The sequence below is a fragment of the Peromyscus californicus genome, unplaced genomic scaffold (genome assembly GCF_007827085.1).
Source record: "Peromyscus californicus insignis strain IS unplaced genomic scaffold, ASM782708v3 Scaffold_23__1_contigs__length_62951481, whole genome shotgun sequence".
Classification (NCBI taxonomy): domain Eukaryota; kingdom Metazoa; phylum Chordata; class Mammalia; order Rodentia; family Cricetidae; genus Peromyscus; species Peromyscus californicus.
In genome coordinates, this window is record NW_026294534.1 from 37,617,541 (window position 1) to 37,761,719 (window position 144,179).

Below are 144,179 nucleotides of genomic sequence, written 5' to 3' on the forward strand. Positions count from 1 at the left end.
CATAATTGGAAAATTGTAAGGAGAGCGATTGTTAAGTTGAGGACCATCTGTAGTGATATCTGAGGCTTTGGGCGTGGATGAGAGAACCCGAAGAGAAAGAGCATAGAAAATGAGAAAATAAGAGGGTTGAAGATAGAATGCTTGGAAACACCATAATTTAGGGGGCTGGCAGAAAAAGAGAAGCCAGCCAAGAAATGGAACAGGATGGAAAGATATCACATAAGCCCAGAGGGGGATGGGAAGTGTAGTCTGCACATGAAACGATTAGCAGATGAGGACTGGAAACAGCACATTTGAAAAATTACTAGTTGGAAGCACATACAAATATCAGTAGATCTATTTCTGAGGGAACATTTTAGCTCTCCCTGCCCCACGCCCTGTGTGTGTGTGTGTGTGTGTGTGTATGTGTGTGTGTGTGTGTGTGTGTGTGAATTCACGCACATGGTGGGGAGCCGATATCATGCCCTTGCTCACATTAAGAAAACACTAACAGTTGAGCTATATCTTCAACCTTGTTTCTACAAGGTCTCCCTAAGTAGCCCAGGCTTGCCTAGAACTCAGGACCAACCTCCCTCAGCCTCCCAAGGGCTGGGATTACAGTTTTCTGCTACCATGCTCAGCAATGTTCTTTTCTTTCAACTATTCTATATTTTCTGACTTCCATATAGTGACAATCAGTTACATCTGTATTAAAATATTATTAAAAGGGTCTGGAGTGATGGCTCAACAGTTAAGAACACTCACAACTCTTGCAGAGCACCCAGTTCAGTTTCTGGTCCCCAGATGCAGACTCATACCCATCCATATTCCAGTTCCAGGAGATCTGATATCCTCTTTTGACTTCTGTGGGCTTTAGGTACACACACACACACAGTGCACACATATACATACAGGCAAAGCACTCATACACATAAAATAAAATAAATGAATCTTTTAAAATGTTATTGAAGTACACAACAAATGCTCTGAGAAAGTCTGGACTATTCTGTAAGAACTTAGAGAAAGGAGCAAGGGATTGTGAATTCAAAAATATTTGACCATGTATGTGCTGGGCTCCAAGCTCATGATAAACAAGGAATGTGAGAATGACCCTGATGTTCTACGAAGAAAGGAAGCCAGCTGGCTTAGCAAGGGAGGGACGCAGGTCTCGGAGGGCGCGCTGGCAGCTCATAAGGTTAGGTGGCAGCCTGCCACCACATTAAAATGATTTTCTGTGTCTTCTAACTAATACGGCCTTTACTCTGAAGGCTCCAGATGGGTTTCTAAGGGCCAGAGAGAGGGCTAGAACTGGGCTTCAAGCGAAGTCAGTTTCTGCTTAACTTTGATAATGATGTGTCTGTTGGCATAGAGGACCCCAAGGAAGGCTGCTCGTCAGGGTTCTCAGGAACGGCCATGAGGGAAGGCAGCGCTCTAGGGATGTGTGGTACCCAGAGACACTGGGGCAATGCATTGACGTGTAGCTAGGACACCATTGATTGTGACTGGATGTGTTGTACTGATACCATCGATTGGATGGATGGATGCTGTGGGAGGGAGGTTATCAAGGACAACTGCAAAAACCCGAACAGTCCAAGCAAACCTTCCGTTGCTTATCAAAGACCATACGCAATTAGGGCATTGCTCTTTCTCAAACAGTGAGATCGGGCTGCACTCAGAGCAGGCAGGTCTATCTCCCAGTGAAGACTCACGGATGGGAGGCCAATCATCAGAAGCACACAGTTGGGATGCTTTCTGTAGCCAGCAATGGGGTTTCCAGGACTAGCCTCCGTGTGTGGCCATCAGTCATTAGGATGCGGGGTAGAGATCTGTCCTGCCTGGCTCCCCTGAGTTTTCACCACTGAGGCAGCTACTGTCATGGATACCAGGAAGGTGACATAGGTTGGCCCACCAGACTTCATTGTCTCTTCTGCTCCTTGGGCCTGCACATAAAGGATGCTGACCTGAGACGGGAATGAGCCAGAAGTTCAGAAAGACACCCGTCTTCTCTCCCTCTCCCTGTTCTAGGGAAGAGAAGACAATCGTTTGGGTACAGATGAAAATAAACAGATGCAGAGAGCACAAGCCTGTAATTCAGGACTCCAGAGCTAAGGCCGGGGCACCTTTAATTCCAGGACAACCTGGGCTACAGTTCTGGCTAGCCTGGACTACATAGGAAGATCCTGTCTAAAATCAAAGACATGAACAAACAAGAAAACGAGCAAAAATAAAACGAGCAGACCATCAGCAGCAAAGAAAACAACTACAAAAAGAGAGGACCGTGGAAACAGCTCGGGGGCGAAGAGTGCTTGCTGCCAAAGTACGGAGAGTTGAGTTCAAATCCCAGGACTCCCTTGGAAAGCCAAGCCTGGCTATGTGCCCACCTAATTCCAGTGCTGTGGCTGGCAGGGACATGAAGATTGCTGGAGCAGCCGGCTGCCAGGCGAGTTCTAGGTTCAGTGAGAAACCCCTGCCTTAAAGCAATGCTGTAGAGAACGACAGAGCAGTGCACTCCGGCCTGTGTGAGTACACGATTTGTACAACACACACACACACACACACACACACACACACACACACACACACACGTACCCCATGTACTCAGGCACACAAAGCAGGCAAGCAAAGAATGACAAGTAGTTATTAGGTTTTTAACTTAGGTGCCAGGTAGAAACAGAGGGCCAACTCTCTTGCAGTTGGTACACTCTCATGGTTATTGATGTATGAGATATGAAAGCAAGCTTCTTACAGTGTCATTAGGGGAGGAATAAAGGACAATGTGTGCATGAGGGAAATCTATTTTTGAGACAAGACCGAGTCCCTAATCTCACCGATTTCCTTCCACAAGTACATGGAGTATCTCTCCTTTTTCCTGTCTGTGGAATCCGGTACTTCTGGGACAAACAGGAGGTAGAAATAGTCTTCAGATGTGTACACACAGGTAGTTACAATCTCCTAGGACAGGACCTTCTCTAGTGGCTAGAAGACTGGTAGAAGGCTAATGAAAATGTAAGCCAGGGAAGAAACAGGTGTAACTAAACGTAACTAGAAGACTGGTAGAAGGCTAATGAAAATGTAAGCCAGGGAAGAAACAGGTGTAACTAAACGTAACGAAATACTCTGAAAGTTAAATGACCAAAGAGGAGGAGGTTCCAAGTGAGCTGGCCTGGTAGAGCTAATAGGTAACAGCTGCTGCACCTGTCATAGGTACGGACCCCCTTCTTGAATTCTTTATTATCTCCATTGGACAGCGCAGAGGACAGCGGCCAGGGATGTCCGGCTAATAAGGGGGTCAAATTTGAACTTGACTAGAAGTTAATCTGCAGCATTCAGCCTTCCCTCCAGGACCAGTCACAATCAAGACATTTTAAGTAATGCCCATCTCATCTTGCAGGAACGGAATGTGAATAGCGCAGGCGTAAAGTAGCCTCGGAGAGTGACTTACTAGGGGAAGGCCTTTCTAATCATCCTAGCTCCCACACAGAATGCCAGCCTGGCGCTTCAAGCACCCCCCCCCCCCCCCCGGCCCCCAGTAGGAGATCCAATAAAGTAGGGACGCCAGTAATGCCCTCTTTTCAGCTGACTTCGTTCCTTACATTCCTTTACTGCGGGCGACTTTCCAAGATGAGTGTGTGTATGCAGCCTGAGCACAGAGGTTCTGAACACTGAACCCCACAGGTCAGGAAGGGTCCCCAGGCTTCCCAGGCGCCCTCTGGTCGGTCCCCACCTTGAGGTAGGATGCAGAGTCGGGCACCTCCTTCCTCTCCTAAGGCCACTAGCTGGTGGCCAAGATCTCAAGCCTGCGCCTGGCCCGCCACTTCGGGAAGCCCACACTCCAGCGTGGTGGCCGCCGGTGACAAGCGAGCGGCCCCTCGGCGCGAGCCACACACTCCCGCGCAGCCGCTTGTTGCTCCCCCGAAGCCGCGACGACGTGGGGAAGTGAAAATGAAATTGACTTTTCCGAGAAATGATGAAAGCCGCGCTGCCCGCCAATGAACAGCGGCGGCGAACTTCCGCACCTCCCGGCTGGCGGCTGGAGCCCTCCCTCTGCCTCCACCTCCGGGTTGCACAAGCTTGAAACAAACACTGGGGAGGAAGGGCGGGGAGGGAGGAGGGCGGAGGGGGAGCGAGGGAGGGAGCGGGGCCGGGAGAGGGCGGGGGTGGGGGGATTTCCAGCCTCGGCTCCGCGCAGTTTCCTCTCCTTGTTTTGCTTTCGATCTGGACTGTTCTCAGGCAAGCTGGGGAGTAACTTTTAGTTTTGCTCCTGCGATTATTCAACTGACGGGCTTTCATTTCCATTTTACACACCCTAACAACACTCACACCTTGCGGGATTGTATTGGTAGCGTGAAAAAAAGCACACTGAGAGGTAACATTTTTTTTTTTCAAATAATAGTTGTGACTGTGCGTGTGTTTTCTCTCCGGGGGCATGTTGATGGGGACAGGAGCTCTGTATGTATGTGCGTCCTGATGCCTTGACACGATATTTTGCAGACGGAAAAAATGCCGGGGTTCATAAATATTAATACCGATTTTTGGAGGAAGAGTCGGCGCAGTTATGGATCATCTGATTTTAGGGGAAGCAGGGTCTGCTGCTGTTGCTGCTGGTACTGGGGCTGCTGAGGCTGCAAGGAGGAGGAGGAGGAGGTAGAGAGGGAGGAGGAGGAGGAGGTTAGTGGAGGTTTAATTTCACTTTTGGATTTGCAGATGCGAAGAGGTGGCTCCATGGACACAGATCTGCTCTGTGTGATTCTGCGCCCCAGGTGTCGTGCGCGTTGTGGGTGCAGGTCCGCTGGAGTCGGGCCTCATTTAAAATAATATTGGTGTGTGTGTGTGTGTGTGTGTGTGTGTGTGTGTGTGTGTGTGTGTGTGTGTTTACAGACACTGTCGCCACCAGGACCGAAGAAGGGAACCGGGTTCTTCTCGGTGCCCGGCGGCCCTTCTCTCCCGGCAGTCTCCGGTGTAAATAGACTGGCACCCGCGGTCCCCAGATACCCATGCCCGGGCAGTGGCCACAGTAAACTTGATGGGTACCGGGAGGCGCTCCCGGGATGCGCTCGCCCGCGGGGCTCGGGCTCGGGTGACTGGTGTGGGGTGCCAGCGGCCACTCGGGCCGGGCGGGCTCCGCGCGCGGCTGGGCGCGGGCCTGGCCGGCGCGCCCGGCTTCCTGGGGGCTGGGCCGCCGCCACTCGCCGGGGACATCGCGTCCTCCTACCCGCCGGCCAGCGCCCGGCCTGGCCTCGGGGCTTTGTCACTGCACTTGTCCCAGCACGCCAGACACCCGAGAGGCGCGTCCCGGGAGGGCTCTGTGCGCAGGGGTCACCTACCCCGGCGCGGCCTAGCTGCGAGCGCCTCCGGGTCCCCGCGGGCGCCCCGGGGCCGGCCTGGCGCGCTGGGCCCGACCCGCCTTGGCTACGGAACGGGCGAGGTGTGGGGGTGGGGAGCCTCCGGGGACCGAGCAGCGCCCCCACCTTCCCCACGCGGGCAGGAGTCGGGGTTGGTGGTGGTGGCGGTGGGGGAGCTGGCGAGCCCTCGGGGGGTCTCCGGGAAGCGATGGTGATCCGAGTGCCCGCCCCGTGCCCTCCGACCCGCTCCGGGCGCCGGGTGACATTCGCCCGCCGGCCGAACATGGTTGGTGCAGAGCGGCCAGCCGCCACTTCCACTCCGCCCCGCCGGCCCGGCTCTCTGGGCGAGCGATGCGGGCCGCGGCCAATCGCGGTGCCCGGCCAGTCCCCGCCACACGGCCTTGGGGGCCGGCGCCCCTGAGCGGCCCGGGGAAGCCTTAGCGAGAGCGCAGGGCCCCCGGACGCCGCAGCCGGTGCCTCCGCTGGGCCCCGGGTCGTGGATCGTTGGCCACCCTCAACCCCTCCGCCCCTTAGGAGCAGGAAAGGGAAGGAGGCCGGCAGCCTCAGCCCTGAGCCAGGACTGTGCTCGGGCACCAGGTGAGACGCCCGGGTCTGCCGGTGGAGGCAAGAGCCTTGGTGGTCGGATGTAAATAAAACCCCGGGGATTGGCAGTGGAGGTTGTCACTCGTCTGCTGGCTGGTTTGAAGTCCTTCTTAACCCCCTATGTTTGAAACTTGGGGACATGTTCCTCCTTCCCTCCTCCCCCCCAACCCCCAGTGTGGGCACTCCTTGTCCTTGGTTGTGTCTGTGCCAGGGAGGCGAAGTGGTGCTGGGGTTAGCTTTCTGCCACTGGCCTCCCTGTGGCCAGGACTACCGGCTGCTCTTGATGAATGGCTGGGGAGGGTGGAGGATAGTTACATTTCCTGTTGTGCATTTTCAGGAATTACTGAGGTTGTCGTCAAGCCTGAAGTCATTTATTAGTTCTTTTACAGCGACTGACTGCAAGTAACATTTGAAGTTAGCAGTCTGTGCTTCTGGTGCTTAAGGGCAGGTGCAGGGACGGGTCTGTTAGCCCACTGTTTACAGAAGGTGGATGACTGGATGGTAGGGTAGACAGATGTACACTGCCTGGTCAGGGCAGGGCCCCAGAGGTCGCCCCGTTTAACTTAATCACTCGCACAAGTTCAGGGTTCTATGATTTTTCTCAACTCTCATTCTTTTTATGTTGGGGTGGGGGTGTCACAAAAATAGAAACCAATACAGTCTTGGAGTTTTTCTTTTCCAAGGCAGATTCAAGCAAATGGAATATGTAGAACTTGAGTTGGCATCTCTTCTAAGGGGTAACTTTGGAACATCTATTGATTGACGGGCAAAGTCCGGAATTTCACTGTAATTGGTGAATGATTATAATTTACAGCCTTGCTTGTGTAAGAAGTTAGATTTTGGCCTGCGCTTAGGTCTGAGAGGTCTTGTCTGTTATGATTTGTTACTGCTTCTTAAAATTAAACATATTTCATTCTCAATGAGTTGTCTTTTTTTTTCTGTTGACCTTCAGAAGTTAGGAAGAGTTCTACATGTTTCAAACTCACTTACCTGTAAAAATATCATCTTATATGTATATAAAGAAGGTTTGGAAGCAAATTAAGGCAAAAGAGGAATTGCCATAAAGTCCTGACAGCTCTGTGAACTATGGTTGCTTTTTTCTCCTACCCCACCTCCTGAAATACTTCATTAAACAAATATTTAATATACCAGAGCTAGTGAAAGCTGTTTAAATCTAGGAGTGGAATACTTAAAACTTTGGATATTCAGCATTTGATATACATTGATTTCCTCACATGCCCAAAGGCACTGCCCTTTTTTTCTCTGCGTTATTTAGGAAAAGCTGTATTTTATTTCCAACGTTTTCACTTCATTTTTTAAAGTAGCAAACAGACTACCGAACTGTGCATGGGGTATCACATCACAGGTCCCTTATCTGCCTTCCCCCAAACAGGCTTAAAGTAATCAAGAGAGAACTTATTTATACATTGGTGGGACAAATATTTGTGGGTCATGAGCTACCAGATCCAGTGGTAGGCTGTGTGGATTCATCTGGGAGCAAGAAGGGCAGCCTCCTCAGGTTCTACAGAGGTTGCATTCTAGCTGTGAGCGGACAACAACCAAAAATAAATACAGTAATTACCTTGGGGGGGTGGTCAGGCTAAGAAAGGTAATAATATAGTATACTTACAGGGCTGCTTCGGGGAACAATTGTGATACTGTGTATGAAAGAACATTGGGTAAACTTTAGCAACCCACAAATGTGTCACACATTAACTTTGTCAGTTCTATTAGATTACTGTTAAGGTTAAAAAATATATAGGGAGGTGAGTGTCCTGGCACATGCTTCTAATCCCAGCATTAGGGAGGCGGAAGCAGCGGGATTGTGAGTTCAAGTTCAGATGCATACCAAGACCCTGTCTTTAAAATAAAAGTGGGGAATCACAATTAGGAGGATACTTCTGAGGGTATATAAGATAATGGCAAAGGATTAAATATTGGGCAACTATTATTTGTAAACTGTCAAGAAAATATTTAACAGTGAAATATTATGTGAATTAATTTTGTGTGTGTGTGTGTGTGCTAGGAGAAAAGTTAAATGATAACCATGGAAACCAAATGATATGGGAACAACTGATTTTGGATGGGTGTTTTCTCTGTTTATTTATACATTAATTAAATCACTTTATTGTAATGGGCTCACACTTATAAAAACATGCAAATAGATTAAGATAGCCACTCAAACAAATACTTGCCCAGTCCCAAACTCTATGCATCTCTGTGAACTTTTCTATACAGTTAGAATGACCTTTCTGAAGTCATGGAGCTTCACTTGGGGGTTTATACTTCACTGTTAATTTCATTTGTATGCAATTATCTACCACTAAAATGAAAAACCTATAACAGGGTTGAAACTACGAAAACATTAGCTTTATTTCCTCTTTCATGACTTATGGTTCCCTTTGCCTACATTCTGTCCCTCCCCATCACCTAATATTACCCTTTCTTGATCTCTTTTCCAAATAGTATATGATACACACACTTATAGCTGGGTAGATATCTATTATAGGTTAGGATCTGAGTATGAAAGACGACATGTTTTCTCTTCTTATAATAGATACAACACACAGGTTGCACGGTGCTTTGGTCTGATTTTTTTTCACCACTGTTTCAGACTCATTAAGTTATTGCTCCTACAGATATGGCTTAGCACTAGTCTATATTTTATGCATTGTCTTTAAAGGGTCTTGGTTGACTCGGATTTACAGACTGCTGGAAGTGCTCAACATCACATATGTAAAAATAATATGCCATGACAGGTGAAAATAAGCATCAATAGTATATATTTATGATATATGTAAAATAAATAATCATATACACAGATACATTTCTATGAAATGACAAGAAGTATTAATAATGAAGCCAATTATGTGTAGCACTCCATGTTCCTTCCTAAATAGGGGACAGAGATGAGCAGGACTTTCTACGTCTCTCTGCTCCATTCATGCCCTGCTCTTTGGCTTGCATGGATTAATATTTAATTAAGAATATCAGCTTAATGTATAACTGGCTGACCTGAGGGGGTGTGTTAGCTGGTAGAGATTGTAGCTAGCTAAGGAGGTTTGATCAACCTTTGATTACCACCCCCCTCAGAAGATTATGTATAGGTATAAGATTTAAACCCGAAGTTATTATTTGAAAATAAAATATGGAAGAAAATACTACCCAGAAAAATACATGCCCCAGGCAGCTGACACCCAGCTGTGGCCTTGTCATGAAGGTTCCCTGGGCTTTCTCTGAATTAAGAGCAAGCAGCAAGCTTATGAGTGCCAGCCTTTGACTGTCAGGGGAGTTCTTTAAATTGGTCTCACCCCTTACAAGATTCACCTTAGGATAGATTCTCTGAAACAAGTTGTGTTCATTTAGGAAGCCTTCATCTGACTTCTTTTCATGTGAACTCCTGGTCAGCTTGAAAAGATATTCTCATCAAATCTGGTAAATGCCATTCTGTCCAAACATAGGGAAACCCAGTGTGTTGGCATTCTGGACAGATCTGTGTTAAGGTAACAGTCATGAGGTACTAGAACCAGCTGACCGTTCCCCTCAGAACTTTGAATTCTGCTCGGGATCCAGGAATCTCATATCATTACTTTAAAAGAATAGTTAGTTAAATGTAGTAACACACAAACTCATTCACTTATCAAATGTTTGTGGACAACTGGCCATGTACAAGCTTTTGTGTAGAGGAAGGTGAATGGGCTCAGAAGCCTAGAATTCACTACACACACACACACACACACACACACACACACACACACACACACACACTTTATATACATACAAATAAATAGTATATGTATATAAATTACTTAGTTTCAAGCTGTCTTCATATATAACATAAACATAAATTGATTTATTTCAAATAACACACACATACACACACACACACGTATGTGTATGTGCCCTGAATTGAACCCAGAGCCATGAGCATGTTAAGTAAGTGCTCTGTCATTAAGTTACACCCCAAGCCTTGGAGTTGACTTTTATCTCTTTTATTCATTCTTTAGTAACTTCCCCTTTGGGGACCTTAATTTCCATAAAATGTGGTTAGATAGTTCTGTAATCCTTGGGGGACCAGGAAGTACATTTGTTTATTATTAAATGACCAAGAGAAAGGAGCAGTTAGAGACTGTTCAGAATTCTTTAGATTTGAGACTGGCTGCAGTCTTCAAGTCTAAATCCTTTAGACTTGAGATTGGCTGTAATCCATAGGATTATAAAATATTACAGTATATAACATATCTCTTCTCCCCATCATTATGAACCTCTTGTTCCCTAGAGTGTGCCAAGTCCTCCACTCCAGCCTTCCTCAATTGTGTGGCCAGGGCAAAGGTACAGAACCACTCACTACTGAAGGATCTCTTCCCAGGGTGAGTCTTTGGTTTGGGCCTTGGCTCAGAGGCTATGCCCAGCAAACAGCAAGCAAAAACCACTTGCTTCCACATTTTACACATTGCTTTGAATAGGGCTCACCTGTATTGGTGCTCTCCATATTGACTTTAGTCATCATACCAGAAATGGAATTCACATCATGGTTGTCCCACTCTGACCTTTCCATTATAAAGAGTCAAGGAAGACCGTGTTGTGTGGGGTGGTCTCCTTGGGCAGGAAGGTCATAGTTATGGTGGGTTCTTTTTCCTGTCTTGTTTTGTTTCTGTTATGGTTTATACTTCCTTTTATTAGCTCAGATAAGCCAGAAAGAACTAGAGTTGAGCAAAGAGAGATGTGGAGACACATCGGAGAAACAAGAGGCTCTTGGGAGTGAGTGGGGGGTGCGGGACTTCCTAAGCATTTTTTTTTAAACCCTGAAAGCATAACCAATGTAGCTGAACAGAGATCTTAATTTAGAATTTTGTGTGATAAAAGCCTGTCCAGTTTTCATTAAACAAACTTATTTTGGAGCATGCCATTTTTCTAAATAATTTATTTCCAAATGTACTTATCAATCTACTGCTATCTGTGTAACAGCATCGGATGCCCACACTTTGGGCAACCAAAGGAAAGTAGTGAATATCCAAGTTAATTGGTCCTTAGTGACCTTCTGCCTGTCAGATTTAGAACCCAAAGAGTCCTTTTGTAGGTAGAAGATGCTATCTTGCCCTGTGAGCTTCAAATCTTTGACTCACTCCTCATTTCATTTGGTTGACGTTGTGAATGAGAAGGAGCTGCATGCAGATTACTTTATTTCAGGCAGTATCAGCTATTTTTAATTTTCTTCTCCTTATCCTAGATTTCTTGAAGACAAAGGAAAGAACAGTGGTGAGAAGAGAATGTCCTAACACCTAAACATGGTGTTGGGAGGGTGGCAGGGTGGATCTGGGGAACTGGAGAGAATAAGGAGAAAGCTCAATTGTGGGTTCTTGGTACTGGGAGAGAGGGAGGAGGCAGTTGGCAGGTAGACATTCTGTCTATGTACGGCCACATCTGGCTTGAATGGTTAGCGTTTACTTTTATTTCATATGTATGAGTGTTTTGTCTGCATGGATGTCTGCGTACCGTGTGCATGCCTGATGCCTGTAGAGACCAGACAAGGGTGACAGATCCCCTGGAACTGGAGTTACAGATGGTTGTGAGTCTCCGTGTAGATTCTGGGAACTGAACCTGGGTTCTCTGGAAGGCCATCAAGCACTTTTGAACACTGATCAATCTCTTAGGCTCCAGGTTTAGCATTTTAAATACGTCAAGCCTATCCCATGAAGTTAAATTCCAGGAAATTCCTTTCATTGCAAGGTGTCAACTACACTGTGGAGTTAAGGAAGGAGAGTCAGGTAGTTGGTGCTTACTCAAGGGCAAGTTGAAATGCTGAAGCGACCTCTACTGTTGTCTTTGGGGTTTGACCTTTAACCCCAGGGGGAGACAGAATGTGACAGGAAACTGCCAGGGAGCAGCTACTTTTATGCAACTGAACATGGACTTACAGGCGACTGTCACTTGGGCATGGTTGAAGTCACCTTTGAGGTGTTGATGTTGAAGTTTTGAGAACTGAAGAATTGAGACCGCGCACTGTGAGGCCCCTCAACTTTCTCTGTCCCCGCGTCCCAGAAGGTAGGAGGCAGCACAGCGAATCAGAAGCACTAGGGCAGCTCTCACAGGCCGTCCCTCCATCCCCATGTGGCTCTTCTTTGGTTGGGTTTTTCTCTTGTCAGCTCACGAGTGGTATGTGTGGAGACAGGAGAACAGAATGGCCAGTACTGTGCTTTCTTCCAGAACAGGTGGAGACTGAACTGTGAGGGAGGTAGGGACCACAGGTCATCATCCGCCTTTGGGAAACCTAGTGTGACGTCATGACAGGGGGAGGAGTTTTCTGGAATTGAACTTGGTGATAGATGCTCACAGTGTTAAGAATGCCAAGTGTTCCAGCCAGGCAGTCACAGTGGTGAATGCTTGCCGTCCTAACACCAGGGAGACTGAGGCAGGAGGATTGCTGCAAAGTTGAGGTGGTCTTACGTGGTGAGCGAGATTTTGCTTCAAAACAATCCGACCTCAGTCTAACAAGAGTTAAACGGTCTGTCACAGGATTGTTGCTTCTAGGAACCCACTTCCTTGAGGTGACTGGAGGTTAGAACAAAGGTTTATGTGTAAGGTTGTTTATTGAATTGGATTTCACTATATAGAAACTTGGAAGCCATTTGAATAGTCAACAAGAGAAACACACATGTAAATTATGGGCACATCTGGAAAGTAGATAGTTCTTAAAATTCATACTTCTGGATAGCATTTAATGAGGGGAAATATTTATCACATGCTGAGGGTGGGAGAAAAGGATATTAGATTGTGACCCCACTCTTAATTTTAACATCGTGTGTATTTTGTTTATGCAATGTTAAAAGATGCTGCAAGAAAACAGTTTGATTGTAGGCTATATTTGACCTTTTTTATACTCATTGAGACACTTTGTATGTTTAAGTTTGAATCAACTGTAGTTACTCTCATAACTAGAGAGATGTTCTCAAGACAATGCTCATGTGTCCCCATTGACCCAACTCTAGCAAGTGGGAGATTAGGAAAAGGAAGTTGGGCCAGGTGGTTTTGGTGCTTGCCTTGAATTCCAGCACTTGAGAGGCAGAGGCCAGTGGATCTCAGTGAGTTTGATTCAGTTGAATGTTGCTGGGGAGGATGCTACCCATTGACTTAGTGTCCATTCTCCATCTCAGTCTGCTTCCTTGTGCAGATCCAGGCTAAGAATTGGGGCTCTCCTAGCCAGTGCTGGGAGGCACCATTGCCTCACTCTGCCAAGAGCTAGTAACGGTCTAAGATGTTATCCCACTTGACAGTTCTGCCTTTTATGATTGTAAATACCGTAGAAACACACAACACTTGAGAAGGAGACAAGAATTATTGGTATTTACAAGCCAGTCAATCAGAAGGTCATTGCAGTATTGGTCCTCCACCCCTAGAACCTGATGGATCATGGTGGGGGCATTTCACTCTGTGGAGAAACTGTCCCTCTCCCTTTCCTAGAGGGAGGAAGAGGGAGGGAGGGAGGGAGAGAGGAAGAGAGAGAGGGAGGGAGAGAGAGAGAGAGACAGAGAGAGACAGAGAGAGAGAGAGACAGAGACACACAGAGACACACAGAGAGAGCTCCAAACTTTGGTTCCTTTGTGATGGAGAGGAAAGGATTCAGGCTTCTTCTAAGATATATGACTCTTAGGGGCTAGGGATGTCCTCCAGGCTCTGTCTCTTATCCTTTCTGTAGTATAAATGCTTAGGCAGACAGGGGTCTTCTTACCTTTAGCAATTGGGGACCCAAATTAAGTAAGAGGTCTGGACCAGGCTGTATTATTTGATCCTGTTGAGGAGATACAGGTTTTTTCCTATCAGATAAGAGCAGTTAATTTAGACAAATGGCTACAGATCTATGTCTCAGGGTGTATGCAAATGAAGAGGTCTAGTGAGCATGCCCTGTCTTTACATTCTATACCTTCCCTGTTGACTTCATATCAGATCTGTTCTCTTGTCCCAGGAGGCTAGGGCAGTTTCTGGGAGTCCTAAACAATCCAAGGGTGTTAGGTTTCCTCTATACCCACTTGGCAAATCTTTGGGACAATCACTTAGGAAGCCTGAGTCACACTGTGGTCTCTGATTTTTTACCATGGAAGAAGACTCCATGTGTCTATTTTTTATCTGATGAAATATTAGAACAGTTTCACTCGAGTTATGAATACAGTCCCCATTTTTATGATTGTGCTGAAACTTAGGTTGGGTGTATTAAATACTAGTCCAGAGACTGGAGGACAAAACCAAAGTGGGGGGCAGTTAATGAGGAGGACACTGTCCAGTACAAGTACAGCATGACCCATGTGCTTATGTCTTGTTTTTAGTGTCTATATTAGAAAAGTAAAAGAAACAGATGAATGAATAAAATTTGTTTAACCCATTACTTCCCAAATGTTATCATGTCAGCACCATAATTGCAAAGATATTATTTTACATTACTTTTTAATAGCAAATCTTTAAAGTCCGGTACGTTGCTTTTTTTTTTTAAACCTACACTTTGTCTTAATTCAACCTAGCTACATTCTGAGTGCTCAGCGGACGCACGAGGCTAGCGGCTACCGTAGTAGATGGGACAGGGAATGGAGGATGCAAAGAGAGGCTGGGGAGATGCTCAGTTGGTAAAGTGCCCACTGCACAATCATGGGGACCAGCGTCCGATCCCCAGCACTCAGGTAAACAGCCAGGCCTAATGGCCCACATTTGTAATCCCAGCACTGGGGGAGTGGAGACAGGAGGATCACTGCCAGTGACAGGCCCTGTATCAAAAAAGGTGGACCGTACCAGGGGAGTGATGCTGAATGTTACACACACACACACACACACACACACACACACACACACACACACACACACACACATACACAGAGGAGGGAGAGGTCTCGGGACAGTTTTAGTACAAGGAATGGAACCTAAAAGGACCAAAGGGAAGTAGGTAAAGTCTTTCACATTGGTCAGAAGCTCCTGACTCTCCTTTGACTTCTCATCATAAGCCTGACTTGATTTCTTCAGCCGAAGACACTAAATAATATTCCGAATGCCCACAGAAGCATCACACAGCACGTACTGTTTCTATGGCCGTAAGCTGTGTGTGTGTATACCTGAGTGTTTGTGGGCCTCTGGGTGTGTTGTGAAAAGCTTTGGTTATTTGGACTTTTTCATTTCTCTCACCTCTGTGACATGTTATTTGAGAGCCGGGATCATGTATTTCTCTGCATTCCTCCTGGGTACTTGATACGCATAAGAACTAGATAAATATTTGTTGCTTTGATTTCCAGTTTAAAGCAAAGGTTAGCTCAGAAAGCCGAACTTGAGCTCAGGAGGAACGGCACAGATCTGCTTTGTGTTAGAAACCTATTGGTATGTGTATTTAGCACACAGGTATGGAGTCTTGTCACTTAGCAAGGGGGCCTTGTCACTCTGTATAAGAGGTTCAACACCCATAAGATGAAAAATTGCTCTGCTTTTCTCTTTCATACTAAGACTTTTGAAAGAACCTGACGTTTCATTCCCAGTGGTGTTATTTACACCGTTTTATGAATATAAATCTATTTGGTGGTGAACTGGAGATGGGCTACCAAGAACTGCTGCTTTCTGTGTGGATTAAATAGCTCTACCTTGGTTATTGTTATTAACAAACGCTTCCGGCCAGCCCTTAACCTGAGCGGTGAAATTGTTTTGAAATCAAGTGCAGTGTTTTACAACTGCCTCCATTGGTTCCCTTTGGCTCTAATTGTTTGGGCTGTCTACAGGCACCAGGCCTGTCTCCAGAGCTCAGGCAATTTATTTTTACTGAGGCCAACCTAAGAAATGCTTAGGTAGCCTGTCGCTGCAAGATTAAATGTGACCTTCCTGGAATCCTGTTAGCAGGGCCCAGCAGCTAGAAAAATAAAGACTAAACCCAAACCTTCAGCAACAAAATTCCCAGCTGTTCAGTGGGGCTGAACATGCCCGATTATTCTCTTCAATAAAAACACAGCAGATTAGTTTTAAGTGAATGCCAGTTGGTTTAGGGATTTGCAACTGACAGAAGAACAGAAAAAATATAATCTCACTTTAAAATAATAATCCAGAAGGCAAGTCTATAATGAGTGTTTCTTAGGGGTATTGGGGTTTTCCTCATATGGGAGAGTTTAGCTTCCACACACAGTTGGTCTCACCTTTCAAGTTAAGGGCCTCTTAAGTAGGAAGGAAAAGCTTCAATAGGGAAGGTAGAATTGAGGTTGTGGTTCCAAAAGCATGTGCCTAGTGGTGGGGGGCATGCTGGTACCTGCAGCCATGTTGAGGCTCCCCCTTTCTTCTGCCCACTGTAGAATGAAGGTAGAAGCTTGGGGAGCCTGTAAAGGAGGCCCCAGTAGGGACAGTAGATGGACCACATCTTCCACTCCGGGGTATGCTGTGCTGATGACGTGTGCGTTTGGAGTGGCAAGCAAACATTAGAGGAGAGGAATTGCTGGGGTCAGGCAGCGTTCAGGTATCAAGAAATACTGTTTATTGGTTGATTTTGTCTTTCTTGAAAATCAGTACATTTACAGTTGGTAGATGGGATCGAGGAAGGTCCCTGACAGAGAGAGTCAACTGTTTTGGTCATGCACGGAGTCATGTACTTGGGTAAATGACACAGTGCTGAGGAGGGAGGTTGGGTTTGACTAACTAGGTACCTCCATTCCCACATTGAGGAGCCACAGTCGTCTGTAGCAGGATCCAGCAACTAGGCAACTGAAAAAAAAAAAAAAACAATGATTTTAGCAGCCACCAGAGATTATCTATGAGTCCAAGGGCCACATCACAGCTATCTCATCTTGTTAGGGAAGCCACAGTGAGCATGGGGCAGCCTTTTGATCAAGTGTATATATATCTCACTGTTTTAGAAACCAGATTGTTGGTAGATTGTAAGACCTACCAACCATAGACTGTTCTGATATCAAGAGTGCTTTCCCATCATACTTCCATGTGTAGCTGTGGCCCATAGAGGACCTGTCAGGGGCCTGCCTTCTCTGAGGAAACTTAAGAGAAGGAGGCTGGTAGCTGTCTACACTTGGTACTTCCCTTTCCCCGAGGGTAGATGCAGCTACTGACCCTGAGGAAGCGCTTCTTCCCTGAATCTCTCCCCGAAGGCTTGTGCCAAGAGAACCTACCTCTTGGAGGGATGAGTGGGGCTTTCTTCTCACCTGGACTGAGAGAACATTGCCGTGAAGGGAAAACTAGCCTTTAGTTAATTCACAGAATGCTTCTCTCTCTCTCTCTCTCTCTCTCTCTCTCTCTCTCTCTCTCTCTCTCTCTCTCCCCTCTCTCTCCCCCCCGCCTCTTTGTATGTGTGTGTCTGTAGTGAATACTTCAACTCACCTATGTTAAAAACGATTACTGTTCATCAGGGAAGAGTGAGGAAGGCGGTGTCAGCAAGAGGTGAATTCATAGACAAATGGCTTGTCACTCTCTCCTGTTGCGAAATTTAAGTCAGAAAACTTACCTTTCCAATGATCTTTAAGTGGACAGTTCGGTGGCATTAAGTTCATTTACGATGTTGTGCAACCATCACCCCTAACCATTTCCTGAATTAAAAACAAACAAACAGCCGGGCGGTGGTGGCGCACGCCTTTAATCCCAGCACTTGGGAGGCAGAGCCAGGCGGATCTCTGTGAGTTCGAGGCCAGCCTGGGCTACCAAGTGAGTTCCAGGAAAGGCGCAAAGCTACACAGAGAAACCCTGTCTCGAAAAACCAAAAAAAAACCAAACAAACAAACAAACAAACAAACAAGCCATCTCAACCAGAAACTCTCCTCATAGTTAACAGGCACTTCATTTTTCGCAGCCCCTGGACACCACCGTTCTGCTTTCTCAGCGAACTTGACTCTTCACGGTAGCGGACGCGTACCACACTTGCCTTTCTGTGTCTGACATACTGCACTCACCAGCGTGCTTTCTGTGTTCGTCCTTGCTGTGACCTGTGTCACGGTCCATCTCCTTTCAAGACTGGAAGATGTCCCCGGATGTTGTTAATCCATTCACCTGTCGGTGGACATTGGGTTGCTATTACCTGTTGGCTCTCATGAGCAATGCTGCTGTGAACGTTGCTGTAAAACGTTATCTGTTTGAGGTATTTTTACCTGGGCATCTCTCCATTTCTCTGGCCCACTGAGCTCTCGTGGGCATCTCTCTACGAAGACACGTACTCCTCTCCTCCATTGGAACCCTCCCTTTTCCCAAAAGCCTCTCCCAGTCCACCTCTTCAGGTGTTTTCTCCTCTACCTGCTCTAACCTCTCATCTCTCTTCCTCTACTGGGTGTCACCCCAGAACTGCCTGATTGGTTAGTGTGACTACAAAAGCCACACTGGTGTCAGAAAGCCCCTTCAGCTCACTTGGCCTCTACCACATGGAAAGGGGTTCCTCTCCTCTGTCATTTAGGACATTTCTTTCTGACAAGCCTCTCAGTCGGCTTGGGGACACCCTGAATTGAGATTCTTGTCACTACACTTACCGTCTCTGCCCCTTTGTTCTCAGCTCTTTCTGGGCACTTCCTTGCCTCCCTCTCGGAGCTACAGTCCCACAGCTTCCTTAAGCCCTTCTGGGTCTCTGAGATACTGGAATCTTCCCTCAGATGCCCCTCCTGTGACCCTGTCCCTTCTGTCTCTCAGCTCCCTCCTGGGAGTCCCACTGCTTCCTTAGGCACTCCTGGGCCTTATATGACCCTTTCTCTCTTCCTCCACAGACTCAGAGACTTTCTTAAAGCATCATTCACTATGTTACTGCAAATGGCTTGGCCTCAGGACAGCTCAGTCAATGGCCAGAAACTGGCATGGTTGATTTTCAGATTCTCTCATCAGGCAACAATTCCTGCTGCTGCACAAACAAATGATCCATAAATTTCTTATATTTGGACTTTCTCTGCTCCACACTTCTAAGTCTCTTACCTCTATGGTTTTTCAACTTTCCACTCTTAAAAAAAAAAATCTTTTATCTCTGCGATTTCTTTGCTCTCTGTTCTCAAAAAGCCTCTTAAGACTATGCTGTAAACCAGTTTAGGATTTGTAAATTTGTTGGGTTTGGTTCAAAAAATCTGTAACAAAATTTAGCTTAAAACCTATAGCAAAAGGCTTATAGTTAAAAAGCTATACATAGGTAATCTTAATTTGCTACAACTTAGTGTATATGTGACTCAACTCCTGTTTAGAATGTATTGTATATGTAACTCTTGTATAAAAAAATAGATCTACTAGGAAAATTGATGTTTTTAAATAGCAGCCATGTGGCTGGCCTCCATCTTGGCTGATAACCTCATCAGAGTGGAAGTAGCCATGTGGCTGGCAGCCATCTTTACTAAGGTTAAAAGAGTGTATGCAATGTAACTTCACCATGTGGCATAAATCAACTAAGGCAACCCTTTTAAAACTTCTTAGTCCTACTGAGCCCTCTGGAGAAAACAGCAGGTCTCCAAAATGTCCTGGATTAGGATGGATTTTCATGTCATGATAAATTCCTAAGGTTATAAAGATCTACTCAGCTTAATAGAAACTGACTTAGAGGTGCATGTCTAACTCCTTATGTCTTTACTAACTGCTCAACACCAGACTTCTAAAGAGTTTTAGATAAGGAACAACATGTGTTTGATAAATAAGATATTTGATAAATAAGGTTTTAGGAATTCCTAAGGTCTACTCAGGTTAACAGTAGTTGACTTAAAGGTCTATGTCTAGCCTCTTTGTCTTGGCTGACTGTGTTAAGTTTTAGCTGTATGGATAAAGTGAGCCATACGAGAAGCTGTGATATTCTGTAATGGTGCATTGTGAACGGATTAGAAATGTAAGGTTTCCAGTCTCTATGTGAACTATATATTTGGTCTAGTAAAGTTCCCAGTTTCTGTGGAACTGGATTTATGGTTTAAAGTTTTATTTTGATGCTTAAGGATCTTCAATTTAATTTTCAACTCAAATTTTAAGGTTCAAACTTACTAGGGATAAAACTATAAAATCCTAATTTTATAAAAGCTACTAACTTGATGTAAACTGTTAAAGACAATTAAGACATGGAAGTTAATGCTCCGTCACCTTATAAATGATCAAGTTCTTTAATGTGCCCAGAACTATGCTCATAGTCATGCTAAGTACAAATATAATTCATTACAGTGACAAGCTTTATTTAGCTTACTGTATATGTTTTCAAGGTTAAGCCTAAAGCAAGTAACTAGAAACAAGGTTTGTTTAAAATCAGGTACACTTAATAGATAGTGGTCCTTAAACTCTTCAGACATATGCTGAATATGACTTTTACAGTGTTTAATGAAAAAACATGATAGACAGAGAGAGATGCTAGTTCCTAGTGGCAACTCTAAGGTCTCTAAAGAAAAAGATGATGGGGCCATGGACAACTCCACCTGGATTGTGATAATGCTAACTACTGGGCAAGACCTGCCCCATGCCTTTCAGGGCCCTGCCTAAACTGTGGACACTGTTGGATTGACTGTTCTACTCTGCCTTGACATTGTAGGTCAGTTTTCCCAAGTTCCTCTTCCACAGGAAAATCTCTCAGATTTTCTGGGTCTGGCAGCCAAAGGCCCATGCTGTCCTCTATGACAGCAGAAGACCAGCCTCTGCCCTCCACAAAACCATCTAGGAGTCTGGAGTAGCTGGTAAATGTCTCTCACTTTAATTGATACATAGACTGTCTGGTTTATACTTCTTGCTACAATTTATCCTTCTCAGATCTCTGATGGTGTTGTCCACTAACTAGCTTCATCAGTTTAACAACAGCAAGAAAACCAGCTCCTCCTGGAAGGCTGCAGCTGCCTGGTCAGTTGATATCCTATGTAAAATCAGGCTTTTCTAGAGCTACTAGGACTCCTGTTGAAAAAGGCAAACACAGACACAATTTATCTTGCTAGAAGACTTCACACAGAAGAAGATAAACTCACAATACTAGTTTCAATGTAACTTTTTAGTATTTCTTTATTTAAAAGAATTGGTTTTGCAGTGCCTGCTCTCAGCACTCTACACCTGTGTCTCATGGTAAATACTTGAATGGAAAGAAGAGGTTTAAAGTTTATATAAGTTGTGAGGGTCTAAGAAAGTAATTTAAGGCATATAAATGCAAGTTCTAAAGGTCTGAGGATGTGTGAGGGTCTAAGAAACTGTTTTAAGGTGTGTAAATCCAAGGTGTAAAGGTCTAAGGAAGTGATTTAAGGTACAAGAAAAATGAGAAATGTATCAGATCTCTTTCCCTCTCTCTATGCTATTGTTTAACTAAGACTTCAAAAGTTCAGAGTTTTAACACTCATCAACAGAGTTCTGATACACTATTAATATAGCTCCGTTAAACCACTGACTACAATATCACAGTCACAAGCTCAAACTTGTAAATTTCTTTTGTCATCTGCTAAGTATAGACTTACACGTGCTTCCCATTGTACTGAAAACATCTCTGTCCGATCTATCTATCTAGCCCTCTGAACAGTGGAAAGAATGTTCATGCTTTTAACCCCAAACCATTGCTTTTGCTATGAATTGAAGCTGTGAGTCTACTGCTTTTTTACGGTGTGGATTTCACTACAGATCACAAACAGTAGTAATACTACTATGTCTAAAACTCTTATTTTTTTTGTGAACTTAAAAATTTTTTGCAAACTTCAGGAAATCACGACTTGTATCCACCTGTCATAGGTCAGACAGATTCCAGATAAGTACTGCAGACTCCAGAGAAGTAATCCTGTCAATAAACAGCCTAAGTGTCCCTACCTGCCTATTTCTGAGAATGGGATCTCTCTCCCCTGGTCTTGGGACTCCCACCCCCAACTACCAGGACCATGGGCCTAGAAGTTTCAAGTGTACACCCAAGATAAAAATTTCCTCCTAAACGTCTTCACTTGACCTTCTATCCCTAGACTCTCTGTCCCTGCAGGTTTCCAGCCAACTGCAGACAGCTGCTCTAAGGCTTGCCTGCAACGCTGCAGCTCTGGGTAGTTCAGTATCACTGACTGCTGCTCCCTCCAAAGCTGGCCTGCACTTCCCTAGCCCCAGGTGGTCCCACAGAAGCTGGGCAGTGTGAGGGAAACAGGCACAGATGTGATATCCTCCAGCCCGCACGCACTCCTCCTTCTGACATCCCAGCCTTCCCAAACCCTAGCAATGATTCTCTAACTTCAGCTGAGAAGCATTACAGAAGAGATGAAAAGGCTTGAATGTTAGGTCCTAGGACCCACCGAACTGTTTTTACACAGTTGCTGTACCATTTTTTTATGCTCCTGGCAGCAATGCACACCAGTTCCATGGACTTTACACCTCTCTCAACATTTGTTACTTTTTAGGGGGGCTATTTGTACTTTTTTAATTAATCCTAATGAATGTGAGGGATTCCTCATTATGATCTTTGATTTCCAGTTCCTTAGTAACTAGAATGACGTAGAATTTTTTTTTTCATGATGAGAAATATCGATTTAAATTCTGTGCCTGATTTTAAATTGTTTATTTCTTGGATGTTCAACTGTTAGATCAAGTCATTCTCTTGGTATGTTCCAGATGACATTAAAATATGGCCTGGAAATCGAACCTTCCAAATGAGCTGTTGTTAAATGTTGATAAGATGCGCTTTGGGCAATTAAGTTGCTGATGAATGAAGTGCATGGGTAAATGGAAAACCAGAAAAAGGTACTCAACCCTCTCATAGAATGCTAGAATTGGGAGTTTCTTTATACATTAAAAAAAGATGTACTTTATTTTATATGTAAGAGTTTTGCCTGCATATATGTATGTGCACCAGGTGCATGCCTGGTGCCCATGAGTGTCAGAAGAGGGCATTGGATCTCCTGGAACTGGAGTTATGGGTGATTGTGAACTACCACATGGGTGTTGGGAACTGAATCCAGATCCTCTGTGAGAGCAACAAGCACCTTTAACTTCTAAACCACCTCGCCAGCCCCTGAATTAGGAGTCTCTTGAGTGATTATAGCCTGCCTTGCTGTTCAGGCTTTTGTTTTGTTGGGCTGTGTTAAATGATTTTTTTTCTATTATATTTCAAACCCTAACATTTCTATTAAGGGGAGAAAACATCAGGGGGAGGATGTGGATGTGAATTAATTGCAGCCAGCCCTTGCTTTTTAGATAACTGCTTAGGACTGACTGATAAGGAAGTCCATTGGACCCTGGGGCTCTGTTGTATGACACTGTCCTCAGGGCATGTGAACAAATCTTTAGTCACCACAGATAGGGGATCCCACCATTGTTCAACGTGAACCGATAGTTTATTGGGGTCACTCACAGAGGGGTTTACTCTCAGCAGCATGGATTATTCGAAAGCAGGTACATCATTGAAAGCCCATGTTAGCATGGGTGATGGCTCCTGGCAGCAGGAATTCTCTGCACCACTTGTTTGCAGCTAGACTACCGTACTCTATCCTGTGCCACACTGGACTCAGCTGTCCATATTGCTTAAGGGGAGGAAGGGGTCTTGTGACTCTGTTACATTTCAGGGACTCCTGAGACTGGGGAGTTATTTAATGTCCCGAGTCTCTGGGAGCTTCTCTATAGGATGAAATGGTTCAATTAAATGAGATCTCTACGCAGTAGGCACAGCATTTGTATCGTATCCCAGGGGGAAGGTAAGTCAGTTCAGCCTTAGCATGACAATTAGGGGATTAATAATTTAAGCATAGCCCTCTCCGTAATGGCTCAGTACTACTATGTGGATGGGAAAAAAAAAATGTATTGCTGTAATAACAGATCTGTTAAGCAAATAAAGGCATTTGAATATTTGTTATGACTCATCAACAGAATGAGGAACCTCTTGTTTCTGAAACAGAATCTCAGTATGAAGTTCAGGGTGGCCTCAAACTTGTGATCCTCCTGCCTCAGGCTCCTTGTACAAATGTATGCTACCATGCGCAGCTCCAGGGCAAGGGACTTGTCACTTCTTACAAGAGCTAGCTATAGGATATGAAGACATTGGGGGACAGCTCGATCGTGTCACAGCAAATTCATTGTTAGTTGACATTTATGACCTGCTCAAATATTGATTTTATTCATTCTTTCTGGAAATTTGATTTTATTGAATAACAGCCTGGCAAGTTAATGTAGACAATAGCCCATAATGAATTGTAAAAATTGGGGAAAGATACATGCTATCATATCTGACACGAGGTGGGGTAGCAGAAGTCACAGAACTTTTTATTACCTTTTTTTAAGGATATTATTTATTTTTACTCATGAGTGTGTGCCTTCATGTATATCTCTGTGTACTATGTGAATGCAATGCCCATAGAGACCAGAAGAGGGCATCAGACCTCCTGGAACTGGAGTTACAGATGGTTGTGAGCCACTGTGTGAGTGCTGGGAACCAAGTTCAGGTCCTCTGCAGAAGCAGCCTGTGCTCTGAATCGCCATTCCTTCAGCCCAAGGGGAGAAACTCCCCTGCCCTGACCCCTGACGAATCCCTAAAATTAGCTGTAAGTGCTGTGAAAACAAATGTGGCAGTGATGAAATTAAGCTGAAACCATCTCTGCCACCCACTTAAAAGAGACGTCTCTGGGGGATGGATTCCTGCAGCAGGTACTTGTGAGCAGCTGGGTGTGAGGCACTGTGAGGCTGTGAGGATGTAAAGGTGAAACATTCCCAGCCGTGCTCCCCACGACCTTACAGCTTAGCGAAGGAGGAAGCGGGTAATAGAACAGCCGCGGTGACAAAAGATGAAGAAATGTGAGCATCGGAGAAGCATCACAAGAACAAAGCTAAGGGAGGGGAGAGGAAGGAGGCGAGAACCTGGGGTGTGCTTTAATCACAGCTTCTGGAACGAGAGAGAGAGAGAGAGAGAGAGAGAGAGAGAGAGAGAGAGAGAGAGAGAGAGAGAGAGAGAGAGATAACTAATTGCGTGAGCAAGGCAATGTGGTTGAAAGAACAGCAAGAAAAAAGAATGCCAGAGAAGGCTGTAAATTCCTTGTGCTGCTGGAGCCTGGGGAGCTGTCCAGAGTGACTGAGCACTGGGCAGATGAGTCGCTGGGGAACGGTGTGGTGAGTGCCTGATGGCATGCATTCCACTTTCCCGGTTAGGAAAGAGGTTTTTTTTTTGAGGGCAGATTACCAGGGCTTTGGAATATGTTTCAGAAAATGACTGTGACGGAGTGCATCAGAACTCTGAACCTGGGATATGTAAGAAACGGTAGAAGCGTGTGTGTGGTCGTAGGCCGTAGACTTGATGGGCAGGGCAAAAAGGACTGGATCCTGGCTGTGACCTGACTGTCTTTCAGATTGACTCACCTCCCTCCCTCCCTCCCCTTCCTCCCTCCATCCCTCCCTCCCTCCTTCCATAGTGATGGGGATAAAGAACAGAGGCCTTGTACATGCAAAGCAAACACTGTCATTGAAGAACACCCCAGCATAACTGCTTTGTATGTTTCTAAGGGGAAGTAATACAAAGCTAGAAAAATATTTTTGTACTCTCTTTTGTTTTGAATTGATTCATAAAAAAGTGGGGTGATTCAGAGTGGGTTTATAATACTCAAAGTCTCCAATTTGGATAAGAAACCTAGGTTAGGGAACCTGGAGAACAGCAGTGCTCCTAGGCAAGGCCTTAACAAGGCAGATGTGTGTAGGATGGGGTTTTCTTTGCTTGGGGGAGTCACTTGGCGCCTCCTTCTAGCACTTGCTCTATATGAGGCCTTCTTCCTAAGACCACACCATGCTAGGCCATAGAATGGCAGGCTGAACACCTCAGGCTCAGGCTTCAACACTGGAGGACCTGATGAAGCCCCTTGTGTTGACTGTCATGTGGCTGAGACTTCTTCCCATCCACTCCCCCAGTGTGACGGAGGTAAACATGGTGTTGCCCTTGGCTGTGGTGGTCAGAACACCTGGCCGGATAGACAGCAGTGACAGCATTTATTAGATGTTTGCTGAACTCTTCACTATAGGAATACGATTTGGAGGTCTTACTCAGAGGCCTTCGCTGTATCTGGGGCTTATTTGAATTTATTACATTCTACACTCCATTATAAACAGCCCCCTGTTGGAGCCAGTTATGAATTTTGGAGGGCCGTGAAGTGCTTTTCACAGGGCAGAGTGAAGTGGGTCCATAAATGTGGGTCGAGTTCAACTGTGATGCTTGAATTAGTCCCCCAGTTTCTATTACCTGTCCACCGCAGGTTAGGGATAAAGAGGTCATGGCCTGGGCTTCCTGGAAAGGGACACAGAGCAGACAGGGGGTGGAAAAGTACACCAGCCACGTCCGTACACGCTCTGGTGTGTGTTGGGTGTTTCCCTCAGCCAGTCAGCAAGGATTCCTATAAGTGCAAGGACAGCGTGCTCTCCCTTGATGAGCCAATGTAGCTGGAGTTTTCTCCAGTCCTGCCTGGTCCACAGTCAGGACAAATCTCTCTCACCCGCCAGTCCCACAGCCACTTTGACCCAGCCGAGTAAACACATAGAGACTTGTATTGTTTAAACTGTTTGGCCTAATGGCTCAGGCTTCTAGCTATCCAGTTCTTACATCTTAAATTAATCCATTTCTATAAACCTATACCTTGCCACGTGGCTCATGGCTTACCGGCATCTTCACATGCTGCTTGTCATGGCGGCGGCTGGCAGTGTCTCCCTCACTCAGCCTTCCACTTCCCAGAATTCTCCTCTCTCCTGGTCCCGCCTACACTTCCTGCCTGGCCACTGGCCAATCCGTGTTTTATTTATTGACCAAATCAGAGCAATTTGACATACAGACCATCCCACAGCAAGCCAATGCTCAGCTGAGGTTTGCAGCTGTTTCTCCATCATCTGTCTGTTGCCCTGGTGGCACATGTTAATAATGGCTCAACTGCATCCCTACGCTTCCCTCCTCTTGTCCTTGTCTTTCTTGCTTTGCTTTGCTTTTATGCAATTTTTTCCTTTCCTTTTCACCCAAGGATCATCTATGTTTCAGGCTTAGTTCAACTGCCTCCTCTTCTAGAGGAAACCTTCTAGAGACCTTCTTTTCTCCAGGACTTTTATGTAGGAAAGTAAAAACACAGTTTTACAACACAGTTCCCAAGTCATCCACCTGTAGAAAACACAGGGTTACAGTCTTGTGATGTGATGGAGGCGAGTGTGGGCTGAGGATAGGCTGGACCGCTGTGTTAAATGCCCACATTGGGAATGCACAGCAGCAGGGCAGGCATCACCAGCACAACTCCACCATCTCCAGGATGCTTCTCTAGTAACGCCTTGAGGACATTGTGACTTGTCTTTGCGTGGATGTGACTGATCTAACATTGCCCTGTATCTCCTTTGGGTACCGCGTGTGAGCCATCTTCGGGTCCTTCACAGAGCTCTTCCTAATACGGAGTGCACAGTATTCTTCGTAGCGCATGAGTCAATGATTTTTTTTTTTTTTAAATTGAAATGTTGAGTAAATCCAAAAGTTTGTGAAGATACCAGACTGATTTCCCTGGATAATACGTAAATAGTAAATTGGTTCACTTTTCAGCCTTTATGCTTTTTACAATCTTTTTATTTTCCTTATCACTCGTGTATGATACATTTATCACAACATAGAGTTAATATGTTAATACGCCTTTCCCTCCCTGTCCCATCTGTTCTCCAGAAGGGATTCATCTACTTCCTTATTGATGAATAATCACTATATATCATTATGTACAAGGTGCTATGCTTGATAAATTGAGGGGGTGTTCAACGACATGAAGGTAAGACTCTTGCTCAGAAGGACTTTGTGCAGTGATAAGCCTGTTTTCAAGTGCATGGCGTGGTCAGAGTCAGTGGAAGAAAGGGGTGGGTGGCAAGGTGGAATGAAGGTCAGTTGTAGCGGCCGGGAGTGAGGGTTTTAGTCCACACTGTGGAGGTATTCAAAGATTCTGAGCAAGGAGGTGCTGGGGACATTAATCTGGTCATCCCTGTGCAGGGCAGGACATACACTTCTGGTCTATAACATGGACCTTGGGTGTCTACTTGCTCTCTGTGGAGAATCCGTCCTTGGCCTCTCTCTATTAGGTAGAAGTTGCCTTGCCCCTTGATATCTTTAAAGAGAAATCGTAGAGGAGGCCAGTTCAGTCTCACAGTAGTTCTGGTATGATTCTCTTAAGATTTTGGTTGATGCTTAAGGACTGTAGACACCCTTCCAGGCTGTATGTGGATACCATTCAAATCTCGGTGTACTTGACACCAAACCTGAGCTATTTCTACCATATTATGTTTTAACTTTAAAATTACATTTACTTGTTTATTATGTTCATGTATATGTGTGTGTGTGTGTGTGTGTGTGTGCGTGTGTGTGTGTGTGTGTGTGTGTGTGTGTGGTATACATTGTGTGTGTGTGTGTGTGTGTGTGTGTGTGTGTGTGTGTGTGTGTGTGTGTGGTACGTAGTCCACACTTCGTGTGTGGAGGTCAAAGGACAGCTTGTAATAGTCAAAGCTCTCTCCTTCCACCGTGTGGGTTTCAGGGATTGGACTGGAGTCCTCAGGCTTGATATCAAATAAGTGCCTTTCCCCATTGAGCTGTCTTGCTAGCCTCACTAGGGTTTTGAAAGGGGTTGCTTCAGAGGAGAACATGGCAACCATACAATGCATACCAATTTCAGCTTTTGGCAACTGGATGGAGACTGAGAGGCAGTGAGTATCTTTTAAAAATATGTTCTCCTGCTTACAGGGCAGAGATGTGTCCCTGTGTCAGAGAGATTCCTGGACCTAGAGTAGGGTGCAATATTAGCTCTTTACACTTGGAATTCATTGGTAATAATGGTTTCTCCCATGGATGACTCAAACTCTGAAAACTCAGTGCCTAAGCTTTATAGTTTGGATTTGTGTTTTGGAACCAAATTTATTTAAATGTAAGGAGCTGTATTATATATGGTGATGATGATGATGATGATGATAAAATTAACAACAATAAGTAGGCATCCTTTATTGGTTGATCACTAGAAGAAGGGCAGCTTAAAGGAAACCCCTGAAGGAATTCTGGCAAGAAGGGGGTGGTCATGAACTTGGATGTGAAGAAGAGAATCTTTTCATCTCCTTGCAGGGCAGCACAGTGGCCTTTTCTAGAGCAGATATTTCTTTTCTCTGCATTTGGGAAGCCATTTGCTTTCAAGGTGCTCTGCAAGTAATGGACTTGAAATGAGACAGCAGAAAAACTTGCAGCTTTCTGCAGCGCTTCCTTGGGTGTCAGTAAGCTGGTCCTTCTGAGCATCCTGTCCACAGGCTTTTCTAACCGAAGTATTAGACATATTTGTGTCAGAAGTGGGCTACCCTCAAAATAGACCCTTTTCCTTCTTTATATCTTTCTAATGTGTGTGGGTGTTTTGCCTGCATGCATGTCTGTGCAGCACGTGCAAGCCTAGTTCCAGAGAAGGCTGGAAGAGTGTGGTGCATCCTCTGGAACTGAAATTATAGGTGCTTGTGAGCAGCCATGTGGTTTCTGGGAATTGAACCTGGGTCCTTTGCAAGAGCAGACAGTGCTCTTAACTGCTGAGCCATCTCTGCAGCCCCTTCTGCTGCTTTCTTTGTGGTGTCAGGAGCTGGCCTCTTGCATGCTGAGCAATTGCTCTACCACTGAGCTATAGCCAGAGCCCTGAACAGACCTTTTTATAGCTCTGTCAAGTACAAGAAGGATGTGGGTCTGTGATCATTTAGATTCTGCCTATATGCTGCCATGCTCTCCTTCTCAAGCTCTAACTCCATGTCTGCCCTTTCTCCTCATGTACCTTTTTTTTTTAAAAGCAAATCTCCATGAGGGTTAGCATTTCCTTCTTCCTCCTCGTTTTTATTGTATGTGTATAGGTGTTTTGCACGCATGTGTGTCTGTGTACCATATGCATACCTAGTGCCAGAGAAGGCTGGAAGAACATGTTGGATTCCCAGGAACTGGAGTTACAGATGGTTGTGAGCTGCCACATGGGTACTGGGACTAGAACCTGAGACCTCTGGAAGAGCAGTAAGTGCTTTTAAATTCTGAGCCACCTGTCCAGCCCCCTCATGTACCATCTTAATATACTTTCCGCATATATAGCCTGTCCCTGGCTTACGATGGTTTGGTTTATGATTCGTTGACCTAATGATGCTCTCCCCACCCCCACCCCCCCCCACCCCCCGGGTAGTGATATGTATCTGTATATTTTCTCACGATTGTAGGCAGTGCAGCTAGCCACAGCTCCTATCCAGCTAGCTAGCTACAGGACCACACGCTCTATGAGCACGCTGCAGTGTGCTGTGTGGCTGACCTGTGGTGCATAGGTGTGACCTGTGCATTTTCAGCCTGACTGTGGCCTGATGGGATGTCACCTCCCTGGGGGCTGCAGAGCATCTTGCTGCTGTTCTTCGGGTGTACATGAAGACATAGCAGTTCTTTCTGGGCTCGCCCGCTTAAACGGTTGCTGCCAGAGCACCTTACCTTCAGAAAGGAGAAGAGGAACGTTGTGAATCGACCTCCCTTCGACTCCTAGAACGAGACGCTGTCTTTGAGCTTGTTTATTTCTCCTGTTCTGTGAGACAATGACTGTTCAGAGGAGATGCTGGTGGGGGTGGGGTGGGTGGAAGAGGGTCCCTTTCCCTTCATTGTCCACATAGAAAATGAGATGAGATCGAATCCATGTGCTTGGAAATCTGACGGTGGCACTTGATTTGCCGACTTGCACAAAGTCTAGGTGCTGGGACGGGGGAGGGGGAGGGGAGTGGGGGTGGGTGGGGGAGGGTTGGGGAGGGGTTGGAGAGGGGTTAGGGGAGACACAAGTACACTCAGTTTCCTCAGCATGGTTTTAAAAACCTTTCTAATGTCTCAAAAGCCAGACTGTTTCAGATATGAAATTGTTCTGGAAAATAGTTACTTTAAAAACTGATGGAGTAAAATATACAATTTTGTAATTTAGTTGTATCTGGAAAATAATTTATTTGTGTAACCCTACACAGCTTTAAAAAGTCTTTTTATTTTTGCAAAATTATTACATTTAGTATTTGCAAAAAATTCGTTCATAATCATAGATTTTTTTTTTTAAAAAGAAACACCTTATACACATAACTAAATAACTTGAGAAACATTCATTGCTGTCATTTAAAAATTTTTGATGCTTGTTGCCAAGCTTTGAGCTGGAAATTTTGTACCTATTTATAGTCCATAGTACATGTGACATGTCAAGTATTCTCATTTTCCCCCCTTTTTGGTGTGTGTGTGTGTGTGTGTGTGTGTGTGTAGACTAGAGGATAACCTTGGGTGTCATTCTTCAGGTGCCCTATAACTTAATTTTAAAGATTTATTTTTATTGCATGTGTACGAGTGTTTAACTGCATGCACATATTTGAACCATGTGTGCACAGTGCCCATGGAGGCCAGAGACGGCACCAGATACCCTGGAATTGGGAGTTATAGACAGTTGTCAGTTGCCAAGTGGATCCTGGGAACCAAATCTGAGTTCTGAGGTGCCCTTCACCTCGGAGCCATTAGCCCCAGAGGAGAGACTTCCCCCATTGGGAAGAACTTGGTTTTTGACAGTCTCTCATTGGCTGGCTTGTTCATTAGGCTGGACTGGCTGGCCCAAGCTCCAGGACTCTTCCTGTCTGCCTTCCAGTGCTGGGCTTCTGAGTGTGTGCCACCGTGCTGGGCTTTTTGTTTAAAATGCAGGTTCTGGGGATCAAAATCAGGTTTTCATGCTTCCAAAGCAAGTGTTTTACAGACAGAACCATTGCCTACCCCCTTGGTGGTTTTTTTTTTTTGGTTTGTTTTTTGATACAGGGTGTAGCAATGTAGCCTGGGCAGCCTGAGATGCCTGCCTTAGCCTCCCGAGTGGTGGGATTGCAATGCGTGTTTTACATTTCTCTTCATTTTTTTTTTATTTTTTTTTATAAAACCTGCTAAGAGCAGAGAGAGGCTCTGTAACCTGCCAAAAGCCACCGAGTTAAGAAGTAATGGAGCTACAAGTTGAAGCCAGGCAGATTCAGCCAGGTCCCGTGCTGTTGCCTAAAATGCTATCATTGCTGTGGCAGGGGACATGAGAAAACTAGCCACATGATGCTGTAACAAGACTTTGTCTTTCTCGAGAGCCTCTGAGGATAGATATGGCTTTGCCTTTGAGCTCTCCTCCATGCCCCTGGTAGGTTAGGGCTAGAATGATTTTCCTGGAGCAAAGCCTTTAGTCCTTGGCTGGAGAGATGGCGTCAGAGTGCTCTTCCAGAGGACCTGAGTTTCATTCCTAGACTCCACATTGGACAGCTTATAACTGCCTCTGCTCCTCCAGCTCCAGGGGACCCAAGGACATCTGCATACACTTGCCATACACACACACACACCCCCCTCAAAAACAAAATAAAACACACACTGCCTGAACAAAACCAAAACCAAAACAAATCCCACAAACTTCTGGTCTTTACATTTATGGGGAAACTGTCACTTGGAAAGCATTCTTTGGGAAAGAATCGGAAGTCACTCCGGAGAGCAAGTCCCTGGTCAGTGTCCCCACACTTCCTCTTCTTCCTTTTCTGTTGGCTGCTAGGCCAAGAAAGGCAGGGGACAGTGCTGTGTCTTACTTCCGGGCCCTGTCTTCCTGCCTCTTTCTCCACTGAAGCAGTGAAGGGCAGGATGAGTGTTGGTGGCCCCTTCTGGGCTCAATGTGTTCTCTAGATGGATGCTGCACAGGCTGCTGTGGGATCTCAGGCTTTGGAGCCACGCTCATTTTCCTTCTGGGTTTGTTGTGATGGATTACACAAACCTGTTTGTTTTTATCTGCACAACCCTGGGGTTATGCAGGGTCACAAGACTTCCTTTTGGAGGAAAAGTCCCAGCCTGCGTGCTTATCTTCTTGTTCCATCTGTGTTTGTGGGTGATTGCATTTTTAATGGTCTTTCCTTTAATCTAAACAAAGACTGAACAAAGCTAAAATGTGTTGGGCACAATGAACAATGGAGGCTTGTGTGTTCTGTGTTATATATGGGCTTGGGAAGACCATACATGTCAGGTTCCAGACCTGAGGAGACAGTTGCCACAGCTAGAGACGTGTCCAAAAACTCTCCGAGCATCTGTGCTTGAGCACTCAAAGGGCACATGTAGAGAAAGACTGTCCCCTGGGGATTTCCTCTTAGCAATTTCATCTCTGAAGATGGAAGTTCAGTTGTGAGTACCCAGTGCTTAGGCTAATGGAACTCAGTGTAACATGGACTAAGGCGCAGACAGAATTGTCTTAAAATGACGGCGGCCATGGTACCAACATCACAGGGTGACTGAGCTTCAGGGAGAGCACATGCCAAGTCAAGTGGCAGATACTCAGTGCCTCGTCACTGCCACCAGGACCCCCCACCCCCTGCCCCACTGTCACCCGAGGAATGTGGAAAGCATGTTTTTTGAGGCAAGTTTTGATTTTTGCATGTATATATTTGTGAGCAGTTCAGTTCAGGCACAGCTAGTTTAAGTGTTTGGGCCCTTTTAGAAGGAGTCTTGAGGACGCCTTCACCTTGACCCTCTTTAGTGTGGTGTGTGCTCAGGGATGTCACAGACCCCAAGTACTTTCGGTGCATGTCATTCTTCCCACATTGCTGCGATGTCCTCTTCCTTCCAATCACAACTGAGTGATAAAAGAAACGCAGACAGTAAGTGGTCCAGGCTTTTTGTTTTTTTGTTTTTTTCCTCCAATGGTATCAACTTTCACCCATTCTACTTTAGTTTGGTTTCACACCACGGCCTTTGCGGAGGAGTAAGGCTTATCCCTGTAGGAGCATAGCTCCCAGTTTCCGTACGTGATGTAGACCTCATCCAAGGGCATACAGAAACAAATAAGAAACTCGATATAATTACCTATCAAATTATAACACATTTTACCTTCCTAATAACTTTTTGGAATAAAACCTTTGCATTCATTTATTTACCTGTTTTTGTTTGTTTTGTATGTGTGTGAGGGTGAGTGTGCCATGGTGTGAGTGTGGAGATCAGAAGATGACTTTCCAGAGTTCATTCTCTTTCCATAGTGTGGCTTGCGGGAGTCGAACTCAGGTTGTCGGCCTTGGCATCAAGTGCCTTTTCTAGCTGAGCCCTCTTGGTGGCCCCAAATCAAGTATTAAACGTCATAAGAGAACAAACAAGGGTACAACAAATGTATTTATAGAGAAGATTTAGGACATTTTGAATCTTTTTAATTCTTATTTTATAAAGGAACATTTTATGCATTAGGTCAGTAAAAGACGATACTCTTATTTACATGGATAGGTAAACCCTTTTCAAAGGATGTAATCATTTAAATGCTTACTTAAGATTCAAATTTTGTAAAAATATTCAGGAAATACATTTTCCCACTTTCTAATGGGGACAGAGTTTGCATTAAGCTCTTTCATAGTAGAACTAAAAAACACTGTTATTCACTAAATTAAACCTAGCGTGTGCCAGATAAATTTATAATGTGAGTACAGTTTAATGGCCAGGATGCCCATTTTCCTGCACAGAAGGGAAGCAACAGTATATTCCAATGTTGGAAATAACTTGAAATCCACTGCCCTTACTTATAACCCAAAGGGTACAGAAGTCTGGAAGTTACTATCACGACTCCTCTGGCACTATAGTCTACCCTGAGTTGACATGAAGCTATCCATATTCATTTTCAGTGGGGATGTGTATGTTTTGGTGCAAAATATTATTTTCCTAGATTAAGAGGGTCTTCCCTAAACACAGCCGGAGGTCTTGTGTTCCATATGGTATGCTACCTTATTATCTTTCTAAATCCGAACACTTCGAATTCTGAAACAGTCCTGGCCCAAAGGTCTTGAACAAAAGATGGTAGCTTGTTCTCGTGGCAGTGATTTAACAGTCCCAGGATCCTCCCATCTCGGTTTTTCCAAGAACAGCCCCACTTTTTTTCTTAGACAAGTCTCATCTATGTAGCTCAGGCTGGCCTTACTTTTGATTCTGTTGAGGTCTGTCCCTCTTTATATCTGCTTCCAGGATAGCCACTAATCATAAGGCCTGATCCGTACTCGAAACTGTCCCACCTTGGTCAATAAATTACATGATCACCATGGACTGTTGGTTATAGGCACCATGGTACTACTGGTGGGAATTAAGTTCCTAATGAATTCCTATATATGGAATTTAAAACAAGTGAGATTCTGATTATGTCTTGTAAGTCTAAAATAATATAACATTATTTATAAGAAGTAATCTTAAAAATATATTCCCTACTGCCTCCTTTGGTAGAATTCCCTCCAGCACGTATGGGTAGATAGATGATAGATAATGCTTTTCATAGTAGATAATCATTTTCCTATTGCCTAGGAATTTATTCCCTTTGGTCATCATGATGCTTGATGTTAATGTCATGCCCCTTACATACCCACTGGGGGTACTTTGCAAGATTCCCAGTGAGTACTTGCCGCTGTGGATAGTACTGTAGATACAGATAGATGCAGACTAATTTTTCCTGTGCATGCCTACCTCGGAAGGTTAATTATGAGTTAGGCAGAGTGGGATATCAAGGATGAGGGCCAGAGAGAGGACAGTGAGGAGTGCTTGCTGCTCTTCCAGACGGCTCTAGTTTGGTTCCAACATCTTACAGCCACCTGTAGCTCCAACTCCAGGGGATCTGACACACTCTTCTGGCCTTTGAAAGTTACCTGTAATCGTGTGCACATAGCCTTCCCAACACACACACACACACACACACACACACACACACACACACACACACACCAAAAAGAGATAAACAACATCAATAATGAAATAGAACTGTTCCAACAATCTAACACAATAAGTTACTTTAAATTTTTTGAATTGTTGATTTCTGGAACTTCCACTGAATATTTTCAGACAGTGGTTGACCTCCAGTAGTTGAAACCATAGAAACAATGGAAAAAAGGAGGGTACTGCAGTAAGTTACTGGTTATTTATTTTAAAATATTTATTAACCTTTGGCTTTGGCCATGCTCTATCCAAGGCCTGGGAACACAGTGATAAAAAAGAGTTGGTTTTGTTTGTGGAGATTTCTTAACTAATGGGGCACACGGATTGGGGGGGGGCTTTGTTTGGGGAGGTTGAGAAATCTTGCTTAGGAAATAATTTTAAAGCGAAATCAGAAAACTGAGTAAGTCAGTGTATTAGTTACCTCTTTGGAGGGTGGGATGGGGCAGGAGGCACTAGGTTGTCCTCCCTGACCAAGAACTCACTCTGTAGACCAGGTTGACCTTGAACTCACAGAGATTCCCCTGCCTCTGTCTCTAGTGCTGGGATTAGAGACGTGCACCACCCCGCACCATCTTGGTTACCTTTTTATTGCTGTGACCTGGTTGCTGGCAAGAAATAAGGGAGGGAAGGTTTATTTTGACTGACATTTGACTATACAGTCCATCGAGACTAAAGGATATGGTTGTGGAAATGGCTGTCTGCTGTAGCCCTAGGAGAAAGAGGCTGCTGACTCATATCTGAATGGATCAGCAAGCATTGAGGAGACAGGAGCTGGAGCTGGGCTACAAACCACAAGGTCTGTCCAATAGCAGCTTCCTCCAGCTAAGTGCTCCCTCCTAAGGATTTCGAAGAAGACCCCCCCCCCAAAAAAAAAAAACCTTCCAAAACATCACTGCAAGTCGGGAACTAAGTATTCAACCATGGCAGCCAGTGTGGGACCTGTCACTTTCTCAAACTGTAGTGGCAAGTGAAGGAGGACATGCTTGAGGCTGAGGGACAGCAGGTGAAGGAAGAGGTCTTGGGGGAGACACTCCCTGCCCCCCAACAGTTTGGGGAGCAAGGACAGTATAGAACAGGGGCTGGAAGGGAGTCAGTGACTGCGTGTGACATCAGCAGGCTTTCAGCAGAGCGACAAGATCTTATTTGTGTTTTTAGACAGTGTTCTGGCTGCAGGGCCAATGCTGGGGCAGGGCTGTGGGCGGTGCAGGGCAGTCGGGATGGCTGTTTGGTACAGTCTTTGTAGAAGGAAGCAATTGTTCTTGGAGCCACTGACTTGGCTTTCCATGCTCACAGAGTCTCAGCTGTTCCCCCGGACAATAGTTATATGTGCTCTGCTTGGTACTCCGAGGTCAGCCCAGTGACTGCAATTTCCAGCCTGGCTGGGACAAGCAGAACTGAGGATTCATTCAGGCTTCCTTCTGCAAATGAGGAAAAGTTGCAAATGAGAAACAGAGAGTGAAGCCCTTACTCATGGTGGGACTCTGTGGAGCCAAGTTACCCGAAAGGCTGCGGGAGTGGAAATTGTTGTCATGCTTGAAAATGAACCGATGCTGAGAAGGACAACTTTAGGGGCTGCTGGGAGATGGAGAGCTTTTAGGAAATTGCCTGCTGAGTCTTGGTGGTGTGGGAGCTTCTAAGCTATGCAATCTGTGGCTGCCTAGGAAGGGATACCCCTGATGTTTTTCTTTGTTACCAAAGTAACCTATGGGAGGTGAGACAGTACTCCTGGGAAATCAATGGCATTTTAAAAATGTCAAAAGCGCCGGGCGGTGGTGGCGCACGCCTTTAATCCCAGCACTCGGGAGGCAGAGCCAGGCGGATCTCTGTGAGTTCGAGGCCAGCCTGGACTACCAAGCGAGTTCCAGGAAAGGCGCAAAGCTACACAGAGAAACCCTGTCTCGAAAAACCAAAAAAAAAAAAAAAAATGTCAAAAGCTGCCCTTAAATGTTAGTATAGGAATTTCACTGGAGGTGTGACTTTGGTGTCTAAATTTGAGAGACTCTCTAAGCAAGCAGGCAACCTCCTTGGTCATCATTTAAATTTTCTATGCACCCTAACAGTTTAAGTGAATTATGAACCGGCACTGCCCATCTCTCCCAGGAAATGAAGCTCAGAGGTTCATTGATGAGATAGTTGTGGCTTCGTCGGGTTGCCCCTGCACGCAGGCAGGACGGATGGGCAATGGTGTTTGTGTTTAGTGTCTGAGTGCCTGGATTAGGAAGAACGGTCAGCAGCTTAGCTGAAGAAACTTAACAAAGAGACTTCTCTAGGGTTTGTTATAGTTGCAGAAATTTGTTTCCCCCCTGTCTTGTAAATTATTTACATATTTTGCTATTGTCTTCCCTGCCAAGTCCTTTCCTTTTGAACTAATTTCAAACTTAGACTGAAGTTACAAGAATAGCAGCGCAAAGAATCCTTTTTTTCCACCCCCCACTCCCAGAACCCCGAGAGAGTTACTTCCTAACTCTGATGTCCTTTCTCCCCGAATACATGAGTCTCTTTCCTACGTTAAAGACACTCTTCAACGTCACCACAGTGTGACCACCAGAACCAGGAAATGCATGGGTGCGTTGGTACCATTAATCCACAGACCCATTCAAGTTTGCCAGATGTCTCAATAATGGCCTTTGTGTCTGATCCGGGGGCCTGGCATTGCATTCAGGAATCCTTCCTTTTTTAATCTGTCCTCAGCTTGCATGGACTTGACACTTTTGACAATTACAGGCCATTAGCCTGTAGAATATCTTCCAGTCTGGCCTCATTGGGTGTTTCCTCCTGCTGTTACAGGCCATGTACTTTTAAATAACATCCTTACAGGTGTGATGCCCTCATCTAGCATTCTCGAGGGTTATATACGACTCTGATCTGTCCCTTTACTGATGATGTCCCTTCATCACTTGGTTAAGGAGTTATTAACCTTTTCTCTCATACAGTTAGTTACCTTCCCCTTTGTAGTAAAAATATTTTATAAGAGGTACTTTAGGACTATGTCGATGCCCCATTTATCAGCCATCTTTCTCCTCCTCCTCCTCCTCCTCCTCCTCCTCCTCCCCCTCCTCCATTTTTACATTTACTTATTTGTTTTGGCATGTGTGAGTTGGGGGTACACACTAGGATGGGTGTGTGGAACTTGCCGTAGTCAATTCTGTCTTGCTACTGTGTGTGTGTTCCGGAGATTGAACTCGGGCCGTCCAGCTTGGCAGCCCGTGCCTTTACCCACTGAGCTGTCCCACCAGCTCTGTTTTTTTTGCTTCTTGAGACAGGATCTCATGATATAGCCTAGGCTGGCCTCGGAATCACTATGTAGCTTTTGCAGGCCTCGAACTGCTGACAATGCTCCTGCCTCAGGCTCCCAGGTGCTGGGTGTACAGCTGTACCAACATGCCCTGCTTTTCACTGATGCCTCTAATTGAAGAATTACTACTTTGCTAGACACCAAATGTTAATCTCCAGTTCCCATTGTTCTCCTGTGTTCGTTGATTGACATTCTGCTTCATGGAAAAGCTTACTCCATGTTTACTTATTCAAGGATCCTTACATTTCTTCTTATTACTGACTGGATGCTCAAATTCTGATTTGGCCAGTGCAGGCCCTTGAAGCTGGAATTGGCTGCTATTTTTTTTTTTCTTTTTCGATATGTTCTGTTTTCCTTTGCAAACTTTCCTATTTTCTTGCCCCCAAATAAGTAAGTAAACATTGTGCTTAAGTCTTGTCTTTTGTGTTCCCTGGCCTGGCCTTGGAGTCGGCCATTGCTCTAAGCATCTCGGGCTCTGGTTAGTGGAGTAGCCAGAGACTAAGATCGGAACTGGCGGTGCACTTGCTTATTGTCCTTGACGTGTGTCTCAGGGTTTCTATGGCTGTGAAGAGACACCATGACTATGGCAACTCTTAAGGAAAGCATTTAATTGAGGGGGTTCGCTCCCAGTTTCAGAGGTTCAGTTCATTATCATCATGGTGGGGAGCATGGCGGTGTGCAGGCAGACATGGTGCTGGAGGAATAGCCGAGAGTCCTGCATCTTGCAGGCAGCAGGAAGTCAACTGAGACACTGGACAGGATTCCGAGCTTAGGAAACTTCAAAGTCCACCCCCACAGTGACACACTTCCTCCAACAAGGCCACATCTCTTAATAGTGCCACTCCCTATGAGATTGTGGGGGCCAATTACATTCAGACTACCACAATGTGTTCGTTGTTTATCCCAGACCCTCTGAGAGGACAGGGATAGAGAATACATATATGCATGCACATACATGTATGTTTATAATAATATATATGCACACATACTTACACATACACGTGCTTTTCACATCTATATTTATATCTGTAATTTAATATGTGAAAAAAAACCCATGAATCCAAACCAGTTCTCTCACTACCGCCCAGTGCCCTCTATGATTCTAGCCTTCTGACTGTGTAACTTCCTTCCACTTATTCTGACTGCGTTCAATACTTACCCAGTTGCCTGCACATATTGCTATCAGGCTCCATGGTTGCCTGGCTGCAGTCTGGATGTGTTCCTTGTCCCCTGCACAAGGCTGCCACCTCCTAAGGAGGAGCCTGTCATCTGTCTCCCAGCTGCTGTTCCCTCCCTGCGTCTGTCCTCACCGCCCCACATGGCCGTCCTTCTTCCACAGGCAAGGATGCCCCTGCTGCCTCTTCCCTGGTGAAGCTCACCCCATGCCAGTGCCCACACTCAGCACTTGGGCCTTCTCTCCTTTCGTGACGCTGAAAGCAACGGAAATGGATCCTCTCGTAGTTCTGAAAGCCAGAAGTCGGAAGTCAAGGTGTTGGCCAAGCGACTTCCTTCTGGAGACCCAAGGGAGAAGCTCCTGGGTACCTTCCTGGCGTCTGGTGGTTGCTGGCAGGTCTTGATTCTCTGGCTTGTAGATGGATTGCACGCCTCTCTCTCTCTCTCTCTCTCTCTCTCTCTCTGTGTGTGTGTGTGTGTGTGTGTCTGTCTCTCTTTCTCTGCGTTTTGAGTGTGTTCCTGTCAGTGCCCAGTCGTCATCTACATTGAAAGACATTGGTCATATGGAACTTGATGAATGAGCCTGTTGGGGCTCAGTCTACATGACTTCAAATGTAATTAAGGGAGCCTGAATATACCACCCCAGATACACTTCTTAGCTATTTTTCAAACCGATAAGCCTGAGAAACTCAGGCACAGCAGTAGATCTGGGAAGCTATGCTTTTGTAAAAACAATGTGAAGCATACATTTAAAAGAAAATGTGCGTTAGAGAGAGTGTGAGGGTCAGAGAGGGTTGCCATGACCACTCTTTTTACCCACCACTGTATCTGGACAACTGTCTTGTACTCAGCACACATTCCATACATATGTAACCACAACCCCTCAGAAAGGCCCAAATGCTTTTGTAGCTCAGGATGTTGCTTACACTTCAATCACTTGCTTCTTTTTGAGTCTCACATTCAGTGGGATGCCTGTGTACATGGTTTAGATAGGGCTTTAGATACAGTTTTTCTCTTGATAACCTGCCTTATGCCATCTTAATTTGCAGCCCAGCCAAAGGGTCTAGAAACCCACCCTTTCCCTTCCGTGGTAGGCTCACTTTAATCCGGGATGGCCTCCTGTTAAATGTGAGCGTATCTGCAGAGACCCCCTCTTCCCATAATGTCCCATTCCCAGTTTTGGGTGGATGAGAATGTTGTGGGGTTGGGGGGCTTGTGGGAGGGTGATTCAAGCTGTGTATCTGCTTGCCCTGCTCTGCTGAGTGGGCATTTGGACTAAGTCATTTGCATGAGATGGGGAGGGAGGGAGGAAGGCAGGGAGGTGGAATCCCCTTCAGGTGTGTTGGGTAATACTGCTCCATTATTCCGACTTCTCGAAAGCTCAGGCCTTCTGGTATCAGAAGAGTCTTAGGAAAACCAGGACTTAGAGTGAGCATAGGCTAGCACCCCTGTTGAGGGCATCGGGTTTCAGTCATCCGGAGATTGTAGCCTTCACTCTGTTCAGGAAATGCTTATACCTTCTATACTGGCCACTTTAGTGTTGGGGTATGAACCCATCCCCCAGCCGCCCAATTTGAAGCCAGACCAACTGGCCCTTGGTGCAGGTTTCAGGCCAAGTGTGTGTGTCCTGAATCCCACAAGTGCCATTTAGCTGGAGCACTTGGGATGGGTCAGCTATGACTGTCCCTAACACTGTAGAAGATGGCTTTGTGGTCGTGGTCCACACTGCCCGTGGGGAAGCCTGCTGTGGCACACAGTCCCCGGCAGTTTGTGCATGACTCTTAATTACCTTGATGGCTGAAAAAAAAAAAACAACTGCTGCTTCCTCCACTTTTTCTTTTCACTATAATGTTTTGAGCATCCTGATACAAATTATGCCTTTGTATTCCTGATATTTCATTATTGGACTCTACCACGTTTTTATTTAAACATTTTCCTACAATCTAGATATTTTAGTCCGCTTAAATGCTTCAAAATCATAAACGGTGCTCCTTAAACATTTTTTTTTAACTTTTTCAGAGCTGAGGACTGAACCCAGGGCCTTGTACTTTCTAGGCAAGTGCTCTACTACTGAGCTACATCCCCAGTCTCTCCTTAAACATCTTTAGCCATAAACTTTGTATCTGCAGAAACGAATGATTATTAACTAAATGCTATTGGTCAGAGGCTAGGATAGGAATTTGGTCATTGAAAACTGAGGAAGTTGCATTTTCAGGGGAGAAAATGAAAGCATGAGGACCTTGGGTTCTGCTACCCTCTGCATCTGGTTCTTGAAGCAGTGCCCAAGAAAGTGGTTGCAGTTGACAGAGAACCCCCCATCTCCTCCTACCACCCAACAGCTTCTAAGTTGTGGAGAGAGTAGAAGAGACTAGAGGGTTTCTGAGTTTTTTTTTGTTTTTTTTTTTTTTTGGTTTTTCAAGACAGGGTTTCTCTGTGTAGCTTTGCGCCTTTCCTGGAACTCACTTTGGAGACCAGGCTGGCCTCGAACTCACAGAGATCCACCTGGCTCTGCCTCCCGAGTGCTGGGATTAAAGGCGTGCGCCACCACCGCCCGGCGGTTTCTGAGTTTTATAGTGGAAGGCTGATTTCTCATTTAAGACAGAAGATTCCAATTCTTATTTCATATAAGGTATAGTGATAAAGAGATGCCTGAGTTGCAGACTCACTCTGCACACTGTGAGACATTCAGGAGCTAAGGAGGTCTTCCCTGGTGCCCGTTTTGACTTTGGGTACCTGGGATGTCTTGGAGGCCTGGTGGCTAAGACACCTCATCCTGCATCCTGCTTTGTGGCCTCTTTCTTACTCCATGGTAAGTAAAGACAGTCCTGGGACCTATGGAGGTCAGAGTGACTCATTAAGATGTTCCATGTTTGGGGCTAGAGAAATGGATCGGTGGTTAAGAGTGCCTGTAGAACAGTTCTGAGGACCAGGATTTGTATCTCAGCACCCACATAACCAAACTGTGCACACTTGTAACCCCAGCTCCAAGTGGGATGGAGACATGAGGACCTTGGGCTCTTCCTGACTTCCAGCCTAGCAAGAAGACATGAGCCCCAGGTCAAGGAGAGACTTTATTTTAAAGAACTAGGCAGAGATTGAGGACACCTGGCACCTTCTTCTGGCCTCTCTGTGTGCACACAAGCACATGCATCTGCATACTCATGCGCACACGGATACATAAAATAATAATAATCTTTTAAAAATCTGGTTGAACGTTGGGGCTGGGGATGTGGGTCAGCGACTGGTAGAGTGCTCAGCGCATGAAGCAGCCGGGCACGGTGGCACACTTTTGTAATGCTACTGTTCGAGGGGTAGAGATGGGCGGATCAGTTTAAAGCCATCTTCAACTACGTAGCAGGAAGCTCTTCTTTAACATCAACAACAGCAAAACCCAACAAAGTTCCATGCTGCTGAGTGTTGCATAACCCCCAGGAGACTGAGCCAGGAGGATCAGGAGTTTGAGACTAGTCTGAGCTACGTGGTAACGTAATGAGACCCTACCTCAAAACTAAAATCCATGTCGTCAGATTAATTAGCTATGAGCCGGACAAGATGGCTTGACATTAGCATCCAAGTATTTTGTAGTGTTATCAAATTAGTAAGTCCCATGGTAACAGTTGGGACTCTGCTGGCCCTAATACAACTTTCTTGGGAAGGGAGGTTCAAATCTTCCCCCTGAAAGCCAGGAGAAGTAATTTGGTATTGAGAAGTACAGGCCAGTCAAAGTGCGGAGATACTTAAGTGGTTGGAGTGGTTCTCAGGCTGGGGAACTGGCCGCTCTTAGGAAGTCTTCATCATTTTGGAGTGGGAGGCAACGTGGCCTCCAAGCTTCCTGTTGTTTCTGGTCCTACAGACCAGCAGGAGGTGGAGCTGGGCGGATAGGAAAGGGGCTGAGTCCTTTAGTGGCTTTCAACACCTTAGGTAAGTGTAAATGTGGAATTAACATCGGGGTGGTGGACACATCCGACTCCTGTGAGATGTGTGCTCCTGAAACAGCTCTCCAGGTTAATCAGAGACAGGCCAGGCAGGGCGCATGCTCCTGGTCCTCAGCTTTCAAGTCCTTTTGAGGACCTGGAAGCATGTGTACTGGCCAGGTGACCCTGCTTTAGGAGGCAAGCTCCAGTAAGGCACTTAGAGAATGTACCCAAGTGATGCAGTGGGAAAACCCCGCTCTGGTTCCTTCCTCTCCCTGTCTCTTAAAGAAAGGAGGGAGGAGAAAGGCCGGAGAGAATGAAGGTGCTTTTTGTCTTAGAACACAGGGAGTGGGGAAATACTGTTTTCCTTGGGCAAGCTACAGAAGTAAAGCTGTGGTTGGTCAGGATGTATAGTCACTTCCGCAATTCCTGTTTTCCAGGAAGGCACCAGAGGGGGCTGGGTAAAGGAAGTTGGAAGATGGCTTCCCCGTTCAGTAGACTCAGCCCCTGGAGCTGGCAGTGGGTTGGTTGTGCTGTCTTCCCCAGCCCGACCCGTGGCCCCTGCAGCACAGGTTCCCAAGTGTGGAGGTGGGTGAGATGGCAGCACCCAGCCCTGTGGACCCAAGTTTGGCCTGCGTGTGTGTGTGTGTGTGTGTGTGTGTGTGTGTGTGTGTGTGTGTGTGTGTGTTCTTTACCCAAAGGACGAATGTATAAGGATCTAAGATGGCTGCTGAAGCCCCAGCTTTCGTGATCAGCAGCCCTGTAACCTTGGACGCCTTAGTTAACCTTAAGTGCCTGGTTCTTCGTCTGTAAATTAGAAGTCACAGCAGCACCTTCATGCTTGAGGGTGAACTGAGCCAATGCTCTTAACGCCTGTAACTTGCACAGCACCGTTAAGCACTTGGGCCGGGTAGCTATTGTTAATATCCTTCTGCCCAGTGTGGGGAGATGCTGGACCTGACAGCTGGTGGTGTTTGCAGGAGCTTGTAGGTCTAGACCTTGATCATTTAGTTAGTTACACTCAAGGTCCTCCGCTTACTAATAGATTGTGTTCCGAGAGGTGACTAAGCTTGTAGAATATGAGTCAGGTTTTTTTGAAAGCTAAGTTTCACATTATAGTACAGTTTCGGTGTCACATGGTTAACCGGCCTCTTCTGGCAGCTCCACAGGGGTGACCAGGGTATATAGTACAGTTTCAATGTCACATGGCTAACCGGCCTCTTCTGGCAGCTCCACAGGGGTGACCAGGGCATTTAGTACAGTTTCAATGTCACATGGCTAACCGGCCTCTTCTGGCAGCTCCACAGGGGTGACCAGTGCAGTAACTTTGTTTACACTAGGCATCTAATGGGGGACCATGACCGGGGAAGGTTAGATGTGGCCTGGAAACTGTCTTTCCTTCTTTGGTGACAACTGGCTCTCTAGACCAAGGATTTTGTAGAGGTAAGAACTACTGACTGGCTTGTACTGTTTCTTTGGTCCTTCAGCTTTCATCCCAATATCTGACTCCAGGTTTGATATTAATAAGGCGGTTTAGCAATTCGTGTTACATTGTCTCACTCATGCCTGCCACATTTGAGGTGTTAGGTGGCCATAAGTGTCTAGCAACTACCCTGTTGGATCCTGTAAATAGAGTAAGTTGATTGTTGCAAGAGTCTGCTGGGTAGAATTGATGTGTACTTCCTCGGTGCAGTGTGTAAGACTGTAGTCATACGTATTTACACATATAGCAATGTCATCACAGGCTTCCAGCTCCAGAGGGACCTTTGTTTTGATGGTTGAAAGCACAGAAAAATGAAACAGACTGGAGGACAATGTTAGCATGTGTTAAGTAATGGCTAGAGGTTGAGTTATGAGTTCAAAGGAAGGGGGATGTTTGAGTCCTAAGTTGTGGGGTAGACATTGTAGAAGAGATGGCATTTGAAAATCTGCAGAGGGCTGGTTGAGTATTTCCTGACTGGACCTTTTCCAGAGCTCCAACCTCATGCATATAATTGACCATCCAACATTGTTTTGACTGTCCCAAGGAGATCTCAAACTCATAGGCCAGAAATCAATCTTGGCATGTCTTCAAGCCACATTGGATTGCAGAAGCTGAGTGGCAATGATTGCCACCTTGTCTGAGAACAGTTGGAAAAGTCGTGGAACGTTTTCTGAACGTGAGAGTGACCGCGGCAGACTTGTTTCTGAGACTGCCAAGTAGACCGTGGTGACAGGCTGAAGGCAGAATGGCCACTGCAGGATTGCTGGGTGGCACGGGCGAGGAAGGCAATATTGGTAACCAGGCTGCGCTGGTGAAGATGGAGAGGGTATGGCCATAGGGCAGGCCCATGGAAGCAGACTGCTAGGCGTGGCTAGGTGGGGGGGGGGGCAAGGGAAGTGGTAATGGGTGAGGTCAAGTACAGAGGGGCGAGTCAGACATAAAAAGAGGTCCTCCATGAGTGTGCTTGACCTGGGTTCCTTAACCTTGCCTGTCTTGGAGCTGCTCTTCAAGCCCAGTGGGACTTCTCAGCAAACACTTGAGCGTGAGAATTACAAGTTACATGCATCTTTAAGGCTGACTCCCTGGCTAAAGAATTGTTCTTGTGAGGATGCAGTGAGAACCCCTCTCTGGGATGACCACCATGTCAGCTGTCATACCCCAAACTGGCCATATGTAAGTGTCTTTGAGCACACATGTGGAGACCCTAAGGCACTTTTTGCTGTGTGTTTATGGTGGTGATGCAATAGTACCCATTATGGCCAGAAGCTAAGTCAAACCGCATTGGGTACCAGAATAGTCTGTGCCCAGAGATAATGTCTTTTTTTTTTTAATTGCTATGGTAGCTTAATATCTTCCAAAAGGACCCAGAACTCACCTCATCAGAAAATATCAAACTATCATCTGTACGATTCTCAGTGTGGGAAGCATGTTTTGTGATAAAGGCATTTTGGAATTTTAATTTCCTACGCATTTGTTTTCCATTAGTAATGAACTCCATCCACCATTAGCCTCCCCTTGTCCCATGACTCATTTGGAGATGTTTGTTAAACATCAGGGATGCGGAAGGCCATTGGATTAATGGGCACTAAGTGGCAGTCATTCCCCTGCTTAGTGGCATATCAAAATTACTCCAGGATAATGAAAGTGATTCCTGTTCCTAAGCCCCGGAGAGTCTTATTAGAGTGGAGCTAGGGAGTTTTCTTTCAAAGTTCACCAGGTAATAATATCGCACAGCAGTTTTAGAGACTGGGATAAATGCAAAACGGAGAAGGTGATTACGGCTCATGATGCTCTGAGGTGGCCACTTACCTAGTAATAGAATGGATGATTGAATTGCTTTTAACTTCATGGAGAAAACAATGGACTGGAAACTCATTCTTTGTGTGTGTGTGTGTGTGTGTGTGTGTGTGTGTGTGTGTGTGTGTGTGTGTATGTGTGTGCATGTGTGCATGTGCTTGCACACAGGGTGTGGGTAACTGTGTACCTCTGTATATGTATATGGAGTCCAGAGTTTGTCACTGGCTCTCTTCCTTACCTATTTTATTTTTGAAATAAGAAGATCCCTCATTGAACTTAGAGCTGGTTCACCTAGATTGACTGGCCGGCACACTCCAGGGATCCTCCTGTCTTTGCCTCCCAGTCCGGGAATTACAGGTGTATTCTGTTATGCCTGGCTTTTTACATGGATTCTGGGGACCAGGTCCTCATGCTTTTGTGGCAAGCATTGTACTGCTGAGCCATCTCCTCAGCTTGAAACTCATTCTTTTTACTTAGTTTATGTGCATCTATGTGTGCCCAAGTGTATGTATATGCACCACATGCATGCAGTGTCTGCAGAGGACAAAGGAAGGCATCAGATCCCTTGGACCTAGAGTTACAGATGGCCATGAGCTGCCCATTGTGGGGGCTGAGAACTGAACCCAGGTCTTCTGGAAGAGTAACAACTGACTTTAACTCCTGAGCCATTTCTCCACACCCTCCCGAAATGTATTCTTTGATGAATTGGACATATATCCTTTTAAAAGCTTCACAAAACAGTGAATTATGAAATAAAGATGAAGTTTAACCAAACCTTGAAAAATCAACTTTATATTGGTGTGGATGGCCTTAGGTTTCCCCCACTTTGTCTGGCACTCCACGGAAATGTCAAAACATCTTTCTGGTTCCATGACCCGCAGTTGTTGACTTACTTCTCCAGCGTCCCGCCAGAATATGTAGAGTGATATGTACAAATAGCACAGACTGAGAAGTAGGAAACATAGCCAAGTGTGAGGGCCCCAGAACCCTTAACATATCATGTCATACTATCTTGACTCTGAACATGATCTTTTTATGCAAGCAAATGCCAATAAGCGCTTGTTGATTCACTTCTAACTCCCAGTAGCCCATAGGTTACTAAGGATGGATTTATTTCTTCTTGTCTCCCTGGATCCCTCTTTGGCCTCCTGTTTCTTGCCAGTATTCTCTCTCCCTGTCTACACACCACACACACACACACACACACACACACACACACACACACACACACACACACTCTAAATGTTCAGTCTAAATGTAATTATTTTTCAGCTTTATCAACCATAGTATTAGTATCAAATGCTACCATCTATACTATAGCATAGTATTAGTATCAAATGCTACCATCTATACTATGGCATAGTATTAGTATCAAATGCTACCATCTATACTATAGCATAGTAGTAGTATCAAATGCTACCATCTATACTATAGCATAGTATTAGTATCAAATGCTACCATCAATACTATAGCATCGTATTAGTATCAAATGCTATCATCAATACTATAGCATAGTATTAGTATCATAGTACCATCTGTGATACAAGTACATAGTATCTATACAAGTACATTTAAGATACAAAGTAGAAGGAAATTTCTTACAATTATATTGGCTTTCATTTGTAGTCCCTGCTTATATTTTCTATTTTATACTTCAGTACATTAAAATTAGATTAAATTTGATGTTTATAAACCAAGAACACCAATCTTAATTAAAAACAAACGACAACAAAACCCCCAAACAGACCACATAGTGCCTCAGTGGCCTATTGCCAGAGGTTTGAGAACACACTGGGTTCTGGAGTGGCCGATGGAGGCAGAGAGACTTGGGTTTGAACCTGAACTCCTCCTCTTCTCTAAGGTCAGGTTAAGTAAGTGGCTTCACCCCCTGGGCTCCAGGCTGGCGGTGAGACATTGCACACAGGTGGCTTGCTGGAAGGCTGAATGATTGAAAATCGTGGTGATGTCCACTGTTCATCTTCAGCTCCCTCCCAGTTCGTGTACTTCTGCATGGAAGTTCTTACTGTTGCTGGGAAGCGCACAACAGTCAGTGTGAGGAGTAGAGAACATCACAGAAGAAATGAGCTCTTAAGAAATGGGGACAGCTTATTGTATGCTGAGGAAGAATTACTATTGGAAGTTACTGTCATAGTCTTTTAATTGTACTGTAGGTTTTTTCCCCTTTTCATTCCTGGAAGGAACATCTCCCCCTCTTTCCTGGTCTTCCTCTTCCCTCAGCCCTACTCTTCCTCCCTTTTAATTTTTCTTTTTAACTTATTACCACCTTTTAGGATAGGGTACCCCTTTTAGCTACTTTTACTCATCTCTAAAAGATAGATAATGATACCTAATGGTTAAGGCTGTTCTGTGTGTGACTGAAGGTCAACATTAAGTATCTAGGACTTGTTTCTCCTATGGGAGGTGACCCAGGAGCTTCACCTGTGATGGTGCACGGGGCAGTTTCTCTGTCCCCATCAGCCACACCCCGCCCCCCCTCAGCACTGCTTTGACCCACTTTTATCTAACTCATCTTGTCTGTTGAACTCTCTCCTCACCCGGGCATTTCCGCCCATCCCATATGCTCTCCCTCCGTCATAATACTTTCCTTGGAAATCCAATTAATAGTGATTTATGTTTTCCTCATGAACTAGTTAACTTAGTTGGCAATTAATCACAGGCGAATCTCTGGTCTCCGCTGCATCATTTTATTATGATAATTACAGAATTATTAGTTAGCTTTATATGATTTATGTCTCACATCCTCAGCTAATTTATGAGTTCCCAGAGGGTAGTGGTCACATCTTACATGTCTTGGAACCCTCCCACCTGCTGCTGCACTGAGCACAGTTTCCTGTCATGCCATGGTTTAAGATCTATTGAGGGTGACTGGAGACCCAGATAGCATGTGCCTGTAGACAGGAGTGCCCAGTAGCGAGCACCGTGAGAGAAGCGCTTCCACCAATGAAGTTAGATTTACAGCGCCTCTTGTTAGGAGAGCAGAAAATCCTGGAGGTTGGGAAGAGGGCTGGGGACATAGCTCTGTGAGGAGGGCTGGTAGGTTCCAAGAGCCCTCACAGGCACTTTTGAAAACTGATGTATCTGCGAGAGAATTAGGGCAGGCCATGGCTGTGGTCATCTTCTAGGACACAGACTCAAACTTCGCTCTGTCCTTAGTAATTTACTTCCCGTCAGTTTTTCATTACATCTGGCTTTTACCTGTCCTGCTGGACTCGTGCTATAGTGAACTGATAAACTGTCTAGAAAGTTCTGGAAGGTAACAGTTGTGTGTTTTCGAATTTTAATCTAATCTGTTCTCTCTCTCTCTCTCTCTCTCTCTCTCTCTCTCTCTCTCTCTCTCTCTCTCTCTCTCTCTCTCTCTCTCTCCTCTCTCTCTGTTTTGAGCCAGGGTCTCACTGTGAAATCCATGCTCATTTTGAACTTAACCCTCCTGCCTTGGCTTCCTGAGAGCTGGGGTTATAGGACGCTCCACTATATTTAGTCTGTGGTGGAAATCTGTATGTTTTTTGTCTGAGTAAAGATGCCTTGATCTCATCTTTATTCTTGGGGGAAATATTGTCTGGGCATAAAAATCCACAAAGCCGTTGTTTTCCTTTAATACTTTTTCTTCAAAATTAATTTTTGCACTCTGTGTGTGTGTGTTTGCGCGCGCGTGTGTGTGTACCCAATCACAGTGTGGAGGTCAGAATGCAGCCTGAAGGAGTTGGTTCCCTGCTTTCATCATGGTGTGGTGGGGATTGAACTCAAGTCGTCTGGCTTGGTGGCCCATGACTGTCTGCTAAACCAAGCTGGCCCAAGACTTTCCTCAAAGGCCTTCTGTCTTCCATGGTTTCTGTGGAGCAGGGACTTGTAGAGCATTTAGGTCTGGGATGTTTTATAACTTTTTTTTTTTTTAAGGTAATGAGTCTTTTGCCCTCTAGTGGGTTTTTCCATTTTTTTCTCTGTTTTTGGTTTAGGTATAGTTTTTATTTGTGTCTGCCCATTTAGGGCTTTCAGTGACATTTTAATCTGTGATTAGAAAATGTCTGGTCATGGTCTCCTCAAGAACTGTTTCTAACTCACTCTTTTTCCTGTTTTCACAGACTTTCAAATTGCTCGTATTTTAAACTCTACAGTGTTTTCTCTGTGGAGCTTATGACCTTCTTACATGTTTTCATATTTTTGTCTATCAGTTTCGTTCTGTATATTTCCTTTGACCTGTTTTTTAGGTTCACATACCACACACCCCCACCCCCAAGTATCAAAGCTATTTTTTGGCCCATCCATTGAGTTCTTCATTTTAGTGACATGCGTTAAGTCTCTAATTTAAAATTTTAAAATAGTTTCTCTGACAAAAAATCTTCACCTTTGCCTTTTATTTCTTAAACATATTAGGCATCACTGTTTTTAAAACTATCCAAGGGCTGGGAGTGGTGGTTCAGGCTTTCAGTCAGATTTTGGGAGGCAGAGACAGATGGATCTCTGTGAGTTTGAGGCCAGCCTGGTCTACGTAGTGAAACCCTGTCTAAAATAAATGCCTGAAGACATTTAGTCTGTGTCTTTGTGTAACACTGTATCTGTTTAAGACCTGTGTTTATATCCTATGGGTCTGTTTCTATTGTTCATTATTTCTCTTGATTTTCTGTTTGTTGCTGTTTATCCTTATATTTCTAGCTATAGTGACTGAATGCTGTTGACTGCATATGAAGATCTCCGGAGATAATGGCTAACTCTTGGATAATGTTACTTTCCTCAATATAAGATTTACATTTCCTTTTTGGAAGCTCCAGTCTAGTTTAATTTGATTAGAAATTGAGATGATTCAAAACTGGGTTCCCATCTTTACTTGGTGTATTTCCACTTAGGTCAGTTTATGTGCCTCTGTGTGTGTGTGTGTGTGTGTGTGTGTGTGTGTGTATTCAGACATGTGTGCACATGTGTCTGTGTGCATGTGGAAACCTCATGCCAACATCACATCTCTTTGCCGATTGCTCTCCCTTTTATTTTTTGAGATACTGTCCCTCGTTGGAGCTTATCAATTTTGCTCGACTAGCTGGCCAGCAAGCAAGACCCAAAGATCCTTCTGTCTCCATTTCCCCCAAAACTAGGTTTATAGATGTGTGTTGCCACAGCTAGCAATTTACGTATACTGTTTCTTTTTATGTCAGCTCTAGGGATCCAACTGAGGTCTTCATGTCCAGCAAGTGCTTTCCTGACTGAAGCATTTTCTGAGTCCATCCATTTATTCTTATTGATTTACTATCATTTGTTTTATTTTATTTTCAATTGTGTGTGTGTGTGTGTGTGTGTGTGTGTGTGTGTGTGTGTGTGTACATGTGAGTGCAGGTGCCCTCGGAGGCTAGAGGCATCGGAGCCTCCTGGAGCTGGAGTTACAGGTGGTTGTAAGCCACTAACTTGGGTGCTGGGAAACAAGCCGTGGTCTTAAAAAAAAAAAAAAAAGAGCAGCAAGTGCTAACTGGCGAGCTACCTCTCCAGCCCCGTGGGTTTATTCGTTAGAGAGCTTGGCGAGGCTCCAGGGCCTCCTTTTCCTGGTTGAGTGCTGATCTTCAGTGGTCGTCTTAGTCACTTGAATGTATCCCAAGTTCTGGTCAGCTTCTGAGCCTCCTAACCCCCTCCCAGGAGTCAGCACTGCCTCTAGGATGTTTAGACATCTCTAGAAGATAACAGAACATCAACATGATGGAAATTGTAGTTTAGGCAGATGCATGTACTCGTGGCATATAAGAAAGAGAAACCGGAGAAGGAAATATCAGAATAATAGAGAGGCCATCCTAATAAAGGGCTTTCTAGAATCACAGGTAGAACCTGGGCCTCCCCCATCACATAGACTTGATGAGATCTCAGCTCCCCTAGCAGGTTGCCTTCCAGCAGTTCTCCAACCTACTCCTCTATAGGGCTTGGTATGTCCTAGACAAGCCCCCATCTCCTAGGGCTGCAATAGTTACATAACAAAATTCAACAAAACCTTAGTGTTAATACCCAGTCCATCAGAAGATAATAGCAATAGTAGTCATGGGTAGTATTACTATACCAAGAACAAAATCTCAGTTATTTAGATGGAAATTAATAAACATGGTTGATGATAGCTCTAATCAGGACCACGACATTGTCAGCTCCATGGTATATTAATCACTGCACGGCTTTATGCAGTGGCCTCAACACCACGGACAACCATATGGTGGTTCTATCTTATCGTGGGCTTTTGCATCCTGTGGTTTCTATTGCCTTGGGTCAACTGTGTTCTGAAACCATTAAGTATAAAATTCCATAAACAAGCATGAAGTTTAACATCACACACGGTTCTGAGTGGTGTAATGCAACCTCGTGCCTTTGGCTGTATCCCACCTGAGCAGTGAGCCATCCTGCTACTTATCATTAGATCCATCAGCTGTCACAGTATTGTGTTCATTCAGGTAACTCTTATTTTACCTAAGCTGGCCTCATGGGGCGAGAGTAGCGAGGTTAGTTATCAGTGAGGTTGCCGCAAAGAAACCGTAAGTACTTTCTTCGTATTCGAAGGTCAGAGCCCGTGCCGTGGTCTTCATGTGGTGGTCACAGGACAACTCTGTGGAGTCGGTTCTCTCTGCTTGTGGAGTCAGTTCTGTCTGCTTTCGTGTGCTCCCCCCCGCCCCCACTGAGCCAACTCCGGTTGGTTGGAAAAATTTAGCTTTTCTTTTTTTCTTTCTTTTTTTTTTTCGGTAGATAATTATAAAAGCAAGGATAATGTCATCACTTTTTTAGAGGTAGCTATTATAGATACTGGGGCACTTCTGTCAGAATGTAGGGCTCAGTGAATCCTCAAGAGACAGGGCAGTGCAAACAAAGCCAAGACACTTTCTCCTTCAGTGTGTGATAATCTTAGCACAGACGCTGTGTGCAATGGGAGAAAAACAATGGAAACAAATACAGAAAATTCCTAAATGTTTTTACATGTTTATTCACACGTCTTAGCTTATTTTGTGTTCCTGAAACAAAACGCCCGAGGTTGGGTCTTTATGACAGAAGATTTGCGCTAAGCTCGATGTTCTGGAGGTTCGGGAGCATGGAGGTGGTGGGGACTTCTGGCAGCTGACATCACAGGGAGTGTTTGGAATTAAGGTTGAGGGGGAGGTGCAAGGCTTGCCTATGGAAGCCCTCCTTTATTCATGATTGATTTTTATTTTATGTGTGTGGGTGTTAGCCTGCATGTATGTCTAGGCGTCACACGTATGCAGTGCCTGTAGAGGCCAGAAGAAGGGATCGGGTTCCTTGGAACTGGAATTACAGACTGTTGTGAGCTACCATGTGGGTTCTACGAACCAAACTCTGGTTCTCTATAAGAGCAGCTGGTGCTGATAACCATTGAGCCCTTTCTCCAGCTCTTTCCCATCACTGATTCAGGAACAAATCCAGTCCCAGGGACCTGACCTGTTCCAGAGCTAGCATTGATCTGCTCATGATGCTGGAGGCACCATAGCCTCATGACCTAGCAGTAGCCTCTACCGCTTGAGGTTCCACCAACTCACCCTACCACACTAGGAACCAAATTTCTAGCGTATGAACCTTTGAGGGACAAACCAAACAACTAGTATTTTGGCTAGGGAAGAGGTAAACTTTGAATTTGGACTGAACTGAATCCCTGTTAGGGATGGGCTAATGGACAGATGAAGCAGTAAAGCCTGGCAATTAGATGAATGGAAAAGATCTGCCGCCAGAAAGACCAGACATTGTAGGATGCCACAGAATATCCAGGCAATTCATATGGAACAATTAAAGGGCATCTGGATCTTGGCTTCTCAGAGCATGGTCCAGGGACCTAAGAGCTTATTAGTTTTCTCTCTGGCATTAGGGGATGTTGCACAATGGCCTTCCAGGGCCAGCTGCTGTTGACTGCTGTCTGGTTTCTGGTCCTTCTCCTTCTTTGTCTTTATGTTTTCTTCTTTCTTAGGGTTGCCATAACACAGACCGTATGGCTTAAAACAATAGCAGTGTATTCGCCGCAGTTCCACCGTGAGTCAAAAACCAAGGTGTTAGCAGGATCGTGCTTCCTCTGAAGGCTGGAGGAGAGGCTCCATCCTTGTTACATCTAGATTCTAGGAGCCTTGGGCATTAGTTGGTTTGGGGTAAGATTCACCCGGTCTCTGTTGCTGCTTCATGTGACTGTCTTCACTCCATGTCTAGGCCCACAGTTTCTTCTTGGTGTGTGTGAGTCTTCTAGTGAGACTCTGGTCAGGACATTTTCACCAGTAGGTAAATATATAGCCTTGATGTTTTAAGATGCTTTGTTTAATACACACTGTTGATTAATACTGAATTTACACCGAGCGAGGTGGCACACGCCTTTAATCCCAGCACCCAGGAGGCAGAGGTAGGCGGATCTCTGTGAGTTTGAGGCCAGTCTGGTCTATATATCGAATTCCAGGATAGCTGGGACTACCTGGAAAGACCCTGTCTCAAAAATAAACAACAGCAACAACAACAAAATGAACTCACAGCCAAGCATATATAACTCTGATATGACTCATGCCTGACTCTGAGTAAGCTTGTCTGATTACATGTATTTTTCCCATAAGGTACAGCACAGCCGTGTGTGTGTGTGTGTGTGTGTGTGTGTGTGTGTGTGTGTGTGTGCTTAGAAACACAACACAGTACTTCAGTACTACTTTGGGGGCATTTTAAATGATAAAGTGAACAACAAAAAGCTCAGAGATATTAAAAATGAAGTAGACTGTGGAAAGGACTCTGGTTTGCTGTAGGAGACGGGCAGCAAAAAACATACAGTGTTGCTTTGTTGACCTCAGCTGGCTGCATTCATACGAGGCATCTTGTATTTTACCCTTTGGCCCAAATCTGTAATGACCATAGAAAGCACTGTAAGGGTGGATTTTGCAGTTACAAATACATTTTTTAGTAAGATAATTCCCAGGTACAGAACTTGGAAATAATGTGCGTCAGCTCTCTGAATAGGTTATTTATGAATAAACATGGAAGGAAACATACTGTGATGATTTGCAAAGGAAGCAGGGGCTACTCAGGTGTGTCTCTCAGACTGCCCTGTCACCGAGTTTAGGCATGCCGGCAGCACTTCTCATAGATTGTCACCTCAGAAGTGGGATCTGTTTCTGTCTGCTAACGACTTGTGCAACTGTCCCTAATCCTGCTGTTCTGTCCCGCTTCATGTCTTGAGGTCTTCTTCTGAGGGAAGATTTGAGTAGGTTGTGGTCACCACTCTGCAGGGCACAGCCTTGAGGCAGTAGTGTGTGTAACTTTTCCCAGTGTTTTCAGAACTCTGTGGTAACTCCGGACACCTATACACAAAGCCCGACAGGTTTCTAATTCCCTTCTTGACTGAGTCCTGAATCCTGTAAGAATCACGATGTCAGGGAATGTTTTATCATACCCAACTCCCAGACTCTCATTTTCAATCCAAGATCCTTGAATGGATAGATGATGAATGAGTCAGTGGGTGAATGAATGCATGAATGGGACACTTTGAGATTCATGAAAAGCAGCTGTATTGGTGACTGCTCATCATCATCACATGTCCTTTTGTAACGTCTCTAAGGTTCCTATTACTGTCTCAAAGAGTGGCCACCTGGAGCCTGCAGATGTTGCACAAGGCCGCTGTTCCATAGCAGCATTGCATGGCTTGCTTAGAACTTGCCTGGTCCTTGTGTTGAACATTTACTGTGGTAAGCCAAGGCAGAACTTGGCTTCACAGGATTATGCATTTCACTCGAAGGAGTGAAGTTCATCCTCTCAAAGAGCTCACAGTTTGCATGGTGAGCGAGGCTGTGCACAGCTGAAAAGTTTATAGGCATAATAAGAGATGAGATGAGAGCCGAGACTAAAACGGCTGCCCTAAAGCAATGTCTGCTCCTCAGATAATCAGAGGACGATCTGTGAGAAGTGGAGGAGTTGGAAGAGGAAGGGTTGGTTGCTTCAGGCTGGAGTGATCTGGAATGACTTTTCAGAGAAGAGGTGTAGAGCTTAGGTCTCGGAAGACAGATAAAGATTGACAGGGCCAAAGAGGAAGGGAGAGCTTGGTGTGAGCAAGAAGCACAGAGGGCTTGAGCTGTGGGAGGGGAACAGGGAAAAGGTGGGGGATCCCATGTACAAAGGTGAAACCCTTGCTGATTCACATAATGGTGCTTAGTCTCTTGGCCCTAGCTGAGGACAGAGCAATAGGGCAGAGCTTGGCAAGATGGAGGAGAGAATAATGAGACATGAATCATCGTGATCCACATTCGTCTGTGTAGACTTCTCAGTTCATTTTGGAGGAAAAGAGATAGAGGACTGTCATGTCACATTGCCCGGGACGTCTTGTAGAGGGGACGCCTGAGTCAGGGTCACCTTGCTTTCAGGCACCAGACTGAATGTAAATGTACAGACCTAAGTATCATGAGGATGTAGGGTGCAGAGTTGGAAGCGACTTTATCAGTGATTGCACAGTAGCTGTGTTTGGGTGGCGAAAGGAAAGACTGCCGTGGAAGGAGTCTGGTGGGAGTGGAGAGAGGCGTTGTGTGGTCTGCTAGAGGAACCATAGTCCAGCCATGCAAGTGACTTTCAAAGGGAGAGCGAGCAAAGGGAAAAGGCATGTGGCTGAGTCAGAGCCGGGAGGCGGGTCCTGAAGGAAAACGCTGGATGGAATGACTAAGAGGTGGCGCGAGAGTTGACGTAGGAGCCAAGATGAGGACAGGGCAAGGTGCTGGTGAGCTCTGAGCATAAAGTGAGTCTAGAGGGAATGGCTGGTCGGTAACAAACCTTCCGTGAAACCAAATCAATCAGTGCTTTAGTGCCAGTATTCAGAGGTCTGATTATGTATACAGCCTAGATCCTCCAAGGAATGCACTGGCTACCAGAGTTAGCCTCAGAACTGTTTGCCTGGCATTTGCTTGGCGTTTGGAAGGTAAAAGTTTGGTCCTTGAATGTCTGGTATGTTGACAGTTTATGCTATAAGCCCAGCTTAGAGAGGATGGGGGAGGGTAAAGATTGGCTGGAGACAAAGTCACTACCATGTCCATAAAAACTTTCTTCAGTTGAGAGTCAGTATAGAGAATGTGAGGCCTGGTCCATATTCCTACCCAATGAAAGAGCAGGCTAGGCAAAAGAGCAGGTGGCAGGAGAGCTGGATATACCCAACTCCTCCCTAGGAAGAGGAGCCTAGGAAAGGGTCATGCCAAGGATGTAGAACTTGGTGATGCAGATAAGACGGTCAGTCACAGAAATACCAAATGCTGTGCTTCTCTTCTGCCACAGAGTACCATGCCGGTGGAAAGGATGCGGATGCGCCCATGGCTGGAGGAACAGATAAATTCGAATACGATACCAGGGCTAAAGTGGCTGAACAAGGTCGGTATGTTGGGTGTGTGTGTATGTGAGTATGTGTGTTGTGGGGGGAATGTGAGACAGAGAGAAGGGGAGGAAAGAAGAGAAAAGGGAAGGGAAGGGGAGGGAAGGGAAGAGAAGGGGTGTTTCCTGTTGAAAGTGTGCCCACTGGACCACCAAATAAAGTTGTGTTCAAAATCTTATGCTCATTCATACAGGGGACACCCAGCTAACAATGATCACAAAACATTCATTTTTCATGTCAAAAAGGTTTTGGTCACATTTCTGAAGTAAAGTGGGGTACAAAGAAAGAGTAAATTTAGGTGACGAGGAACGATGGAATCCAGGTAATGAACACGTGAGTCATGAAGGAGGATACAAAGCTAATTGTTTTTTAACGGTCACTGATTTACCTTTTTTTTGTTGTGATGGATAAGTACATAAAAATACAATGGATAGGAGAAATATAAAATGTGGCGTGGAGCCCCACAGCTTCAGTATGACTGCTCTCACTGTTCAGAAGTTCATGAGACTTTGTAGACTTTGGAGCTGGCTCATGTCCCACCATGATGCTTTTCTCTTGTAAGTTCTCTATGGTAAAGTTTTCATTTTTTTTTTAAGGTTTTTTTTCCCCCTGTCTTCTTCTCAGACTGTCACCTCAACCCGAGTACTGGTTGTAGCTTTGGTTTTCAGGTGACTTTGTGAAGCTCCTCTTGTGGCTTCTCCACAGAACCCTGCCCTCCACCCTTTCCTCAGATCTTGTCTTCGCTGCTCCAGCTTCTCTAGCACTAAAGGATACAGGGCTCCGTGTGGTGTTTGGTTTTGTCTGAGTGGAGGATCTTAGCCTTTAAATGTTTCTTTATTTCAGGAACTTTTGCTTTTGCCTCTTAAAAGTACTTTTTTAAAAAGTGCTGTTGTGCTGGGTGTGGCATTGCTTACCTTTAATCCCAGCACTCGGGAGGCAGAGGCAGGCAGCTGAGGATCCCTGTGAGTTTGAGGCCAGTCTGGTTGATAGAGTAAGTTCTAGGTCAGTCTGGATACAGCAAGACCCAGTCTCAGAAAACAAAAAGAGAAGTACTGTTATTACATGAAACCCTGCTTGTATGCCCACTTACCCTAAAAAAGTCGTTGTTAATTGCTTACATTTCCCTATATTCACACACACACACACACACACACACACACACACACACACACACACACACACTTTGTTAACTGCAACACTCTCAATTTAACTGATCTAGCTATTAGGGGTGAATCGAAGAGAGATAATGTGGGCAACTTTGTTTTTAATCTAAAAATGCACAGTCTAGAGCAGTGGTTCTCAGCCTTCCTAATGCTGCGATCCTTTAATACAGTTCCTCATGTTGTGGTGACCCTCAATCATAAAATTATTTTTGTTGCTACTTCATAACTATAATTTTTCTACTGTTATGAATCATAATATAAATATCTAATATTTGGGATATCCGATGTGTAACTCCTATGAAAGGGTCATTCAACCCCAAAGGGGTCATGATCCCACAGCTTGAGAAATACTGGTTCAGAGTAACAGCTGAATATGTTATGACTTCTCTAAGGAGGCTCAAGGGAGGATTTTTTCTCCTTCCACAAGAACACCAAGAATTGTGAGCAAATGTCTCTTTCTTCTTTTCCACTCTGCTCCCCTCATCTTTCAATCTTAAGGATGTGGTGAATAATTTAATGGGTCAGGCTTTATTTTCACACCAGGTGTAAGAGCTTAAAGCCAGAGAGCAGATTGTGGCCTGCTTTTAATGAGTGAGAAAGCTATTGTAGAGAAATTAAAAAAAAAATACCCAAACCTCAAAACTTCTGGTTTCATGTTGTCTTTTCTGATACCTCTTAAACCTTATTCTTTCTCTTGCCCATTTATTTTGAATTTACTATAACTAATTGAATATCTGTTCGAGTCTTTTCTGAAATAAGGTGGACCACAGAGAAGATTGAAATAAATAAACTATGTACTTGCTTCACATGATTTGTCCTGTACTGGAACGTTTTGTGGCAAGCAATATATTTTTTCCTCAGCTTGCAGCATCTATAGTTAGTTGAGGTTTAGGTATATAGTTAGTCTCTTCTAAAAATACAAGCACGAACTCAGACCACCCTTGACTGCTCAGTGAGCAGCAGAACAAATATAGGTAAAAGGAAAGAGGGTGTTAGTTTAGAGACAGTATGGGGAAATGTAGGGTAACAGAAAATAGTAATGGCAGCTGATGTTTGCTAAGTATTTTGTGCTATTTCCTCTTCTAAGCAAAGCATTACATACATCAACTCACTTAATCCCTACTCTGGGAAAAGGCTGTTATTTTTCATGTTGCAGACTAGGAAACTGAGGTACAGAGAGGTAAGGGGGACTTGTTTGGACTCATGGTGTGAGACTGAAGTATGGGTTTCTCAATTCTCAAGAGAAGCAAGTGGTCTGTTTCTGCTCTTTCTTTTTCCAACACCTGGGTTGTCTGTTCTCACTGTTGTTTGTCCTGAAGCACATCTGTATGTGGAGACCATGGGTGCCATTGTACCTCTTTTGTCAACTAGGCACTGGCAACCTGTAGTTAGGTGGTCTCTGCAGGAGGTTGACCAGTAGTCTCTACCTCCAGAGACCCATCCCAACCTCTAGAACTTGGGAATGTGACATTATTTGGAAAGGGGCTTTTAGTGCAGTTAAGGACTTCAAGATGACAGCATCTGGGTTATCTGCCTGGGTCCCTGAGTTCAAGGGCAGGTGTCTTTACAAGAGACAGAAGAACACAGAGGAAAAGCTTTGTGAAGAGAGAGGTGGATGCAATGAAGCCACAGCCAAGGGATTCCGAGATCTTCAGAAGCTGCAAGAGGGAGAAAAGACTCTTCTAGAAGTTTTGAAGAAAAAAAAAAAGTCTGCCAAAACATTGACTTTGGATTTCTGACTTTGAGAACTGTGATAGAATGCATTTCTATTGTAAACCACCCAGGGTGTGGCCATTTTTTTATAATAGCCCTAGGAAAAAAGTGCACCCTCTAAGTACTTCCTCCTCTGTGGAGACAGCTTTTTTGCTGCCCATTATCTCCAGCACTGGGGATAAAAAGCCTTGTGCTGCTGGGCAGGTACTCTGCCAGTGAGGTATACACATAGCCCTGTTCATATTTTCTGTTCTAGGGCCAGAGACAATCATTTTTCTTTGTATAACCAAACCCTTGACGTGCTCAGGGACCCTTCCCTGCTGGGAATCCCTTCTCAGTCTCCTGGCACCACAATTCTCTTCCCAGAGAAGAGTAGGGAAGGGGACCTCCTTGCCATCTTACAGGCACTTCGGCTAGAGCTGGACTTGGGGCCATCTGATTGAAAGGAACATGTCACTGGCTCCTGCTACCTTGGTTTCTCAGGACAGTATTGACACAGGAATGCCTAGGCTTCTCAGTGTCTGAGGGTCCCTGTTAGACAGGTGACCCACTACAGCAGGTGTGTTTTCTGTGCACATGGACAGTGTAGGCCTGAGATGGGTCAGGGTGTTTTCTATCCATACCTAAACTCCCATGGGGACCTTTTAAAGGTTTTCTCTAACTTAGGCTTGTTGACATTCATCCATCACCAAGAGTCTGTTGTTTTTCCATCACAAGGATTCCCAGACCCCTCTTGGTATTTTGAGCGGATTGAGGTCTTTCCAATACCTCATTTGCTGTTGAAGACTGTTGGGACTCTAGGGAAAGGTATGCACCAGCCCCAAGACTTTGTGATTCTCTTACAACACAGTTGGTGTTCTGGTGCACTGCTGTAACAGAATGTGTTAAACTGCATGCCATGGAATTTGTCCGATTCTCTGTACAGGTTGCTGGAGCAGAACGTGTCCTGATGAGGGCTGCTTGACAGAGGGCCAACAACAGAGGAGGGAAATCTGAAAGCTAGGAGAGAAGACCTGGGCAGGGCAGCTTGCTGTTAAAAATGACAAACAAACAAACCATCCCAGTAGATTCTTTTAAGGAACTAGGATACTCCTACCAGACCTGACCCACTTCCCCAAACAGCACCAACCCATTCATGAGCGCAGAGCCTGTGATTCATTGTTCTCCACTGGACCCCCATCACTTAAAGCTTCCATCATCTCAACCCATCCATGCTGCAGACCTTAAGAAAGCCTTGCAAGAAACACTCTAGCCACATCCAGACCATAGCAGTTGACACTCAGAATGCATTTTTTACCTATGCCTGGGAGCTGTTGGTACAGGGCATGGCTGTCCTGATGGTTACTCTGTGCACAGCGCCAGACCTCTTGCCTGACCAAGTAGGAGGAGCTGTGGTTTTTCCTATTCCTTTGATCTCTCAGGCTTTAACCCCAAATTCTGGCTCCATATTTTTTATTTTATAAGACTGTTTAGCAATTTATCTATACCTATGAATGAAGGTCATGACCCAAATTCATGGCTTTTTTTTTACACTAAGATTAACAAACATGGTGGTGTATATCTGTAATCTTCATACTCAGTATTGCTGAGCATTTGAGTCTAAATGGGTCTATATGGAAACCCTGCCTCAAAACATGACAAAAACGAAAACAAGAACAACAACAGCAACAACAAAACAATCAAACAAAAAAAGAAAAAAGAAAGAAAAAGAGAGATCAAAGTTAGGACAAGTGGGTTGGCTGCTGTTGTGTCTATCTCCAAGGAAGAGTCCAGCCCGTGTAGGGCATTCTTAGTAAGACACAGTAGGTGATTAATTGTGCCTTCATTTGTTTCCATTCCCATTTCTAATAAAGTTGAAGGAAACCTGTCATGTAACAGGTCTCATTGCAAGAGTCCAAATGAACATCTGGAATGTTGCCAAAGCAGCATCTGAATTACTGATGAATGAGGCCCTGGAAGGACCATCTACTTTTTATGACAGTATTGGCAAAATGATGCAGTATGGTCAAGTCATATGTCTAGAATGAATAGGAGACCAAATTCTCATATGCCCACCTCTAGATTTCTCGCTACTCGCTTTATCTTCTCTGTTTGGGTTGGAGGGGGTTGTCTCTTGAAACTGTTGGATGATGATGTACATCTGTAAGATTGAGGATATTTTCTTACCTATCTACTATAGCATGGTAAATTGGACAAAGTCAATAGTAATTTTTCTAGTATCACCGTCCCACTTATATTCAGATGCCTCTGTATTCCCAAGATAACTTTAAATTAAATAGTTTATTTTTTGAGATATAAATATAATTACATCACTTCCTCCTTCTATAATCTCCCATGAACCCCACTTACTCTCTTTGCATGGCCTCATTTTCTTCTGTTTTTTTTATATGACTATTCCTAAATACATAAATACCACCACCTGCTCAGTCTGTACGATGTTACGTGTATGTATGTCTTTAGGATTGATCATTTGGTACTGGATAACCAGTTGGTGTGCTGTCCCCTGGGGAAGACTATTTCTCTCACTCTCAGCTTTGCTTGGGTGCCCGTGGCTCTTTGCCTAGGGTTGACACCTCCTGAGCTTTGCCCCTTCCACATTACCATGTCCCTTGATGCCATCCTTGTTCAGGCAGCCATGCTGGTGAGACTTCCTGGGTGTGCTTTCCGACATATCTAGGAGACACAGTCTCCTGATCCTCTGGCTCTTACAATCTTTCTTCCGCCTCTTCTGCAATGATCCCTGAGCCTCAGGTGCAAGAGTTGTATTGCAGATGCAGCAGTTAGGACTGGGTTCCACAACTCTGCCTTTTGAGTGATTGCTTTCTGCAATACTCTCTCTGTTACAAAGATAGAGTTTCCTTGATGAGGGCTGAGAGCTGCACTCATCTGTGGGTGTAAGAACAAATATTTAGAATGTAGTTAGGGACTGCGCTAGTTTAGCGAAATGGAGGTTGTGGCTTCTCCTTGAAGAGCCTGGATTTCACTAGTCCTGGGTAGTTGGCTGGGTTTTCAGTACCAGACATGATTTCCCTCTTGATGACTGGGTCTGAAGTTCAAAGTCCAATTCGAGAGCTGTTGGTTACCGCCAAGGTATGTGTACCACTACAGAACCCTTAGGGTTAGCGTGTGACGCCGGTCATCCTCGTGGTTCATAGGTGTCAAAACTGGGTGGATTGTTGGCTGCCTCCCTCCTTTGGGATGGCACCCTCTGATACCATGAGAGCTAGTCTTCAGGGAGGAAGCTTTCAGGTTAGATCCAGCCAGCTCAGGGCTTCTAGGTCCTTGGTCTGAAATGAATACTGTCTTAAACAATAGGGACTTAGTTAGCTTCCATCTAGAAGGTGGGATAAGGTGAGGTAGGCAACTAAAGGTAATAGCAAGAATCTATAATATTTTGGGAATCTTTGGGACACTCTGACCAACAACTCAAAAGTGGACTTCTTATACCTTTTGTTGGAGTTTTACTAGGTGGTCTGTGGCTCTTGGGGGAAGGATTGTCAGCCCAGATGGGAAATTTCATTTAAACTATATATGTTTATCTACACACCAACTTACATATATTACAGATACTTTTAGTGAATAGTTAATTGTATGGTTTCTTGTGACTTTTTCAGACATCCTTACTGTAATTTTACCGTCTGTTCTGCTGTGTTTCTCTCCCTCTCCTTTCTAATTAGAGCCCCCATGTTTTTCCCATTTCCCCTCTTCAGATCCCTTTACCCTGCTGTTCTCTATTGCTATCCCACCCCCGACCCCGCAATGGTCTCTTTTCACTTTCCTAGTTTCCGTAGTTAGTCTATGTTATATACTCACACCTGAAGATTTGGAGCTAGAAACCTTGGATGAGAGAGAACATTTGATGTTTGTCTATCTAGGTCTGGGTTACTTCACTCTACAATCTTTCCTAGTTCCATCCATTTACCTGCAAATTTCATGATTTCGTTTTTTCTTTACAGCTGATTTCCAGAGTGTGTATGTACCACATTTTCATTATCGATTCATCAGTTGGAAGACTTTGAAGTTGTTTTCATTTCCTAAGTATTGTGCATAGAGCAGCAATGGGCATGCTGAGCAAAATATCCATGGAGTAGACTGTGCCACCGAGTGGTAAAACTGGGTCACATGGCAGATCTACTTTTAGCTTCCCCACAATGATTTACAGAGCGGTTGGACTAGTTTGCAGTCCTACCAACAGTGAGTGAGGGTTCCTTTTTCCGCATCCCTTCTCCAGCATTTTCTGTCAGTAGTTTGTTGATCTTTGCTGCTCTGACTGGGGTGAGGTTAAATGTCAAAATCATTTGGATGTAGATTTCCCTAATGGCTTAGGGATGATGAACATTTTTCTGAAGTATTTCTTAGACATTTTTTTCTTCTCTTGAGAACTGTGTTCAGATTCAGGTCCATTTTTTTGAATAGGTCTTACGTTTTGTTTTGTTTGACTTTCATTTTGAGTCCTCTATATATTCTGGATATTAATCCTCTTCTCAGATGTATAGCTGACAACGATTCCCACCCATTCTCTGGGCTTCCTCTTCACCCTAACAATTGTTTCTTTAGCTGTGTGGAAGACTTTTAGTGTAGCTGGAGAGTTTTCTCTCCGGGTCCCGCCAAGCCCCAGCAGTCCAACAGCCCACTTATAAAATAAACACACAGATGCTTATATTATTTAAGTGGTTTGGACTAATGACTCAGGCTTCTAGCTATCTGGTTCTTACATCTTAAATTAATCCGTTTCTATAAATCTATACCTTGCCACATGACTCGTGGCTTACCGGCATCTTCACATGCTGCTTGTCATGGTGGTGGCTGGCAGTATCTCCCTCCACCTTCCTGTTCTCTCAATTCTCCTCTCTGTTAGTCCTGCCTATACTTCCTGCCTGGCTACTGGCCAATCAGTGTTTTATTTATTGACCAATCAGAGCAACACATTTGACATACAGACCATCCCACAGCACTTTTAGTTTCATGAAGTCCCACTTGTCACTTGTTGACCTGAATTCTTGGGCCAATGAAGTCCTATCCAGGGAGTCATTGTCTATACCTATATCCTGTAAGTACTGCCTGTGTTTTCCTCAAGGAGTTTCAGGTTTCCAGGTTTCACCTTTAGGTCTTTGGTCCATTTGGAGTTAGTTTTTGTGAAAGGTGATAGATACAGGTCTAGTTTCTTTCCTTGGCATGTGGACAGTAAGTTTCCTCAGCACCATTGTTAGAGATGCTTTCTTGACTCTGTATCCTGCCACATCGCTGAATTGATCATTTCTAGAAGATTTCGGGTAGAATTATTGGGATCTCTAATGTATAGTATCATGTCATCTGCAAATAGAGATGGTTTGACTCCTTACCTTAGTTATATCCCTATAATTAATTTCCTTCTCTTGCCTTGATGCTCTAGCTAGTGCTTTGAGCACAATATTGCAAAGGAGTGGGGCTAGTGGACATCCCTGTCTCATTCCTGATTTAAGCAGGATTGACTTAAGCTTTTCTTCATTTAGGATGATGTCGTCTTGAGTTTCTCACATACAACCTTTATTACATTCCTTCTAGCCTACCTTATCTAGGACTTTTACCATGAAGGCATGTTGGATCATGCATCTATTGAGATGATCATGTGATTTTTGTCTTTAAGTGCCTTTACATGGCCTATTACTTTTATTGACTTGCATATGTTGAACCATCCTGCACCTCGGGTATAAAGCCTACTTGGTTATGGTGCATAATCTTCTTGCTGTATGTCTGTGTTTGGTTTGCAGGTTGGGCTTTATGACTCTCGGGTCTCTGCTGACTGTGAGCAGGAAGTGCCCAGTTTTTGCTTTCTTTCTTGTCATTGACTTGGTGGAGAACCCAGGCTAGTTCCGGATTTGTCTGTATGATTGCTTGTAATTTTCCGAGGCCATTTATCTAGGAATGAAGGAAGCATCCACCGCTGGGTTCATCATTTCCCTGGTGGCTCTGTGTGATTTCCATTCTGGTTGTCGACATTCACAGTAGAGATCCATTTAGACCAAGACACTGTGGCCACTCCTCAGATCAAAGGACTCTCTCTTTTCTTCACTTTGAAGCAGGCTTGTGTTTTTAAGGCTATCTCTGCACAGGGTAAAAAGTCCCAACAGAAGGAACAAACCAGTTAGAACATCTTATCAGGGTTGGGGGAAAATGAAGCAGAGAGAGGCGACAGAACTAGTTTCCATGGGGACTAAGGTATGTGCTGTTTACCCTGCTCAAGAGAGCCTCAGGTGATTTTCTCAACTCAGCCAGCTCTTCCTCAGTTGGGCAGGTCTGTTCATACGCACATACAGGAGGACTCGGGAGCAATCTTCCTATTCGAAGTGTGTACAACCACTGCATGTGCAGGACTATGAGGGATTCTGGGCCACTGGACTCTGAAGATACCTCAGGGTCTACACAGACATGTAACAACATGGTTTCTGTCCATGGAAGCACAAAGATCTTTGACAAAAATGCTTGTTGCAAATCTCAGTTTTAAAATGAATCTTGGCTCTGGAGAGATGGCCCAGCAGTTAAGAGAGTATACTTCTCTTGGAGGGGGACTCTGCTTCAGTTCCCGGCACCCACATTGGGTGACTCCCAACCAGTTGTCACCCCAGCTCTGGGGGATCCTCTGGACCTGCACTCCCATATACTTATGCTTCCCTCCTAACACATACACAGACACACATACATATAAACACAAAATAAAATGCATTTTTAATACAAAACTCATATTTTTTTCCATTAGAATATTTTTAAACTCTGGGATGCTTTTTATACAGTATGAAAAAGTAGTTAAAAGTTATGTATAGTTTTTAAAAAGCTAACCACTTTAACTATTTTAGAGTGTACATTTCAGAGACATTAGGCACTTTCACAGTATTTCACAATTACTACCACCATCTCCTTCCAAACCTTTTTTCACCCCGCCCAGATCAAACGCCATATTCATTAACCAGTCACTGCCCATTGCTTCCTTCGCTGGTGCTGGGCAACAGCTGAGTTGCCCTCCGTCCTCATAGCTTTGCTCTTCCTGGTTATTCCCTACGAATGGGACCATTTGGTGTCTGTTCCTTTGTGTCGGGGAGTCTTTTTGTCGGTACAGTCTTGCACAGTTCACCCAGGTGGGTGCACGTGATCTGTACAAACTAAACGGAATGATGTCCAGTGGGATACAGGAAAGAGTGGCATGATACTCCACTGTATGCGCATGCCACACTTAGTTTATGGATTCATCAGTCGGCGGGCATTTGGGCTGTTGCCATCTTTGGGCTTTGTAAGTTTGTGCACATTCACATCTCGGTGTTTGCTGAATACTTGTTATAATTCTTTGAGTACATATCCAGACATTAAGTGAAATTACGGAGTTGTCAGCAGGCAACTTGTGTGTTTAATTTTCTGAGGAATGGCCAGAGTATTTCCCCCACGGTGGCTTTGCTGCATTCCACATTTGCTCAGCAGTGCATGGGAGTTCCAGTATCTCCGGATCCTCACAAACGCTTCTTATATTCTCGTTTTCTCTTACCCCCTCTATAGCCATTCTGGTGGGGTTGAGATGCTTGGTGTTTCAGTCTGTAATTCTTTAGTGACTCAAGCTCTATTTGGGTTCTTTACCCCTGTCAGCATGATCTGTACTGGCAGTTGCTAGATTCAGTCAGCATTTTTATGATTTCATGATTTTTGTTTGATTCCTATGAGACCACATTTGTGTGTGTGTGTGAACAAATGTATATGTGTGTGCACATGCATGCGTGTGTGTGTGTGTGTGTGTGTGCGTGCGTGTGTGTGTGTGTGTGTGTGTGTGTGTGTGTGTGTGTGCACTTACATGAAATGCTTGGAAAGATGTCACTCTGTGTCTTGTGGAACAGAATTCTCATTGGGTGACATCAGAACTCTTTTCATGTAGAAAAAAAGTACAACACATTCTTCAGAGTCTGTATTTTTAAATAGAAAGCTTTAAATTATAGGGGTAAATTCCAGGAAAAAAATAACTGGAATCTTTTTTACAGAATATTTTATATGGATTCTTTGACAGTTTCATACATATAAACAATATACTTTGACCAGATCCATCCTCAATTCCCCTTCCCACTCTTAAACCTCCCTCGAATATATCCCCCCTCCAACCTTCATGTTCATTGTCTTTTTGTTTTAATCATCCACTGATTTCCGTTAGCACCTCCCACACGTGCATGGGTGTGGGGCCAGCAGCCAGAGCATGAGCAATATATTAGCAGCCACACCCCCAAAGGAAAATGGCCGTCCCTCCCTGAGCAGCCATCAACTGGCATTGTATCTTCTCAGCTGGGGTGAGACTCGGTGAGCTGTCTCCCTTCCTTTCTAAATTTGGACTGGCTTGGTTTTGTGCAGATAACCATAGCTGCTGCCAGTTCATAAGTGCAGTGGTCATGTGATATCATAGCACTCCCCAACAGTCATGTGATGTCACAACATTCCTCCCCATTCTCCCACTATTGCAGTCTTTCTGCCCCTTCTTCTGTGATGTCCCCGGAGTCTTGAGGAGATTGATAGAGATGTCCTGTTGGGGGCTGACACTCAGTAGGCACTTATTCTCAGCACTTTGACTGGTTACAAGTCCACACTGAATGCTACCCACTGCAAAAAGAGACTTCTCTAGCTAAGGTTGAGAACACCACTATTCTATGGGCATAAACAAAAATATTGAGAAGGCAGTTTGACAACATGTCAGTTTAGCAAAAAAAAAAAAAAAAAAAAAAGTTGTGCTTGGTTCCCAGCTAGGGCTTATGACTTTCACAGTCATGGCTTTTGAACCGGTTTACAATGCCAGGCACAGATTCCCACCCATGGAACAGGCCTCAGAAAGTAGTTGGTTGCTAACATCCATGCCATTATTGCACTGGTGGACACATCTTGCCTGGCTTCATTACAGCAGGTATTATAATAGTATGCAGAGTCCAGTGCTGGACCATTGATGGTTTAATCCCATTGATGTGTTTTCTCCCCCAGCATCCTCCTTCTAGCATTTTGAAATCTGACCAGCAGGGAAAACATTTCCATGAAATCAGTTTCTTTTTATTTGTATTCATTTTTCACAAGAACATCAAAAACTGCAGTAAGCAATTTTGCTCTCTGATTTTTCACACGCATTAAAAAATTAAAATTCCACTCAACCTTCTGATCCCCCGGCTCATTGGCCCACCTGTGGGCAGCACACACCGAACAGTGAAGAGTTTATGAAAATGTTTGTCACTTTCGGTTCTTCTTTATTAACGGACTGTTATAAATACAGTAGATTTCCCCCCTAATAACAGTTCTGGAAACTCTACAGCATTTTAAAATGTTGTCAGTTCAATCCCTGTAAGTGGTTCTGTCTAGAGGTCTCTTTGAGAGTGCTGGGTCCTTTTCTAGATTTCACTATGTGAGATCCGTTGGTGGAAATTCCCTACTGACCTTCCCTTTTCTGCCCCATTGTGTGGTGCAGGGAGGGATCCTTGGTACTTAGCAATTATCAGAATGGCCCAAAAGCTTTAAACAAACAAACAAAAACAAACAAAACACACCTCCCTACCTTAGCTCCCAAACTCCCCACATTCCACAGAATCCAAGACAACAAGGCAGAAAATCTAAATGTAGAAGATGGGAGACAGTGTGTGGGTTAATAAGGGGTCACACGACTTTGACTCTGCATTTAGATATGTTGAACCACAAGTTCCTTGGCAAAATAATTGAATTCGCTTCTTCAGTTCCCTCACTTGTAAAATAGAAATGATAAGCATCTACTTAGCTCCTTCCGTGGTTGCAAGAAACAAAAGTGAGCCTCATGTGGACATGCATAGTCCGATGTGCAGTGCACAGGTGTGGTCGGAGGGTGAGCCTACCCACGTGGACATGCATAGTCAGGTGTGTGGTGCCCAGGTGTGGTGGTGGTGGGGGTGGGGGTGGGGGTGGACCTACCCACGTGGACATGCATAGTCAGGTGTGTAGCGCACAGGTGTGGTCGGGGGTGGGCCTACCCACCTTTCTTTCACACGTGAGGTGTCACTCTGAGTAGGACCTTTTGCTAGAGTGTTAGTTTCTGAGCATGTGCGTTTGCTGGGTTTGGCTTAAGCAGTTGTGAGCTGTGCTCAGAGGGTAAGAAAGATAGAGTCTAGTGTAGGATGTAGGGTATGTATCGAACTTTTTGCTGGAGAATGAGTATGACCTCACAGACTGGATATCTTTGCATTTCCTGCTCTTATGTCCAGGACAGTGGACCTGGAGGGATTTAGAATGATACACACACACACACACACACACACACACACACACACACACACCTCTGTGTTTGGTAAATACCCATGCAAAATGGAAGATACTTGTTTTCTGTGGCAGTGGTCACCAATACACTAGACATTTCCTTAGCAACGTGACAAGAAGAAATAATAAATACATACTAGACGTTTCAGCCAGTGGCTGGTTTTCTGTGACTGTACAAAAGGGAAGGGAAACAAAGCATGGAACACATCACTGTCGCATAAATCTTCACCTTTGACCTTACAATACACTCCTGTTCTTCCAGACCATGCAAGACTCTGAATTCCTTCCTGCATAGATTGTCAGAATTAGGGACCCAATGGGGCAGTGGGATTTTTTCTTTGATTTCAGTTTTCTTCAAATATGTGTGCGTGTTATGTGTGCATGCTCATATGTCTGTAATTGTGCATGTTTGATATTGGCTCTCCACCTTATTTTTTGAGACAGTATCTCTCCCTGAACCTGGAGTCTACTGATTGAGCAAGGTTAGTTGGCCAGCATGCTCCAGGGGTCTTCTGGTCTCTACTTCTCTAGCTTGAGGATTGTAGGCTGTGCTGGATAGATTAATGTCAACTTGACACAAGCTAAAAGTCATCTGAGAAGAGGGGACATCAATTAAGAAAGTGTATCCATAAGATCTGGCTGTAGGCAAGCCTGTAGGGCATTTTATTAATTAGTGATTGATGGGGGAGGACCCAGCCCATTGTGGGTGGTGCCACCAGTGGGCTGGTGGTCCTGGGTTCTAGAAGAAAGCAGGCTGAGCAAGCCATGTGGAGCAAGCCAATAAGCAGCACCCCTCCATGGCCTCTGTATCATCTCCTGCCTCCAGGTTCCTGCCCTGTTTGAGTTCCTGTCCTTGACTTCCTTCATTGATGAAAAGTGATATGGAAGCATGAGCCAAATAAACCTTTTCCTCCCAAATTGCTTTGGTCATGGTGTTTCATCATGGCAGTAGTCACCCTAACCAAGACACAGGCACACATGACACCTGGCTTTTTACGTGGGTGCTTGAACTTGGGTCTTCATGCTCTTTACTGGTGGATCCACCTTCCCAGGCCATGGGCTTGTTTTACAGTTGACCTCATTACAGACCCTCACAAACTCAGTGTTGCTTAGTTGTGGAATTTAGCACTGAAACTTCACCAGCCCATGCTGTCCTCAGCCAAGCCCACAACTTCAGTTTTTACTTAACTTCTATCCCCCCAACCCCCATCTCATTTCAGGAAAAGAAGATTTTCCAGATCCCCTGGATGCATGCAGCTAGACATGGGTGGGATGTGGAGAAGGATGCCCCACTCTTCAGAAACTGGGCGATCCATACAGGTACTAACCCTTGGCTTGCTTATTTACACAGATGCCATTGTTGACTTTTGCTTTTGTTACACAAACACCCTGCCTTATGACCTCAGAAGATAGCTCTGAAATCCCGTGACTTGTCCCCAGGTACATCTAGGGGATGTATGAGGAGTAGAGACAGCATCACTCAGAAGTGATGTCCCCACCCATCCTAGAGGTTCCCAGACTTTAAATTTCCCATAGATGTGGTATTCTCATAAGTTCCTAAGGGTTACTAGGGGAACTTTAGCACTACTAACTTATAGTCATACATTTATTTATTACAAAATTTCTGCAGGGAGCTATCTTTAGAAGTGGACTTTTTACTTACACTTGAAGCTAGTTAATTCTGCTTGTTGGCTTTCTAGACTTATCTGTGGTTTGATTCTTCATCTACCATTTTATTTTTCCCCTCAAATATGGATGGTAGAACCAGAGAGACCAGCTTGTCCAAGTGTGGTCTCTGTTGTCTAGGTTTTTAAAATAAAATGCCTGTACCTTAGAAATACCTCAGCTTCCGGTAAAGCAGGATCGTTAGTCATCTTTAGACAGAGGCTTTTTGCTCTCTGTCTCTCTCGGTACTGTTTTGGACCTCCTCCCCTGTGTCTAATGCCCTCTCTCTTTTTCTTTATCTTTGGCTATTTTGCTAGGAAAGCATCAACCAGGAGTAGATAAACCTGATCCAAAAACATGGAAAGCGAATTTTCGGTGTGCCATGAATTCCTTGCCTGATATCGAAGAAGTGAAAGACAGAAGTATAAAGAAAGGGAACAATGCCTTCAGAGTGTACCGGATGCTGCCCTTATCCGAACGCCCTTCTAAAAAAGGTAAAGCCCTCTACAGATTAAAGAAATGATCCCTCACTGTAGACCATGGTGCCCTTTTAGACTCTTCATTTCTGCCTCTGTCGTCACTTTGAAGGGTAGAATACTTGTTCATCTTAGAGGTGGTAATTCCACCTTCACTTGCCTTGGGAAAATGACTTTCAAGGCACCAAAGGCAAAAAGATTTGTGCTTCCGATCTTGTATAGCTGAGGCAGTGGGTTTCAGAAAGAATTTAGTGGAGGAAAGCCCATCTTGCTCTGTCCTTCGTGAACTGATCCAGAACTACCTTTTTGTTGCCACAGGAAAGAAACCAAAGACGGAAAAAGAAGAGCGAGTTAAGCACATCAAGGTAATAATAGTCTTTGGTTGTTTAGAAAGCCCATATTGGGACCGTGCATTAATGAGTCGTAGTCTGTCTCATCAGAGCAGTAGCAGGACCTTTGTGCAGGCCTTACCCTTTCCCCTCTTCCTATTATGTTTCATGTGCTATTTATATTTCTTCCTCTGCATGTACCCACTTGCAGACACAAGTCCACATAGGCTTTGCTCACACCAGTGTTCCAGAGAAAAGTGCAAATGGTGTAACAGATTCGCAGAGCTTGACGGTCACCTCTCCTTACCTGTCACTCAGCCCCAACCAAGCTCCAGCAACCAACTTAGGTCTCATACTGTGAAATATGCTTTCAGGCTATGAAATATTTTGAAAACTATCGTAATTATTGCATATGTCTGTTAAGAAGTCTTAACTATCTTTCTGTCTGTTCTGTCATAAGCCATTAGCTTGGGAACACAGTAGTTCAGACACTCTTATTAGTGTGAGTCTCAATGTTCTTTTCTGTTCTGTGATTGAATGAGTTCCAAGAATTCTCTATGGGGATGGGTCTATGTGCTTGAGGTTTTCAGTCGGCTAAGTGGTCTGACCACCCCTACATTTCAATTATCTTAGCTCATAGAAGGTATAGCCCCTATTAAATAGTGAGAGAGACGTCAAACCCTGTGCCTAACTTGGGAGCCCATCTGTTGTTATGCAAAGGGCAGACAGTACAGTTAGAGACCCAGAGACCATCCTGGAGATGATAGAGGTCACTGGCTTCTGTGTGTAGGGGAAGGGACTGACGGATAAAAGTCAAGTGGCTTGTGTGCAAGGTCCCATGGGTCCTTAGAACTGAGCTTGAAGTGGATGTGGAGCATTCTGATTTACAATAAGAAACAAGCAAAAAACACAAAGTGAATTACTTTAGGTATCTCATTAGGTTTGAGAAGGGACAACATCCTGTGCTATCATTGGGACCTGGTCCCCAGGCTTCCCCTCCCCTACAAGATAGCCTCATGGAAAATGATGTAGTAGTGTTGGCATAGAACCTATCCTTATCTCCCATTTACTTTAAATTACCCCTTAGTTACTTTTAATACTTAATAGTAAAAAAAGTTGTGGTGTTATATCATTAGGGAATAATTACAAGAAAAGAAGTCTATATATAGTTAGTATAGACCGGTGCTTGGTTGAATATTAGCTATAGAATTGTGGTATGTATATGGCTAACTGCTATTAGATTTTTTTTTAATGCATATAGGCAGCTTGCCTGGATGTCCACGCACCATGTACATGCCTGGTATCTACAGAGGCCAGCGAGGGCCTCAGATCCCTTGGATCTGGAGTTATGGACATTTGTGAGCCTCCATGTGTGTATGAAGAATTGAACCCTAATCCTCTAGAAGAGCAGCAAGTGCTCAGAATGGAGAAGCCATTTCTCTTGACCCGGTGGTTAGAGTTTGAGGGAACACTTGGCGAGCTGTTCCGGGTCGAGAGGTGTTTATCTCTGCATTGGAAAATAAGTACTTCAGGCAGACTGTTTAGCAGTGATCCTTTGTTTCATGTTTGATATTTCTAAGTGTCTGATGTATTTTAAACGTAACACAGGATTAGGGATTGGAGGGGTGGCTCAGTGCTTCGTGCTCCTAGGGGACCTGAGTTTGGTTCCTAGCACCCATGGCAGGTAACTCACAACCACCTTTAACTTCAACTGCAAGAGATCCAAAACCCTCCTTTTGCTTCTACAGGCATACACATAAGTAACACACACACACACACACACACACACACACACACACACACACACACACACTCACTCACAAGTTAAAGATAACAAAATATTTTTTTTAAAAAAACAGCACAGGATTTATGAATTGTGTTGTAGTCTTACTGTGGACAAGTTTTATACACACAGGAAGGAGTAAAGTTGGCACTAGCCCACCGCCCAGATTTTAGTAGTAATCAACTCCTGGCCACGTTTGTTCCGTCAGCGCCTCCATCCGTTTCCTGGCTGTCAGTATGACATCACAATATTTGACCCGTTTTGACTTACAGACACAATTTCTGATAGTGGTCAAAATACTTGGAAGCAAATTTCAAATATGTTGTTTCTTGCCTAAATATTTTACTATATATATATATATATATCTTTAAGAGTACTCTTCAGCTGATGAATATGACAGTGATTCCTCAGTATTATTAAATATCTAGGCAGTGCTCAGGGTTCCAGTTTTGTCAGAAATGTTATTACAGCTTCTGTATAATTTTTTTTTATTAACCTCAATGAAGATCCATATTAAGGGCTGGGTATGGTAGGGAGCGCTTATCTATAATCCTTGAATTTAAGGACTAATCAGGGAGCTCTTGAAGATGAGGCTGTCCTGGACCATATCATGGGGAAATTTTGTTTCAGAAGAGAGGAGGAAATTGATATGAGAACCATGTGGTTATATATATATATATATATATGTATGTATGTATGTATGTATGTATATGTATATGTATATGTATATATGTATGTATGTATGTATGTATGAAGACCTTTCTTTCTTTCTTCCTTTGCTTGCTTGCTTGGTTTGTCTTTGAGACATGGTCTCACTGTGCAGCCTGGCCAGGCTCCAGATTTCCGGTAGTTCTCTTCCCTCGGCCTCTCCAGTCCTGGGATTGCAGACTGGAGCCAACACACCCGGCCTGAGTGGTTTTGTTTTTAATCTCTGGGTTTTCCTACATCTCCTTCTATATGAAAAAGATGACTTTCTCCCTGTGATTATAAAAAGCCAGTGACTAGCTATATTGTTTTTCATTGTGCCATTTCTTTAGACCCACAGTTTGAGCATCTTGTTCAGTAAGAGATGCATAACTTTTTCTCTCCCCACAAATAGATAGTTTGAGGAATTTGCTGCAATCTTAGGTGTGATTGTATCATATTTACTGTTTTCACAGTATTCAGTGACTCTCACGTAGAACAAAAAATTTGTATTTGATAGTTGAGTGGATACATAAACATTGATTGAAGAAACACATAAGTAAAGTATGTGTGATGGGAGTCAGGGGCTTTATATTAGGGTACCGATTTGATTTCATAATTGTAGTTGGAAAACTGACAGCAGAACAACGTCTACTTTTCAATATATTTTGCCCACATGTAACCACTCTATTCCCTTTGATATAAAATACCAACGAACCTATGGTAGATCATTATATTATGTCTGTTTAAGATAGGAAAACTGCTCCCTGAAACTGGGGCCCAGAGTCAAAGTTAAGACATGTAGTAATTCAGGACTGTGGGAACGTGAGGAAACCTGAGTCCTCAGTAAAGAGTACCTTCAGTTACATCAGCCTTGTGGGGCTCGTCTTTTGTGGGGCCTCTAAAATGAGCAAGCTGTGGAAGGCACAGCCCTGGGCTGGGCTCAGCCATGTTGAACCAGGAACTGAGAGGCCTTAGGTGCAGCCATGTGGGTGAAGCTTCTGCTTCGCCGCAAATGTTGTGAAATCCTTGTGTAACAAAGATATGATTAACACTGTCTTCCTCAAGGGACATCGCTCCTGCAGCGGAGGCTTGATGAATCATACATAGTGCAGCCTGACCTTTGGATGTAGATCTTTTTTTTGCCTATGTCTTGCAGTGTTACAGTGGAACAGGAATAAAGCCAGTGGGCTTCCCCGATTCTTGCATGACTTAGGGTCCCTGCAGAACGTTTCCAGAGTTAACTCCATGATTGCTCTGGGATCATATAGCCAAAGATTTTCTTTAATAACTATTAATAGTTTACTTTTTTGTGTGTTATTTTTGCAAGTCAAAATACGTAAACTTTGCTGTGCTTGGTGGCACATGCCTATCATCCCAGAACTTGGGGTGTGGAGGTAGAAGGACCAGGAGTTTTAAGGTAAGCCTCAGCCACATAGCTTGAGGCCAGCCTGTGCTACATGAGAACCTGTCTCAAAAAATAAAACAAACCCTGTCAAAACAACCACGAAACTAACAGAATACCTAAGCTGAATTCTTCAGTTGTATGCCAATGCGTGAGTGGCTGGACGAGCTAGAGGCCTTCTGAGAAAACTGTCTGTGTACCTAGAACTGCAATAACTTACAGCTGTTGAAGCAAGCTCTTCCCAGTCTTCAATTCAAGCTAAAGTTTTAAGTAGCAAACAATATTTAGGGCATGCTAGTCAAGTACTTGAAGTTTTTTTTCCTGGGCCACAGACATGTTGGTTGTAGGCTCTTCCTTGGCCCACAAAATAGTTTCTCCAAGATTTGTGGCTCTATACGGGGAAGTGGAGGTTAGCAGAGAAGCTGTCAGAATTAAAACGGAGTCAGGCTGGGAGCGGCAGTGTCTTCCTGTCATTCCCCACTTACAAAGCTGAAGCAGGAGGATATTAAATTTGAGGCCAGCCTGAGCTTCATGATAAGCCCCTTTCTCAAACCAAGATGGATGGAGTTCCTTATGCCAAGTCAAGGGATTAGAAAAAAGTGCTTCTTATGAACACATACCTGACACTGACTAAATCTATTCTAGCCTTCATTCCTGTCCGCATTCTGGTTATTCATTCAGACACAGACACCTCCGGATTGAGGACTTAAAACAAACTGGTGGCTTGTAACTGGCCTGGCAGAAGTGAAGGTATTCTGAAGAGACTGCCAGGCTACTAAAACAGGGAACCCCAAAGAAATGGGAAATTTCCCAGAAATCTCATGATGGGAGAAGGAAAAGGCCCCATCCAAGTGGGAAACTTATCTCCCAATGAGATTTCACACAGTCCTAATAATTTGTTAGACCACCTTGTCATACTGAACTTTGGGGTCACAGCCTGTTCTCTAAGCCATGTTTGGTCACCCATCCTCAATAAACCAATTAAAAGAGCCAAATTAACAGTAGGAAGCAAAAAAATGGAGATTTTTTTTAAAAGATATTACCACACTGGGAAGAAAAAGAGGAAGATCAAGTAAACCCCTCAAGTCTGTCTTTGGGGTCGTGAAAGGCAGTTCAAGTTTAAACAGAGGCAGAGAACATGAACGTCTTCACAGTCCTGGGCTTCAGTCACATTTTATAAGGTCATCTAGGTGAGACAGATGCATCTCTAGAACATCTTCATTTCCACCACTCGGTCTGAGAGTGTGTGTACCCTGAGTGCTTAGAGAGCCATACATCACTGAAATAAACTCGGCCTACATGGGGCTACCTGTCTACCTAAGGAGATTAGAATAAGGGAAGCACCAGCGAGCATCCTAACCTGAACATCATCAGGGAACGTATGTGCATCAAAAAATACCACGGAACAGATTGCTCTGTGGGAATATAGGCAACACCAAGAACAATAAGGCTGAAAGTAGGGAGAGCAGTAGGTGTTGACAATTTTTAGTTCCCCTAAATGACTTTATTACCTTATTTAGCTCTTCCTGTGATGGTCATATCAAGGCAGTCCAGACACAGGGGCTGAGTCATTTTCCCAAGATGCCATAGCTTCAGAGAGTCAGTGAACTCGTGCCTCAGCCTTTTGGAAACTGCAGAACCCGAGCCAGACGTTGAGGACGGAAATGTGGCCCAGATCAGATGGTCTGCATTCCCTAGTCCCAGGACCTTCATGAATGAAGGTCTAGAGGTTAGAGTTATTTGGTTTTCTCTGAATGAATATGGAAACTGGCTTAATTTGAGCAGGTTTTGTGTGGAGAACAATGGGAAATAAAGATGCACACAGGTAAGAAGGAATAAGTGCTTCCTGCCTTGGGGGTAGTTTGCAGAGGAAAACCCAAGTATTTCCAGATCAAAGCATCAGCGTTACCATGGAAACAGAATAGAAAGCGGCCTAACGTCATCTGGTTAAATTCATTGGTGTATGTTAGTTCTGAGTACAGACGTGGGGGTAGAAGTTACAGAAGAGCGGATACTGGTTCTGCAGAACTTTCTCAAAGGACTGTTTACCGCAACTGAGACCAGAGCTGTTTTAAAACTGTGCATTCCCAGTTAGACAGGACGGTGACCACCTGTGGGAGCTGTTGCTGCAGCAGCCCCTTCTCCGCTTGGGAAAGATCTTTAGGTTTGAAACTGTGATTACAAGAGAACCTGTATCAGCGATCTCCTTGAAAACACACCAGAGCTGCTCTGGATGAAGCAGGCTAGGAGCCATCTCTGGTCCTTCCCTTCTCCTGCTGGTGGGCTAAATCACATCTATGGACACAGAAACGATAGCTTTCACCTTAAAGGAAAGAAAAGATAGTTCATTCTAGAACTAAGTTTGAGTGACCATGGCTCTGGAACATAGATTTTGGTCACTCCAAATTCCATGTTCCAACGTGGAAGCGGTCCCATGAAGTTTCAGTTTTACGGAATCAAGAAAATCACAAGGCAAGGCAAGTTTAAAATGCATTGGTGGGTACATCAGAGAGGTGCTTATGGAAAGACCGGAGAAGCTTTTCCATAGGCCTCATATCTGATGGTATTCTTTTTTTCTAATTATTTTTATTTCCTGTGCATTTGTGGTTTTGCCTGCATGTATGTCCAAATGAGGTTGTTGGATCCCCTGAAACTGGAGTTACAGACAAGTTGTGAGCTGCCATGTGTGTGCTGAGAATTGAACCCGGGTCCTTTGGAAGAGCAGCCAGTGCTCTTAACCACTGAGCCATCTCCCCAGCCCCCTGATGGCATTCTTAGTTTTGGAGTTGGTGGAAGGCAGTATACTGCTATATTAATATATATTTTAAAGTTTTTATTGATTAGTCACAGGATGTTAGTTCCGACACAGAGGGGCAGGGATGACTGTTATGGAGGCTAAAGCTAGCTCACGGTCAGCTGATTGGTCCTGGACCTGCAACGTTCCAATCACTTTATATTACTAAAGTTCTATTCAGTGGATCAGTCTCTCCAGACACCGCTTCTTATCAGGAATTCTTGTTCACATGTCTATGGATAACTTTAGGAAATAAAGTTGAACTACTTGGGGTGAAGTTTTGGAGCCCAGTGGAGTTTATATTTAATGGCAGTCCATGGGAGGAGGAAGAGAATGACGGACTCTAGCAAGTATAGACAGAGATGGTGGCCATTGTGGGGAGAGGAGGAGACATTTCTTCCGAGTATGGTCAGAAAAGACAGGAGTGGATTAAAGAGGAGGAGACAGGGAGGGAACCTAGGCCTGGAGCTTGTGTAGGACATGAGAGAGAGCCCTGGCAAGCACATGTCACGCTGACTCTCTGAGGTCCAAAGGTGTGATCGTTTACTCCAGAACAGCTTTGGAAGCCTTGAAAGCAGGCCTTCTCTAAGACAGAAATTCTCTGAGATGAAGGGAAAGAAAAGGAAGTGAAGAAGGAGCCAAGGGCAAAGGTCACAAGGGAAGGTACAGTGTGATCTGGGGAAGAGTCCAGGAAAGATGGCCGTGCTCCAGGGAAGGGAGGGGAAAGGTGGGCTGGAGGCTGCGCCTCAGCTTTTGATCTCCGTGGTGCTGTGACTGCTGTGGTGGGCCTGTGCACCCTCTGAGGTTCAGTTCCCTGCCTGTGTTGGTGAAGCTCAGCCTGGACCTTTTGTTAACAGAGCCCTGCAGATGCCCTTAGATTTGATGTCCTCAAATTGACTTTAGGAGAGCACTTTGGGATAGGAGGTGGGTCAGGGTGGGAAATGTTCTTCTGGCCATTCTATCGGGCCCTACGAGGACAGGTCTAGACAAAGCGCTTTAGCACAGGGGTGAGGCAGAAGGGGCTCCGAGCAGAGGGGTGAGATACTTCTGCCTCCAGCTCCTCTGCTGCTCTATCTCAGGTCCACTCTAAGCCCATCTAGCAAGCCAAGCCGGAGAGCAACCAAAGCAGGATGTTTCACAATTGTAAGCATGGCCACTTCTTACCCTTAAAACTCTGGTGTGCCAATTTCCTTTTGCTTAGAAATCCTTTAAGCTCTACAGCAGGTCTTAGATTCTGTAATTGCAGAAGATGTCTTCGAGCCTAAATATTTGGCAGGGTTAATGCACAGCAGAGGGAATCTGCCTGAGCATGGTTTGTTTGGTTGGTTTTGTTGGAGTGACGCAAGAGACTTAGAAAGCAAGGTAGCCACAGATATTAGTTTGTAAATGAGCCTCTATCTAACATGAGGCTCAGGACTCACTGGGCTAGAGTGAGTTGTCAGTGAGACAGGGCAGAAGTGGGCCATTCGAGGTGACCAGAACAGGCCATCCGTCACTTCCACTGTCTCTGTGCATGAGCATAGACACAGTTTGGAATCCTTGGGTTTATAATGTAATTTGGTTTTTTAATGCTTGTATTATATTATTTAGTATTTGTTTGTGTGTCTGTGCACATGCCCACATATGCACAGTGTATAGTGGAGGTCAGAGAATGTCCTAAGGGGGTGGTGTGTTCTCTCTACCATGTGGGTCCCAGGGATTGAACTCCGGTCATCAGGCTTGGCGGCAAATGTCTTTATCTGCTGAGCCATCTTTCTGGCCCAGTTTAGCTTTGGATATACTCATTTCTAATTATTTCAAAACTTTCAACTGAATTCTTAAAGAAAGATCTCTCTTGGGATTATGTGTTCCACACCCTCAAAGGAGACATGTCAGGGAGATGCACGGCCCATTGTGCTGCACGTGTTACCATCTTGTCCCTCTGGAGTGACAGCAGCAACGAGAGTTTGCACAGAGTGGTGGCAGGGGAGTAAGGCAAGTTTCCAATAATCTCTCAGTAGCCGTTGGCTGAGAGTTCTGCTGCAGGCAGGACACTGGGTAGGCAGAGAGAAGTAGGGGTCCACCCCGATCCATTTCTCTTCCATCCAGATCCATCTCCATCCAGATCCATCTCTGTTCTACCCCGATCCGTCACTGTTCTACCCCAATCCATCTCTGTTCCACCCAGCTCCATCTCTGTTCCACCCAGCTCCATCTCTGTTCCACCCAGATCCATCTCTGTTCCACCCAGCTCCATCTCTGTTCCACCCAGCTCCATCTCTGTTCCACCCAGCTCCATCTCTGTTCCACCCAGATCCATCTCTGTTCCACCCAGCTCCATCTCTGTTCCACCCAGCTCCATCTCTGTTCCACCCAGCTCCATCTCTGTTCCACCCAGATCCATCTCTGTTCCACCCAGATCCATCTCTGTTCCACCTGATCCATCTCTGTTCTACCCAGACCCATCTTGGTCTCCATCCGGATGAACGCAGAAGACAGAGACTGTCTTCACATTTGAACATGCTGCATAGGCCAAGGCTTAGCTCAACTCCTGTGTCTCAGCAGGCTAGATGGAGCATGATCTTGGAAAATTAATTTAGTGAGTCATAATTTTCTCTCCCTAGAAGTGACAAAAGTATCACTTGCCACCCGTTAAACTGTAGATCATGTGAAACACTTAGAAGTTTCTGTTGCAAAGTTAGAATCATTCAATTTTTGAATAATGCAAACCTGACTGCTTCATTACTTTGGTAAGAAATGTAGAAGTAGAATAATTTTTTTTAAAAAGGAAATCAAAGAAGATCATACAGAAGCGTTTCTTCCTGTTCTGTCTTTAGAGACCCGTACTTAGTTCCTCGAGGAGGAATTGAGGAAAGGAAGTGGAGTAATAGAATGTGGAACGTGATTGGGGAGGAGAATAGGGGCTATTAAGAGAGCCACAGAGAAAGGATGGTGCCACGGGAGGTGGGCACCCCCAGCAGCGTCAGGGGATTCAGGGTGTTGAGAATGGAGGCATGGTGCATGCTTTTAGTTCCAGCACTCAGGAGGCAGAGGCAGGGGGATCTCTATGAGTTTGAGGTCAGTCTGGTCTATAGAGATAGAGTTGCAGGACAGCCAGGGCTACCTAGAGAAACTCTATCTCAAACAAAACAACAACAACAACAACAACAAAAACGGAGGCAATGTCCTCCCTGTTAAGTGCCAGAGTGTGGAGCTGAGGGGAGGGGACTTGAGAAAGGGCCAGTGGATTTGGGAAGCAGTTTTATCGGTGACCTATGATGGTAGCGGGTGTTATTTGATAATAAATACCTTGTCTATATTCATCTCCTGTAAGCTTCATCCCGTGGTGTGGTACCCATGACTGTTCTCAGCACACGGATGTCTGCAGTGCCTTGAGAAGGGATTAAAGGGTTAAATTCAGCCTGCCAACTAGTGAGACACAAAGGAGCCAGGCTTGGTCTGACCCCAGAGTCCTCTTCTTAGCCCGTCCTCTGGGGGCTTCATTCTGCCTATGGAGGTGAGGCGGGATGGTGGGCCTTTTCAGGGGTGCTTGTGAGGAGGCAGAGTCAGCAAAAGCAGCCATTTGCCAAATGTTTGACTATAAAGGAAGGAAAACTGGTAAGATCCCCCCACCCGCCACGATGTCCCCCAAAGCACAAGCCTTTTATTGGAATAGTGGGGAGGGGTCAAGTGACTGCTCAGTGGACCTGCCCTGGGCCCTTCTAGGTATTTGACCTTTGGTAGAGAGGGTAAACCCTACAGTGAGTTTTGTTGTTGTTTTGTTTTGTTAAGCTGAACTGAACATCAAGGTGACTCAGCCTTTAAAGCCATAATAATCATGGGAGTTTGCCAAAGGGCCACAGGGGACTGTATGGAGTTTGATCTTGACCCCCCAGTGTGATCAACTGATAAGAGTGCCTCATATGCCTTAGAACGACAAGTACTCCTGCCTTTACCACTCCCACAATCCTCCTCCGCCTGCAGCCCTGTCTTCCCTCTCCTTCTCCAGCCTCTTCCTCCATTTTGGATTCCTCGGGAGTTGTCTTCTGTGGCTTTTGTTGGGCCTTTTGCTGTCACTGAAACACATGTAGTCTTACGGGAAGGAAGTGTGCTCATGCAAGTTCCCAGAGTCGCGTGTGCCTCAGGACTAGCTTTCCTTGATGGGTTGGTGCTCTCAGGGAGTGGACGGTTCAAGTGTTCTTGAAGGAAGAAGAGATGCAGAGTCCAAACAAGGAATGGATGGATTCCCCTTTTGTCAGTGCCATTGTGTAGCTAGCTGTTGGGCTGGGTGGACTTTTAGGCATAAGAAGGACATTTATGTGACGCTGTGGAGGTGGGGTTGCCTGTCTGGTGATGGGCCAGTGAGAGGAGGCTTCAGCTGAGGTTGGGGTCTGTGTTATCATCAGACCACCAGTGCAGTGTGCTTAAGTGGCGGTACCCCACCACAGAGTGTACCAGAATGCTCACCACCTGCCTCGGGGCTCCCGTCCCTGGCTAGTCATGGAGGCAGAGTTAGTCCTAGGAAGTGATTGCAAAAGCAGGGACATGGCTTCTTTCCTCTGAGAGAATCCAGGAGTTGGTCCCTGTGCATCCCCCCTCAGAGGAGGACGTCTCGGGACCCACGCAGCACGGGACTTACATCGTGCTGCAGCTCTCTTCCACCACCGAGCTATCCTCTGCAGCTGCAGGTATTTCCTGAAGGCAAGCCAGATGTGCTGAGAACATTTCCTTGAAGGAAAAAAATCGAAGAAACCGAATAGCTGGCTTCTTGAATGTCAGGCTAATTTAGAGAGGCAGGGGACGCATTTGGGACATGACGCGAATGACTAACCCCAGGATTCAACCGATTAGACAGGGGGAGAATTGAAGCTAAGAAAAGGGAGGGAAAGGAAGTGTTCTCAATTCTGTTTTCTTTTCTTCTTCCTAGCAAGAACCAGTTGAGTCATCTTTGGGGCTTAGTAATGGAGTAAGTGACCTTTCTCCTGAGTATGCGGTCCTGACCTCAGCTATAAAAAATGAAGTGGATAGTACGGTGAACATCATAGGTAAACCGTTTTGACATCTTATTTTTATACTCACGAGCAGCCTCCAAGGTCTAAACTTTGCAAAACAGTCATCTCAAAACAAACACAGTCAGTAAGGGGAAGTCTTGGAACCCGTCCAAACACAAGTTCTAGTCCCCAGATTTCAGGGCTTCGCAGATGAAATAAAGGTTCGTAGACGAGTCAGAACCAAGAAAAGAAGGCCAGGCTTTCGAAATGCTTCCTCCCTGGGGGCTAATGGTTAGCAGCTCTTCATCACTCATTGTTCAGTCCCATGGACAAAAATGTCATTCATTTAACTTGGGAACCGAGGAAAGGGAAAGCCATCCCTGTGAGCCCTCCCAGCTTCTGCCTTGTGTCCACCTGCCCAGAGGCAGCACTCATTTTTACAGGCCAAGAAACTGAGGCACAGAAACTTCCTGTCAAAGGACGGACTGGTGCTACAGATTCGCTGAGAGTTCTCTACCATCCATACACAGTTCTGTGAACAGAGAGTAAATAGGGAACAAGCTCAGCTCTATTCCCATTTTTGTGGGGACACAGTAAACAGACAAAGACACGCACGAGTAAGCATAGCACTCCCATTTGTGGCCTGTGATACAAAGGAAGAAAACAGAGGTAATTGGGAACAGCCTAGAAACCAGACTTACATGGTTGTCGTGGTGAGTGTCCTCAGAAGAGTGACATTGCCCTATAGTGGGTGTGTGAGGAGCAGCAGGTGACACACGGAGGTAGACATGATGTTGACAGAAACCCTGAGTAGAAAACATCTGAGGGAACAGAAGGCAGGCCAGAGTTGCACAGTATAGGAAGCATGGTGACTTCTCATGAGGTCCCCTCAGAGGTGGTGTGGTGGCTATTCTTGGCTGTCAGCTTGACTATGTCTGTAATTAGCCCAAATCCAAGCAGCTGGGTACTTGTTTTCCCTTAATTAAATCATTTGAAGTGGGAAAACCCACCGTAATCCAGATCTTTTGAGGTGGGACCATCTACCTTTGATCTGGGCCACACCTTCTGCTGGCAACCTATAGAAGGGGCATGGAAGAAGGAAGATTTTTGATTTTTGCCTGCCCTAATTCTCACTGGCAAGTCCATTCCTTCACTGGTATTAGTGCCTGCTTCTTCGGGAGTCTGGCATATACTAAAGACCAGCTGAGACATTCAGCCTCATGGACTGAACAGCTACCGGGTTCTTGGACTTTCCATTGGTAGACGGCCATTGTTGGACTAGCTGGACCGCAGCCTGCAGGCCACAAATCCCACATATATTCATTCTATTGGTTCTATTGCTCTAGAGAACCCTGACTAAGACAGATTTTGATGCCACGAGTGGTTCTAGAGCAACAAAAGTATAAAGATGATTTTTTTTTTAGTATCTGGTGTAGGCTTTCCAATTTGCCAACACTTCCAGTTACTGAAGCCTCTCCTAGGAGCTTAGAGAATAGTAAAGACCCATGGTGCAAACTAGTTTACAAACTTCAGGAGATACATGCATTTAATTATCCTGATTCACCAACTGTGAGAAGCAACAGATTTGGTGACTCTGTATATAAAACTTTTGACAATTTGCGGAGAAATAAGGAAAACGATGATGCTGGTCGATTGCTCCTAGTACCTTTGGATGAATTGACAAAGGAAAAGAATGAGCTCCGTGATCAAATTAGCCAACTTCTAGCATCTCGGGATACTATGTAGAACAACAAAGAACTTGTTGATAAAACTGACCAGCCCCGAATGCACATATACATCCTAGAGGTTTCCAAGTGTTCCCTGGAAGAAAATCTTCACTATAGCAGCCACAAAGCTTGTGGAAAATCAAACCAAAGCCCTCATTATAAGGTTGGCTGAATAACAGTGAAAATTCAAGGTGCAGCCTTAGAGGGCATCGAGTTGGAGAGTGTAGATGGTTAAAAGAAGGGCATTAATTGGTGAAGAATGGGATCGTTTAACTTGGGGTGGAGATTTGTGGGAGGACCCAATTGAAGCTGGGATCTTTGAACCCTTAGATTCTCAAGGGTTTATCTTATGTTAGGAAGGAGTTTCTCCACCCTCAGCAGAAAATGTACTCACATGCCCAGCCCCTGAATATTGCCTTTTTCATCATTGACTGGGAAATTAATCTTTCATTATCTGCTAAATCATCAGTGGCCCTCTCTGAAGGAGATGATGGGCAAGACAATACTGAGGTCCCTCAGGGCCCACCAACGGTTGTTTCTAGACCTATACCCAGACTTGAGGCTCAGCAGACTCCTACAGGAGGAATAGGAACTGTAGACCCCAAGGAGGTGCACCACATACACTACTAAAGAGCTTAATGAGTTTGCTAATTCATCTGGGGAATACGTGTGGGAACGGATTTTAAGGGTGTGGGATAGTGATAGAAGGAACGTAAAACTGAGTCAGGCTGAGTTTACTGATAGGAACCCACAGAGTGGAGATTTCATTTATAGTGTGGAAGCTTGCTCAGTTAAAAATGGTGCCGAAAGTCTGAATGGTTGGCTGAAGCATTTCTCAGAAGATGACTGACTGAAAAAAAGTTGGAGATGCTTGCTATCCCTTGGCTTAGTGTTGATGATGGATTTTAAGGATCAGGGAAAGCAGTGCTAGAGTGACCATGCTGTGTAAAACCTCATCCTCCACAGTGGGAAGACCCAGAAGACATGGCCTTCACTAATCCTGTAAGACAGCAGAATGATGAGGGGCACCCGCACATCTGAAGAGTTGTGTTGTCTTTTCCCTGTGTCAGACCATAGGATTGGAGATGCTGCTGCTCAGCTGGATGAATTAAATGCAGTGGGTTTAATTGGGGCCCGAAGTAGCAAGGGCCGGGTGACACCAAAGGCAAGGTGATCGCAGATATCGTAATGGGCAGCATAGACGAAACTGTGTTCATAATGGCCTGACCCATAATGAGCAACACAGGTAACATGATTTTTACGGTGGCATGACTTATATGGATCTTTGGTACTGGCTAATCATTATGGTGTTTCCAGGCATGAACCAGATTAAAAAGCCTACTGCATTTTTGTTTGATCTATATAAGTGGAAAAAATCTTAAACAAATGAAAGAGAGGTTGCATTGGGTCATGGCGAAAGCGAATCTCGGCTTATGAACCAATTTCCAGACTTGAGCCAATTTGCAGACCCAGAACCCCTTGAATGAAGGGATGGCCAGGTTGTCTTGAGGAAGGACCTTGATGAAATACAGAAGAGTTTACTGTTAGCCTTTCTCCAGTCCTTCCCAGAGGAACCTGTGGCCTTTACCAGGGTAACTACATTGAAAGAAAGGAAACAACCAGACTTTCCAGAGTCTATTGGATACTGGCTCTGAATTGACGTTGATTCCAGGAGACCCTAAGAAATGCTGTGGCCTTAGAGTTAAAGTAGGGCATTATGGAGGTGAGGTGATTTATGGAGTGTTAGACCAAATATTACTCACAGTAGGCACAGGGCCTTCCCCAATTCACCCTATAGTCAGTTTGCTGGTTTCAGAATGTGTAATTGGGATAGATATACTTAGAAGTTGGTGGAATTCTCACATTGGCTCCCTGACTTGTGGAGTGAGGGCTATAATGGTTGGAAAGGGAATGGAAGCCATTGCAGCTGCCTCTGCCGGGGAAAATAATGAGTCAGAGACAACATCACATTCCAGGAGGAACCAAAGAAATCAGTGCCACCATCAAGGGTTTGAAAGATACAGGAGAGGTGGTTCCCACCACATCTCCCTCCAGCTCTCCTATCTGGCCAGTTCAGAAGACACGTGGATCATAGAGAATGACAGCTGACTCCCGGAAACTTTATAAAGTCGTGACTCCACTTGTATCTCCTGTACCAGATGTGATGTCCTTACTTGAGCAGATGAACACGTCTCCTGGTATGTGGAATGCAGCTATTGACCTAGCAAATGCCTCTTTTGCGGTACCTCTCCATATGGACCACCAGAAGCAATTGGCTTTCAGTTGGCAAGGCCGGCAATATACATTTACAATTTTACCACAAGTGTATAAAAATATTAACTCTCCTGCCCTGTGTCATAAACTTCGTTCAAAGAGATCTTGATCAGCCACCTTTTCCAAAAAATATCACATTGGTGATATATGACATGCTGATCGTACCTAGGGAGCAAGAGGTAGCAACCACTTTGTACTTGTTGGTGACATTTGTACATCAGAGGATGAGAACTAAATCCAACCAAAAATTCAAGGGCCTTCTACCGCAGTGAAATTCTTAGGAGTCCAGTGGTGTGGGGCGTGCAGAGATATCCCTTCTTAGGTGAAGGATGAGTTCTTGCACTTGGCCCCTCCCACCACCAAGAAAGAAGCACATTTAGTGGACCTCTTTGGATGCTGGTGACAGCCCACTCCTCACGTGGGTGTGTTACTCTGGCCCGTATACCAAGTGACTTAGAAAGCTGCTGACGTTGAGTGGGGCCTGGAACAGGAGAACACTCTGCAGCAGGTCCAGGCTGCTGTGCAGGCTGCTCTACCACTTGGACCATATGATCCAGCAAGTCTGATGGTACGTGAGATGTCAATGACAGATAAGGGATGCTGTTTGGAGCCTATTGGAGCAGGGCTCTTCCATCATCTGCACACAACTATTCTCCCTCTGAGAGACAGCTCTTGGCCTATGGTTGGGCCAGAGTGGAAACTGAATGTTTGACAATGGACTACAAAGTTACCGTGCAATCTGAATTGCCCATCATGAGCTGGGTGTTATCTGACCCTCCAAATCATAAAGTAGGAAGTGCACAACTGAAATCCACTGTCACATGGAAGTGGTATGTATGTGATCTGGCCCAAGCAGGTCCTGAGGGTACAAGCAAGTTACATTAAGAAGTTGCTCAAATGCCTATGGTTTCTACTCCTTTCACGATGCTGACTGCTCCCAAGCCTGCACCTATATCCTCATGGGATATGCCCTGTGATCCGTTGAGTGAGGAAAGAAGACTGGCCTGGTTTACTCGATGGTTCTGTACTTTATGCAGACATCACTCAGAAGTGGACAGCTGCAGCATTACAACCCCTTTCTGGACTACCTTGAAAGATACTGGTGAAGGGAAATCTTCACAGTGGGCAGAACTGTGGGTGGTTCACATGTTCATACGCTTTGTTTAGAAGGAGAAACGAGCCGGGCAGTGGTGGCACACGCCTTTAATCCCAGCACTCGGGAGGCAGAGCCAGGCGGATCTCTGTGAGTTCGAGGCCAGCCTGGGCTACCAAGTGAGTTCCAGGAGAGGCGCAAAACTACACAGAGAAACCCTGTCTCGAAAAACCAAAAAAAAAAAAAGAAGGAGAAACGACCCGATGTGCACTTGTTCACCGATTCATGGGCTGTAGCCAGTGGATTTGCCGGATGATCAGGGACTTGAAAAGGGCATGGTTGGAAAATTGGTGAGAAAGGTATCTCACCAGGGAAGAAGTATGTGGCTAGATCTCTCCAGATGGACTAAGGGTGTGAAGATACTGTGTCCCGTGTAAATGATCATCACAAAGTCACTTCAGCAGAGGAGGAATTCAGTAATCAAGTACATAGATGACCCATTCTGTGGACAGTCAGCCACTCTCCCCAGCCATTCCTATCATTGCCCATAAACCAAGTGGCCATGGTGGCAGAGATGGGTGTTGTGCATGGATTCAACAACATGGACTTCAACTCATCACGGCTAACCTGGCTACAGTTGCTGCTGACCAACACTGAGCAGCCTCAGATATGACATCATTCCCTGAGGTAACCAGCCAGTCATCTGGTAGCAGGTTGACTACATTGGATCATTTCCTCCATGGAAAAGACAGTACTTCATCTTTACTGGAGTAGATATTTATTCTGGTTATAGATTTACCTTTCCTGCACGTAACGCTTCTGCCAAAGCCACCATCCATGGATTTACAGAATGCCTTATCCACTATCATGGTATTTTCTACACAGTATTGCTGCTGACCACGGAACTCACTTCACAGCCAGAGAAGTGTAACAGTCAGCCCACAACCATGGAATCCAGTGGTCTTACCATGTTTCCCACATTCTGAAGCAGCTGCCTTGACAGAAAGATGGATGTGGCCTTTTGAAGACACAATTACAGCATTGATGAGGTGGCAGCAGCCTGGAGGGCTGGGGCAGGGTTCCCCGAAAGACTGTATATGCTCTGAATCAGCATCTAGTATATGGTACTGTTTCTTCCATAGCCAGGATCCATGGGTCCAGGAATCAAGGTGTGGGGAAAGGGAATAGCTCCACTCACTATCAACCCTAGTGACCCACTAGGGAAATTTTTGATTCCTCTTCCCATGACTTAGGTTCTGCTGGCCCAGAGGTTTGGGTTGCAGAAGGGAAAGATCTTCTACCAGGAGACTCAACAAACATTCTAGTAAATTGGAAACTCAGACCTCCCTCTGCCTACTTAGGGCTTCTGATGACCTTAAGCCAAGGCTAAGAAAGGAATAACAGTATTAGGAGGGGTGGGTGATCCAGACTACCAAGGGGAAATTAAATTGCTTCTCTTCAATGGAGCTAAGAAAAATTATGTCTGGGGTTTTATTCAAATTATTGAGGGGGTGTTTAAAATTGAGATTGGGGGCTGGAAAATTGGCTCAGCAATTAAGAGTGCTTGCTGTTCTTCAGGAGGATCAGAGTTTGGCAGCTCACAACTTCCTGTAACTCCAACTCCAGGGAATCTGACATTGTCTTCTGGCTTCTGTAGGTACCTGCAAACATGCATACACACACACACACACACACACACACACACACACACACACACACACACAGACATGGACACACACAAACACACATGCAAACACATAAATTAAAAAAATCTATATTTTTTTTTTAAGTTGAAGCGTAATGCGGACAGTAAAGTGCCCCAAAGCAAGCACTACTCCTTCAGAGTTTCAGGCAAGTGGGTGACAAGTCATGAATTATATCACAGTAATATCCTGTTGAGATTCTGTGATGAATGGACTCTGGAAACACCTTATAAAAACTAAAACCAGTGACCTTGGCTTGAATCTGCACTCAGAATCCAGAGGTGAGGCTTCATGGCCCAGGGATACCTTTTGGTCCATAAAACTTTGCTTCAGTCTGAGCTTCCGATGTTACTGAGACCTAGAAAGAACTAACAGATATAACAAGCCTCTTTCCATCTGACAGGAAGCTACAGTCAGAGGCTGTCAGCATCCATCATTCCCCTTGATTTTGGAGATTCATCCTTATTTGGGAGGTAGTCCCTCTTTCCTGCCTCCTGCCCCTGTCTCTTTGCCTGTGGGGTACCACTTAGCTTTCTTAGCAGGCAGGTTTGGAGAACGTACACATGACTCTTGGAGCCTTTAAAAAATGTCACCCCCCAACTCCAGGCACAATTTCATAAGACTTAGCTCATTTTGAATGTGTTGGATGGTTCTGGAGTTTCCCTTCATTTATTAGGTGAAGTCAGCCCCAAATGATCTGCCAAACCAAAGCTAGGGTTGTACCATGTCCCACGATTGTTGTTAATACCATTTACTTACTTTTAATTGACAAGTAATAATTATGACTATATATAGGGTGCAATGTGATGCTATGATCGATGTGTAGGACCATTAACTCATCATGGTAATGAAAGCATCTGCCACCTCATCATCATTTTTTTTTGTGGTATTAGGATTTTTTTTTTAAAGACATGAATTCTTCCAGCCATTTGGAAGCACACAGTACAGTATTACTATTGCTGACAACATGCCGTGCTAAAGACCTCTAAAAGTCAGTCCTGAACTCTACACATGCTCTGTGCCCTCCCTTGGACCGGCAGCTTACCTTTCCCCTCCCTCCCAATACTGGCCTCTAGTGATTACCTTTCTTCTAATGAGATTGGACTTCTTTCGACTCACATGCTGGGGCCAAGCAATACTGGTTTTCTGTGCCTGACTTACTTCACTTAGCAGTGTGTCCTCTGGTCTACCCTTCTTTTCTTGTCATTTTGGTGGAGTCGGCAGTGTGTGCAGGATTTCGGATCACTCTTTGCCCTTTTGCATGGCTAGTGCTACCTGGAGCTGGGGTAAGAGTGAGTCGAGTCATTACTCTCTTCTGGGACAGAGATGCTGGTCAGAGTTCCTGAGACCATCACCCGCTGGATTAACGATTCCCTTCCTGGTCTTAATAGTGACCAGGAAGTTAATAGTTAATAGACTTAATAGTACATTAATAATGCATGGCAGCAAAATAAGTCTGAAGATATCTTTCTGTTCATCTGGTTGCTCTTACAGAATAAATCACATTGAAATGAAGCAGAGCCTCACATCTTTCAATAGATGGATAATTGGTGCTGGTGTTCGTTCACCATGTTACTGTCTCAGACTTTAAACCCCAAAGAGCATTTGCCTACAACCTTCCATGTATTCCCCATTGGCCACCTTGGTCTTTGAGGCTTGTAGATAGAGCTAAGAAACAGGGATCTGGATCCATGGCTGCAATGGCTTCTGAGATACTCTGTCTCTTTAACCTTGAAAATGGCTTCCTTTACAAATGACACCACTTCTTACTCTCCACTGCCTTGCTTTGAAACCTGCCTTGCATTTCAGTTCTGTATTTAGGCCCCAACACAAAAGCTACAATGAGGTTTTTGCATCCTGGGTTGATGAACATATGAAAACTGGGAGCTGAAATGGGTACTTAGTATGGTCACATTTCATAGGATAGCATTGCCCATGCTGTCTGGAGGCTCATTCGCCAGCGAACTGGACCGAAAATCACTGAGTTCTGTGGTCACCAGTATGCTTTCATTCTGATCAAGGTTGGCTGGTTTCATAAACAAAAACTGTACAATCTGAAATGTACTGTTGCCTTGACAAATGAACTCTTGGTTAGTGTCTACAGTGTTCGACTCATTTTTGCCACAAGTCACAGCAGCAACACACACACACACACACACACACACACACACACACACACACACACACATACACACTCCCCTAGAGTTTAGAGTTTGGTTCTCAGGACCCATGTTGGGCAGCTCACAACTTCTTGTAACAAATTCCAGAGGATTTGACATCATCTGACATCTGTGCGTATCTGCATATTTGCACCCATACACACACACACAGGCAGACAGACAGACACAGACAGAAAGACAGACAGACAGACACACACACACACACACACACACACATACACACACACACACACACACACACACACACACACACACACACACACACACAGAGAGGGAGACAGGGGCTGTCCTCTGCTCCTGTCACCCTCTCCATAACATCTGGTAGCATCTTCGGGCAGTCCAAAAAGAGAGTAATGTCCCCTTGCTGAATGAATTGTGTCTTCTGAAGTTCCTTTGCTCTGAGTGGTTAAAGTCACAGGTTTAGCAACCAGAACACCTATCCCTGTTACCCCTCTAAGGAAGGGGAGGCTTTTTTTTTCCTTAAGCATTGAATTTTGGTAGGGTGTGTGGTGGCTTATGTGTTTAAGATGTGGGAGAAGCCAGCAGCGTGTCGAATTGTTCTGAGGGTGCCCCACTGGCCTCCTGCCCTAGGTAGCAGAGCTTTTGCTGAGCTGTAAGGGAAGGAGCTGCAGGCCGGTCCAAGAAGCCTGCAGGTGCCTCGCTCTGCCTGACTCACTGAGGCCTTGCTTTACAGTCCCATTGTGTTTCTTGATAAAAGGGAGCCCCACCCTTGGCTAAGGCAGAGATCACCAGAAACAAGGGGCGCTATTCAACAGTTTTATTATGGGCATAAAGCAACCTAAAGTGGCTGGATACAGGATAGTTAGGAAGTAATGTATTTTGTCTTAATTTTAGTTATTCAAAACGCACCTTGGAGGACTGACTGCCTTTTCTGACAGTTTCTTCCAGTTCGATTAGCTTTATTTAAAGCAAAGCTCAGGTTTCAGGAGCCTGATTTTCTTTGCCTTTTCTTTAATTTCTGAGTTGCTGGGGAGTGAACCCAGGACCTCATGTATGTTAGACGAACACTCCAGGGCTGAGCTGTGCAACCTTAGCCTTAAATAGGTTTTGTTTGTTTGTTTTGTGTTTTAGCAGAGCCTCAAAATTCAGGTAACAGAACAGATACTATGCTGTTTTTTTTTTCCTTTGGCAGCTTAGGTCCCCTAGAGCTGGGTTACACAGGTGGGACAGTCACCATGTGCTAACCGGGAGCCAAAGGTGGTGGTGTTTGGATGTTGTTTTCTTTTTCTAGCCTTATGGAGGTTTTTTTTTTTTTTATGTGCTTAGGAAGGCTGTCATGTTTCCATGAGGTTTTTCTCTCCTCCCCTTCTTCCTGTTGATAATTAACTGCCAGGTCCTCCCTCTGTCCTCTGCTCCATCTTCTAGTTCCGACACTGTTTCTAACCATACTTTGCTTCTCATCTGGGCTCTGCTTCCATTCTCCCCTCTTCCTACCCATTCCTCGGTCACACAGTGATGTTTTGGGGAATGCTCTTATTACTACTTGACCATTGCCTCCAACGCAAAACCGCACTGGAGTCTTCTTCATGTCTGACATCACCCGTCTCTGCCTGTCATGTTCAGACTGTGTTTGAACTTGAAGTAGCCTGGATGATCTAACTGTAGGTGGCAAGCGGCTGAAAAGGAGGCTGATGGGAGGAGACCTTAGGACCAAGCAGCGGCGCCAGGGCTCTCACTGCATTGCCAAGTGAGGCCGCTTGCCCAGCACACTCTGCTCGTGTTTCTGCTTCCAGATCGCTGACCTCCGAGATGCTGATGAACTCTACTGAGTTTTCCTGGGAAGCCCTGTGTGCTCTGCTTTGTAAAGTAGCATGCGACACTGTGAGCTCTCAGGTTGAAGAGTCCCCTCAGCAGCAGCTCCACTCTTGCTTCTTCCTATACCTGTCTCAACTAGTTGAGGAAACTTAGGAGTAACCTAAGGAGATAGCCCAGCCAGCTGAGCCATGCTAGGACTCAACCCTGGCCTTCCGTTCCTAACCCTATTTTGACTCTTTCTCTCCCAACCTAGCGTTGGCTTTTATTTTATAAAAAAAAAAGAAAGGTTGCCACATTTGACAGAGATGAGCGCTCTGTTCATGGACTTGGATTCTAGACCTACTTTTGCAGTTTTTTGATTCATAAAATATGAGACTCTGTATATGCGAATTGGGAACAGGACCTGCTTTATTATCTGTAAAATGGAAAGAGACAATACTGTATAAAATGGAAATGATAGTACTGATCCTACACACTGCAGGGAGGTGTGAGGGTCAAATGAAATGGGCAGTTGGTCATCCTCTGTTTAGAAGGAAGATAGGATGATTATATTTCCAAAATCAAATTAACATGCATCTGAGTAGAAAAAGTGTTTCCCTGTACACTGTGTATTAGCAGTTTCAATCCTCAAACCGCCTAAAGCTACATCTCTCCTGATAGTGAGATGTCGATGGTCTGGTTTTATACACACAGCCAGTGAGTTCATTGCTCGGCCTTGTAACTACCTGGTAACCCTGGCAATTTACCTCACCTCAGCATTTTAGCTCTTTAAACTGTAAAATGATAGGCCCAGTCCGCTCAAGGGCCTTTCTGTTTCCAATAGTCTCTGCTCTAAAGACCTTTCCCTGAAGTCGGAGAGCAAGATGCTTTCTCAGGTGGGGCCTTGCATCAACTCAACAATTGTTAATAAAGTAATGAATGACCTTTTAAGCCATCGAACTGGTCCATCAGTAACCAGCTATGAATAATATTGTTGTGATTCTCAGAAACTAGATCCAGACAAAGTTACATTCCCGAGGGTGACTTTGCATAAGGCCCTGACCTTACTAAGTTGGATGAACTTGGTGGATTTCTTGCTTGCTAACCCAGCTGAGAATTCCTGGCATCAAACAGGAAGCTGGTGAAAAAAAGTTTTCACTGTTGGTTATGGGCCCAATGATTCATTAAGGCGTGATTTGAAAAGCTTTATCTTGAAAGGGACTTAGGAAGTAAAAGTCGTTCAGTTTGAACTGTATTTAGGGAGACCATGTCACAGGAATTGAAATTTGGAGTCAAAGAAAAGCTGACCTTGACTTCTCGGATCTGTCATGTACTAGCTGGCTGACCTTTGCTTGATTATGTCTTTTTAATTCTATCTAAAATGGGGGTCATAATTGCAGGGCACGTTCCTTACAGGGTTGGGAGACTTTCAGAGGGTGTGCTGGGAAAGTTGAATTTTACTGTTATTTTTCAGTCAGGTTACTCATTATCTGGCACCTGGAGGTGTGCTGTAGAAAGAGACATGATTGGCAGACACCCACAGGACTCCTCAGACGCTGGGCTTTCCCTGTTTCTATGGAGGGATTGCGGTTGAGAGTCAGGACTTTTCCAAAGAGCTTTCGCCAGTATGCGGATGGAGGAACCTGCTTCCTTCTCAAAAATCGCACAGCCCTATGAAGGAAGTCTGCTCTCAGAGATGATAATGTAACTGTGGAGACTGGGCGTCTAGTTCTTAGCCCAGAAGACAAAACCTTAGCTGTCTGTCCTAGCAGCCAGTGTTCAGGATCCACTGATAATTGAAATGGAGCTACTAGTCTGCATTTTCTCTCAAGTCATGTATATTAGGTGAAATCGAGGACAAAATTAACTCCTTTTAGGTGTATAATTCTACCTCTGAGTTACGCCCCCAGCCCTGGCAATTCTCCAAGTGTAGACAATGTGTTAGGTTGTGTAACTAGCAGCATAGTCAAGGTATAATATTTTCATCAACCCAAAACTTTCTTACCCCTACCTTCTCATACCAATATTGTCTGTTTTGTCTTTTTCACTGTGGAAAGTTTTAAAAAAAGCCAGAAATTTGCCAGAAAGCATTAATGTCATGTCCCATACTTGTGAGTTGTGAACTCCTCACAGACTCTGGCTTTAGTCACTGAGCCTGAATCCCTTCACTTATTACCGGTTCAGGAAAAGTCTATTGAGCCCTTTGCTGGTGCCAGCCATGAGCCTGGACCGTGATGGATGACAGGAAGTGTTGATGGCAGTTCTCAGCTCTCAGGGGATACTGTGCACGCAGGTAAAAGGTGACATAAAGACGCACGGGGTTAAGAAGCAGCAGAGGCAGGAAATCAAGATGTACTGCCAGGTCATACAGTTTGGGCGGAGCTCCAGCTACAGGGTATGAAAGGTGCAGGTGAGTCTGTGGGTCAGCCTCAGGAAGGGCTCTAGAAAATAGGGCCATCTGAGCAGTACCCAAACTCAGCTGCTGTCTCCCCGAGCCCTGCCTTATTGAAGTCCTTGGTTTTCCAGCTGTGGAAAAACAAAACAAAAAACAACAACAACAACAACAACAACAACAACAACAACAAAAACCCCTTGACTTCCTCCTTTGATCTCCCTCTGGATTTCATCCCCTTCTTTTTCCCTTACAGTCTTTCTCTGCCTTCCTCCCTAGATGGCTATATGCTGGCCTCCAGCCCTCCAGACTTCTCACAAACCTATTCCTCGTCTGTCGCCATAGCACCCTCTCTGCCAGGACCAGAGAGCAGTGTGTGTGCCAAGCAGGTGCTCCCCTAGTCTGGGTTGGTTGAATAACTAAGCTGGGCATTGTGAGGAAAAGAACAGAGAGAAAGGACTCCTGGGCAGAACAAAGGGACAGATGCAAAAGATACCTGAGCTGCGCCGTTGTTTACAGTCACAGCCAGCTTCCTGTCGCTGTGAGGAGTGACAGCACAAAGGAAGAAGGGGCTTTGGAGCATTGAAATTAAAGAGGCCTTGGCTGAAGTAAAGTTTCAATGGAAATGGCGTCTATTTCCTTTGCCCCTTCTGCTTCATGCATGTACTGTACATGGATGCGTGCATGTGCACGCACACACATACATACATACACACACACACACACACACACACACACACACACACACACACACACACACCTGCTTGTTTTTTTTTTCTGTTGGTTTTTTTTTTTTTTTTTTTTTTATCATCACCCAGCTATTTTGTAGGACTTTGAGTAGGGTAAAGCTTTGTCTTCTTGCCATTTTCTCTGTTTCCCTTTCATTGGCTTTGCTTGGGAGAAGAGGCAAAGGAAACCACAGAGAATGCAGTGTCAGCACCCGGAGTCTAGGGAACGGCTCAGCTGATGTCCTCACACTCAAAATGGGATGCTCCGAAGTAGGAAATAAGACCTTAGGTCTCTGCCTCCATGTGTGGCTTGTCTTTCTTCTCTTTAATTTTTTTTTTTGCTGCCAGAGAAACCCAGACAGTATCCAGATTCCCTCCCCTTCTGTGTGCTCTCTCATCACACCCAGGTCCCCTTTCCTAACCTCCCTTTATTAAAGATCCGATGAATTCTCAGCACCACTTTCCCTGAGTAGAAACCAGATAATACCCTCATTGTGCTCCTAAAGCAATTAAAACAGAGACTTGCTTAAAAATACATCAGCCAAGGGCTGGAGAGATGTTCTTCCAGAGGACCTCAGTTCAAGTCTCAGCCTCACTCTAGGAGGTTCACAACTCAGCCCCAGGGATCTGATACTTTCTTCTGGCATCTGCAGACACTCACACACATGCCACATGTGCATGTGCATGCACACATACACACACACACATACACGTGAACACACACGCACATAGCAAACACACGCACGTACAAATGCTCACACGTGTGCATGTGTGTCTGTGACAGGGTCTCACTATGTATCCCTGACTAGCCTGTAACTCACTCTATAGACCAGCTGGCCTAGAACTCAGAGATCTTCTTGTGTCTGCCTCTCAAGTGCTGGGATTAGAGGTGTGCACCACCATGCCCAGAAGATGTAAATGTTTTTTAAAAAAAATACTGGGGCTGGAGATATGGCTCAGTGGTTAAAAGTTTGTCCTGCTCTTGCAGAGGACCTGAGTTCAGTTCCCAGGACTCACAAATGCCTGTAATTCAAGCTCCAATGGAAACCAAAGCCTGTGGCCTCTGAGGGCTCTTACACTCACATGCACACATACACATTTAATAATAAAATATATCTTGAAAAGTGTGTTCAAAGTTATAAATAATTTGTCAGCTGAAGAGATACTTTGAGTGGCTAAAACCAGAGCTGTTGACAGTAGATAACTTTCAGAGAGACTGGAATGTGGCCTCTTCTGGTAAAAACAAAACATTTTGCCTTTGCAGAGGAATGAGAAAGGGAGAGGAACAGAGCACTGTGCAGAACCACACTGTGAGTTGTGGATAAGCCACTCTGCCTCTCGGTGACCAAGGTTCCTTCGTCTGTATCAGGTTACTGGTGCTTCAGTGTGATGATTGAAACATTAAAATAACTTCCAAGTACATAAGCACCATGTTGGTTATGGTAGCCTTGTGCTTTGAGGACCTTAGGAAAATGTGTTAGCACACTACTTTTTTCCCCTTTATTAATTGGAGCCAATTTTCAGGGACATTTAATCCAATTAGCTGCTGACACAGTATACAGTCAATTCCATTTGAAGTTAGAACATAGCATCAGAGACACTGCAGTTAAAGACATAGTGGACTCTCATTATTTACCTAGAAGAATAGTCAAAATAAAAATGGTAACACCACCCAAATCCTGGCAAGGATGAGGAGAAATTAGATCACTCTGACACTGCTGATGAGAATGTAAAATATGCGCCCGCCCCGGGAAACAGTTTGGCTGATTTTTGTGCAGCTAAACGTGGAATTTCCGTATGAGCCAGCAATTAGACGCTTGGAAGTTTATCCCAGAGAAATGGAAACATGTTTGTGGAAAACTTGAACACAAATGTTCACAGCAATCTTGTCTGTGCTAGGCAAAGACTGGTGTCAGCCCAAGCATCCTTCAATGGGTGGATAGCTAAACTGCTGGAATATGTTCTCCAATAGTTTACAGTAGTTGTACAGCAGGATGTGTACACCAGCAACAGAGAACTGACTGTGGGTACACGTAGCTTGGTGTCTTGCTGGGGAATTTTGCTAAGTGGAAAAAGTCAACCTCCATGGTTTGCAGTATGAATCTAATTTATTATTGTCCCCAAATAAAAATTTCAGTTTTAGTTTTTTGACCTTATTCTTTAATTATATATACATAAATATAACTCGATGATTCCATTTATTGTTGCTCATGTGCGTATGTTTCTAGGGGTGACCACTTGGTATTGGTAACCAGTTAGAGGAGAAGACTAGTCATTAATTACCTAGAGGTGAGGCCACGTGAGATGTCCCCCACGTCAGCTGGTATTGTCACGTTCAGTTCTTGTTTAGACAACTATATGGTGGAGATTTCATCGGTACATCTTCCTTGTCTTATCTAGAAGAAACTATCTCACAGTAGACTCCCTGGTCCTCTAGCTCTTACAGTCTCTCTGCCTTCTCTTCTGTGATGCCCCCTGAGCCTTAGCAGAGGGAGTGTGTTGTCGATGTATCAGTTGAGTCTGGGTAACCCACAGTCATTTGTTTCCTTCACGAAAAGAAAGATTTTAGCTTAAAATATATGGAAGCAATTTCAGAGTATTTAATCCATCTTCTCAGTGTTTGGGCAGTTAATGCTATTAACATTTGCTAGACTCAGGGCACCATGTCATTGTTCTGATATTTTGGACAGTCAGACACATTCAGATCAGGAAAGGTATGAGAAGAACTTCCCCTTTCCATTCAGCCGGAAATGGCACAGTGGGTAGATTTTTGTGTTTTTTCCTTCTTGTGAAGGTTTGACAATTCTGTCTGGACCACAGAATCCTGAAAATAAACACAGCACTGTCTTGCAGAGCAAGAGCAGAAAACAGTACCAGGTTGGGTTTAGAGAGTTAGGATATCTGGCCTGAGAGTCGTTTGGTCAAGATGCAGCCTGAGGTCTTGGCCATGATCAGGTTGAGTTTGAGACTCAATCCACTGTCACCAGGGTGTACCATTCGCAGGCCTTCGGGGGGATACATCTGGGCCAACTCATTGCAGGCTACTTCTCTGAGACATTAACTCAGAACTCAAGTTTGGTTTTCAGCTTCCTGGCTGGTGACGTGGGGAGGCCAGGAATTGAACCCTAGTTGGCAGCCTGCCTGAGCTGAGGAGAGTTTTCTGTTTGAGAGTGGGTAATCCTGAAGTCTAGAGACTCTGAGGGATGATGGTCTCCTGTCCTTTGAAGTTGTAGGACAATCCCATCTGGACAGCAGCATTGAAGATCAAGAGATTGTCACTAACCCGCCAGACATTTGCCAAGTTGTGGAAGTGACCACCGAGAGCGACGACCAGCCAGTCAGCATGAGCGAGCTCTACCCTCTACAGATTTCTCCTGTGTCTTCCTACGCAGGTAAGGGGAGCAGGAGGGTGACGTGGAGACTGAATAGGAAGCAGACCGCCACGTCTAGCATCGCCCCGTTTCACCCCACCACAAGACATCTCTGTTCTGTACTAGAAATTATCATTGTGGAATTATTCCTACTCTTACGTTCTTGACAACATCTTGGACACCTCTGTCAGGAGAGGTATTTATGGCATTCCTTTTCTTAACGGCCCATGATATGGTTCATTGAGGACTACAAATAACATTTCCTGGGGTAAGTGCTTCATAGTCATCATGAACATACAACAAATGATACAGTGACTGAGACCTGGCCAAGACTCAAAAAGGTCTGGCACGAAGGAGTTGAAATTCACTTGTAAGGTGCTTGCCTAAGTTAACAGACTTTGGGGTCAGAGTGGTTTGATGGCATCTAGATTTTATTAAGGTGGATAGGGCTTTAGAAATCATCTTTTCTAGAGTCTCTGTTTGTGGAAGTGAAAGAATTTTCTCAAGGTCCCCTGGCCAATAAGTGTCCTGGCCAGGAGTTGAACTCAGCCTTCAGCTTCGAGGTCATTGCTAGATCTAATCCATTTCACTAGCTTTACTTGCCCTGTCCATATATTTCCTCCCTTCCTCCCTCCCTCCCTCCCTCTCTCCCTCCCTCCCTCCCTCTCTCCCTCCCTCCCTCCCTCTCTCCCTCCCCTCCTTCCTTCCTTGTTATATAGTGCTCCTTGTAGCTGAACTGGGCAACTGAGGCCATTTCTACTCCTGGGGACTGATCCCATCGTTGCAGAAATTAGTCGAGGCAGAATTACAGGATTAGACACAGACTGAGAAAGTGAAGGCTCCTTCTGTCACCAGAATTACGTCATTTTACGCTGCCTTCCTGACCATCTCCATTTGAGCTTTTAGAACTCAATCACAACTAGGAAACCTTAATTCTGAGTCAGTGTTCTTGCTTGCAACTATTAAAAAACAAAACAAAACAAACAAACAAAAAAACCCCAGAGGCCCAGGCTTGGGAAAGGCCAGTCAGCTCTAGCAAAGGGATCACCCTCTCCCCAGGCCTGTTTGCATGCTTTGGAGGCCACACAGGGACAGCCCAGACTTGTGTGACAGAGTTCGTCCAAACATCAGTTGCTTGTAAATTGTCAGCAAATCAATTAACCTCATATTTCCCAGCTGCCAGCTTTCTTTTTGAATTTATGTTTTGTGGTGGTAAAATACATATCTCACGAACATGCCATTTGCTAAGTGTCCAGTTGAATGGCTTTGAGTGTGTTCGTGGTGTTACAACCTTCACTGCCCCCTACCTCCAGAAGTCTTTCATTTTCTAAAACTAAAATGATGCACCCATTAAATATGAACCCCTCTACCCGAATCTGGAGGACCAATAGTCTATTTTCTGTCTACTCCGTGGGCTCTTGTGAGCGGAATCTTGCAGTCTCTACCCTTTTGGGAGTGGCTTATTTTACTTAGCGTACATCATAACTTGCTTTTGTGTTAGGAGTGTGAAAAGAACGTGAGAAAGAAGGTTTGTGACAGGAATCCTATAACCGGCCAAACAATTGGCCATCAGTCATTCATTCATCAGACATAGTTTGAACTCTTACATGTGTCCGTCTCGTTTTGTCTTTGCCAGGGCCCAATAACTCTATTGTTTGTTGTGTGTTTATTGTTCTCTGGGGATTATGCTAAATGCTTATAAGGGTTTGTATTGATTGACTTGCTTAATTATCAAGGGACTAAATGTTATTTTCTCCTCTTCCAAAATGAGGACTCTAAGGCTAATGTAAGTCTAGGAATGAGAAACTAGTAACAGATATATCCATGTGTAGATGTTCTTAGACACTCACCAGGTTGCTACACAGGGTCACATAGTCTCATTCGATTGTCAAAGGACCAACCAGAGGAGGTAGACCAAAATCTTTATGCAGAAACAATGGTAGCATTAAGCACTACAGTATTTTATTTTGCTTATATTTGCAGAGCTAAGGCTGAAGTCTTGGCTTTCTTCTAAGTCACCCAGCTGCTGTAGTTGTTAAACAGGGTGTCGGGTGTGAGGGGTGGAGCCTTAAAGCAGATGGGTCTACCTGTTTGAGGTTTTCTTGGGGATTTTGAAAAGACCGTCTTGCTGTTCTGTCAGCAGTGGTATTTTGCCTTAGCAGAGGCATCCTGAGAACAGCTGATATGTGGAGAAAAATGAAAATTTCCTTCCCCATTCTGGGACACTTGCATAGATTTCAAAGGAAGGGTCTTAGCTCCGGGGCAGGACAGATACAGCATGGATTTCTGTGAGAGCCCAGCTTTTCAACCTGGTATTTGGTTCATTCCATTGTTTTCATTGTCAGAATTCTCCAGAATCTCACAGAGGGAAGCTTATTGGATAGAGCCAAAATGTTTTGCTGCTGGTCCTTTCTAGACTTGAAGACATGTTACAAAGTTCTCTATTACTGACCATGGCTAGATCAAGTCTTCCAGGGTTTCTCTGTGTAGCTTTCAGACCCTGTCTTGGAACTCTCTTTATAAACTAGGCTGACCTCGAACTCACAGAGATTCACCTGCCTCTGCCTCCCAAGTGCTGAGATAAAAGGTGTGTGCCACCACCACCCAGCCTCACCTTTTGATTTTATGTTCATCAGTAGCATAGGCTGTTTGCTTATTTTCATAATAGAGATCCTTTGTGCAGACTGCACATTCAAATTTCAACCACCTTCATTCTCCTGCCCAGGAACCTGCTATTTGGAGGTTGTTGTTGAATAGTTTTTTCCTCTAAAGATCACTGATATATCATCCTAGGAATGTCACAGAACCACATTCAGCTTTGCAGCTCTGTCTTCTACTGTATTATTTAATTGTCAAGCTAAGAAGGAGCTGAGGCAGTGTCTTTGGGTGGAAGGAAGTGTTTGCATTGGATACTTTAAGCTGATAGAAAATTCTACTTTGTTTGATAATATTTTCAGAGTGGGGAAAGTATGTTTCCAAACCCGGGCTAAGGAAGCACTAAGGCATAGTCATTTTTTGTTGTTTGTTTACATAGTTATTTTTGCAAGGCTTCAGGGCATGATAAAACAAGCACTCCACCACTGGCCTGTATGGCCAAGCCCTCACTGTATTTTGATGTGGCTGTATGCCACATCTCCGTAGGATTTGACTAGAGGGTTGGTTTAGTAAAAGGAAACCATGATGGTAACTCAGAAGAAAGGAGGCGGAAACCAGGTCTGCGTAGGAAGCAGAATCAGTTGGTTATATACTCAAGAGAGCAGAGGTTGTGCAGGTAGCCAAGCATCGTTCTCCCGGAAACCATACATATGTTGTGAATGAGGCAAAGGTGTTTTGGCATGGAGACTAAGATTCGGATTTGAGCTGCTGAGTGATTGGTTACATCTTCTAGTGAATGTAATTGAGGAAATTATATGGAAAGAAATCAATGCTAATCGTATTTTGTTGAATGAGAGCCTTCCAGAAAACATATCAGCTATCACATAATACAATAATGTGTTCCATAAAATATATCTTCTTCTCCTTCTCCGTGATGTTCTCGAGGTGGTTTGGCAATATGTGTCCTCCAGGCAGATGTTAAAACCTGGGCTGAAGTGTCATGATGCCAGAACTGGCACTCAGGAAGAGCCCTTGATGTCATCGGATCCGGGTCCAAATCACTTTCTTCCCTCTTAGCTGCTTGTAGGAAAACGGGCCAGAAAGGTGAAATCATTTCTTCATGTACCTGCTACTACTCTGTAAATATTTCAGCTTCTTCGGGCCATGCTTGCAAAGCAGCTTCAATCTTTTTTTTTTTTTTTTTCATTCCGTTTGTATTGGAAGTCAGTTTGAGAAGGATCCAAACTAATAAAAGGGGGAAGTGACATAATGCACATTGACGTTTTGGCAGTCACGTTGATCTGGAAGCTGCAGCTGCAGGGAACTCATTTGTCATGTAAGGAGTGAGTCTGGAAATGGCTCTGGTGGAGGAACACCAAGAGAGCAGGAATGAGGACTGGGAGCCAGATATTGAGTAATAGTTCTAAAAACCGCCATTCATCTAAAAGTAAACTTTGGGATCCTCAGACGGGAGCCCCAGGCACCTGCATCTCCTCGGCTGAAGACTCTCGAGGCTGCTTTCTCTGTAAGAATCAGAATTATAAACCAGAGTGTTAGTCCATCTCACAGTGCTTTAAACATGTGAGGTAGTCAACTTTAAGAGACCAAAAGACATCATGGCTCACGGTTTCAGAGATTTCAATTCATAGCTACTTGGCTCCATTGCTTTGGGCCAAGTAATAGAACAGAACGGCATGGCCAGAAGCACTCGGTGGAGCTAAGCTGCTCAGACCATGGTGGCTATGAAGGGAAAGAAAGACCAGAAGAAGCTGGGGGTCCCAATGTCCCCAAACTCACCTCCTAGAGTTTCCAGCCCATCTCGGCATCACCGTCATCTGGGGACCAGGTCTTCAACACTTGAACCTTTGGGAGACAGTTAAGATCCAAACCCTTATGCCCCGTTCCTGAAGTGGAGAGGCTCCCTCCATCACTACATTGTTTAGATATGAGTCTCTCCAGCCAGCATTTGTGTCAGCCGAAAAAAACAAGGGCAGAGGACGTGTGCCGTCTCGGAGCCACAACTTTATTCCTCTAGTTGCATGCTGGGTATTTACAGGAAATGAACATTCTCATCCCCTACCAGGACTGTTCAAAGTCTTACCAAGGAGTTTAGCCTGGCATCTAACTTCCAAACCCTCCAACAACTGTGGCGTGAGCTTGTGGGATCCTAGGACCTTGATGTAGACAGCTCCTTTCTCTGAACCCTCGGCCTCCCAGCGCATGCCTGGTGGCTTTGTGTGCTTGCTTTTCTTCGAAGGGAAAAGGCACAGACGGATTTATGGGGAGTCATGAGGAGGAGAGGGGGCTTGATGCACGTGGAAGGAAGCGAAACTTTGGCTTCAGAGCACAAACAAAGCTAAGCATGAAAATAGAAAGGGGACCTTGAAGTTGTGCCAGCAGGAAGGCAGTCTCCATGCTCTGTTTGCGACTCTGGGATCCGAAGTACAGTTTTGTTTTCTTTCCTCTGCTGACTCAGTCCGAGACTTGGCAGGTTTCTCAACATCTCCATTTCTCGTTTTTCTTCTTGGGAGTGGCAGTCCTGCCTCCCCTGGAGGCTGAGTTCATGTGACTTTTGTGTTTGGAGGGCAGTTTCCTTTTCTGGTCTTCGCTTTCTTCTGCCTGAAAACATTCCTTGTGCCTATTGTGGGATTGTCTCCGTAGCCCAGACCACTGTCAGCTAAGACCTAGGCTTCCTCACGGCATCTGTGCCCCCTGTATGGGGCTGTTTGGGGGCAGAACATTCCGAGTTGGAGGAGCAAAAGATCCGATTTTTGGTCAGTCTGTGACCATCTCCCAGGCCTGTCTGAAGTCCCTGGAGAACAGTGGCTGAGAGTCATGCAAAAAAGCATTCCTGGGTGAGACTTGTGGATCTCACATGCTGGCTGTCTGTCTAAGGAATGCACTGGGGTACAGTCTGTCCATTTGCTCTTTCACTTGATCCATGTGGGAAGACCAGTCTCTGGTCCGTGATCGGAATGATGCAGAGGGCTCTGGATGGCCTGGAGCCATTGGATCTTAACTCTGCTGTCGGGTAGGCAGGCATGCAGCTAGAAGCTAATCTCCCTCAGTAGTGGCAGGGTGGGTGAGGGTCGAAAGCTCTAGAGGACATATTGCCACATGATGGCAGCTGCTTTCTGACTTAGGATCGTTGTAAGATGAACAGACTGTATACAAAGGCTCTAGCCGAGCCTTGCTCTAGTTCTCTAAATGCCCAGCTCTTATCAGTCAAATAAATGATCCAGACAAAATGACCTATGAGCATCTGTATTAGATGCTCTACTCTCCATGCGTTAATTTTGCAGTGGTGGTGAACAGTGAAAAAACTGTTCGGTGTCATTTTTTAATTTTGAAAGCCTAACGTACGGATGATGTGTAATCAGCAGTTACTAAATTTTACTCTGCTGTGTCCAGCCCTATGTGTAAATTTAGTGGTGAACACCAATGATATTGCAGGCACTGTGTGTCAGCTCCGTGCTGGGCCAAACCCCCAAACACTCTCTCACTTACTCAGCATGGAATCCTCTTTGGAAAGTGGTGGGTAACTGTAGCTCACTGCGGTTAAGAACTTTTCTCTGTGTCTCACAGCCCGCAGGTCCAATCAGGGTTATAATGGACCGGCTATTGCCCTGTCGCAGTATGACCAGAAATGTCATGGCTTAACACAATACACAGTTACTATCTCACAGTCTCTGTGGGGTGGGAGTCCAGGTGTGGCTTAGCTGGATTCTTGGCAGCAGAGCCTTGCTAACCAGTCAGTCCTCAGGTGTTGGCTCATCTGGGCGACAACTGTTCAGCCACTGGCTCACACAGCATCGGGCAGAATTGAATTCCTTGCAAAGTGTTGAACAGAGAGATCCGCAGTTTCTCGCGAGCTTTTACCTAGAAGCCGCCCTTAGCTTAAATGTGCCATGTGGGCCTCCCAGACACAGCCAGCAAACAAAAGACGGGTTCAATCTTATTTGATGGCATGCTCTTGCTCATGTTTATGTCTTTACTGTGTTCTGTTGGTTAAAAGCAAGTCACAGTTTCTGCCCACACTGAAGGGGATGGGCCCAAAGGTGGTAAACTTCGAATGAAGGTCTTGGGGCATCTACAACATGGCTGCCATCTGCTAAAACCCCAGTAGAAGCTGGATCTCTATAAATCTAAGGGAGGCTACTAAAAACAGGAGGGGGCAAGGAGAGATTCAGGAAGACTTCTTGGAAAATTTCACTGTGTCGGGACTTCCTGTGACAACGGGGATGGACTAGAAGAAGATAGTGTGTGGCATTGTGGACAGAACTTCAGGGAGGAGAAGATCCCTCCAGCGCCGCTCCGAACCCCGGGAGGCAGAGGCTGTGGCAGCATAGCCTTGTAGAGCAAGCCCCTCCACTCAGCTCCAAAGCCCCGCTTCTCTTAGGGGAGCAAGCAGAGAATGGAAATTCACTCAGCTTGTCCCACTGGAAGTGTTTGACCCCACAAAGTGGAGGGAGAGGGTGTGTGTAGTTTCATATTTCTGAAGTGCTGGCATAGGTTTTCAAGATACTTCCTGAGCCTCCAAAATAGCTTGAGCAACAAGAATATTTCTGTTTTTCTTTCTCGACAGAAAGCGAAACTACCGACAGCGTGCCTAGTGATGAGGAGAACGCAGAGGTGAGCCGGCTTCCTGTTGCCTCTTGTTTTAAAGCGTGGGTTTTACTTTTGGATCCGTGTGTGTGTGTGTGTGTGTGTGTGTGTGTGTGTGTGTGTGTGTGTGTGTGATGTGAGAGAGAGACAGAGACAGACACAAGACAGTGAATGTACATAACCTTAAAATTTACCGTAGCTTTTTATTCTGAATTGTAAAATGTGGTGCTGAGCGCTGGGTGGGAAGAAAGGAATAAAAGGCGCCCCTCAGAAAGAGAGGTGAATTTGACATGGCTGGAAGAGAAAATGGAAGTCAAGGCCAGGAAATATTGATATTCTTCTGGCTGTAAACATCCTGCTTTGCCAACAGGAATAGAGTGGCCTGCCCAGCCCAAAGCAGTGGGCAGAAGTCAGCATCAGGAACAGCTAGCAAGATTATCTTCACACAGATCAGTCCCCTCCTTGAGTGGTCCTGCAGAGAGCCGGGTGTGTCCAGTCTCCGCTCCCTGCCAACCTGCTTCTAGCGTCTCCTCTGTAGGCCAGGCTCACACAATGGCAGGAAATGGCTTCAGTGTTGATGGGGAGGAAGGGGGGCTGGAGAAGAAGCTGATGTTTGGTTGAATTCCTACTATTCCAAGGTCAGGGATTCTGAGAAGACAGTAGGCATCCATGCTGGCGTATTTTATGATCTGGCTTCTCCAAAGACGTTACCTCCTTTTCTGCCTGGCAGCTGTGAGGCCAGTTGCAGTTCAGAGAATGTGGATCTCAGCCCTATCCACTTAAAAAGCAATCGAAGAGCGTTGGCTGACTGTTCCTAAGCTCTTTACTGTCCTCCTCTGAAAATTCGGGATAACTAATTAGGTTGGGCCATCCACTATGGCTGGAAACTATGCAGCCTGGACACAGGAACCAGAAGCCAAGCTGCCACCTTATTTTGTGTCTTTGCAGAAGAGTCTTGGCCAGATTACTGGGAGATAGCAAATGGGAATTATTTGAAAAGTAAGAGAAGCCATTGCATTGTATGTGGCATTCAATGGAAAGGAAAAGACGGTGTGTGTGTGTGTGTGTGTGTGTGTGTGTGTGTGTGTGTGTGACACACACATTATATATATACATATATATGTGTGTATATATGTATATATATACATATATGTGTGTGTATATATGTGTGTATATATATATATATATATATATATATATACACATATACATATATATATCCTGATTGTTTTCTCTGAAAGGGGAAACCACACTGGCGGAAGAGGAACATTGAAGGCAAACAGTACCTTAGCAACATGGGGACACGGAGCACCTACCTGCTGCCCAGCATGGCGACCTTTGTCACTTCCAGCAAGCCAGATCTGCAGGTCACCATCAAAGAAGAGAGCTGTCCAATGCCTTACAACAGCTCCTGGCCCCCGTTTACAGACCTCTCTCTCCCTGCCCCAGTGACCCCCACACCCAGCAGCAGCCGGCCGGACAGGGAGGCCCGGGCCAGCGTCATCAAGAAGACCTCTGATATCACCCAGGCCCGTGTCAAGAGCTGTTAAGCCTTTGACTCTCTCTGGTGGTTGTTGGGATTTCTTAGCTTTGTGTTGTTGTTTGTTTGTATTTTATTTTTCTCTCTGATACCTATCTTAGACAAATCTAAGGGAAAAAGCCTTGTCAATAGAATATTGATTGCTGTGTCCAACTCCAGGGCTGGGGCTTCTTTTTAAACTCAGGACTCCAGCCCCTTGGTAGATGCATATCTCTAGAACCTGCTGGATCTCCCAAGGCTACTCCCTCAAGTTCATGGACCAACAGCCACACGGGCAGTGGAGGTGCTGCGTTGCCTACGGTCAAGGCCAGCATGGTGGAGTGGATGCCTCAGAACGGACGAGAAAATGTGAACTAGCTGGAATTTTTTATTCTTGTGAATATGTACATAGGGCAGTACTAGCCACGTTGCAGTCTGCTTCTGCACCTTATCTTGAAGCACTTACAATAGGCCTTCTTGTGATCTTGCTCTTCTTCACAGCACACTCGGAGTCCCCTCTGTGCCCATTACCCCACAGCCCACCCCTCACCAGCCCATCCAATCCCAGCCCACTAACCAACCCATCCAATCCCAGCCCACTAACCAACCCCCAACCCATCCAATCCCAGCCCACTACCCATCTTCTCCCTCCCCAACCCATCCAGTCCCAGCCCACTATCCACCCTTCCCTCCCCAACCCATCCAGTCCCAGCCCACCTGGTTCTTTTTCTCCTTTTCTCTCCTAAAGGTAATGTTCCACATATTGGAGGAGGAGGAGGAGGAGGAGGGGAAGAAGAAAATTAGTTTCTCCACAGCTGTCCCATTTTAAGACTGCTTGAAAAAAAATCTTTCTAATCTGCTATGCTTGAACGCCACGCGGTACAAAGGAAAACTGTCATGGAAATATTATGCAAATTCCCAGATTTGAAGACGAAAATACTCTAATTCTAACCAGAGCAAGCTTTTTTATTTTTTATACAGGGGAATATTTTATTCAAGGTAAAATTCTAAATAAAATATAATTGTTTTTTATCTTTTCTACAGCAAATTTATAATTTTAAGATTCCTTTTCTTGTTTATCAGCAGTTGTTATTACATCCTTGTGGCACATTTTTTTTTTAATTTTGTAAAGGTGAAAAAAAAACTTTTATGAGCTCATGTAGCAATGAAATTATCCTGTGGATTGATAATAAATGAATATGATATATAGTTACAATTTTTAATGGGTATCACTCCTGGCTTTATCTGTGTCTGTTTAGAGTGCAATCATGGATCAGGGCTGACAAAAGATTTATTCTTGGAGACCAACAAGCTTTCCTTTGCTGACCATGAGAAACTTAGGACGTTCCTATGGTGAGGCTGCGAATACTTTCCTCTTCCAAATGCGCACTGCACCGAACCCCTGTTGGAATGTCCCACACGTGTTGCCGATCACAGCTGTGCCCAGAAAGGGCGTTTATCACAACTGCACATGGTAGCAGTGGAGACCTGAAATGGAGGCCCTCTGCTCAGGTGACCCATGCAGCACAAGACCAGGATGCTGGCGCCCAACCCTGGAGGATTTCTGGAGGAGTCTATTCCCTAGTCCACAGCTCTCTGCTGTGAGCAGATTCCTCTCATGTCAGTGGTTTTCTGTCCTTATCCATAGACTTAGACATATAACTCAAGTTTGTGTTGTGTTACATATCTGGGCACAGATTAAACACTTAGAAATGAGAAATAGATGTTGTGTTCTACCTTCTGTTCCTCTATCTTCTAAGACCTGGGCTCTTTACATGAAGGCCCTGCTCTTAAAATGTAGGACTTCGAGAACACTGGTCTCTATCACCTACTTGGAATTTGTTTTCTCTCCTTTTGAATTATCCTTATTGCCTTCACATACACGCCTTGGTATTTCAAGGTACAGCCCCGACCTTGAGAAGGTCACCTCCCTTACCGCCCAAGCTTCCTCAGAATACTAAAACTTAGCTGCCTCCCTACCACCTTTAGGGGTTATGAAAAGATTGCTAAGTTAATGTTTGAAAGGTCCTTTCAATTTATGAAAGGACAAAGGGCTCTTTTTAGGTCTATCTCTATGTGTGGCTGCAGATACAACCAGTGGCCATAAAATTATCCTCCCTGAACACAAATCGCCGGAAACACGTTACTGTTGGGTGAGTTTGAAATGTCTCACACAGGTGGCCCGTTGTTTCTTTTCAGAGCACCATTGTAAGGAGTGTTTATTTTCATTCCTTAGGAGTCATACGGTCCTCAGAATATGAGCCCTCCCCTTTGGTAATTTATATTTTAAAATCTCATTAATCACCCTGTTTTTGTTTTGTTTGCAAAACAACAAAAACCCAGTAATAGAAGTTGGCCTTGGCTCACATGGTGATCGGTGGGTCTAGGATAGCGCTGACCTTCTGTCTGCTCTCCCTTCTGTACCATCATCTCCCTGTAGGTCTCAAACGCCATGCCACTGCCTTATTCCATTACTGTGGCAGGAACTAGACAAGGCAGCCAAAGTCAGGATCCAGAGATAATGCCGTTTAGGTGCCCAAGATAATATTCTATTGCCAATGAGACCACAAAAACAGAACGATACTTAAAATATCCCTCCAGACGACTGTTATTTCTAAGTCACACTTGCCTGTAGTAAAGGGAAACGTGAGTTACAAAATGCCTGGGACAGACAAACAAGCCAGATGGACAGCTCAGGAACAGGCGGCCCAGACCTTGTTGTTGTCACTCAGAGGAAGGGCTGGGGACACGTGATTTATTTAGTTGGCCTCTGTGTGTGCTGATATGGTTTTTATGATGGGGCTGGCTGTGGGTGTGTTTAAGTAGCAATGTAACCGCCTTTCAGACAATAGATTCCATTCTCCGGAGGTCACACCCATGACAAAGTTCCTTATACATCTGTGATCTGAGAATTCATTAACACAGTAAGGTAGGGCTCACCAAGCACCTTGATGTGACTGGCTTTCACAGAGCTGTTTGGGTGCCTTTAATAAGTCTGTCTTCAATTATAGCCTTCATTCCCTATTTAGAGGCCGAAGGCAGTGTTTTGTCTATTTGAATTTATTAGGTATACGTGGCGAAGAAGTACAAATCCTTTGGACACCTAAGCCCTAAAACAATCCTTTTTTTTTTTTTTGTTGGTGCTCCCAATGCAAAGGGTACTATCATGTAACCCGCTCCTGAGGTAAAAATTTTAGGAATGAGGAAGATCAATGATTTGGTTTCAGGATTCTGAGTTTTCAAGTTGACGCTTTTCAAAGTATTTTTCCACGTGAATGAAAAAAGTAAGTGTTAAGCCCCAGATGGCCTCTTACCCCTACATCTGAGAGGTGGAACATTAGCCCTTCCATTGGCTAGAGGCTGTCCTTTGAGTGTTGAATTCATTAGGCTTGAAAAGCCCCTTGTCATTTTAGCTTTGGACAAACAGGTCCAGATGAAGGGAGGAAATCAAAACCCAAGACTTCTGCCAAATTTTTCCTGACGACAGACAAAAAACTAGGAAATGGCTGGCAAACAGATAGATGGGTCTCCGGCATGCCGGGGTAGAATATCCAAGGATGCCTTTACGAGTTTGGGCTTTGGAAAGAGTATGGGGGCAGAAGCTGGTTTTAACTAGTTCTATGCAGCCATTTTATCCTGAAACTCCACCTCTTGGTATAACCTAAGGCCAGGATGAATGATCAGAGCCACAGGGATGGGAACCTTACCTGCCAGGGAGCCAGGAGAATGTCACCCCCACTGTGTCCCTGCTGCAGTGGACTCCTCCTCAGGGGTGTCATAGTGTTTTTCTATCTCTCACGAGAGACTGAAAGCCTCTTGAGGTGGTGTCTCCACCACATTCCCATTCTCATAAGTGGCACGAGGAAGATATCTATAGATCATCACTGCAGCATCTCCTATACCATACCCCACCATTCCTAATGTTAAAAGGATAGTGTCGGTCCCCAGCTGTGCCCCTCAGCAATGACTTGGATACCAGCTGCAGACCTGGAAAAGGATCTTGCCATGGTTGTGTAGAGCTCTGGGTGGGAAGATATCAAAAAAGTATGTATCGTGGTAGGGAGGGTTTCTTCCTGAAGCTGACTGGCTTCTGTGCCCCTGCCAACCCTAATGGACACAGAAATAATTCTCTCCAGTGGCTTGGGCATTGCTGGTCCTGCTGTGATCATAAATGAGGGTTCTAAAGAGATCTGCTTCTGTGGCCATTCTAACAACAGGTGCCGAGGCACTGTCTGAAAATAGAGACTGGGAGGAAGGAAGTGGTCAGGCCTGAGAGCTGGTTTTAGCAAAAATGTGAAGTCTGTCCAAGAACTTGGTCATGCTGTGCAAGGATCAGGAGGGGGACCATTTCAGAGGTTACATAGTCTGGGGGTGCAGCTCAGTGATAGAGTGCTTCTCTGACATATGAAGGACCCTGTGCAAGCCCCAGCCTCTTGAAAACCAATAAGTAAACAAATGAGTAAAAAAAAAAAAAAGGTTAAGAATTTCTGTAGTCCGGCAAGACCGCATTCTAGGATCCGTTGGCATGTTTCTTTGGACAGAAAAGCAGAGCATGTGTCCCGAGCCTCTAAGTAAGGATTGGTCACTTTTTCCATATCTACTCTGTAACCATGTTCATAACAGATTGCTGGCTCTGTGGGAAATATGGTGCTGGGTTCTACGAGTGCTCTCAGTTTAAGTCCTTGTACTCACCCCTGAAGAGTCACCGCTGTCCCACTCACTGGTCACACCCAGTGGGTTTGAGTGACACAACCTTTCGTGCAGGTCCAGAAAAAAAAAGTCTGCATCACTAATATCTCTAAATTCCAGTTTTGCTGAGAAGAATATGTTAAAATTGGAACCCCTAACGTGCATCCACACAAACTATCAGAGGGAAAAGACTCCAGATATCTTCCATCTGATTAAAGCTTGGGTCATCTATCTGGGATTGCTCCTGTTGCCCCCGGATCCCCCTATAGCATTCAAAGGCAATTTAAATCCACACATTGTACTGGGGATGTGCCTGAAGTTTCCGGACAATGTAAACAGCTAGTTAAGAGTGATTCCTATGGTTAATGATGAGCCAGGCTTTATCCACTCTGAGCATTAACACTGACAGATAGTCTCTATAGAGCATGCTGTTCTGTCTGCCAGCAATTCCCCTCCAGGGCTGTAAATCCAGTGCTTATCTTCATCTGCAGCATCCTTGCTCTGGGAAGCCCGTACATCATGTTTTTAATGTGACTGTGAAATGCAGAAAGGGGGTTCACAGTCCTGGATCCACAACATTCAGCCTACAGGGAAATTAGAATTTTAGGGGGAAGTGCAAAATACAGCCAAAAGCTAGTGCTCAAATTCTAGCTAGTGACTTTAGGGGTCACATGGCAACCAGGCTATGAGAGGGAAGGAAGCTGCTGGGTGGTTTAGCATGTTTTTAAGTTTCTATTTGCAGGACAGATTTTAAGTGGTGTAATTCTAAGTGATTTTCTTTTAGCAGCTCATGGCTTTAATTTGGTAACTAATGATCTTGTTCTCCCCAGAACTGAGAGGTTCTGTAGGATGGGGAATTCTCACTGCTGAAATTGGGACTGTCTCAGTTACAACCACAGGTTTTAGTTGCCCTGAATATAATGATGAAATCAGAGGACACATGTGTTATGCTCTTCTGAGGATGTTAAAAAATATTTAAGCTTCACAAGAAGGTGTTATTGGACATACATTGTTGATGAGTCTATTACTAATTCATTCATTTAGGTGTAGTGTGTTTATGAAAAGTCATAGACTTCATTCATTCAACACTATCAGTTCCCAGTATGTGTTGGTCTTATGTGTGAAAGCCACACGGAAGTGAATGGAACTTCTTCTAAGACAGCATGCATTCCAGTGGTGAGTGGGTGGGAGCTATTCAACCAATGAATAGTAATCTTTGGGTGACAATAAAGGCCGTGGAGGAAAATAAAATGGGGCAAGAGAGGCGCGCGGGGGGGGGGGGGGGGGGGGGGCAGTGCAGACACTCAAGGCTATCGTGGTGGTGTTTACAGGATCAGTGGCAGGGCTGGCAGTTGCAAAGCTCAGCAGTTAGGGGAAAAGAAGGAAAATGGTTTGTATCAGCAGTGTTCTGTTGCAGGAAGCTCAAACCACAGTAGCTATTTTAAGCACAAAGGCATTGACCAGAGAGAAGCAGGTGCTTGTGTGGGCAAACTGGACAAGCCTCTGAAGGGTTGGTTCCACCTCCATCACCACTGTGGAGGTGGGATGCTAGGAAACATCAACTCTGTGAATGGATTGCATTAGCTTCAATCTCATCAGAGAGTTCCATCTTGTCTCAGCCCACCTCAACTATCCCTTGATACTCATGACTTTAGTAACGGAACCCCGAGCCACTGCGTCAGAAAGTCCCAAGGCTCCCCGTCGTGTATGGGACTGGTTACAGCTGGGTCAGGAAAATGACCTCGGCCTCACTGCTGACTTCCCGTTCTTGCACAGGTTGAGCCTAATTTTGCAGTGAGGGTCTCAGTTGTAAGACTGAGAAATGGGCCTCACTGCTGACTTCCCGTTCTTGCACAGGTTGAGCCTAATTTTGCAGTGAGGGTCTCAGTTGTAAGACTGAGAAATGGGGTTGCAGGTTTCCAGCCATAGCAGCAGAGAAGGGGCAGGTAAGAATGGATGCTCCAGGCTGCTCAGGACCTCTTGACCACCTCAGGAGAGCATGGCAAGAATGCTAAAGGCAACGAGAACAGCCGGAGGGAGGTCGCTTCATCCTGCACACTTCAGCAAATGTGGAAAGGCAACTAGACACAGTGGCCGGAACAAGGCTTTTGGTTTGACTAGCCTTTTTTTAAATTTAATCTTTAAGACATTTTCATTATTGTATGTGTAAAGGTGCTTTGCCTGAATGTATATCTGTGCACCATGTGTGTGCCCTCAGAAGCAAAGAGAGGCCATGGGATCCCCTGAAACTGGAGTTACAGACAGTTGTAAGCAATCACATGGGTGCTGGGAATTGAACCCATGTGCCCTGGAAGAACAGTCAGTGCTCTAACTTCTGGGTAATCCCTCCATCCTTGATGATGTTTGCCTGTTCTTAAGACAAGCTCCCACTGTGTAGCCCAGGATGGATTCATACTTGCTGTATTTGCTGAGCTGCTGGGGCTAACCTCGAACTCACAATCCTGCCTCTGCATCTAAATGCTGGTATGTGCTACAGATCTCAAGTGCAGGGCACATTTTTGAAGTCAGATCAGTCTGTTTTCAATTCTTACTTGTTAATGGCTTTAGGCAACTGTCTTGACATTTTGAAAGAATGTTTTTTTTTTTTTTTCTGGAAACGGGGTTGTTAACACCTTACTTGTAAGGTTGTTATATAATTAAACATGATAATGCTAGTTATATAGGGAACATAGTGTAGACACTCGCTTGCAGCCTCTACAGTACCTGTGTATAAGATAGCTGTGAGCTGTGGTTTGGAGGACTGGTATCAAATTATTCATAGTTTCCTGGACTCATATGAATTCAAGAGTTTATCAGTGAGGAACTCAGATCTCAAACATGTGACTGCAATGCACACACACACACACACACACACACACACACACACACACACACACACAGTGGTAGTTTGAATGAAAATGGCCCCCAACCTATGGGAGTAGCACTATTATGAAGTGTGGCCTTATTGGAGGAAGTATGTCACTAGGGGTGGGCTTTGAGGTGTCAGAAGTTCAAGCCAGGCCTAATGGCTCACTGTCTCTTCCAGCTGTCTGCTGATCTGGATGTAGAACTCTTAGCTACTCTCCAGCACCATGTCTGCCTGCATGCTGCCATGCTTCCCACCATGAAAATAATTGACTGAACCTAAAATGTAAGCTAGCCTCAATTAAATGTTTTCCTTTAAAAGAGTTGGCATGGTCATGGTGTCTCTTCACAGCAATAAATCTCTAAGACATATATGTATGTATGTGTGTGTGTGTGTGTGTGTGTATATATATATAATTTATTATATAATCTCATCCCCCAGCCTCATGTCTTGGACTTTATTGAAAGAGCCTAATTTCACTATGGAACTGGCATAAAACGATCAAAGAGTAAATTCCTCTCTGGTAAACACTGAAGAGATAAAAATGTTATGGTAGTTTCAATTTTATACAAATAGATTCAAACAACATTTGAAACATCTTATAAAACCACTAGGTGGGCTCACACTAAGTTGTGATGTTTGGCATATTGTAATTTGCTTCATTCTTGGGTCATCAATATAATTTCAATTGAGGGTAAGTTTCTGCTATCATTCTCACTAGATTTGTGGATGTGGGATACTTTGACTCAGTAATTTTGAAAGTAGAGATATTTTAACACATTCTTTAAAGCAGAGCAATGAATTGCTGGGCCTTTTTGCTTTCTTGTTATCTCCTCATTTCTAAAAATCTTATTCGAGCTCATGCATGGGTGCATGGGATAATCAACTTCATGTGGATGTTTTTTTTCTTAACTAAGGTTTATTTTATTTTAATTGTGTGTGTGTGTGTGTGTGTGTGTGTGTGTGTGTGTGTGTGTGTGTGTGTGTGTGTGTGTTTAGGGTATGTGCATGTGAGTGCAGGTGTCTGTGGAGGTCAGAAGAGGGTATGTGGTCCCCTGGAGCTAGAATTACAGGCAATTGTGAACCTCCTTATATGAGAGCTTGGAACCACACTGAGGGTCTTTATGATGTCAGTGTGTTCTCTTAACTGCTGAGCCATTTCTTCAGCCTAGGGCAGCTGATTTTTGAGAATCTAAACATATGCCAGGTGTGAGGCTAGGGCACATCTGTCTATGACCTCTGCTTAGATGAACTGATTGACATAAGATGCCATGGAGCTTCACGGGAAAGGATCTGTCCCCGTGTGTTAGGGAATGGATTCCTGTGAAAGAATGTACTCTGGGGTTGAGAACAGCTGGAGGCAGCTGTTCTCTGAAGGTGGAAGAAGCTGCTGTTGGTCGCAGGTTGAAACTACTACTGAATCCCGTAATGGCACCCATTGTGAAGGCTTACATACCTTGAAGAAGAAAAGGGCTCAGAGTGATGGCTAATGTTCTGGCCGTCCTTCTTCAGTGAAGGTGTCTGTGGTCCAAGCCCGGGTGACAGTGAAATAGAGAAGACCTTCCTTGAAGGGAGCGGGGTGGGGGTACACTATAAAGTCCCTAGACATTGTGTCATAGGACTCTCTTAATTGTCAGCTTGACAAAAGCTAGAATCACTTGGGGCAAGGACTTCAATGAAGAACTGCCTAAGTCAGGTTGGTCTTCGGGCATGCCTGGGAGGGAATTTGTTTTCATAATTAAGTTCAGTGAGGCGGGAAGACACAGACCATCACGGGAAGTGCCATTCCTTGGGTCTGAATCTGGGCCTGTAGAAGAGCAGAGGAGGCTAGTTCAGTACCAGGTGTTCATGCGTTTATTCTCCCTCTGCTCCTGGATGCTTTGCAACTGTTGTTTCAAGTGCCTGGCTTGACTTTCTTGTTATGGTGTGTTGTAACCCGGAACTGTGAGCCAAATAACCCCTTTCTCTCCTAAGCTGCTTTTTGCCAGAGTGGTTTTCTTTGTTGTTGTTGTTTTGTTTTGTTGTTGTTTGTTTCTTTTTTTTTTTTTTTTTTTTTTTTTTTTTGGTTTTTTGAGACAGGGTTTCCCTGTGTAGCTTTGCGCCTTTTCCTGGATCTCGCTCTGTAGACCAGGCTGGCCTCGAACTCACAAAGATCCACCTGCCTCTGCCTCCCGAGTGCTGGGATTAAAGGCGTGCGCCACCACCGCCCGGCTGTTGTTTGTTTCTTTAAATCACAGCAACATATAGGAGACTAGGAGAGAGTACCTAACTAGATGATACAGTGTGAATGTTTATATTCCCTCCACGGCCCATGTGACAAAAGCTAGTTCCTAGGGCCATGGTTCTCAACCTTCCTAATGCCGGAACCCTTTAATACAGTTCCTCATGTTGTGGTGACCCCCCCCCAACCATAACATTATTTTGTTTGGTTCGTACTTCATAACTGTAATTTTGCTACCGATATGAATTGTAATGTAAATATCTGTGCTTTCTGACGGTCTTAGGCGACCCCTGTGAAAGGATCTTTCGCTCCCCAGGTTGACTGAGAACCACTGTCCTAGAACAACAGGACTAAAATGGCAGCAACTAGATCCTGAAGACAGATCCCTCAGAGTTATCACTAGCATTCCTTACAAAAGAGGCACAAAAGCTGTGTTTGCCCCTCCACCAGGCGAGGACACATAGAAGGTACAAATTCCTGGTGCCTGAGTCTTGGGACTTCTGCGCTCCAAAAGTGTTGGCAATAAATTTCTATTTGTAAATTCCATAGTCTGAGATCCGTTGTCACATTTTCCTCACCTGACGACCACAGTAGAGTAAGCGGAAGCCTCAGGCTGGGGATGAAAACTTGGTTGAAAGCAAGGCAAGGAGACGGACCAGGACAGTAGCAGCTCTGACACTGGTGTAGGAGAAGTGTCCATAGTGGAGCCAGACACAAAGACAGAGGACAGAAGACACGGAGGAAGAGGGACCCGGCAACTGGGGGTGACTGGTGGCCCAGGGCTACTGCTGTCATAGCATATGCTGGCCTCAAGTTTAGGACAGCTGGCGTATTCACATGCGTCACGTGCATGCCCACATGGAAAATACTTGCGAACTCCAATTATAACTTGATAATGAAAAGAAAGGTTTTAGCTGTGATATGCCTATGATGCTATGAAAAATTATCTCATTTCTTCCAGAGTGTTTTCCCCCTTCATCTTTTTCTTTGTCAATTCTGCAAGGAGCACCACTCACATACTCTCCACATACTAGTCAAATACATGTTGTTTGTTGTTTTTTTTTGTAGGGCAGGGGGGTCCTGCCACCCAGCTCCCAAATAAATCACACACAGAGGCTTACTCTTAATTATCAATGCCTGGCCTTAGCTTGGCTTGTTTCTTGCCAGCTTTCCTTAACTTGTCCCATCTACCTTTTTGCCTCTGGGCTTTTCCCATTCTCTTACATCTGTAAATCTTACTCTTACTCCGTGGCTTGCTGTGTAGCTGTGTAGCTGAGTGGCTGGCTCCTGAAGTCCTCCTCCTTCTTCTATCATTCCTTCTTCCTCTCCTCCCAGATTTCTCCTTCTATATAGTCTCTCTGCTTGCCAGCCCTGCCTATCCTTTCTCTGCCATACCATTGGCCGTTCAGTTCTTTATTAGACCATCAGGTGTTTTGGACAGGCACAGTAACACAGCTTCACAGAGTTAGACAAATGCAAAATAAACAAAGTAACACACCTTAAAATAATATTCTACTACAAATAAGACCTAATATACATAAAAATGAAAGTCCTAGAGGAAGAGAAGCCATCAATGGAACAGAACTGAAATCCAAGAAAACCTTCCATAAATAAGTGGAAATGTAAATTTATACATTGAAAAGACCCACTGTACATTTAGGAGAACTGACCTAGAAAGAGCAATTTTGAGACTTTTTCTAGAAGACTCTGAAATTTCAATCTCTCTCTCTCTCTTTCTCTCTCTCTCTCTCTCTTTGTCTCTCTTCCCCCTTCCTTCCTCCCCCCTCCCATGGCTCTCTCCAGGGGTTTATATGAATTTCCTAATGTTGCTCTACAAGTGACCATAAATCTGATGTTTAAAATGACATGCATGCATTCTCTTACAGTTATATCGTCACGGCCATGATCCCTTGAGGGCTCAGGGGAGACACTCCTTCCGTATCTCTTCCAAGCTCTGACGACTTCCGGTGTTCTCTGGCTTGTGGCTGTATCATTCCAGCCTCTGCCTCCGTCTCCACATGGTGCTCTTCCCATTCAACTTTAGGCCTTCCCTCTATTTTTCTGTCTCTGAGATCTACACCATGCGCCTCCCTTTTATAGGAAGATTTTTCATTGAATGTAAAAGCCACCTGGATAATCTAGGACAATCTTTTAATGACATCCACAAAGGCTGTTTTCCAATTAAGCTGATAGTCACATGTGTCAGGGATTGGGGACTGGATATATCTTTGCGGGGCCATCTTTCAGTTCATTCCAGAACCTCTAGGTAAAAGGTTAAATCATTTATGGCCTCAGGCTTCTCATGAATGACATGAAAAGGAAGCTAATAATGGGAATAATTTTTAAGTGACTTAAGGGTAAAGAATGCAAGCTGGCACTTTGGTATCCAACTAAGCTGCCCTTCACATTTCAAAGAAAAACAGCTTGGAAATAACTCAAGGAATACTGTTCAAGTATCAGTTGACGTTTGGAAGATGAGTTTCATACCAACAAGAGGCAATTGGGAAAACACCAGCAAAAGTACTAGCAGCACACATGTGCTTTCTTGAGTAATTTTATCACATGATAAAGATCACTGTGTTTAGTTGTATAGCTCAGGCCGTGGATTGAAGAGTAATACGTAAATGTTGGATATTCTATAAAATAATAGACATGGCCAAAAAAGATAGGAGAAAAAGATAAGAATCACCATGGGTAGTTCTACAGAGAGTGGGCCATGGGGAGCCTGCAAATAGTCTATAAAATATTCAGCGAGATGGGAAGGGGATTATGTGTACTGCAATCAAATAAATATAAAAATAACCATACAACAAACACACAAATATCCTGAAATGCTGAAAGAAAGGAAAGACAAGTAGCAAATAAAACAAGCCAGTGAAAGTATAAAATAAAGGGTAACAATGCAATAATTATGAATTAGTACGGTATGACTAAATATAGCAGCCATGTTGATTAATGGAATAGGTTTTTAACTTTCTTCTCTCTTGTTTTAGTGACAAATGGGTCAATTTTCAGTTTGACCCATGACACAAAAGCTAAACCCATACTATATATAATAAACACACCTCAAATATGGTTACTCAAGGACCCCTAATCAAAACCCAAAATAAGCAGAGGTATACTATAAAAATAAAAACATTGGTGATTCTAATCAGGCAAGTGAACTCAGTCCCCAATTCTCTGTGATGTAGGTTTTGAAACCTACATGGATTACATTTGAAAGATGTAATAAAATGTAGAAAAGTGTGGTTCACACAGAGAAGACGGAACAGTTAGAAATATCTATGTGCTGTGTACCATAGCAACGATCACATGAAACATAAATTTCATGAAATAGAAGCACATTAATAATAGGTGATGTTAACACCCCATATTCAGTACAGACATCACATGAATTAAAAAAAAAGATATAGGTATAAATAATTCAGTTAATAATAGATCAGTTTTAGGATATGTAACATATACCCTAAAGATGAAGACTGTCTTCCCATATGTATCATTTTTAGCAAATATTCATTTTTGTGGCTTCATGAAATGACCCTGAATTGATATCATACCCTTGCTTCTATTTTATATTTTATCCTATCTTTTGCCAAGGTCTGTGTAATGTGAGATACATATGCAGGCAAACCAGTTCTCACTGTAATGTGTGATTAGATCTGAAACTCGGCCAGTGGTACTGTTTTTTTTTTTTCCCCTGACCTTTTCCTGACACTGCATACAATTATCTCCCTTTTTTTTTTTTTTTTTGGTTTTTCGAGACAGGGTTTCTCCGTGTAGCTTTGCTCCTCTCCTGGAACTCACTTGGTAGCCCAGGCTGGCCTCGAACTCACAGAGATCCGTCTGGCTCTGCCTCCCGAGTGCTGGGATTAAAGGTGTGCGCCACCACCGCCCGGCTAATTATCTCCCTTTTAAGCAGGGCATGTGGGGTGACTATAAGTGAAATGTACTTTTAGACAGGCGTTTGGGGATGTGTAGCTCCTTCAGGCCCCCAGGCCTGGTTCCAGGACTATTGGATGCTTCCACAGGACATTAATGCTTCGTGTTGTGGCCTGTGGCATGCGTAGTATTCTCGTGTTCCACTCACAGGGTCGGTGGGAAGCATGAAAAATGTAGGTCAGGGGCATATAAAATATTTATGAAAGATAAAAGCACAGATGTCCTTTCTTAGCACACCTACCAAGTACAGAATACTTGAACAGTAGTGGTTTTGAGTTCTAGTTAAGATATGTATCTTAACGATTTATAATGCTATTTAGTAATTCTTTTTTCTTTTGCAGTAAGTAATTTTAGCAGCAGTGATTTTTTTTTAAGTACATAGTTGGAGCTGAAGAGAGGGCTCAGTAGTTAAAATCATGCTGTTCATGTAGAGGCCCAGAGTTTGGTACCTGTCAAACATGGCAGGTGGCTCATAACCACCTGGAATTCTAGAGCCAGGAGATCTGATGCCCTCTTCTGGCCTCTGTGGGTACTTGCATTCATGTGGCATACATTCACACACAGACTATACACATACACATAATCAAAAATAAAACATATCTTTAGAAATAAAAAAAATTAAAGTACATACTTAGTGAAAAAAGCATTACCGTCTTTTGGGTTCTCAAAGAAATTTGATAAATAAGTGCACATTTAATGGAAAAATGATTATTGTTTTTTGATTTCTCAAAGAGGCTGGTGGCAAATTCCTAATTTGCAGAAAATATTTGTAGACTCTGCCATCCCCTGGGGGCCTATGATGATATCATTGACCATAAGAGAACTTGAAGCCAAAATTTTCTAAAAATCATATCAGCATCTATCTCAAGAGCTAGTAATTATTTTAAGAAGGCCGTGCTGAAAAATGGTTAACATAAGCAGATGCAGAAGGTGAATTTACATATCCCTGGGAGGCAGTAATGATTTTTTATTTAGATCCAACATCTGTTCTTCTAAGTGCTTTGCCCCGCCCCTTTTTCCAGTAGTGGCTCCCCAGTGAAAGGCCATGGATGCTGATAGGGCTTTGCCCCGCCCCTTTTTCCAGTAGTGCCTCCCCAGTGAAAGGCCATGGATGCTGATAGGGCTTTGCCCCGCCCCTTTTTCCAGTGGTGCCTCCTCAGTGAAAAGCCATGGATGCTGATAGGCTGATGACAAATGAAAACTCCAAGACCTCACTGTGCCACACAGACACATTCAACAATGTCAAAAACCAGCCTTTGGAGGCCTGGGAAGATAGTTCGGTCCTCGAAACGCTTGCTGAGCAGGTGTGAGGACCTGAGTTCATCTCCCTAGCTCCCACACCACATAAAATAATCCCGGCACTTGGCAGCCCATGCCTGTAATTCCAGCAGTGGGGAGGCCGAGAATGAAGGATCCCTGGAGCTCATTGGCCAGTCCCCTAACCAAACTGGTGAGCCCCAGGATCCAGGAGAGAGCTTGTATGAAGAAATCATGGGGGACAGAGGCTGGAGAGATGGTTTAGCAGTCACTAGCTGCTCTTTCAGAGGGCCTGAGTTCACTCCCTCCACCCACATGGCATCACACAGCTATGACTCCAGTTCCAGGGGATGTACCATCTTCTTCTGGCTTCTAAGGGTGCTCTGTGCAAGTGGTACACAGACATAATACTCGTACACTTAAAATAATGAAATTAGCCGGGCGGTGGTGGCGCACGCCTTTAATCCCAGCACTCGGGAGGCAGAGGCAGGCGGATCTCTGTGAGTTCGAGGCCAGCCTGGTCTACAGCGCGAGATTCAGGAAAGGCGCAAAGCTACACAGAGAAACCCTGTCTCGAAAAACCAAAAAAAAAAAAAATGAAATTAAAAGAAATAAAAGGCTAGGGGAAGAGATGGAGAGAGAGATCCAATGTTGACCTGGCCTCCCTGTGTGTGTGTACATGTACATACAGACACACACACACACACACACACACACACACACACACACACAGAGAGAGAGAGAGAGAGAGAGAGAGAGAGAGAGAGAGAGAGAGAGAGAGAGAGAGGGACAGAGACAGAGAGAGACAGAAAGAGGGGTGCACATATGTAGACATACATACATACAGAGAGAGACACACACAAACATAAACACATATACAGATGCACATATGTAGGCACACATACACACACAGAGGTGCACTCACACAAACACAGACACACAGAGGTGCACATATGTAGACACATGTACATATACTCACACATACATACATACACACACACACACACACACACGCACAGAGTGAGGCTTTGTGTTCATAAAGAAATCAACCTGAATATACAAATAGATGAGATATATCTGAACGCCGGTGTGATGAGTGAGGGGCATGAAGTGGAGTCTGTGGCCAGGAGTGAAAGGTCAGTGTTTCTAGCTGTCCCAGCGGATGTGCTGCTAGGCATGAGGTTGTGGGCAGTGACCCCTGAGACCCTGCTTGCTCGTCGAGGGGTCCGAGCGCATTGACAGAGCTGAGGTTCGACTGGCCATCCAGGACATACAAATCACGGGCATTCCTCCTCCAGGCTGAGTGAGGGCGAGAGGCACTGAGCTTCACAACGCAGTTCTTCTAGGGCTTTGTAAATTCCTTCCAGAGATTTCTGAACATTGGCCAGCTTTGGTTTTGCCTCCCTCCTCTGTAGATTCTTATCACAAGCTTCCAGCCTGCAGAATTTACCCTTGCCCCTTTTACAGAACTGGCCAGGAATTGTTTCAGAATTCACGAAGCCAAGCGATTACTGGTGAAGCAGGAAGGGAGGGGCTTTATGTGTGAACTTTTAACCACTGTGGGAAAAAGTTGTTTGACGAAGGTGGAAGGAAAATAATAATAATACTTACACTAAGCAAAAATAACCACCCACAGGAATACACAAACTGCAGAGTGCTTTCATGGGATTAATTCCTAATTCCTCTATGAGATTCAGGTGGGTGTTTCACACAGCCATATGTCAATATCAATTCAGAGGTTTAAAAAACCTAGACGAGGGAGCCTTCTTTCCTTAGCAAGCCATGAAACACAGGGATTCACCCATGAGCCTTCAGGCCATGAAGCCTCCTCACCTATGAGAAATTACTCCGCTGGCAGTGTAGGCAGGAGACTTCAAAAAAGCTTCATTGCTGTCTGTTCCCTCCAGAAGGCTCTCCCTCCAAGCTGAGATTTGAACCCCTTGTCACTAGTGTTGGAGCCGGAGGGGAGCCGCGAACACAGAAAACGAAGACGAGGCAGCAAGTGTCCAGCTCAGGGACAACGCTCCAGCTCGGCAGGCCAAACGGAATTCTCGGAGCTTCGACATCGTTGAAAACTGCCCCTCTTGGGGCTAGTGTGTCTCACTTCATTTGTTCACATGTTAACATTTTTTTTTTCTTTTAATTACGATATAAAAAGAAAAAAAAAAATCGCCAGTCACTGAGCCTTGGAGTGAAGCGCTAACACGGTTGGCATTGCCTTCGGGAGCACAGGCTTCACCAGCCTCGTAGAACCAGCTGCTCATGTCACATCCATTTTGCTGTGCGCATCTGTGGCAGCCCAGCATTTGCTTAGATTCGTGATCCTAATTGTCATGGAAAATGTCTTCGCAAAGTTGTCACTGCGTTACTCTACGGAACAGAAGCCACCATGTGTGCATGGGATTGCCTGGCACGGGACGGTTGTTGCACAGAGGCACTCCACAGTGCCTCATCGAGACTGAATAAATGATACCCCCTTTTAAAGCTGGAGGAAGTTGGCATGACAACCTCAGGCATCGTGGAAACAGTTATCCAGCCTCCGAAACCCACCAAAGACTTCTAGTGATTTCAGAAGAAGCCGCTTGATGTTTAGCTTTAAGGAAAAGCACACGAAATGAGAAGTATGTTAAAGGTCTCGGTTAGCTTTCTGTGGCTGTGATAAAACCCTGACCTAAAACAAGCTGGGGGAGAAAGGGGGTTTATTTGGCTTATAGGTGACAGTCCATCATCAAGGGAAGCCAAGGTAAAAGCTCAAGGCAGGAGCTTGACACAGAAAACATGGAGGAGCGCTGCTTATTAGATTGCTCATCTTGTCTAGGACAGATAGCTTACTTACACAGCCCAGGTCATCTTGACAAGGGATAGTACCAACAGTGGGCTGGGCCATCCTACATCAATTATCTGTCAAGAAAATGCTTCCAAAGACATGCCCAAAGGCCAATTTGATGGAGTCAATTCCACGGTTGAGAGCCTCTCTTTCCTGATATGTCTTGATTTGTGTCAAATTGACAAAAACTGAGCACACACTAACATGCTGCCAGGATTCTCCATGATGCCATCAATCTTAAGTGTGCTGGAGAGACCAAGCTCACAAACACAGCAGGCAGGTGCCATGCCTCCACGGGCCTGTGAGGGACTGTGGGTGTCTGAAATGATTTAGAAGATTTAGTGTCTGACTGAGAAATGGGGTGCAGTTAAACTCTGGGAACGAAAGCAGCATATCACTGTGCAGTGTTATGGTTGGAACTCCCACAGGTCCACGGTTTAAAAGCTTGTTCCCCATCTGGTGGTGTTACTTTGGGAATTGTGGGACTTTTAGGATATGTGGCTTCATTGGAAGAAGTGGGTCACTGGTGATGGACTTTTAAGGTTATCTGTCGTCCATCCCTGGTGCCCATCTCCCTCTCTGGTTCTTGGTTTTCCAAGTGACCATGAGTAGAGTTGCTTCACCATGCCTTTTCTGCCATAATTGACTGAACCATGAGCCACAGTAAGTGGTTTATGTCAGGTAACATGGTCTCTGTGGTGCAGGAATAACTAATGTGTGCACACAAATGGACTGAGGCCATTCAAGGATCTTCACAGTATGCTTAGCCTTCTTGACTTCTACCTCCCCCCTCCTCTCTCTCTTCTATGTCTTTTCTTTTTTTTTTTAAATCTAACTTTCTTCCTTCTCCCCTATCCCCACAAAAAGGCCACTCTGAAGTTGAGAGAGCATTATACAAGCGATGGAATCTTAGGCGGGGGAAATTATTTTCCAGGTTGCTTGAGTTAGCCTTTGGTGGTGGTGATGGTGGGTGGTGGGTGGGTGGGATGAAAGATGAAGACGATTTCAAATAAACAATGGGATTTCCATTGCTGTGATAAAACACCATGGAACTTGGGGAGGAAAGGGTTTAACTCAACTCACACCTCACAGGTCACACTCCGTCACCTAGGGAAGTTGGAACAGGAACTCAAGGCAGGACCTGAAGCAGAGGCCGTGGGAGAACACTGCTTCTTGGTTTGCTCCTCTAGGCTTGCTGAGCCTGCTTTCTTATATAACTCAGGACCACCTGCTAATGGGTAGGACCACCTACCAGAGTGAGCTGGGTCCTTCCACATCCATCATCCTGCTGGCTAGTTTTACGTCAACTTGACACAAGCTAAAGTCATCTGAAAGGAGGGAACCTTAATGAAGATAATGTTTTCATGATATCTGTAGGCAAGCCTGTAGGGCATTTTATTAATTAGTGATTGATGTGGGAGGGCCTAGTCCATTGCGAGTAGTGCCACCCTGAGCAGTTTGTCCTGGGTTCTATAAGAAAGCAGGCTGAGCACGTCACGAGGAGCAAGCCAGAAAGCAGCACTCCTCCACAGCCTCTGCATCAGCTCCTGCCTCCAGGTTCCTGCCCTGTTTGAGTTCCTGTCCTGACTTCCTTCAGTGTTGAACAATGATGTGGAAGTGTAAGACGAATGAACCCTTTCCTCCCCGACTTCCTTTTGATCATTGCGTTTCATCACAGCGATTGTTAACACTAACTAGAAGAATCATTAACAAAATGTCTCACAGTCTTGTTGACAAGCCCATCCAGTGGGCGACATTTTCTCAGTTGAGGTTCCCTCTTCTCAAATGACTCCGGCTTATGCCAAGTTGACAAAAACCTCATCAGGACAGGAAGATTGATTACTAAGTCTCATTAGAGAAGAATATACTTGTAAAATGAAATGACCAGAACAGGGACAAAGGCAAAGGAACACCATCAGCAAAGGGCAGGTCCCTCCAACTCATTGGGAGTGGACAGAGGAAAAAAAAATTAGTCTTCAGCTTTGAAACATGGCAAGCGGGTTCTGTTGAGGCAATAAAGCAAGGGGTCGTCTCAGAAGATGACGAGGAGCAGAGATTGAACCCTCGGAGTCTTAGGTTCAAGATGGAGGTAATCATGCCCCCCATTGCTGAATGTCTTCATTTTATAGATGGAGAAAATGCTGCACACCTGCTGCAGGCCCTCAGAACTGAACGGAAACCCCAGGTGTCCAGTAATGGCTTCTAAAGCAACCCCTTACTCCACAGAGCCTCTGCATTTCTGGCCCACGAGGACCACCATCCTTGGCCTACCTGGTCCCATGCCTTTTTTCTCCTTATCCCCTCTCACATTTTTGCCAAAATTTCCATTTCTCACTGAGACTTTCTCTGAGGAAGTCAGAGTGTGTCCACCTAGAAATATGGCTGCAGAAGCCTCCTTGGCCTGAGGATTATTTTCAGCTGATTATTTGAGAAACGGTTGAAGTACAAGCTCCTCTGTGCTCTGCAACTGTTCATCTCACTCATCAACTTGATTGGATCTGGAATCAAGTGAGAGGTGTGCCTCTGGGCGGGTCTGCAACAGTACTTTCTGGAAGGACTGAGTGGGAAAACCGTTCTCAACAGTTAGCAGCTTCCCACCGCCCAGACATAAAGAACCCTAAGAGACAAGCCATGCTATGTCTTGTCTGCTGCCTCCACTCCTCACTGATGACTCTATCCACCCCACCTTCAGCCCTGCCCCGACCCCCTCCTTCGCTGACACTCAAACCCAGCTTCTTCAGCCCTCCGATAGAGACTGGAGACCATATCTAGGAATCCCCCAGGCCTTCAAAGCCGTCTATGTGATATGGGAAATGGGATGAACCACTGAAACTCAAAGGATGCCTTTCTTCTGGCCTCCGATGGGCTCTTCTTAACTCTGATGTCAGATGCTCAGGGTCACAGAAAATTTCCAATGAGTCAAATGGACTTGGGATTCTTGTCTTGTGACACCCAAGAATAAAATCCATGGACTTCAGAGAGTGACTTCTAGAAAGAAGGCTCTTACAGACTGGTAGGTAGGAGCTTCTGAAAAAGAGAAGGCAGAGATTCTGCATGGTATCAGTGGGTCCCAGGAAATGGGGGTACCACGGTCCTGCTGGTCTGGGGCCTTTTGGAGGACTGATGTCAGAACTAGGGATAGGCATGGGGACGTGGTCAGTCCAGTGGACCCCACCTTGAGGTATCCAGATGCCTCCTCTCACTTTCATTCACATCCTCAGGCAGAGCTCCCACGCAAGGGGAGGGAGATGAGGAACCAGAACTTTCTTTGGGCATTCCTAATGCCTCCAGCAAGAACTTCATTGAACTGCTTTGTGGTCCCTGCCCTACCTCAGGTCACTTTTTGAGCCTCTACACCCCTGAAATAACTTCAGAGGCAGACACTGACTGGGTTCACACCATCCTTACCAGGGCACTTTTTGTATTTGGAGTCAGTGGCTGCTGAAGTTAGCCCTGTTTTCTCCCAGGAAGCAGGGATGCATGACTTTTCCTTCTTGGGGGATTATGCTCCAGGGCAATGACCTGAGGTCAAGAGAAAAAAAATCTTGAGTTGTCAAACTGGCATGAAGTTTACTCAGTCTCAAAAAATATTTAAATGTGTTTGAAAGGGACACAGAAAGGAAATTCTGAAGGAAAAAAAAAAGCAAGAAAGCAGAAAGTCTCTTCCCACTTATTTTCAATTTGTGTCTGTCCTGCTGTGTCCCTAGCAGCTAGAGCAAGGTGTTTGGTAGATACCCACTACTTGTAGGATGAATGGGAAAATGGCCGATCCTGGTGTGTTGACCATACAAGTGCTTAATCTGACGTCAAGCCCTGTTTCCAAACCGTTCCTTATGAGGATTATTGCACAAGACATGAATAGGTGTTTTGCTTCCATTTTGCTTGTCGGCCATCTGTTCTCTGTGTGGTTCTTTTTTGCTTAGCCTCCTCCCCCCCCCCCCCCCTTTAAGATTTCTATTTAATTCATATGGAGTAAAATTAGTCTTTTTTGTTTTTATTTTATAATTAATTTAATTTTACATATCAGTCACGGATTCCCCTGTCCTCCCTCCTCCCACCCACCCCCAGCCTTCCCCCCCAATCCACTCCCCCCATTCCCACCTCCTCCAAGGCAAGGTCTCCCCTGGGGATTCAGCTCAGCCTGGTAGATTCAGCTGAGGCAGGTCCAGTCCCCTCCTCCCTACACCAGGGCTGAGCAGAATGTCTCAGTGTAGGCCCTAGGTTCCAAAAAGCCAGCTCATGGACTAAGGACAGGTCCTGGTCCCACTGCCTGGGGACCTCCTAAATAGTTCAAGCTAATCAACTGTCTCACTTATCCAGAGGGCCTGATCCAGTTCCATGGGGGCTCCTCAGCTATTGGTTCACAGTTCATGTGTTTCCACTAGTTTGGCTATTTGTCCCTGTGCTTTTTCCAATCATGGTCTCAATATCTCTTGCTCATATAATCCCTCCTCTCTCTCTCTGGTTGGACTCCTGAAGCTCCACCTGGGTGGATGAGATCTACATGAGCAAACTGGACGTGAGGAGGGGTGGGTAATGGAGGGCAAGGGTCATGGGAAAGAGAGCTTAGGGGAGCAGGAGGTCCCAGCTGGACCAGGAACAGAGTGGGAGAACAAGGAAAGAGATACCATGATGAATGAAGACCCCATGGGAATAGGAAGAAGCAGAGTGCTAGAGAGGTCCCCAGAAATCCACAAAGATACCTCCACTGTAGACTACTGACAATGGTAGAGAGAGTGCCTGAGCTGACCTACTCTGGTGATCAGATGGCCTGAACACCTTAACTGTCATGATAGAACTCTTAGCCAGTGACTGATGGAAAATTGGTCTTTTAAAAAATACTGTTTTATGAGTTTTGACCAAGAGTGGCTATGCCACATGGCTTGTCCTGAGGTGAGACCTTTCTCCCTGTGGCAGGACAAAGGGACTGGAGAAAGTTACATCAAGATTAGCATATGAAAGAAGGCAGCTTGCAGGGTGAGCCTGGACACCCTTTCCCACCTGGGCTACATAAATCAGACAGAGCATGCTCAGGGAAAGCCCAGTGACATAAAGCTGTGGGAATGGATGCTGTGTAATTGGACCATAAAGGGTTTGTGGCACAATGCTTTCGAGTGCGTTCTTTCCCCCTGACCACTAGGCCACCCCTATTCTCCAGAGTGCCTTTGTTTCTTAATACATGGTTTCTGCTTCCATTTCTAACTATGTGTCCAGCCAGTTCTTTGCCGTGGGACACAAGAGCCTGGGAGCTTCAAGGGGTCCTTTGGAACTCAGATGCACGCTATATCACCCCCTGAAAAGATTCCCCTCAGGGCCTTTGGTCTCATTCATCTCTCACTCCCAGATTCTGTCACCTCTGTGTCAGCTTTCTCTTCTTACAAGTTGTGTCTGTTCTAAGACGCAACGTGAATGGGATGATGCGGTATGTGGTCTTGTAACCTGCCTTCTTTTTCTTCTCAAAACATACTTCACATCCATCCAATTTATTGTATGGATTAGCAGTTCAGTTTTATTGCTAAGTAGTACTACACGGGATAGACACATCACAATTTGTTGGTCCAGTCATCCACTGAAGGACATCTGGATAGGAGCGATGATGAACAAAATATTTCTAACATCTGTATTCTAGGTTTTTTTTTATAAACATAAGTTTTTATTTCAGTCATCTATGGATGAGGTGCTAGGAATCATGTATATGTATATTATAGATCAGTGGTTCTCAACACGTGGGGTGCATTCCCTTCGGGAGTCAAATGACCCTTTCACAGAGGTCACCTAAGACCATAGGAAAACACAGATATTTACATTATGATTCATAACAGCAGCAAACTTACAGTTATAAAGTAGCAACAAAAATAATTTCATGGTTGGCGGGTCACCACAACGTGAGGAACTGTTTTAAAGGGTCACTGTGCAACATTAGGAAGGTGGAGAACCACTGTTATAGATTGAATATGAGGACACAGTGAGAAGGGGGCCATCTTGAAAGCCAGTAATAGGGGTCTCACCAGAAAGCCACTGTGCTGGTAACTGAATTCTAGCTTCTTTTTTTTTTTTTTTTTTTTTTGGTTTTTTCGAGACAGGGTTTCTCTGTGTAGCTTTGCGCCTTTCCTGGAACTCACTTGGTAGCCCAGGCTGGCCTCGAACTCACAGAGATCCGCCTGGCTCTGCCTCCCGAGTGCTGGGATTAAAGGCGTGCGCCACCACCGCCCGGCTTGAATTCTAGCTTCTAAAACCACAAGGAATGACTGTTCTTTAAGCCATTAGTTTTATGGTATTCTATCACACCAGTTCCAAGTGACTAAGGTAGTACACATTTAGTTTTATCTGAAAAGACTTCCAAGCTGTTTCCCAAAGTCAGAGCACCATTTTGCACTCTAAGCAGGAGTGTGCAGATGTTCCAGATGCGGGCCTGGAGAGATGGTTCATCAGGGAAGAGCACCTGTTACTCATGAAGAGGCCCAAAGTTCCGTTCCCCACACTCAAAGTCTCACCACCACCTGTAACTGCAGCTCTAGAGTGTGATGACCTCTCACTTCTTCTATGGGTACCTGCCTGCATGTGTTCATGTACACACAAGCACATGAACACACAGCCCTGTGGTCATTCGATATGAAAATATCTCTTACATTCTAAGAGACTAGAACTTTGGTTGGACCTCAGAGCCAGAGTTAATGGTACATGTTAATGACAGTTAAATGTCACTGAAGACATAAGACTGCTATCCTACTGTGTCTGTAGCCTGTTTGTTAAGAGAACAGTGTAACAATCAGCCATGCTTGCCCGAGACTTCCCATGTAATCAGCTTTTGCAACCTATGCTAATTCATAGCTGTGACCATAAGCTATGTGCTCTTCCAGGCTCCTCACCCAGAACAATATAGGTGTGTCGTTTGCAGAAAGCAGTAAACACAGGTTGAAAGTAACCTTCTAAAAATAATATCCACCGTAAATATTGAATGTAATATTTGGATATTGATTACTAAACAATGATATTTGTAGTATTATTTGTTGTCTGGGTCAGTTGGGATTGGTTGGGGCCAGTGATTTAAGCCCTTCTTAAAGATATCTGTAAAGTACCCCATCCCTTCCCCATGTGATGCCTTCTGTACTGTTCAATGACAACAGAGCAAAGCCCTTTGTTAAAGACAAGCACAGACAGACACACAGATACACACTGATAGGCATGGATAGACACACAGAACACACAGTGACAGTCACAGAGACAGATTCATAAGACAGCCTCTAGGCAGGCACAGACTCAGACTCATACGACAGACAGAGGACAGAAGACATAGGGAACATAAAGAAGAGAATTCAAATCTGGACTTGCTCTTGGTTAGATGACTCCAGGGGAAAATGCTGTTACTACTTTCCTTAATGCGACACCGATGTGTTATGGGTGACTCAGAGCTAATCTCTCATGTGTTTAATCCATGCATAACCCAAGTAAGTTTTTTTTTTCCCTAATCTTAAAAAAACCTCCTTTGAAAAGGAAAAAAAAAAGACAATGGCTTGAAATCCTCATTAATACCAGGTATTACCGTTCTAATTTTCCTCTGAATGCAAAGTATTCTAACAGCTCTGTTGTTCTTTTCATTTGCATATCTCAAATTACTAATGATGCCGATCCTCTCATGTTTAATAGAGCTTGACCCGCATCTAAGCAGGTCCCTTTACTAGACCACTCAGTCTTTACTATATATAACTCACAATGTGCAACTCAGAGGCTCGGAGAGCCGGGAAACCTTTACCCTAGCAAAGGTTTTAAGGCTAGGGTACCAGTGAGGACAACATGGGAAACACTATTGGCCTCTACTATTGAAGGGATCCAGAATAGGTTAGTCTAAAATATGCCACTTTGCCATGAGCAGTATTTTGGGTTGAAAGCCACTGAAAATCAGTAGATGTAGGAAAAGCTGTGCTCTCTTTTTCCTACTTGAAGACCAGTAGTCAAACTCCCTGTGGGAGGCTTTCTCCCCAAATTCTGCGCCAGGAGGAGCTGATCAGAAACAGAGCAGCACCAAGATGGATGTACGTAAACACCCCCTACCACTGCTTTCTCTTATGTCTCCTAATCACTTTCTCAACCCCACTTCTGTCTGTCACAATGACGTAATGAGGCCCCCGGGCTTCACGGCACTAGTTATTGGGATGCTTTATTACATAACAGCGGATAAATGAAACACGCAATGACTTTTCCGTGACTCCTCCACTCCAAGTACCACTCTCTACGTCTTTGTCTCTCCAAACAGAAGACTAAATGAGTCGTCAGGCTGCTCCGCTCTTCTTCCTACATTTCAGCTGGCATCAGAACAAATTTCACGGATGAATCAGCTTCCTAGAGCTGTTGTAAGAAGTTACCATAAACTTGGTGGCTTAAAATACAAGTCATCCTCTTAGATTTCTGGAGGCCAAAAGTTTCAAGCAGCATGTAACAAGGGATATCGTGTCTCTGCAAACTTCCTGGTGTCCTCAGACATTCTTGGCTTATGGCTGTACCACTCCAACCTCCATCTTTGTCTTCATGTGATCTTCTCTGCGTCCTTTCCTTTTCTTATGGAGACGTCCATCATTGCAATTAGAGCCCACCTTACGGCCACCATGACTTATTTTTGACTGGATTCAGAAGTAGAAGCTCTTAGCAAGGACAGCTGAAGACGTCTCTTGGCAATCTGAAGTTTAACGTGTTCTGCACTCTTCTTGTTTTTCTTAATGTGTTGTATCTTCAGAGCTAGAAGTCGGGACGCGTGGAGTAACAAGACATGGAGTCTTGGGGACTTTGCTCCTGGGCTTCTTATCTTCTTTGTTTAAGGACTTTCTGACAACGTTTTGGCAGACATCATCTTCTGGAGAGAGATTGGAAAACTTTTGGATTTCGCTAGCTCTTCGGGGCCCCAACCTCTGAGACACAATAGTATCTGCAAGCCCAGGAATAGCTCTCCCTGCTTTTCTTCTTCTTTACAATAGCCAAGTTGAGAATACACAGATTGGAATCCACAATGCATTCCTGAGAAGACTTCCACGTTTCAACAGTTCTCCTTGGTCTCTCTAACAAGAACACCCCTTACTCAACAGCAGGTACACTCTGCTGTGGGCCAAGTCCCCTTACTTTCTGAGAAAACCTTGTTTGTCTTTCCCACTATGGATTCAGACCACAAAACCCGTCTACCTTCACCCAGAGCATCAGCAGCTACTCCTGCGGCTGGGCTTCTCATGGAAAGTGCGAAACTTGCATTCATCATCCACCTCAGTGAGTTTCTGACAGAGGGCGGCTGGAAGGGGGCTTTTCAGCCTCCTCATGATACAGCTGTTGCCTAGGAGGCACCACAGGAAAAAAAAAAAAGCCTGATTTCTTTTTGAGGTCATATTATGGTTGTATCTGAAAATATCCGATTTTCAAATAGGTTCTCATTCTCGTGATGTTTTAGTCAAATTTCCATTGGAGTGACAAAATGCCAGAGATAGACCAAATAGGAAGAACGGGTCCCAAAGTCTCAGGCCATGGCCGTCTGGCAACCAGTCAAGTCTGTGAGAAGTAGAACACCGTGGTGGGGAGCATGCAGTGGAGCAATGCTGTTCATATTATGAATAAAGGAGAGAGGAGAAGAGGAGAAAGGAAAGAGGAAAGACAGGGAGGGGTGGGGTCTTCTCAAGGGCACATCCTCAATGACCAGTAGGTATCATCTTTGAAGGTTTACACCAGTTCCAACAAGCACCATCAGCTGAGGACCATTCCTTCAATATATGAACTGTTGAAGGACATTTAAGACTCAAACAACATTTCCCTTTAGTTCCTGAAGATTCTTGTCAGTCTCAAAATGCAAACGATGCTGGTTCCATCCCAAGCATCTTTTAATCTTAATCGGACTGCTCAAAAGACCAAGCCAATTCCCCTTTGAGACTCAAGATAAATTCTCAGCTGTAAGTTCCCATGTACAAGAAGTCATTTTTTTTCTGAAGCAGCATAATTCCTAACTGCATTCTAAATACTTATTATTATTCCCACAGATTATACTACAGGTATAGTGCTTACCCTTTACCTTTGCAGCAGATATGAGACCATTACAGAAAGCCACAAATGGTCAAAATGCAGAGACCAACTGACTGTAGGATGCCCGGCCCCATTAAAATATCTATAACACAGCTCCTACACCTAAGGATCAGAGAACATCCTGGAAGACAGACGGAAAGACTGTAAGAGCCAGCAGTCCAGGAAGTCTGCTGTGAGACTGTGTCTTCTAGACATGGCAGTCACATCCATGAAATCTCAACAAGGTGAAAGCCTAAGCAAGACCTCAATAATTCCAATGCCAGTTGACTACCCACTGTGAGTGGAGGGAAGTCTCATGGGCCCTCCCCTTAGATGAAGAACTACAAACAAGGGATTACTGCTGAGAGACAGAGAATCAGTCTTCCCCAGGGATGAGGCCCCTACCTGATTATCCAATACCCAGTGGTCAGTCTAAAAACATACACACACAAACAACAATAAACAGACTCAACATGTTATGTTTAATTAAAGAAAAAGAGGGCATGAATTGAGAGGGAATAGAGTGTGGGATCATGGGAGGGCTGGAAGGAGGAAGGGGGATGATATTTTGATTAGAAATAAAATAAACAAGTTCCATACTTCCAATAAACAATGGCGCAAGGGAAGTACCGTCATTCAGAAGGGGAGGTAGAGTCATGAAGAGGAAGGATCAGATCAAAAGCAAGACGGAAACTCAGTTAAACAAATACTAAAACCTGTACCTCCGTGACTAACACCTGTATACATGAAACTGTGGTATGAGCTCAGTAGGGTTGCAGCAGCCCCCCTTCTTTCTGGAAGGAGCCCATGCATTTCTTTCTTCAGCTGGCTCCATTTGCTGCCTACACAGTCCAGGTTCCTGATCTTCCTGGGGTTTCCAATGCAGGCTCAGCTCCTGTCTCGTAGCTTCATGCATCACCTTTTAGAGGCTGCCTGGGAGACTCTTGTTCTGCCACAGGCTGCCTAGACTTCCAGAGCTTCTTTCACAACTTCATTGGAAGCCTCCGTGAACCCATGACTCACGCATTCTGTGTCCAGGCGAAACCAGAATCAAATGGGGGGAATCCAGTTTCTGGGGCTGACTTCAGCAGTAGCTGGGTCTACTTGGAGCCGACTCCAGCAGCCTCTGAGTGCCTAGACAGCTAAATATGGGCAAACAAACCCAGGGAAATGATTTACTGGGTGGCTCAGAGTGAGAGCAGTATACCACAGGGGTGTCTCTCTCTTTTTTTTTAACCAAAACCTTAAACCTGAGAACCTGGGTGGGTCTTGCTGATTCCTGACATGCCCTGGGGCATCTTTTCTAAGGTTACAATGCAAAGAAAATGAGGTCCTTTGTTTGCTTGGATTTATCTTCATTTGTTATTTCACACACGTATAAAATGTAGGTTGGTTTTTTTTCATCCCAGGCACCCTCACCTAACCCCCACCCCATATTCCCCGAACCCGCTCTCCTTCCTCATGCCCTTCCTATCTTGTTTGTGGTGATTCACTTGAGTTTGATCAGTACCACCAGCACGAGCAAGCTGGCTTTATGGTTGTGGTCAAATGTTGCTCATTTCTTCAGCAGACTCACCTTCCTTGGCTACAACTTTAAAACTATTACGCTTTGACTATCAACTATTTCCCATGGGCCGGTCGGTACCTTAATAGTTCGGTCTCCAGCTAGCTCTGCAAGCTTCATAAGGTAGGATCTACTGGAGAAAGTTAAACCCTTACATAGGTCCTGGGGATCTTGTCCCTGGCCACTTCTTGTTCTTTACTATGCTTCCTGTCCGCTATGAAGTGAAGAGTTTCTCTACTTCTGCCACCCGCCGTGTTCTGTGAACTGCAGGGAGCCAGGCTTCCACCCACGGAAACTCTAAGACCATGAGCTAACTGCTAGCCTTCCTTTAAGTCTGCCCTTCTCAATCTGTGGTCGTGACCCCCTTTGGGAGTCAAATGACCCTTCCACAGGGGTCTCATACCAGATATTTACTTTATGATTCATAACAGTAGAAAAATCACAGTTCCGAAATAGCAATGAAAATAATTTTATGGTTGGAGGTCACCACAACATGAGAAACTGTATGTACTAAAGGGCCGCAGCATTAGGAAGGTTGGGAATCACTGCTTTGAGTTATTGTCTCCAGTATTTGGTCACAGGGACACTAAAACTGCCCGACACAAACACCCTTTTTTCCTCTGTGCTGAGTGCTCCTGATTCTTTCTGCAAATCTGCATGAAGGGTGTGCCCATGCCCCAGCCTGAATGCTCTGCTACATTAGTGCTTTCTCACCAGATAAAAGGCCATCACCCTTAAGCTCGGCCACTTACCACGCCTCAGAGCTTGCCAAATGTAGCCAAGTTGTTTGCCAGAATGTACCACGAATGGCTTCTTAATCAGTCCCCTAAGAGACCTTGTTTCTAGCTGAAACCATATCAACACGTTTTTTTTGTTTGTTTGTTTGCTTTTTTGTTTTTTTACCGTCCACATTCCTATCTGCATTCTGGGTTTGAGATCCCGCCTCATCTGCCCATTAAACATCACTCACAGCAGCTAATGCTTTCACAAAACTTCCCTAACGCATCCCGCATTGAGATTGGTCTGAACTATGTAGTAGTCATCTCAATTTACGCATCCTGTTGATTCCAGCTGACCCCACTTCACGGTACCAGGTTTTCTCTGTCAGTCAGGTGTAGTGGGTAGCCATTCCAACCTTGATCTGAAAGTTCCAACCCCCATTGAGGCGGGGCCAATGAGATCCTGAGATCCGGATGCGCTGTCTCTCTTGACCTTGAAGACCTGAGATCCGGATGCGCTGTCTCTCTTGATTCCTGGACCCTGGACGCTGGCGGTAGACCGAGCAGAGTTCTCCAGAGAACACCACTGGACTGCGCTGCGTCTTTCCCAGACCCTGCAACCTACCTATCCCTTCATTTGTAAGTTACACCACTAAATAAACCTCCCTTTTAACTACGTGGAGTGGCGTTAATAATTTCACCAGTAGTCAGGTTTCTGCTACTGTGACAAAGTAATGGTGATAGATGCATGTAAAGAGTTTATTTTGGTCCTTGGTTCCTGAGGTTTCAGCCCACAGTTTCTTTGGGCTTTGGTAAGGTAGAATCACATTGGGGAGAAGGTGGTAGAGGAAAGGCGCTAACATCATGGTGGGAAGGAGTTAGAGTGAGGAGTGGGCTTGGGTACTGATAGCCAGCCCCTTTAATGGCACATCCCCAAGAGACATCCCTTACTTCCCCGCTAGGCCCCTCCTCCCAAAGTTTTCGCTTCTAATAAAAGAGCTTTCCAGGGAATTTAAGATACATACTGTAATGCGTGAAGTTCAGGGGATGTTTCAACTTTTCACAAAAAGTTGCAAACATCAAGACAAAAGTAACTCCTTTTTTTTCTGTAACAGTTTGGATCCCATGTTCTCAGTTCACCAAACAATGGATCATCAGAAGTTTAAACTTTGTTTCTTTTGGTAATGAGGATTTGGGGGAGTTTCTCTCATTTGTTTATTTTTATTTTATGTGTATAGTCTTTTTCTTTTTTCTTCTTTCTTTCTCCCTTCCTTCCTTCCTTCCTTCCTTCCTTCCTTCCTTCCTTCCTTCCTTCCTTCCTTCCTTCCTTCCTTCTTTCCCTGCACGCAGTGCCCATGGAGGCTAGAAAAGGATGTCAGATCCTCGGGAACTGGAGCTACAGGTGTGAGCTGCCATGTGAGTGCTGGGAACTCAGCCCACGTCCTTGGGAAGAGCAACTGGTTCTCTTAGCAGCTGAGCCCTTTCCAGCGTTTTTTCCCCCCTGTGCCCTGTAAGACAGTGATGAGACGGGGCCATAGCATGAGGCTAATGGTACTTACTCTGCAGGATTGGAGACTTGCTTGGGCTGCGTCTAATGCATGGCACGCACGTGTGTGTGTGTGTGTGTGTGTGTGTGTGTGTGTGTGTGTGTGTATGTGTTCAAATGGTCGTGTGTTCATGAAATTTGCAACAGCAGGATACTTGACACGTTGAAAGGGCTGACTTTTCATCTTAGCTTCCTTTCTGTTTCTATTTTCCTTGTGTTTGGTGTTAGTATTGGGAGTGGCCCTGAGTATCTTTGCACTTGCCTTTATGACATTTGTGTAGGGAAAGCATTTCGTTTGGGTTAAATGGGACATATTTATGTGGTTTCTGTCAAGCAATTTCACATATGGTTGAGTTATGAATAGCCACCATGCTGAGGAATGGCTTCCAGGAATACTCCCAAGCCTACAGGGCTGATTTGCCCAGTGTCAAGACATGAATGTGCAGAGCCAGAGAAAGGCATGGCAATCTGTGCCAGCACTGGGAGTGTGTGAAGAGTGGAGGAAACACAGGGCGGGAAACACAGAAAGCCAGAAGCTAGTATGTGGGAAGTTCTTCCATTCATCAGAGTAAAGGATTGGATTTCCAGTGATGCCTATTCCAAAGTGTGTTTCTTCCCAGTTAAGGATAACTCTGGTAATGCAGCATATATGAGTTCACCATATTATGCTTTGGTTTTTCATAGCATTTTCATGAGATTGAAAAAAAAAGGGGGTGGTGATATAACTCAGTTGTAATGGGTTTGAGTCACAGCATTCCATGAAACAGGTGTGACAGCTGGGCAGTGGC

The 144,179-nt window shown here is 44.9% G+C and overlaps 1 protein-coding gene across 6 annotated transcripts; it reads left to right on the top strand.

Moving 5' to 3' along the window:
• The first annotated feature begins 4,145 nt into the window (after nt 1-4,145).
• Irf2 (interferon regulatory factor 2) lies at nt 4,146-113,455 on the top strand. 6 transcript variants are annotated; one of them, XM_052752247.1, is made up of 9 exons: nt 4,146-4,345; nt 58,448-58,540; nt 72,904-73,003; nt 73,666-73,842; nt 74,143-74,189; nt 85,726-85,843; nt 102,869-103,033; nt 110,193-110,239; nt 111,454-112,954. In XM_052752247.1, the coding sequence occupies exons 2-9, from the start codon at nt 58,454-58,456 to the stop codon at nt 111,760-111,762; spliced, it is 1,050 nt and encodes a 349-aa protein (XP_052608207.1). In that variant the 5' UTR covers nt 4,146-4,345; nt 58,448-58,453; the 3' UTR covers nt 111,763-112,954. The 6 variants fall into 6 exon arrangements, 5 of the variants coding, with proteins under 5 accessions (XP_052608207.1, XP_052608210.1, XP_052608208.1 ...); XM_052752250.1 differs by lacking the exon at nt 4,146-4,345 and adding an exon at nt 4,538-4,647; XM_052752248.1 differs by lacking the exon at nt 4,146-4,345 and adding an exon at nt 5,789-5,918.
• Nucleotides 113,456-144,179: the final 30,724 nt, after the last annotated feature.

What these genes read in the sequence shown, in the direction of transcription:
- Irf2 (XM_052752247.1), top strand. Translation starts at nt 58,454, where the DNA reads ATGCCGGTGGAAAGGATGCGGATGCGCCCATGGCTGGAGGAACAGATA. An exon ending in CGAACGCCCTTCTAAAAAAG is followed by an intron (nt 73,843 to 74,142) that starts GTAAAGCCCTCT and finishes TTGTTGCCACAG; the next exon opens with GAAAGAAACCAAAGACGGAA. An exon ending in GTGATGAGGAGAACGCAGAG is followed by an intron (nt 110,240 to 111,453) that starts GTGAGCCGGCTT and finishes TTTCTCTGAAAG; the next exon opens with GGGAAACCACACTGGCGGAA.